Consider the following 144,179-nt stretch of genomic DNA (forward strand, 5'->3'; position numbering starts at 1 on the left):
ACAAGGGACATTACTTCATAATAAAGTAGGCCGTGAAGTAAAGATTTGAGTACACCAAAGAAAACAGGAAACAATATTTTGAGTAGCCCATCTGTGGGCTACTGTACTTGAGCATTTGTATTTTTGGATACTTATTACTTTCATGCAACTATATAAATTTCAAAGATTTGTTTTTGTTTAACTTTTGACTCAACCACATCTCTCTCTTGCTCTCTGTCTCTTTCTAGAGTGAGAGAGTGACACTCACTTTCTCTCTCTCTCTCTCTCCCTTCCTCCCGCCCCCCCCCTCTCTCTCCGTGCCCCCCCCCTCTCTCTCTCATATTTCTGACTGTATCAAACATTGATATAATATTTCCGCACGTTGTGTCAGCATAATCATATTCCAGGTGCACGACACCAGCAGCACCACCACCACCAAGCATTATAAACTCAGTCAGTCTTCATTACATGACTCTCCCTCCCAGAGGCCCTCAGGACAGGAGGTTCGGGTCCATATTGTGGTGGAAAGTAACTGAGTACATACTCAAATACTGTACTTAATTAAGTACAAATTTGAAGTATTTTTTACTGTACTGGAGTATTTCCAATTGTCAATACTTTACTTCTACTCCCCTGCATCTCAGATGCAAATATTGTAGGCCTACTCCACTACAATTATTTGAAAACTTTAGTTTGTAGATTTTTATTATTATTGCAAAACATGCATTAACCACTTTAGCCTTAGGATATAGCCTACATCGGCTATTTGAAAATAGCATATCTACAAGCTCATGACATGTCATGATGCAATGCCTTGTGAGCGTGTAGATCTGCTATTTTCAAAAGATGTGTCTGTTGAACTTGTGAAATGGGACATTCTGCATAATGAGTACTTTTACTTTTGGTACTTTAAGTATATTCCCCGATAGCAAAATTTGACTGGACTGGATCCGGGCCAGATGTAAGCCAAAATCAATTGATGCCAATTCTTTTGTACTTTTACTCAAGTACATTTTTAATTGTAACAGAGTAGGTATATTTACATTGCAGTATGTGATACTTTTACTTAAGTAAAACATGTGAGTACTTTTTTACACCACTGGGTCCATATCCGTGTCCACATGACCCACACACACCACGACACCATCCGATCCGCAGCATTAAACCGACACAGTGCGTCATTCTCTCTCTCTTCTCGCCCAGATCCTCCGACGGAGAGGACAGGATCGAGACACACGCACAGACACTACTTCAGCCGGCCGTCGCAACCCGCACTGAGCCGGGCAACAACATCCATCCGCCAAAATGGTAGATCATAGCCTATACATTTTTATTGTGATTGTTTAATATCGATTATGTGATCGATTATTATGTGAATATATGTGATATTATTATGACTTTTATGTGTGCGTGTGTGTGTGTGTCACAAATGTGGCTATTATAGCACATTATGTATTAGCCCTGAAACATGACTGTCATATATTATATATGACAGTCATGACGAAACTTCAACCTGGTGTTTACACTTTCTCCCCTTTTGTCCCGTACATCTACATAAACGTTCAAATTTCAAATATAAAGTGCTTACCTCATGGCCACGGATGTTATAATTATGTACGGGCCCTCAGAAGTACCCGTATCTTCTGTATTGTACAATAAAAAGCATTTTAATCCGATCAGTGGCCATTTTCTCATAGAGTTATAATGTAGCTACTGATTGGGATACATCTCCCAACCGATAGGGTTGCGTAGTTGAAAGCATGTGGCAAAAATACGAAGAAAATGGCCACCGATCGGGTTAAAATGCTTTTTATTGAACATTACGAAACATACGGGTACGTCTAAGGGCCCGTACATAATTGTTACATCCGTGGCCATGAGGTAAGCACTTTATACTTGAAATTTGAACGTTTATGTAGATGTACGGGCCAAAAAGGGAGAAAGTGCAAACACCAGGTTGAAGTTTTGCCATGACGGTCGTGACAGAGGACCGTCGTGACGGAGTGATTCATAGCCGTGCGTGCGATGTGTCACAAATATGCCGGCAATGCTATTATAGCAAATTATTTATCAACAGCAGACAACATAATCGTCAATAATAATGCCTGTGTGGATGTAGCCTACTTTATTACAGAATAATCTAATAACAAGCTTATAATATTGAGTTTATAATGTGGCCTTATTGGCCTATGTTCGAGGCTATTCCACAGCGTGATCAGAGAGGCGCTTGCCGACAAGAACTGATCTACAAGCCCTTCTACAGTTGATCTGATCCTGTCGGCAAACGCCACCTTTAGGTAGCCGATAATAAATATGATCTAGGCTATTTATATAATATAGGCCTATATAATATAGGCTATTAGGCCTTATACAAGTGCGTAGCCCTATACTGTAGCTGTCATATAATCCTTGTAGGGGGGTGCAACATATTGCAATAACCTTACTCAATGTTATTAATAGAACGGAACGAACACGCCCACTATAGCCTCAAATGACCCATGAGCCCATGGATTGGACGAGTAGGTCCTGCTTAATATGAATGACAGCAGCATGCATGCATAATGCTGCATGTGTAAGCCATGGAAGTCATGTGGGATTTATTCTTATTAGGCCTATTATTAAGCCTATTATTAAGCCTACTTTTAGGCCTATTATTATTATTATTATTATTATTATTATTATTATTATTATTATTATTAATAATAATAATAATATGATTTAATATTAATAATGCATAGGGGCCAGGGACCCCCAGGGAGGTCCAAACGGACACTTACAGGTCCTTTACCGTGTAGATTTACAAAATATATAGAAAACAAAAGGTGTTAGATGGGGAGTCATTGAAATGGAAAAAGGTTGAGAAGCACTTTGCTAGAATGACAGTACAGTATGTGAGGCAGCCATGCAGCCAGTAGCCTATATTTCAGTATATTTCAGAATCGTGCTTGATCACAGTGCATCACTGCACTGCGGCAATGCTTCCATTTAACAGCAGGGCAATGTTTAAAAGACTCTGCGATCTCTGCACCTTCTGACTAATACTCAGTGCAGGAAGAGGAAGTATTGCGAATCTGTGATTATATTCTACTTAAAGGACGACTTCACCCATTTTCAACATATCTTCATGGTACCATTCTTGTCTACTTGGTCTGTGTCTCAGAGGAGGGCTGTGTGGACAGTTCAGAATCCCGCCTACCTGTGACATCATCAATGAAATTGCAGGCTATCTATTGCTGGAAAGTTAGCATGCTATAATAGTAGAAGCCCTTGTTCTCACATTAATAAAAAAAATAAACATTTGACATCTTGTTTGAAATGACCAAACCTACCTACCGATGATGTCACTGGTATAGGCGAGTTTCTGAACCATCAGCAGACCTCCTTTGAGACACAGAGTAGGCAAAAATAGTACCATATTATAATGAGCAGTAGTGAGGACCAATTACATGAAGATAAGGTTGGAAATGGGTGAGGTGGTCCTTTAAGTACAGTACTTGAGTATGGTACTGTACCTATTTACTTTTCACTACCGACAGCAGGGCATGTTTAAAAGGCTCTGCAATCTCTGCATCGTCTTATAGTCAGTGATGGAGAATAATTACTCAGCAGATTTTGGACTTAAAGGATTACTTCACCCAATTTCAACCTTATCTTCATATAACTGGTCCTCACTAATGCTCTAAGATGGCACCATTTCTGTCTACTCACTCTGTTTCCAAGAGGAGGGCTGTGGACAGTTCAGAAACCTGCCTACCAGTGACATCATCGGTGGGCAGCCGATCCGACCAATATGCTCATATATGGAGATCTCTGTCAGTCCTTGTCCCTTTAATGCCCATATGCAGTATTGAGATCGCTGATGTCATCTGTATATGCCCGTATATGGGCATGCCCCCTTTTGTGCCCATATATGGAGCTGACTGATTTGTTTGTACCTGATGCCATGATGACACATTGAGGTTAGACAACACACTCCATATTTGGGAGTAGCTGCATTGGGAACTCCTTATATGGTTAATTATGGCTGAGTAATAGTGACATGACTCCCGTAAGCCCATTTTATATAAGATGCAAGAACAATAGCTTCTATATTATGAGAAAGGCTGCGGTTTCTATTAGCTTGGAATCCCCACTGATGATGATTGAGTGGGGGAGCAGAGCTGTGTTAACATAACAATACAAGACAACAACAAGATAGTTAATTTTTTTTTTTAAAGTTAGGGGAATCACAGGATGTGAATCCGGGAATGTATACAGAGCCTAATTGTCGCTCAAATAATTGCGATTAATGATTTCATTGCGTTTCTGTCGTTGAACATTGGAACATTATGAATAGATGTTACATTTCTGTTTGGCTTTTAGCCTTCGTAAACAAAAGTTGCACAGGGCAGATATGACAAATAACATACATGGCCCTATTTAATAACTTTATAATTTCAAAAAAGCATTAATGGTGGCAATAGCAGATCTACAAGCTCAAAACGTTTTGAGCTTGTAGATCTGCTATTTGCACTATTTCTGAAAAGGTTTGAAAATAAAAATCTCATGGAAATTATTCTGACGATTAAATGACGATTATGCAAAATAAATGTGATTATCTCAAATAATTGCGATTAGGCGATTATGTAATAATTGTGACTGGCCTACTCAGCAGACCTCATCATCACCTTCCACAGCACTCATATAGGTCCCGGTAAAGAGCTCTCTCCAGACCATTAAGTCACGCCCCCTGCGCTGGCGGGTGTCTCTGGGTTGTAAGCAGCACAGTAGAAAGATTTCAGGATGTTCTCTGACACCTTGAATGTCCTCAGCTGCCTGAGGTGGTGCAAGCACTGCCTTGCTTTCTTTGCCACAGCCTCTGTGTGCATACTCCAAGTCAGGTCCTTGGTGACGTGCACCCCGGGGGACTTGAGGCTGTCCCTCTCCACTGGTTCTCTGTTGATCAGGAGGGGCGTCTAAGACCTTTGCCTCTGCATGCAGAAGTTCATCATTATCTCCTTGGTCTTTACGGCATTTAGGAACAGTTTTTGTGGCACCAGTGCGTCATATTAAACACACTGCTGGAATATGGGACAATTAAGAGTATTTTTGAGTTCACTCAAGTTCAGTTTAGTTTTGAGTTCATTCAAACCCAAGTGGCAGCTTTGCATCTGAAGTTCATATTTTGTAACAATGGGTTCCAACTTCCAACCATAGACTGTAAAATGAATGGACAAAGGGAGCCCCATTGGTTTCTACAGAAAAAGTGACTCCTTTGAAGCCAGTATTTCGCGAATTGAAATCCGCCATCTTTGAACTTCCGGTCCCGAAATGAAACCGGAAACGACTGCTATTGGCTGCAACCGTCTTCACTCGGTAGAACCAGTAGAACCCCTAGAAACCCTACTTTATCATTCATTTTAAAATGATTGGGACCATAGTTTACTAAACGTATATCCTGATGATTTCAAAAATACTTTAAATTAGCGATTGAAAACATAAAGTGTTTATGAAAATGTTTACCACGGTAATAAAATCAAGCGTAAAGTCCGGCCAAAACCTCTTTCACTTCTATTGAGAGTCATTGTATTGCAGCCAGCACTGCCCTGCAGAAGTTGAAATAGCAACATCTGCTGGGCCATTAATAGGAACTGCATGCTGTCAAGGCCACTCCACACCAATGATTCGCCATGCAACTCCTTGCAACATGCAACTACTTGAGTTGCATTGGTGCGGTTGACCTTAAAACTGTTTTGTTGCAAGGAGTTGCGACTAGTTGCGTTGGTGCGGTTTGGCCTTAAAGGGATAGTCACCCCATGGAGACTTGAATTCATGGATATTCTTTTGTTTTTCTTGCATTCCTAAGCCAATAATTTGATGACCAGAGGACCGGTAGGCAGCAGTTCCGACACTAAGGAGACTCTTTGTGTCTCCTACCGGAACCGCTGCCGGTCATCAAATTTTTGGTTTAGGAATGCGTCAAAAACAAACAAATATCCATGAATTCAAGTCTGCATGGGGTGATTAATCGATAGAAAAAAAGTCATTTTGGGGTTGAACTATCCCTTTAAGAGAACCCGTAAATGAGCTTCAATTCCGGCACCGGGGGTTTGCCCATAGGTTCCAACATAATACTTGTTTGGGGATGCCGGGTAGAAAGTGGTTAGTAAGTAGAGTTGTGCCCTTCTTCTTCTCAGGTGAACTTTACAGTCGACCAGATCCGAGAGATCATGGACAAGAAGTTCAACATCAGGAACATGTCCGTGATCGCTCACGTGGACCACGGCAAGTCCACCCTCACTGACTCCCTGGTCAGCAAGGCCGGCATCATCGCCTCGGCCCGGGCGGGGGATACCCGCTTCACCGACACCCGGAAAGACGAGCAGGAGAGGTGCATCACCATCAAGTCCACGTAAGAGCGCTTTAAAAAAAATGGTCATCACACCTGATGATGGTGCACTTCATGGTGTCAGTGGTGGAAAGTAACTAAGTGCATTTACTCAAGTACGGTACTTAAGTACAAGTTTGAGGTATTCTTTTACTTACAGGAGTATTTCCAATTTTCAATACTGTCACTTCAACTCCACTACATCTCAGAGGCAAATATTGTCCTTTTTACTCCACTACAATAATCTGAAACCTTTAGTTATGAGTTACTTTGTAGATTTGGATTATTATGACAAAACATGCATTAACTACTTCAGCCCTTTGGCTATTTGAAAATAGCCGATCTACAAGCTCACAACGCGTCGCATCGCTACGTTTTGTGAGGTTGTCTGCTATTTTCTAAAGATTTTAATACATTTAGAAAACTTGTGAAATGGGACATTCTGAATAATGAGTACTTTTGTTTTCAAAATGAGAAAAAATAGCATATCTATAAGCTCGAGCTTGTATATCAGTTATTTTTGGACAGTTTTGATTAAAAAAAATATATATTTTGTGATTTAAACCAGAAAAGACAACACTAAATCCCAAATGATATCTAGGGCTCTATTTTCGTAGATCCTATACCCACTATTTGGGGATTTAGCATTGCGCAAGGGGCGTTCCTGTGCAAAAGTTTCTTCGGACACCAGCCTTATCCCTAAAACACCTGCGCTACCCGTTACATTATGCATAGGTGTGGTTTGGGCGTTACTGTAATAAAACCAATCACCGTGCCAGATGCCATTGCCTTTAAGAGACTGCGCAAGCCATTATCCCCAATGCAATCTTATGCTCTCTCCCTCTCTGCCCATGGAAGAGAGACGTTGTCTTGGAATTAAATTAAACCATACACCCGACGTTTGCTTCATACGCTCTAGCCTTTGATTGCCTTTCAATAAAACCATATTTCATAGACATAAGTATCACCTACATGTTACTGATTATAGAGAATGTTATGTTATTGTAATCCATTCATTATTTCCTGCACAATGGATGAATAAAACTGTGTGTAATTTTTTGGAGAGCATGGCATCGGGTGCAGCACAAATTCTCTTCTTTGAATAGACTATCATCTTATATAAACACAATTGACACAAGGAATTGACACTCTCACTTCTGCTGATTATAGGAAAATTAGAATCACAGAGATTCGTTGAGAATTAGGAGAGAGGGAGACCTCGAATGTTGTGCCGTTGTGCGCCCGACTGGCCCGACTCTCGACATGTCCAGTGCAGGCGCGCTCTACCAAACGAATTTGACATAGCGGGTGGTTTTAGAATCCACTATGTGCTTTCCAAACGTGTGTGGGCAAGATAGCAATTTTGGGGAAAGCGCAACAACATGCCCACGGGCACACCTCCTGGCGCAAATAACGGAGTCAGCATAATGAATAGAGGTTATAGTGGCCGCAAGATACCGTTTAGGGACAGTGCCACTGCCAGGGCCTCTAGTCTCATACACTTACTTGCTTGTACTTATCACAATTATACTTTAATTGAGATATATTGCCCAGCCCTAGTGTCCATGTTCCTTCAAAGAAATTTAGAACATTGCTAGGCTACAGTAAAACGATAAATGAAAGAAAAAAAATACAACAAATAATTCACTGTACTAGATGTTATTTTAATTGTATTCCACAAAGAAACAAAGGTATTTATATTAAGTTTGTATTCCAGTAATTCCCAACAGTTTTTACTGGGACTCTAATTCTCCACTGAACATTAACTAGTTGTCGCTATGTTGACCGGGGTTCTGTACTTGGTCTGTTCCTTTTTCCCTCAACACCAAATCTCTTCGTCAAAATTAGCAGATCTTTAAGCAATGCATTTAGACCTTGAATATCTGCAATTTTTGTTGAATGTTCGTCCCCAGAATAGGGATGCTAGGGTTCATGGGGTTAAAGGTTTAGCTGTAAGTGATACAGTAAGTGAAGTTAAAGCGCTGTATTCTGATAGTAATCTTGTTCAGTAACGCAGGTATCCCTGTCTCTCCAACTCTTTATTGAACAGCAGCATTTTCAGATGGGTTACAAAATGTATCCAATCAGGAGAGAGAACCTCACAAAGAGCATTTATCAGCTTGTCTTCCACTTCCAATCTTGTCTGCTCATTTAGTTGTTTCATTACTTGATGGATTAAATCGGTATCGCAATTTGCATTTTCTGTTTACTAAGAGCTGACAAGAAGAAGGTGAGACCCCCCTTAATGAACAAACACTCTAGACTAGAGCAATGATTGCCATCACAATATAGAGCTATTTAACACTTATTTTAACACAAACAATATCACTTACATCTCCTTTAAATAGGTGCCCCATTGGGTCCCATTAATTTCCAAGTTGTTGACCCCATCAGAAGATGTCATGTCCCATTTTTTTGGATCCTGGCTCACTGGTTGAGAAACGCTGCTTTAAGAACTATATTACGACAGGAAGTGTGTGTCACAGTCTCAGCCATTTGATCATGTGACCTTTTCTCTGGGAACGTACTGGAAACTTGCATGCAAGTGTTGGTCGTTGCACTGCTGCCAGCTGCCCTGTGCAGCAGTGCTTTCTGGCACACCGTCCCTTGCATCCGGTGTGCCAGAAAGCGGTAGTTTTGCAGTAATAGCCAACAGTGGTCGAAAGTAATTAAAGGGATATTTCACTTTCAAATAAAACAAACATTAGAAAAATATATTTAAAAAATAAAAAATTAATTATGGAAAAATCACGGCCCCCTCACGCATTAGAAGGACATTCTAATGCGTGAGGGGGCCACGATTTTTCCATTACTTTTTTCATTTATTTTTTATATTTATTTTTTATGTTTATTTTATTTGAAAGTGAAATATCCCTTTAAGTAGGCTACATGTACTCAAGTACTGTACTTAAGTTCAATTTTGAGATACTTTTACTTTACTTGAGTATGTCCATTTTTCAATACTTCATAACTTTAATTAACTTTAATTAGGCTACTAGTTACTTTGCAGATTTAGATTATTATTACAAAACATACATTAACCATATTATTCCTCCATACTCGAAAATAACTTGTAGAGCGGTTATTATGTTGTTGAAAACTTGTGAAGTGGGACATTCTACATAATGAGTACTTCTACTTGTGGTATTTTAAATATATTTTGATGCCAGCACTTTTGAACTTTTACTCACAGACTATCTCTACATTGTCGGATTTGTTACTTTTTTGTAAAAAAAAAAAAATCAGAGTTCTTCTTCCACCACTGACAGCCAACGTGCCTCCACCAGTGAACTCCAGTGAACTGAAAGGCTGTTATGTCATTGTGTCGCCCCCCCTCCTCCTCCTCCCCTTGCAGCGCAATCTCTCTGTACTATGAGCTCGAAGAAAATGACTTGGCCTTCATCAAAGCACACAAGGACGGCAAGGGCTTTCTCATAAACTTGATTGACTCTCCCGGTCACGTCGATTTCTCGTCTGAGGTGACGGCTGCCCTGCGGGTCACAGACGGGGCGCTTGTAGTTGTAGACTGTGTCTCAGGTACGGTGGTAACAGCGAGCGCTGGGCCGCTATGCACTACACGCTGCAGGCCACATCGCTACACGCTGCTGTGTGTGCTGTAGTAGTCATGTTTGTAACGCTTCCAGAATTCAGCTTTGGCTTGCAAACATAAGACATACAGTTACTGTACAGACTACTGAAAGACCAGCTGAAATGAAACAATTACGTTAGTTTGTTTTTCCACATTTTTTAGAACAAATCTGTCATAATTGGGATATGTAAAAAATGTAAAAGTCAATAAAGGTTTGATTTGAATTACTTCCTGTCAAACAAAAACATAGTTTTCAACCAATAGTATGATGACAAGCACCATTAGAGCTTGTAGATCTGGAAGGGCAGTGTTACACCGTTGAATACTATCAAAAATGGCGGACGCAGCTAACACTTACACTGACGTTTGAGATTGATTCAGCACTGCCTTGTGCACAATGAAATTAGCGGCCCGGGACGGGTCAGTCGGCTCAATGTGTTTCGCTGTCTGGTTCCGCCCCCACTGCTCCCATCGCTGTGATTGGCTGAGAAGCACCCAGCTCCCGTTCCACTAGGAAATGCGTCATGATAATGGTGCCCGAAACGCCATTGCAGCTGGTCTTGAAACTCGAGCAACAATGCACAAACACAGCTCCATGGTATGGAGACACACTGGAACATGTTTAGCGGCTGTGTTAATAACAGGGTCTGGGGGCACATTCTTGAGTGCAAGGGGACTTAGGGCTGCAACTATCGAGTATTTTCTTCTTTTTTTAATATATATATTTTTAAACCTGTTGCCTATAATAACATGCCCAAAATAGGAATTGATTATTCATCGATTATTTTTAACAATCAATTACATTTGACTTTTGACTGTTGCACTCCAAATATTTGATCTGTGAGTTATTATCAGGGAGGAAGGCATAGAGTGCTATTGAGAAGGACAGTATGCCGTTAAGTTGGGTTATTTCTTGTTTTTCTTTTAGTATATATTCTGTTTATGCTAACCCGGAAAGAAATTATAAAATACACATGAAAACCCCATTGGACTCCATGCTGTATGTGCATTATTTGTCTGGTAACTGTCCATAGTAGGCTATTACAGCTTGGATTATTCCAGTGTACATTACTACATGATTTTGCATTGCACAGTAGTTATATGTTGTGTTTGTTTGTATGTTTCTGTTATATATATATATAAGAAAAATGATTCTTGTATTTTGTACAAACTGTGTATGCATTTGCATATTCATGTATTAGCTTGTTCTATTAACAACAGTATATACTTATAATATATACTGTGCATACAGTATATGTAAATATATATATATATATATACTGTATACTTATGATTTTCCCTCTGTTCCATCCTATTGTTCACGGTAAAATCCTCAGTGTTAATTTATCCACTTGTAACTCTGAGAGGGTAAGAATGTAACCAAATGTACCCATTTGTACCGTCTCAGAGTTCAATTAACACCGAGAATCTTACAGTGTTCCATTCCAGACCTGACCTAACACAGCGACCTTGCGGTGGCATTCTGTTTGCTCATTGGCTTTCTTTTTAGGCGTGTGCGTCCAGACGGAGACGGTGCTGCGGCAGGCCATCGCCGAGCGGATCAAACCGGTCCTGATGATGAACAAGATGGACCGGGCGCTGCTGGAGCTGCAGCTGGTGCCGGACGCACTCTTCCAGACCTTCCAGCGCATCGTGGAGAACGTCAACGTCATCATCTGCACCTACGGAGAGTCGGAGACGGGCCCCATGGGCAACATCATGGTCAGTGACGCACAGTGGTGGGAAAAGTACTCAAAGTAAAAGGGTCAATACTGCAATGTAGAAGTACTCTGTTACAAGTGAAAGTCCGGAATTCAAATTTTACTTGAGTAAAAGTACAAGAGTATTGGTATCAAAATGCACTTAAAGTACCAAAAGTATAAGTACTAAAATGTTTGAAAATAGCAGATCTACAAGCTCACAACGTGTTGCGATGCGTTGTGAGCTTGTAGATCTGCTATTTTCAAATAGCCTAGGTATAAAATAGGGATACAGTGGTTAATGCATGATTTATAATGTAATAATTTATATCTGCAAAGTAACTAGTAACTTAAGTTTTCAAATAATTGCAGTAGAGTAAAAAGTACAATATTTGCCTCTGAGATGTAGTGAAGTAGAAGTAGAAGTAAAAGTATAGACAATTGGAAATACTCCAGTAAAGTAAAAGTACCTCAAAATTGTGCTTAAGTACAGTACTTGAGTAAATGTACTTAGTTATTTTACACCACTGGTGATGCACTGCCCGCTAGCATAGCGTAGCACACTGGTTCTCACACAGTGGGTCCGGAGTAAATATCTCCTTTTTTCCCGTTTCCTACATTTAAAAATATATATATTTCGAAAGATTAAAAAATAATTCTGACATTTTTTCAAAAGTATTTCATAAATAAAATGAAAAAAATCAATGATTTCCATAAATACAAAATTAAAAAGTTAAAGAAGTAGGCTAGTGCCGCGTTGTGAGCTTATAGATCTGCTATTTTCTCTAGTTTGGGCACCGGGCAAACGTTTTAATTTCTCTTTTGGGTCTTGAGCTATAAAGTTTGGGAACCACTGGCGTAGCACACTGGTTCTCAAATAACCTTTTCATGTCAAGGACAACAGAAATTGACATGCATTTGGCCGCGGACCTCCATCTGAAATTTCAAGAACTTGTAGATCTGCTGTTTTTGGATAGCGAACATACAAATGGATTAAGTTGTTAAAATGATTGGGATGTTATATTAACTACTTTTGCTGGGGACCCCACTTTGAGAACCAATGGCGTAGCATAGCATCCCAATGAAACACAGGCCCCTAGCTCAGTGACATAAAGGTGCTGGAAGTGATATTCTTCAGTGAAAACAAAGTTGTATCGTTGTTTTTTGCTAAAAGGTGAGAGCTCTATTGTGATTGTAATGCTTAAGTATTTTTAATAGCATGCACGGTAGCCTACTTTTGAATACTTCAGTATTTTTTTGAAAGCATGTAGCCTACTTTTGAATACTCGGAGATATCTGCCTGCTGATACTGCTGCTGCCTGTCTACTCTAGGTAAATCTAAATTCAATGTGGGGGCTTGAACAGTGGAGAAAACCAGCACAAACAAACCTACACTCACTGCTCTGAAAACCAAACCTGATATTATCCCAATAGGATTAACCCATTAAGACCGGGATCTGTGTCATTTTAAGATTTCTTTAAATAAATAGTGATTTTTTTTGCAAATCTTTGAATATATATAAATTTTAACTCAAATATTTGCTTATGGGGGGTCCGTGGAACAAAATACTTTCAGATGGGGGTCCGCGGCCAAATACATATAATTTTGGGGGTCCTTGACATGAAAAAGTTAGAGAATCACTGACATAGCAACATACGTAAAAAACTAAACAAAACAAAAACTGTTAGGATTTAGAAGACATTTTTAGAATCCCATAACATATATATATTCAAAGATGTGTGCACATTTTGCACAAAAAATTGCAGATTTACAAGCTCATACACTGTCATAACGCGGCACTCGGTGCCGCGTTATGAGCTTGTATATCTGCTATTTTTTAATAGCCAATAAATATTTATTTATAAATAAATAAATACATATTTGGAGTGCGCTACAGCAGTGGAGCTGCTGTTAATGTTGTTGATGCGTACTGTAGCCAGTGAGGTGGGATCATTTTCTGTCTCTCTGCAGTTGGATCCAGTGGTGGGGACCGTTGGTTTTGGCTCAGGGCTCCACGGCTGGGCGTTCACTCTCAAGCAGTTTGCTGAAATGTACGTGGCCAAGTTTGCAGCCAAGGCCGATAAGAAGGCGCCGCTGCCACCACTCGAGCGAGCCAAGAAGGTCGAGGAGATGATGAAGAAGCTGTGGGGAGACAAGTGAGTGTGTGTGTGTTTCTGACATGTAGGCCATATACTGAGATTGCACAGATGAAGATAGAAGTGTCACTAATTGAGAAGTGATGCCATTTGTTCAGGTACTTTGATCCAGCGACTGGTAAATTCAGCAAGACGGCCACTAACGCAGAGGGCGCCAAGCTCCCGAGAACATTCTGCCAACTTGTGCTGGACCCCATTTTCAAGGTTCACAGTCAATTATTATATATTTTTTTTTTGTTTGGTCAGCGCATGTCAAAGGTATGTATCGATAACTATTGGCTCTGATATTTACCAGGTTTTCGACGCCATCATGAACTTCAACAAAGAAGAGACACAGAAGCTGATTCAGAAGCTGGACGTGAAGCTGGACGCCGACGACAAAGAGAAAGAAGGCAAACCCCTTCTGAAGGTGCTTGTCCCATGAGTTACGCCAGTTGCCACCCCCAAGAGTTCGCATTTAACCTCAAATTAAGTTATTTTATGCATATTATTGTATACCTTTTTGGCAGATTAAACAGATTTTAGATCTGGGTTATTCAATCTCAATCCACATCCATTTACAGTTGACGTGTGACACACATTGGTGAATCTGGTGTCCCTATTTTGGGGATTTATAGGCAATCATTTTAAGACATTTTATTACAAATATTATGTTATATAAAAAAATAGCAATACTACTGTAGATTTGGTGTAGAGTTGGGGGGGTACCATAGTATAGAGCCCTGGGGGACCCCGATCAGCTAAGCATATAGGATTTATAAGAGGTTGACTGCGTATGTTTTTGCTGCTTGCACCTCAGGCGGTGATGCGCCGCTGGCTGCCAGCAGGTGACGCTCTACTCCAGATGATCACCATCCACCTCCCATCCCCAGTAGTAGCACAGAAGTACCGCTGTGAGCTGCTGTACGAGGGGCCCGGAGACGACGAGGCGGCAATGGGTACGTTATTTACATACTATAGACATACTATAGCTACTATATTATATGGCACAGAATTTACAGTGCCCATATTGCTCTTTGCTGTTTTACTTATCAGGCATGTTAAAATAGTATGAATGTTTATTATTGATTTAATTTGTTTTGTACGTCTTATGTCAGTATGTCAGTAAAACAGTGAAAAACTCAAAAATTCACCAATTTGATCCAAGCCAGGACAACAAAAAGTGGGGGAAAAAACAAACAACTTAAATTAATGGAGAGGCAAACTGAGCTGTATCCAGGGGCGTCGTTACGCGGGGGCTTCGGTGGCTATAGCCACCAATGTTTTATCCAAAGCCACCAATAATAAAAAAATATATATTAAAAAAAATATATATTTTATTTTTATTTATTTTTAATTATATATCTATAACCCTACCCCTAACCCTAAAAACCCGATTCGTGTCCGTTGCCTGGGGGGCTAAGCCCCCAACCTAGTAGAGACCTAGCGACGCGTCTGGCTGTATCCGTTATATACTCCACCCTCCCATTTCTAATCAACCAAACACAATGTAATAGCAATCCACCGAAGATGCTCCCGTGTATAATTTAATGGTAACTAGATTCTACCAAGCCCCGCCCTGCCTGCCTTGCGATTGGCTGAATGCAAGAACGAATGCAGGGGACGGTGTCACATTCTATTACAGCCTGAAACCCCATTCCAGCACCTGCCCGTTGAGCTGCGCGGCGCTGTTTAAGCTGTAGACTCCACGACGAGCAATCCATGTGAAACAAAGCATGCGTGCATTTTGCACGATGGTCCTGGCTAACGCCTGGAACGATAACATCTTTCACGCGGGTCACAATGGTGGAGCGATCGCGCATACAAAAAAAGTCGTTTTCCCCAACGTAAAAGGTTTCGGAGTTATAGGGGTTTTAGAGAAGGAGATAGATCGGAAGCGGATGGGGAGCCATGTTTTTGGCACAGTGATCTACGAGGCCCTTCCTTCTCAGAATCACAGTGGGTGATTCCAGAGCTGCTCCAGCCCCTCCCGTGTGGAAAAACACGGTTCAGACCGTGTTCGGCACCGAAGCGCTACTCTGTGAAAACACGGTCCAGGCCGCGTTTGGCACCCGATGTGTTAATAATAACAATGTCTTTACCTGTCGTCAGGAATCAAGAGCTGTGACCCCAAAGCTCCCCTCATGATGTACATCTCCAAGATGGTGCCTACCACCGACAAGGGACGTTTCTACGCGTTTGGCCGCGTTTTCTCCGGCGTGGTGTCCACGGGGCAGAAGGTCCGCATCATGGGCCCCAACTACTTGCCCGGAAAGAAGGACGACCTCTATCTGAAACCCATTCAGAGGTTTGTCCAGCTCAAACTGACCTTATTACTTAACCTGTTAAGACCGGGAATGTGTCTGTGTCATTTTTAGATGTCTTTGGCTATTTAAAAAAATAGCAGATCTACAAGCTCGTAGTGCGGCACTATGAGCTTGTATATCTGCTATATATTTTTATATTGTGACAATTTAGTGCAAATCTTTGAATATATATGTATTTAAAGCGATTTTTTTAATCAAATCTTTGCTTCATTGGGGGGGTCCCTGGAACAAAATATTTTAAGATAGGGGTCCACGGCCAAATACGTATCATTTTGGGTGGTCCTTGACATGAAAAAGTTTGAGAACCACTGATATTAAAGCATTAAAAGACATTTGTAGAATCCCCAGAAGCAATAAGATTTGAGTTACAAATGTTCACTTAAAAAAATAAGCCCTGTTTTATGGTTTGTTCTACAACAGTTTTGCACAAAAGAAATTAGCGAAAATAGCTGACATCCGGTATTTCTTCGCACCCCCCTACATTGTCGTTCCCACAGGACCATCCTGATGATGGGACGCTACACGGAGCCCATCGAGGACGTTCCCTGTGGAAACATCGTGGGCCTGGTGGGCGTGGACCAGTATCTGGTGAAGACGGGCACCATCAGCACCTTCGAGCACGCTCACAACATGCGCGTGATGAAGTTCAGCGTCAGCCCCGTGGTCAGGGTGGCCGTGGAGGCCAAGAACCCTGCAGACCTGCCCAAGCTTGTGGAGGGCCTCAAGCGCCTGGCCAAGTCAGACCCCATGGTTCAGGTAGGCATGGAGAGGCCTGAAGTACACTGATTCTTTTTTTTTTAACTTAAAACAGTGGTTCCCAAACAGGGGGGTCCCTAAATTATTTTGGGGGGGTCCTCAGATGATTAGTTTAATGTGCAACTATGTTTTCTCACTCAACAGTAAACAAACCAACATACAGCATAAGTGTATACAGGGTGTCTGCACATTTCTAAAGTTACAATTTAATTACTTTTGAGACCTTTTTAACACATTGCATGCCAGTCGCGTAGATCTACGCGAACCTATTTAAAGCCGCAGCGTGCCAGTCGCGTAGATCTACGCGAACCGCCGATTCCCATGTTAAGTGCCCCAGGTGCACTTTCCGATTTTTTTTGATCCATTTCCGTTTCCGGTTTCCGGTCGGAAACGGAATTATTCGGGTTCCGGTTTTTTCGATCGTATCCGCTTCCTGTCTGGGATCCTGTTTAAAACTCGATTTTCTCTGGTTGTTGTTTTTCTCCTCGCTGATCACTGTTTACCGTTGATCGGCTGTAGCTTCAAGATGGCGGCACGGATTTGGAAACGGATTTCGCTGGCCATTTCTCACGGATCCGCTGTGTGTTTAGAACCAAATGAACGCGCACTTTTAACTTATTTAGCGAGGTCTGTGGCGACATGAAAAAAACTAAAAAACAACAATAAAACGCTGGCACTGGTGAGTACATTATGAGATTAAACTCTGGCATGGAATGTGTTAATACCAAATTGGCCAAATTGGCCAATATCGCGTGAGAAAGAGGAAAACATTGTGAAAATAGCCGATCTACAAGCTCACAAGGTGCGAGGCGTTGTGAGCTTGTAGTTCGGCTATTTTCACAATATCTATCTGTGGAACCGAGTCAAACTAAATGCAATGCAATTTCAAGTGCTTGTCAGGGTGTGTGTGTGTGTGTGTGGGGGGGGGGTCCCCAGTTCAAGTATGATTATTGGGGTTCATGCCCTGAAAAGTTTGGGAACCCATGACTTAAAAGACCTGGTGAAATGTCTTTTTCTGTCATTTTATTTTACTTTCAGTCTTAAACGATGTATGTAGCCTGTATTTTTCTGAACCAATCAGAAGGTCCCATCCCCTTGGGCTATGGGAAGGCATTAGCCAGAGAAGGTTTGTACTAGCCTGCATCTCGCGCAGCCCAAGGGAGAAAGAGAGGGGCAGTGTGAAGCACGTTTATGTTACTACGTTGCTTATTTCTAGCCTATAATGTTTTCAGATACATATTCTGCGTGCTGATTAAGTTTAAATCAAGTAATACACCGTCTCCATGTCATCTCGAATGAGTTTCAAAATGGAGTAGTGTGTTTTTGGTAATCACACACGGTGAATGAAATCAAGATTCAAATGCATTCATAAGAGTCTATGTCATCACGCAGTACATTTTCGTTTGACAGGAAGTAATTAACACACTCACCGCCAAAGGGGAGAATTCTCCCCTTTAAAAAAAATATATATATTTAGTTTTTGAATATCTGAGTATAATTATTTTTCCCTTTATTCACAACGAATTAATTAAATTAATTTAAAAAAAATTAAAAAATCCATTCACTTCAATGTTAAAAAATAAACGGACAAATAATTCAATTTTTTTCTATAAAAAAATGATTAAAAACCCTGGCAGTGGGTGAGTACATTATGAATAAACTCTGGCAGTCAAGATTGGCCTTTTAGGGACTTTTAAAATACACACAAATTAATTTCTTAAAACGTTTCGGGGCATCCATAGTTATATCCATATTATGACCACGGATATGCTCTATAAGTGAGAAAAGGGTATTTTTCATTTCACCACGTCTTTAACCACTTAAAAACCCTCTGTTCTTAGTAAAACGGACCTGAGATACAACTGTACTTGGACTGCTTTTTTCCATCTACACACCAAATGTCTTCGCCAAAAATAGCCGATCTACAAGCGCACAATGAGTCACGAGTCCGACGCATTGTCAGCTTGTAGTTTTGCCCAGAAGGGTTTCCCCCAGAATAGGCATGCTGGGATTCAAGTGGTTAAGTCAAAGTGGCGGTATCACAATGTAGAAATACTAAAGTAAAAGTCCTGTATTCAAAATTTTACTTGAGTAAAAGTGCATGCATTAGCATCAAAAAAGACCTAAAGTACCAATGTAAAAGAGCTAAACTTTTTCCAAATGTGTCAAGCTTTTTCAAAAATAGCAGATCTAACCACAAGAGCCCTAGTGTCCCTATTCCGGGGCGAACATTCAGTGAAAATAGCCAACCTACAAGCTTGCAGATCTGTATGGAGTATATAAGTATACTGTATAGTGGGAAGCAATTTAATTTACAATTTAATGTATTTACAATAGAATCTGCAATAAAACGTTCAGAGCAAATCCTTCAGTATATTTCGTTTTGTTAACGGTAACATCCTTGTGATTTTGTGTCCAACAGTGTATCATTGAAGAGTCGGGGGAGCACATCGTGGCTGGAGCTGGAGAGCTGCACCTGGAGATCTGTTTGAAAGATCTGGAGGAGGACCATGCAGGAATCCCCCTGAAGGTATGCAGTGTGTGCATCCTTAGAATCAATTGATTTCCACACTTTTAATCGATTCTGAGAATACCCGACAGGACCCGAGACTCGTACGGGTCCCGATCCGTGTTTTACCATAATCACTCGGACCCCGGGTCGGTTCCAGTTCTATTACCTCGGGTCTGTTTATCATTCGGTATAATACCAGAGTGGATCCGATAAGACCTGTGCTTAGCGCTGATCGGTTGAGAAAAGCATGAAATGCTACAATGATTATTATACGGGGGAACAAAGTTGAGCTGGGAATGCTATCAGTTCAGGGAGAGTGGAGAGCGCACAGACTCAGAGCGCATCAAACTATACCTCCGTGGAATCAAAATGCGCACGTGGCGTGTGCTATCATGGATTCCTTCTTCATCGAGGTGAAAACATGCAATTTAATATTGTAGCCTTGTAGTTTCATTATGGAGTATAACTGACATCTAGCCTGTTAGAAAGGCATTTTTGGTTTGTATTATCTCGGAACAAATCTCGGAAAGAACCTCACGGGTCCGGGTCCATCATTGAAAAAAATTATTACAGGTCCAATCGGACCCATGAAGCTCTACTCCGTACCAATATAAAACATGTTCATGTATTATGCTGAAAATCTGTCATATTGTCTCTGTCGGGTGGAAACCTCATGTGCAAAACTGTTACTTTTCAGGATTCAAATTCAAAAGTAGCAAAAGAAGCAGATCCACAAGCTCGAAACGCGTTACGTTTCGAGCTTGCAGATCTGCTACTTTAGATGCTTTTGTGCGATGCTGTAGTATGATCAAGTAGAGCATTAATTTACCAAAAGAATACACAAAAAGTTTGAATATGGAGATGGCGACGATATCTTGGTGTTTGTTTAACAGAAATCGGACCCTGTGGTGTCCTACCGCGAGACCGTGACCGAGGAGTCCAACCAGGTGTGCTTGTCCAAGTCTCCCAACAAGCACAACCGCCTGTTCATGACGGCGCGTCCCTTCCCGGACGGCCTGGCCGAGGACGTGGACAAAGGCGACGTGAGCTCCCGCCAGGAGCTCAAGACGAGAGCGCGCTACCTGGCCGAGAAGTACGAGTGGGAGGTGACGGAGGCCCGCAAGATCTGGTGCTTCGGGCCCGACGGCACGGGACCCAACATGGTCATTGACGTGTCCAAGGGCGTGCAGTACCTGAACGAGATCAAAGACAGCGTGGTGGCCGGCTTCCAGTGGGCCACCAAGGAGGTCAGTGCCCTGTCCACAGTGCTGGAAGAAGTGTTTTATTTACTAGGACTTTTTTTTTTTTACGTGAACGAGCCCATTTTCAACCGTATCTTCATATAATTGGTCCTCCTCACTTGTGCTCATTATTATAAAATGGCACAATTTCCGTCTACTCACTCTCCGTGTCTCATTGGTGGCAAATAGAAACTACAAATAACCACCGTGCTCTGACGTCTCTGGTGCGATATCCTCTTAGATCAACAGCATTTATAAAGGTCACACTGACGAAGGCTGGATAGTCGAAACTTTTTTTCATTTGACATGTAAGAAATAATAAGAGGAAACTCACTCTTGCCACTGTGCGACCCATTACCTTTATGAATAGAAACTACAGCCTTTCTATTCCTGGACATTTTGAATGCTGCCATTGATGTTGCATGACATTTTTTTTTTGAAATCTTGTTTGAAAAGACCAAAACTGAATACAGATGATGTCACTGATTGGCAGGTTTCTAAACTATCCACAGCCCACCTCTGAGATGAGTAGACAGAGATGGTGCCATTTTATAAAGAGCATTAGTGAGGACCAATTATAAGACAATCGGTTGAAAATCGCTTTAAATAAAAGTAGCAATAGCACAATGTAGAATAACTTTGTTTGAGTAAAATATCTGTATTATAATTGTACTTGAGTGAAAGCACAAAAGCATCGGCATCAAAAAATACTTATAGCATCCAAATTAAAAGTACTACAACTTTTGGAAATATGTCAAAAATAGCGATACGACGTGTTGTGAACTGTGATTGCCTAGTGTAGAGTAGATCTTAAGAAGCCTGGAAACCAGACAAATCTGCCAGTGCAAAAACAAACAAAAGAAATAGCTGGCTTAACATGCTTAACACATTCCATGCCAGAGTTTAATCTCATAATGTACTCACCAGTGCCAGCGTTTTATTGTTGTTTTTTAGTTTTTTTCATGTCGCCACAGACCTCGCTAAATAAGTTAAAAGTGCGCGTTCATTTGGTTCTAAACACACAGCGGATCCGTGAGAAACGGCGAGCGAAAACAGTTTCCAAATCCGTGCCGCCATCTTGAAGCTACAGCCTATACACGCTAAACAGTGATCAGCGAGGAGAAAAACAACAACCAGAGAAAATCGAGTTTTAAACAGGATCCCAGACAGGAAGCGGATACGATCGAAAAAACCGGAACCCGAATAATTCCGTTTCCGACCGGAAACCGGAAACGGAAATGGATCAAAAAAATTCGGAAAGTGCACCTGGGGCACTTAACATGGGAATCGGCGGTTCGCGTAGATCTACGCGACTGGCACGCTGCGGCTTTAAATAGGTTCGCGTAGATCTACGCGACTGGCATGCAATGTGTTAAGTGCATGTTTTTTATTAATAATCTAAATATGCAAAGTGACTATTAAGTAAAGTTTTCAAATAAATGCAGTGGTGTAAAAAGAACAATACGTTTAAAGTATCAAAACACTTAAATGCTATATATACCAAAAAATTGTACAGTCCTTAAATGTACCTAGTTACTTTACACCACTCATAGTCGCTGACTCTTACTGTTCCTGATGGTCAGGAAACTGATGAAAGTGTTTTTCCTTACTTGCCCACCGTCAGGGCACCCTGTGCGAGGAGAACATGAGGGGCGTCCGTTTCGACATCCATGACGTCACCCTCCATGCGGACGCCATCCACAGAGGGGGCGGGCAGATCATTCCCACCGCACGACGTGTTCTCTACGCCTCCGTGCTCACCGCACAGCCCAGACTCATGGAGCCCGTCTACCTGGTGGAGATCCAGGTACCCAGAATGCATTAGCCACTTAAACCCTCTAAAGCAGTTCTTCTCAAACATTTTCATGTCAAGGACCCCCAAATTGACACTTATTATCCCGCGAATCCCCATTTGAAAAATCTATGCCAGGGACCCCCATAAGATAAGATCTTTACGGCTCTAGCAGTGATTCTTAACCATTTTAATTCAAGGACCCCCAGTTTGACATGCATTATTAGGCTACAGACCCCCACTTAAAGGGGTAGTTCACCCCCAAAATAACTTTTTTTCTATTGATTACTGACCATCTGGAGCCTTGAATTCATAGATATTTTTTTGTTTTTGTCACATTCCTAAGCCAATAATTTGATTATAATAAATGTGTCCCCATTGATTCCGGTAGGAGACACAAATGCATTTGTGTCTCCTACCGGAATCAATGGGGCTAAATTTATTATAATCAAATAATAAAGGAAGGAATGCGACAAAAACAAAAAAATATCCATGAATTCAAGGCTCCATGGGGTGAGTAATCAATAGAAAAAAAGTTATTTTGGGGGTGAACTACCCCTTTAATGGCATTTCTATCTCTGAGACCCCAATTTATGTAAAATCAATGTTAATTTAACTCTGAGAGTGTACAAATGGAACCAAATGGACCTGTTAGGGTCCATTTGTACAGTCTCTGAGTTACAGACCCATAAGGGTCCATTCGGTTCCTAACTATCCATCATTTAGCTGGGGACCCCCTGGAACTCCCTCAAGGACTTACCAAATTGGTATTAACCAAAACTTAGGGGTCTGTAACTCCGCCAGTGTACAAATGGAACCAAATGGACCTGTTTGGTTCACTGTCGCTGTTGGAGTAACACTTAGGATGTCACAGTGTAGTTTGGGGTCCCAGATATGAACTATTATATCAAATAATCCATGGGGGCTATTGCATATCGAACTGGGGGTCCTAGAGATGAAACGGTTTGAGAAACACTGTCCTAAAATGTCTCCTAAATGGTGTCATTGTGACAGTGTCCGGAACAAGTGGTGGGAGGAATCTACGGTGTGCTGAACAGGAAGAGGGGACACGTGTTTGAAGAGTGTCAGGTCACCGGAACGCCCATCTTCATAGTGAAAGCATACCTCCCTGTCAATGAATCCTTTGGTAAGTTCACAAACTTGTTCATATTACCATTGGAAAACACAGCTGTCATTGCGAGATTGTCCATTGATAGCCTGTCAACAACTGACAGTCTTAAAGGATGACTTCACCCATTTTCAACCTATCTTCATATAATTGGTCCTCACTAATGCTCTTGATAATATACAATTTTTGACTACTCACTCTGTGTCTCAAAGGAGAGCTGTGGACAGTTCAGAAACCCACCTACCAGTTTCATCATAGATGGAGACAGAGTACAAGCTAATAAAAACTGCAGGCTTTCCATTCCTGGAAAGTTAGCATGCTCTAATAGAAGCCATTTTAATAATGAAATAACAAATACGAAAAAACATGCCTGACGATGATGTCACTGGTAGGCGGGTTTGAGAAGTGTCCATAGCCCCCATGTTTTTTTTGTTACCATTTTATCATGAGCATTCGTGACACCCATTTTTTGCCCAGTAAGAAACTTAAAGTTATACAATGCAGGTCCACAAATAACGATTTTTAGCAGCCTCTGCTGGTCATTACCGTCACTGCAGGCCGTTCGTTTATTCCTCCGTTACCCAGAATTCCATTTGTTTTCACCGGAAGACGGAAGCGTTTCAAAAAGCGTTCTTTTAATTGTTTTATACAATCTGTGGATCGTTTCTCTTAGCCAGTGGAGCTTTAGTTACCGTGAGCTGTGTTTTCTTTTTCTGTTGTTTTTCGATCTTCAAATCATACAATCTCTTAAAAACAGCGTGAGTTTCCTTTTTGCTATTAGCGCGGTAGTTCCTGGCCAAACAGGAAACCGGTGCGGTAGTTCCTGGCCAAACAGGAAACCGGTGCATTTCCGCTTCCGTTTTCCGGCCAGATGACGTCATTTTCGTGGGAAAGGCGCCCCTGACAGCGTTCAATAGAAAATATATAAATAAAAGGCTTTCGGGGGTGAAATTCATGGAGTGGGTGTTGTGAAACATTTGCCACTCACAAAAGATATACAATTTAACTTTAGTTTTATTGAAAAAGTTACCTAGTATTACTTTAAGTTATGGTAGTTATAATTTGCTGTTCCGCTGAGCTTATAATGCATTATGAGCAGCACTTATAATACTTCATAAACCTTGTTATAAGTTATGCATAATTATAAACATTTATTACGAGTGTTATGAAGCCTTATAAATGCATTATAAATGTGATTATAAAGCATTATAGACCCGACCTTTAAGTAAAGTGTTACCTTTACTGTCTTTCAAACTGCTAGACAGAAAGCCTGCATAAATTCACTTATTTTAGATATTTTTGGGGGCTTTTTCAGCCTTTGGTAGTAGTGAAGATTGACAGGAAACATGGAGAGAGAGAGACGGGGAGTGACACTCAGCAAAGGTCGTCGGGATCGGGATTTGAACCCGTGACACGCTGTTGGGCTGTGATAGAGCCTATATGTGGTATGCGCCTGGACCGCTAGGTCAGGGGGGCGCCCCAAGAAGAATTTCACTTTTACTTTTTTGTATCAGTGTTGTTGTGACAATAAATTTGATTGATCGATTGATTGATTAATATCTTGTCTTTTTCGTCCGGCAGGTTTCACAGCAGACTTGCGGTCCAACACGGGGGGCCAGGCGTTCCCTCAGTGCGTGTTCGACCACTGGCAGGTCCTGCCAGGCGACCCCTTCGACGAGAAGAGTCGGCCCTCTGAGGTGGTGGCCGAAACCCGCAAACGCAAGGGCCTCAAGGAAGGCGTCCCCGCCCTCGATAACTACCTGGACAAACTGTAGCTGCTTTCTGGACGGCTTCCAAGTGCAACTGGTCACTTGCTGACCATGCAATACGTACAAAACATAACATGTAAAATAACACCTACACGTGGGTATCACAATGGCAGATGGGATGAAGTTTGTAGATAGTGGAAAGAATCAATATACATTTGTAATAGTCCTTCCAGTGCCAAGTTGATTCTAACAGCAAATAAAGTATAGCACTTTCTACTGTGTTTGATGATGTGGTAAATTTATACAATTTATTTGGGTTATGCTGTCGGGACATAAACCTCCATATTTCAACTTATTCTGTAAATTAGGGCCCTGCTTCATCATACAAGAAAAAAGTAAAGAAATTGCCGATCTACTAGCTCACAATATTGTGAGTAGCCTATGTATATCAGCCATTTCAAATATTGTGAAAGTGAAAATGTGTCTGTTCGTTATGTTTTGGACACAGGTTTCCAGCCATGATAGAATCAAAATCAAGGCAACACTACAGAAGCCCCTTGAATCAATACGTGAACCACCGTATATTTAAAATAACTAAATAGTATTCAATTCCAGTGGTTGCTCGAGTAGGCCTACTAAACATTAACTTTCTTTTATTTTTCAAATAGTGCACCCAAGTATTCAGCATGCTAGTAGTGTTGCCAACTTTCTATACATTGCCATGGGTTTGGCCGTTATGCCAAAGACTTTTCACTTTTCCACTTATGGGCAAGTTCAGAAAAAGTATTCCACCACTGTCCATGTTCCATAGACCAGTGGTTCTCTACCTGTGGGTCAGGACCTCAAAATGACTTTGGGGGGTCCCCAGATGACAGTGAAGTGACAATTGAAGGACTTAAGACATTTTTTTAATGCCTAAAAAAAGAAGAAATACCATTACTGCATCAAAAGTAATCAACAAACTATACTATAGAAAAATGGTCAAACATTGGCCAAAAGTGTCAAATAATATAAGAAAGAGGCAAAAAAAAATGTTAATAGCCGATGGCGTTGTGAGCTTGTAGATCGGCTATTTTCACTATTTATCTGTGGAACCGTGTCAAACTAAACTCCTGCCTCAACTACAATTCCAAGTGCTTGTCAAGGTTGGAGGGTCCCCAGTTCAAATATGATTTTTGGGGGCGAGAGAAGGGCAGACACCGTTACTGAACAAACATATAGCAATGATTGCTATCAGAATATCGAGCTACAGTATTAAACTTGTTTTAACAATAAATAGATAACTTACATCACCTTTTAAATATAGCACTAGTTTATGGTACTGGTATGTCTAGTAACATGTAAATTCAATATACCGGCTAGAATAGCTAACAAACTTACACTACTGCTTTGAAAAACAATCCCGACAGGGGCCAGATATGAACGACCACCATAAAGTTCCTCGTTATTTAAATCTCCTAATTGTTTCCACTCATTTAATGCCATCTGATGTACATGTATCAGTTGTTGGAGCTCTTATGGTCAGACCACGCCAGACTATTCCTCCCACAGCTCTCACAGTAGGGCTGGAAATATATAGAAACCAATATTTATGAGCAATAACCACACTAATCTTGCTCAGTAGGTTAATTGAATATTGGAGAAGCAGTTTTTTGTTTTGTTTACATTTCTTATACACGAAATGATTCAGTCGGAAAACATTCCGACTGAATCGATTATAGTCTGATTAACCACTTACATTATACCACTGTATTCTAATTTGATGTGCAATGGTGGCGTACTGCCGCGTACAAAAATAGTGAAAATAGTCAATCTACACTGTGACAACGTATTGCATCGCGACACGTTGCAACTTTGTAGATCTGCTATTTTGACATTTTCTTTAAAAAAGAAAACAAACAAATCATGCATTTATCGCAATCGAGGCAAAGGTTTAAAATAGTGATTTTAAAGTTACATCGTCCAGCCCAACGTCAAAGTCAGAGTGCAGTTGCATTCAGGTTCATTTGTGAAAGGCAACATCCGTCTTCGCCGTGCGTTACCGTTGTATGACATGGTATAAATCGGGCTTCTGTGATTACTGGATCTCCGATGTTTTTTGCCCCCCACTCCACAACGCTAAAAAGGAAAAAAGCAACAAGAGATGACGTATAGAATTTTAAAGATACTTTATAACAAAAGACGGTATCAAAACTAAAAGGTAACCAAGAGTTCAACTGAAACGGTACTGTGACATGTGGCAACCACAGGCCAGCTCGCTACAACCGACATGCTTGCAGCGGCATGGCCACTTGATGGTGCACACAGCAAAGTAAAGTGTGTTCATTTTACTCAAGGGCTTGCTCTCAGAGAGGGTGGGGCATCCGGGTGGTGCACGGGTAAACTTCCTGCCCACCGCCGTGGAAACTGCAGTTACATTCCCCCGCTGGTACTAAAATATGGGTTTCGATGCATCTTCGGTTAATTTCCCAGAACTAGGTGGCATACATGATGGCATGTTCCTCCACATGCGTTTAGGTTCTCTCTGTGAAACTCCTGTCAGGTGAAAAGAAACAGCTGGTGACCATATATGGCCACATCCCAAAACTCAAATGTCTTCCTAGTGCAGCGGTTCTCAAACTTTTTCCATGTCAAGGAACCCCAAATTAATGTTATATTTGGCCACGGACACCCATCTGAGAAGATACCACTGTACCAGTGACCCCCATAAAAGATTTGTGTTGTTAAAATATCTGTAGCTCGGCCATTTTCAAATAGCCGATGTAGGGTTATGGTGGTTAAACAGATTATGATGATATATTAGCACAGTTTTCTGGGGACCCCCTGGAACCCGCTCGAGGACCCCTGGGGGTCCCGGAAGCTCACTTTGAGAACCACTGCCATACATTCCCAGTCAGGACCCAGCTGATGGGACGGAGAGCGTTCAAAGTGGTATCCGAGTCCAGCAGGTATATTCAAACAGAATTACACTCCATCATCTAAGAGTCCATCTCTCCATCTAAACAGCTTCATTCAATAGATGGTTCATCAGTTAACATTTCACAATGATGATAATTGCATGATTAAAGGCTTTCTAAGGATTACCCCCCCCCCCCCCCTCCCTCCCTCCCAATTATTTATTTGCAAATATCCGACTTTAAAAAAAGAAAGAAAACAGAAGTAGTGTAAGTGATATTTTTTGGGGGTTAAGAAGTTATGCTCTATATTCTGACAGTAGTCATTGCTATAGTGTTTGTTCAGTATCATATCTTCACGTCAGTATTAATGTATATCTTCAGGTCATTATTGATGAGGCTTGTCAATTTCCTCCAATCAGGAAGGAAAACCCATTTATTCTACTTTACAGCATCCTATAGGATTTCTCTCCCAGGTAGATTGGTATCCAGACTTGAAAGTGCATTTTCTGTTTGCTAAAGAGCTGGAGAGACGGGGATAAAGAAATAAAAATAAAACACTCAGTCCAGGGGTCTTCAACATTTTCAGGCTAAGGACCCCCTAGCTGGGAGAGAGATGGAGGGACCCCCTCTATATTGTACAAAACTTTTGTTTTTGTTTTACTTAGTCTGCTCTAAGATTTGGTGGCCCCCCTGTAGTAACTCTGAGGACCCCCTAGGGGTCACGGACCCCCTGTTGAAGACCCCTGCTCTAGACTATTGCAATGATTACTTTTAGAATATAGAGCTATTTTAACACTTATTTTAACAAAACAAAAATCACTCACAGCACCTTTTAAGTTGCATCAATTGCTTTCATCTGCACAATAAAAAAGAAGAAGAAAATAAACAATATTCAAGGTTCTGATACCACACAATGTCCTAAAGATAGCCAGCGCTAGATTAGGTGAATGAACCCATTAAAAAACCGGGATGATTCTGTGTCATTTTAGACTTTTGCGTTGGCTATTCAAAGATAGCAGATATACAAGCTCACAGCCAGTGTTGATTTTGACACAAAATTTTGATTTAGTTTTAGTCATAGTCTTTTGAATACAATTCCATTTAGTTTTAGTCACTGAAATGTTTTAGTTTTTGTCTAGTTTTCTAAATGTCATAACATTTTAGTCGACTAAATCTACAGTTGATTTAGTCGACTAAAATTTATTTTGGCGGTGTCATGATGGCGTCATAATGGCTGATTTTACACTTGGTTGCATGCTGAAAATAGCAGATTTTCTCCACTAGTCCCTCACTAACATTTAGTCTAGTTTTTATTTATTGACGAAATTGTCAGTATATTTAGTTTTAGTCACCATAGTTTAGTTTTTATTTAGTTTTCGTCTGTGAAAAAAGGTAGTCGACGAACATTTTTCGGCATAGTTTTAGTCGACAAAATCAACACTGCTCACAGCGAGCTTGTACATCTACTATCTTTGAACATTTTTTAAAAATCGTTTAAGTGTGAGAACAACTGGTTTAGAAGAATTTGTAGAATCGGCCTCGGGTCTTAATGGGATAAGAAAAGGAAAACATAAATAGATCTTTAGTTAATTAGTATAACAAACGAGCTGCCACGTGATTCAACTCCATCAAAGGGGATCGTTCGACTGACAGCCATCGTAGCCAATGAAAACACAAAATGTATTTTCGTCACTTCCCCCATTTCTCTGTGTCCAAGGGAGAGGCGGAGAGTGGAGAGAGGGCTGGTTAAAAAAAGAACCCCCGTCCATTCCAGGGTGCACAAAATAACACCCGCATATCCATACAGGGTGGGTGTACGGTATCAACAGTTTGAAGAGGTGTCGCTCTCTCAACGCAAGTCTGTGGGGGGTCCAAGCACCCACCCACGGAGAGAGAGAGAGGGGAGGGGGGGGGGGGTCCTCCCCTTAAATCATAAAGTACATATAGTACATAATAGTACATAATATGCCCATTATACCCAAAATATGGACACTTAGGGTTCATGTGGTTAAATTAACACTCAGGATTTCTTGCTGTGTGGATCACCTGGTGGTAGTGGTGGTGGGGGGGTCTGGGGTTAAGGTCTTTTGGAGGCCAAAGACCCTCCCCCATTCGATACCATTTTCATCACTGGGAACCCCCAATCTACACTGTAAAATCCTCAGTTCCAATAGGCTATGCACAGCAGCCATATTGGAAAAACTTTGGGCACCTTCCTTACTTCCTTCACAGGTGTTACCAATGGTACTAATGAAGGCTCTGTTCCATTTAGTGTAGCACAGTGGTTCTCAAAACTTAATTTCAAGGAGGTCCATAACTCTGAGAGTGTACAAATGGAACCAAATGGACCCATAAGGGTCCATTTGGTTCCATTTGTACACTCAGATTTACACACCCGTAAGGGGCCATTTGGAACCCCCTTAAAGGGCAAGACCACTTTGGTAGAGGTTTGGGTTGTGTAGTTACCTTGCCATGATGTAACTCCAAAGGTGGACAAGAAATAAAAAATAATTGCTCCAATGATTAGAAATTGATAATTCAAAATATGCTCCTCATTGACTTACATTGTACGCTGAAACAGCTCTCAAAGTCACTCTTTTAGCAAATAAACGAACACAAACAAAGTTGATTCAGACAATATAGAACATCACCAAACCCAGTACTGTAAAATCAACAGGAAGTTGACATTTTTATTTAAAAAAGAAACAGTACTGGGTTTGGTGATGTTCTATATTGTCTGAATCATCTTTGTTTGTGTTCGTTTATGTGCTAAAAGAGTGAGTTTGAGAGCTGTTTTACCGTACAATGTACAGTAAGTCAATGAGGAGCATATTTTGAATTATCAATTTCTAATCGATGGAGTAATTATTTTAGATTTCTTGTCCACCTTTGTAGTTACATCATGGCAAGGTAACTACACAACCCAAACCTCTACCAAAGTGGTCTTTCCCTTTAAGGAACCATGAGTGTTTCCAGTGAGCCAACATGCACAATATCAGCACCCTGACTCTGTTTGACCAGAATGGAACAGAGCCTTCATTAGTATCATTAGGTAACACCTGTGAAGGAAGTAAGGAAGAGGCCCAACTTCTTTCCAATATGGCTGCTGTGCATAGAGCCTATTTAACTTGGAGAGACCAGTGAGCTGGGGGGACCCCCGGAAACCCCCCTCAAGGACCCCCACCCCATCGTGGTCGCAGTGGGAGGCATGGCCATGTTTTTTTCTGGCCCCCCCTAGTCTAGTGAGATGATGTCCGATATGCCGCCGGAGCCGCCCACCGCCTGGCTGGCGCTCCCGGCCCCGCCCCCCGTGATGACGCGGGTCTCGTGGTGGGTGGAGCTGGTGGCGTGGGCGGAGCTCTCGTAGTGGCTGGTGGAGGAGGAGACCAGCGTCGAGCTGGTGGAGGAGGCGGCGCTCTGCAGGCTGCTGCTCAGGTTGTCCAGGAACATGGGAGCACGGTAATGCTGGAAATGCATATCAATATTCAATACAATTCATACAAGTTCAATATAAAAAAATATATATACACACAATTCATATCAGTTCAAGAATGTAATAGATAATATAAATTAGCACAGTAATGCTGAAATAAATACATACAATTCATGTAAGTTCAATGATATAAATAACATTCAAGTAAGTTTGATAATTTCAATAAAATTCATATAAGTTCAGAAATATAATACATAATAATAAAATTATTATTCAGCATTTCAGGTAATGCTGAAATATATATAGATAAAACTCATACGTTCAATAATATTCATAGTGCACTTTACATTTGAAACTAAACTTAAAGTGATACAGTACAGATGTACAGTACATCAACTGGTTGTTCAACAAACAACTAAGAAGCAGTAAGTAGAATGCAGGGTGCGTTTGCTCCATCTCCTGGACATTATGTGCAAGTGCCCTTGGGTTTGTCTTATGACACAGATGTTATTCAATAATATCTAACTTCAGTTGGACCAGTATTTATTATTCCACATCACAACACATTTCTGCCTACATGTCTATTGTTAGACTTTGCTTGTTTTGTAAACCTGAAACCGTTTCTGATATAGAACTGGTTTGATATAGCACTTCAGGCTAATGCAATTTACAGAGATCTTTATAACCTTCCTGTGTCTATTAATAAATACTTATTTATGTCTTATTTATAGTCCTCTGTTAGAGGAACTAACATATTACCGTCCCAGGACCGGAAATCACCAACTAAATCTTCATGAGATTAAACCCATTAAGACCTGGAACGCATCTGTGTCACTTTAGATTTCTTTGGGCTATTCAAAAATAGCAGATATACAAGCTTATAGCGCGCTATGAGCTTGTAGATCTGCTATTTTTGAAAAATATTTAAAATATATTTTTTTGAAAAAACTTTTAGGATTTAGAAAACATTTTTAAGAATCGCCTCAGGTCTTAACACATTCCCTGCCAGAGGGTTTTTTTTATTTTACTTCCCCCAGTGCCAGTGTTTAATTTTTTTTTACAAAAGAACAGAGATACAGGATTTTAAAGTAATAAGTTAACCAAGGAGTGAATGGAGCTAGAAATCTTTGGATCGTGATATCTCTGGTTCTGTGTGGATAAATTGAAAAAAAAAAAAAAAAAAAAAAAGGTTTTTTTTTTTTTTTTTGAAAAACGGTTATACTCGTGGATGGATTTTTTTGGCAGTAAACGGGTGTATTTTTCATCAACGGTTATACTCGTGATTGGCAGGTAAAGTGTTAATGGGTTAAATAATGACAACGTGCTGAACTCAAGATAAATATTAATACCTGAGAATCTGCTTGAAGAAAGGAAAGCAGATCCAGACCTAAGAGAAACCAAAACACACGTTAGGAAATGTTACTCAAAGGTTATAATAGTCCTTTGAAACGGTAGTAGATGTGAACCAGTTATCCAAAGACTTATTGCGTATCTTGCGCCGCATACTGTGCAGCAGTGGTTCTCAAAGTGGGGTCCGGGCACCTACAGGGGTCCTTGAGGGAGTTCCAAAGGGAACCCAGCAAAATGACGTTTTGCTGGGTTTTAGACATTTAAGCCCCATTTGATTTTCCGGCTATTCAAAAATAGCAAATCTACAAGCTCATTGCGACACGTTGTGAGCTTGTAGATGGGCTTCCTTCTTAAAATATAGATTTTCTCTTATGGGGGTTCCAGGCACAACATCTTTTCAAATGGGAGTCTGCACCCACATACATGTCAATTTGGCAGTCCTTGACATGAAAATATTTGAGAAACAGTGCTGTACGCCAATGGTTCTCAACCTTTTCACCCCCTCCCCCCAAAATAATCATATTAGAGCTAGGGACCCCCCAAAATAATCATATTTGAACTGGGGACCCCCCACCCTGACGAGCACTTGAAATTGTAGGAGTTGAGGCATCACATTTTATTTGACTCAGTTCCACATATAAATATTGTGAAAAAAGCTGATCTACAAGCTCACAATGCAAGGCTGGTAGATCAGCTATTTAAAAAAATGTTGACTCTTTCTTGTATTATTTCACAATTTGGCCAGTTCTTAACTCATTCACTGCCACTGACGTAAAAAACGTAATTTGTCCCGTTTACCAATCCTGCCACTGACGTAAAAAACGTAATTTTTTTTTTTTGAAAAAAAATAATTTTTTTTTTTTTTTTTTTTTTTTTTGTTTTTTTTTCAAATTTGACCCAAAGACCAAGGAGATATGATTGTTTAAAGATCTACACTCCCATCCACTTCCTTGTTAACTTAAAACTTAAAAATTCTGTATCTCGGCTCCTGAGTACTTTTTTTTTTAAATGAAAAATCTCTGGCAGTGGGCAAACGCGGCCAGCAATAATTGTGGCAGTGAATGAGTTAAGAGTATAGTTTGTTGATCACTTTTAAGACATTAATGGTCTTTTTTTCTTTAGGTATTAAACATGTCTTAAAAGTCCATAAATTGCCACTTCACCTCCAAAATCATGTGGAGACCTCCTGGGGGTCCCGACCCACAGGTTGAGAACCAGTGCTGTACACTACAGCACATTATGTTACATTGTCACTCACTCTGCATGTCGGCGGGTATGGTAGCCAGGGCGGAGTGGTGGAAGGGGTAGTCTGACAGCGAGGACGTCAGGTAGGGCGTGTCCAAAGACTGGACGTTTGGCACTCGCACCGTGGAGGGCTGGTAGGTCAGCACCCTGGAGAGACAGACAAACAAACAATACAACAAACAATGAGACTTTTGTGGGTTAGATATGATCCCATTTAATAATCCATTGTTTGTGCTCCGTGGGTTGGGCAGACTTCAGAAAATGCTCTTACTGGTCTCACCAAACTTTAGCTAAGCTATCAAATAGTAGAAATCAAGGAAATAATTCAGCTAAGCTATGTATGTAACTTAAATCAAATACCACCTAAGTGGAAAAAGCGGCACTCCAAAATAAAGGATGCAAGACTCAGATACAAATTTTCATTTATTGAGAACGCTAGCGTTTCGGAAAGGCGGAAGGGGCACTTCCTTATATGGGGACCCCAGATAAACTGGGTTCGATAGGTAACCAAATGTGATGTAACTGTCGTAGATCTTGGATGCACTTCCGCCACATGAGCAGGTCTAGCCAATCACAGATCGGAGCTCAAATGAGATCAACTGTTTACAACAACGAAGAAGACATTTAGCGGAAGTTATTATGTTGTTTATAAACAGAGTCCGACCTGTGGGAGGCAGCAAAGTGCTGTAAGGCATGGAGTGTGGCGGAAAGTAGATTAAGGATACAATAGTGAGCAACGGAGGCAAAACAGGGGGCAAATAACGAATCCAATTGTATACTGAACAATTGAAAGTAAACTATACAGGGTCCAGGCATGATCGATTTTTAGGGCGAAATCAAAATGTGTTGGAAATTGGAGACGTGGTCTGGCAGAACATAGCTAGAACGTAGCAGAGACAATGAATACCACGAAGAATAAGACGGAAACGATAATACCGCCCGCGGAAGTCGAACCACTAGCGGATTTTAAATATAGATGCCTATTGCCTGTTTGTCAGACCTGACGAAGACCTGTTTTTTGGGTTGAAAGTAACGTCGGTGTATTAACCCTTTATTAAGACCGGGAACGCATCTGTGTCATTTTAAGATTTCTTTGGCTATTCAAAAATAGCAGATATACAAGCTCATAGCACGGCACCGAAGACAAAGAATGACAGAGCGCTGTGTTGTAGGATCACTGACCCCTTGCTGTGGATCCCCTCTTCCGTCTTGGTCATGTATAGGCAGCGTTTCTTCACGGGCGGGTCGGGCTCCTCGTCCTCGTCCGACGACGAGCTCTCCAGCGTCAGGTCGATGACGTCGGCCTTCCTGGCGGCGCTGGGCTCGCCTGAGTGCGGTGCACACTGTCGCACGGGGGTAGATGCTGTGGGGTGACGGAGGGGTGGGAGACACACGTTGGCGTAAGACAACTACGACTCCAGTTTTCCACGGATGAAAGCACATTAAAATCTCACGACTGAAAAATGTCGTTAGGCTAAATCCTAATCTGCGATTTGTGAAACAGCGTGAAAAGAGCCCCCCCCCCCGCCCCATACACTAGCGGTGTGTTTCAGAAACAATTAGCACAATATGTAAAATGATGTTGTTTTCGTAGCCAGAAATTGGAAATTGGAGATCGAGGCCTTAACCTTTGCTTTTATGAAATATCCAAGATCAATAGGGTTTTCTGGAAGATTGTACATGTATTCTATCGCTAGCTTGACCACTTCAAATACTTATGTTAAAATAACTAATAACCGGGGCGCCACTGGCCTAGCGGTTAAGGCGCATACCACATATAGGCTCTAAAGCCTGATAGCAAGTCGCAGGTGATTCCGAGCCCGCCTGCTGCGTGTCACTCCCTGTCTCTCTCTACTGTGCAGTGTGCACTATCAATAAAGGCAGAAATGACCCAAAAAAATAAAGAAATAACAAGCCAATATAGGCCATCTTGTAGATAGCATATTTTCAGTGTGTGACGCGCTTCCATAGAAGACATGACATTAACTCATATAGTGCCAATGACGTCTTTTGACGGCCGTTTTCAGTGCGCCATTAGTGCCAATGACGTCTTTTGACGTCACCTAAAATGTTTTGTTTTTTTCAAAATAAAATTTGTTATTTTTTTTTTTTTTTTTTTTTTTTATCTCAAAGGAACTAGGAGAAAACGATTTTCAAAAAGTTAATTCTCCATCCACTTCAATGTTAAAATGTAAACGGAGAATTATTTTTCTCCGTTTGATCCATAACTGGGAGCGCCATGAAGGACGGCCGCATCCGTACGCGCTCTGTAACATCGCAACGTTTTTCCATCTTTTTAGTATTTTTTAGCCTTCTCCTTTTTCCCTACACCGTCGCGTGTCTAAGGAGTTATGACAGACAAGCACTTATGGACATCAGCACAGCGATTACACACAGAATTCCGGACTTTTTCGCCGAAAACCTTCCACTCGGCTGGGAGGGGGGAGGGGTCCCCTTTGTTCCGGCTGGAACAGAAAGTTACCCGAGGCGACGAAAAAGACCGTGGCGTCGAGGGACAAGAGCAGGTCTCCTCGTAAGAACAACAAAACGTGGATATAAACCTGCACTGCCTTCAATCCTGCTAGCGAACGTTAGATCTCTGTGTGAATCAAGAACTGTGACCACTATGGACGACTTACTAGCGCGCGTAAAGTATAACAGTGAGACAAGGAACACGTCCATTGTGGTGCTAACAGAGACGTGGCTAACGGAATTAGCATCTGATTCTTCTATCACTCCTCCTGGCTTCACCGCGTATAGGAAAGACAGAGACCCTGTACTCAGCGGTAAGCAACGTGGGGGGGGAGTTTGTGCCTTGATCAACAACAACTGGTGCAAAGATGTTAAAATCCTAGATAGTCACTGCTCACCAGACCTTGAACTTTTAATCATAGCCTGCCGTCCTTTCTACCTACCACGCGACTTCAGCATTGTGATTGTAGCCGTTGTTTACATTCATCCTGGAGCTAATAAGGACACAGCTATGAGGGAATTACACCAGGCGATCAGTGCACAAGAAAATCGCCACCCGGACTGCGCAGTCATCTGCCTAGGCGACTTCAACCGGACAGACTTAAAAAAGGTCTTTCCCAAATTCCACCAGCATGTCGCCTGCAGTACCCGTGGTGACAATATTCTTGACCACTGCTACACGCCCTTCAAGGATGGATACAAAGCCCTCCGACGCCCACCGCTAGGAAGCTCTGACCACGACGCCATCCAGCTGCTACCTGCCTACCAACAGAGGCTAAAAAGGGAGCCGGTCGTTGAGAAGGAAATCCGAATATGGTCTGAGGACACAGACGCTATGCTACAATCCTGCTTCTACCAGACTGACTGGGGGATGTTTAAGAACGCCGCTGGGAATAACATCAACGAACTCTCAGACTCAGTCACTGGCTTTATCAGTAAGTGCATAGATGACATAGTCCCAAAAAAGACAGTTCGGATCTATCCCAATCAGAAACCATGGATGGACAGCGGAGTACGTGCACATCTGCATGAACGGGATGCTGGTTTCAAATCTGGCGACGTGGAAACGCGCAACACGACGCGCGCGGCCCTAAACAGCGCCATCAGGAAGGCGAAAAAGGCCTACACAAAAAAGATGCAAGACAAACTCAGCAATGGCGACATCAGGAGCACATGGCAGGCGGTACACACCTTGACAGACTGCAAAACAAGAACCAGAAGCGAGGTGAACCCGCCTGCCTGCCTCCCCAACGAACTGAACACTTTCTACGGCCGGTTTGAGATCAGCTCCAACCGCGGCAGCCAAGCGGGGCCATCAGCAGCACCAGCAGAGGACAACCCTCTAACCATCTCGGAGAGAGAAGTGCGTACAGCCTTCACACGGGTCAACATCCACAAGGCAGCCGGACCTGATGGGATTCCAGGCCGGGTCCTTAAGACATGTGCAGACCAGCTGGCGGGTGTCTTCGCTGACATCTTTAACCTCTCCCTCTCCCTGGCTGTGGTCCCTGCAGGGTTCAAAATGTCAACCATTGTGCCCATTCCCAAAAAGGCCAAAGTGACATGCCTGAACGACTGGAGACCTGTTGCTCTCACCCCGATCGTCAGCAAGTGTTTCGAGAAACTGGTGAGGGAATACATCAGCTCCACGCTACCTGCCTCGCTGGATCCGTGGCAGTATGCATACCGCAAAAACAGATCCACCGACGACGCTATTGCCATGGCTCTCCACACCGTCCTCTCGCACATGGACAACAAGCTGCTGAAGGACAAATATGTACGTATGCTGTTCGTGGACTACAGCTCAGCATTCAACACCATTGTCCCAGCAATACTTGACAAAAAGCTCAGAGACCTAGGGCTACACCCAAGCATGTGCGACTGGATACAGGACTTCTTGTCCAACCGACATCAGGTGGTGAGAATGGGCAGCATCACATCCGACCCCCTGACCCTCAACACCGGAGCACCCCAGGGATGCGTGCTGAGCCCCCTCCTCTACTCCCTGTACACGTATGACTGCATAGCCACACATGTCTCCAACACCATCATAAAGTACGCGGACGACACGACAGTGATAGGCCGAATCGTCAACAACGACGAGTCTGACTACAGAGAGGAGATCAAATCTCTAGCACGCTGGTGCCGGGAGAACAACCTCTCTCTTAACGTCGACAAGACCAAAGAACTGATCGTGGACTTCAGGAGGCCGCGGAGAGACCATGCGCCCATCCTCATCGACGGTGCTGCAGTGGAAAGGGTCAGCGAGTTCAAGTTCCTCGGAGTACACATCGAGGAGGACCTCAAATGGGAGACGCACTCCACACACGTGAGGAAAAAGGCTCAGCAGCGACTGTACTGGCTCCGCCGCCTGAAGAAGCTCGGAGTAGGACGTCGCATCCTCAGGCTGTACTACAACAGTTCTGTCGAAGGCATCCTAACAGGCTGTGTCACGGCCTGGTACGGGAACTGCACTGCCCGAGAAAAGATCAGCCTACAACGAGTAGTGCGATCGGCAGAGCGGATAATGGGAATCGAGCTCCCAGCGCTCCAGGAACTGTACAAAAAGCGGTGCGTGCTCAAAGCCAAGCGCATCATCAAGGACAAGCACCACCCAAGTCACAGACTGTTCAACCCCCTACAACGACCGCGACCGGGCAAGGGGCTCTACCGCAGTATCAAGAGTTCCACCACCAGATACTGGTGTAGTTTCAATCCGGCTGCTGTCAGAATGCTGAATGGGGAATAAGCCTGAATGAGGCATAGGCCTTGTTCAGCAGCCTGACAACAGGCAGCGCAGACTTTTTTTTCTGGCTCTTCCTGAACACACCTGTGGATTATACCAGGGACAATGACTTGGACTTTAGCCCCCCCTCGGACACACCTGTGGACTACACCAGGTACAAATGACTTTTTGTTGCACTCTGACTTTTTTTTTGTGGTCTTTTTTATTGTGCTCCTTTTCCTCTAAGCACCTTAACGTCCATTGTCTATCATGCACAGTATAAGTATAACATGCACAGTATACAATACATTGCTGCTATGCTCAGGCACCTTAGTTTAGTTTTGTTTAGTTTTTTTTTGTTTTTATTATCTCAGGTAATTTGTAAATATGTAGATAACTTGTCTGGCCTTCTGTTGCTCTCTTGTTTTGATCTCCTTCCCACTTACCCCCCACCCTCTTCTTCTCCCCCCCCCCCTCTTCTTTCTATGGAAACTAACGTTGCGATGGGAACGATGTACAAAAAAGAATTTCACCCACTTTTTTACCTTGTAAACCTGTGATGTGACAATAAAACTGATTCTGATTCTGATTCTGATAATGCCTTTGGCATATGGATCAACAAGCTTGAAATAAGCCTGGCAGTGAATGAGTTAATCCATGAGTTTCTCAAAAAAAAAGTTGTACTTACGCTCCAGTTTTGGAATGGACTGCGAGGACACCTTGACCGCCTCTTTCTTGGGTCTCATGGGACACCAGCTGCCATCCTCCTGGAACTTGATTTCATCCACATCCGAGCACTCATTCAGAATCTCCATGAATAAGCTGAACATAGACACACGGTTTCATCAATAACCCAATACAGTCAATGCATTGAAGAAATAAAATCCATATTTTGGGCATGTCATTATAAGTGAAAAGGTTTTTTATTATTTTCATTTTTATTCTGGGGGCCCTTGACAGAAAATATTTTGAGATGGGGTCCACGGCCGAAAACATAATTTTCGGGGTCCTTGACATAGAGTTTGCATTGGCAAAAGGGGGGTAGGAGTTTATAAGTTTACACTTTCTACTACTACTTTTCGAACATTGTTGTTGCTATGCTAGTTTTTCTTTTGGCATTTTATTTGTTTTAATTAATGTTCGAAATAAACGAATTCATTCAGAACAACTGCACAAGTTTACCTATTCTGGGCATTTCATAATAGGCGATTCGATGAAAATAGCATCTACAAGCTCAATCTGCTTTTATCTTCAAATCTTTGTCTATTTTCGGCTAATGTTCAGAATGAGGGATGCTAGGGTTTCAAAATGGCCACCACAAGCTTGTAAATGAGTTAATGAGCCCACTGACCCGTCGATGATGAGGCTCTCGTACGCTGCCTTTTTGTCGCAAACAGGACATATCCACGTTGGCTTCTTCTCGTTCATCTGCAGGTAGAGGGCGGCGTCGAAGCACTGCAGGTGAGAGCAGGTAACCGCCCTGCATGGAACCGTCAGACGCATCTTACCCAGCTAGAGGGACAGGTCAGAGGTCACACAGTAAGACAAACAAAAAACATCACTTACGGCATTGGTTCTCAACCTTTTCAGGCCGCGACCCCCCAAAATAATCCTATTTGAACTGGGGACCCCCCACCCTCATAAGCACTTGGAATGTAGGAGTTGAGGCATTACATTTTCAGTTCCACATAAATATTGAGAAAATAGCAGATATACGAGACGTTGTGAGCTTGTAGATCTGCCATTTTCAAATTTGTTGCCCGTTTCTTATATTATTTGACAATTTGGTTTAATTTGTTGATTACTTTTGATGCAGTAATGATATTTTTATTATCTTTCTTTCTTCTTTTTGGTATTAAAAAGGTCTTAAAAGTCCTTAAATTGACACTTCACGGTCATCTGGGGACACCCCAAAATCATGTAGGGACCCCCTGGGGGTCCGGACCCACAGGTTAATGAGAACCATTGACTTACAGCACCGTTACATTTGTAGAGAATGTGACATGGTTGGTTTACCGGGCACATGAGCGAGACTCTTAGACTGGTTGTGGCGATCTCACTGTCTGGGTCTGCAGTAAGCTTCTCTTTAACTGAAACACAAAAAGCAGCATCAATGAGAACTGAATGATAATCGAGTAGAAATGTGCAGTTGTTCAAAGGTGTACAAATAAACTTCTATCTTCAGGCAAAAAAAAGATGAGACCGGTTGAGGTAGGATTTTGTTCAGTGACCAGAGTAACCAAATGCAACTGAAAACTCAGTCTATGAATCACCATTGTGGTTCTTGGTTTAGAACTGGAACTATCATTATACAATGGCCATTCATTCTAGACACCAGTATTAGTCTATCTATACGATATTACACCATTAACTCTTTCAGTGCCAAGAGTATTTTCATAAAGTACTCCCCCAGTGCCAGCAATTTGCGTTTTTTTTGTAATTTTTCATTCAAATAAATGATCTGATTGGGTTTTTAAACCCATAATACAGTTCTACCAGTAGAGAGCAACAAATCGACACATTGATGACCTCGTTGGCTCACTCGCCCCCTCCCAGACAGGCTCACGTCACATCCGGTCATAACCGGATGTTGACATTTTTGACAATCGTTGTTCGGGCTAAATTACGATGTGATACACGACTACGATGACTGATCGTCACCCAGACCAAAGAGAGTAGACGTGGACCTCTCCGTTTGTTTTTTATACCGTGTGAAAAACCGTGACTTTCCCTATTCTGGCCAAAAATGATCGCGGGAAAAAAATTAGAACCGGAAACGGAATCTGCGTCATGAAACCGGAACCCAATGAGTCTGAAGGAGTCAGGAAGCGAAAGTGATCATGAAAAATAAACAGTATAGCGCGACCACAGTCAAAAGTAAAAACTCGGGATTTCTCGTGCTGGCACGGAGGGTACTCGGGAAAAACTCGGGATATCTCGGGGCGTGGCACTGAGAGAGTTAACCATGTAGCACTTTTTTCTTCTTTTTTCTAAAAATAGCTAAATCAACAAGCTTGCCATTTGTCATACAAAATATGATATAGGGCACAACCACTTAAACCCTACATTCTTTGTTGACCGGGTTCATACCAGTCCCCCTTCATTTTCCCCTCTACACCAATTCTCATTGCAGGTGTTGCATGGCAACGCATTATGAGCTTGATGCGACGCATTGTGAGCTAGTAGACCTGACTCATTGCTCACAGGTTCTCATTGGAAACAAGACCGCAAGGACTTTCATGAACGACCTGTTAAAAGGAATTATCCTTATCCTTTCAACTATTTAAAAAAAACGTTTGAACATTTTGGGAAAACATATTTAACAGTTTCGACTATAACGTAAGCAGCCTTGGGAACATGAGGCCCATAGGGAAAGGAGCCCATCTGTTGTTTATGTAGCATGAGAGAGCTTGTTGTACAAGTTCATACCCCAGCCATGCTGTACAAATACACCCACTGGACATGACGCTTGTATGTCTCAGGGACTTACCCCCAATCCAACCGTTGATGCTGAGTGCCAAGAAGGGAGGCATTGGGTCCCATTTTTTAAATTCAACTGGTGATTAAACTGGCACAACTGAATTTGAATTGAAATTAAGATAGTTATGCTTTTTTAATGATCCCCCCCCTCATTTTTTATCCTTTCCAACTGGCCTTCCTGGCGGCCGTGGCCTCACATTGAAAAGCACTTACTCAGTGCTCGGGAGTGATCAGGGTTTCTGATGCCCTTCATTCTCAGTCTTTGTAGAAGCAGCGGTGACGTCAGCTGTCTCACCAGATATACAGACATGGAATACGTCTGCAAGAAATAAAACATACTATCACAACCACACATATTGTCACCGTTTCAGGAAATTAAAAAATGAAAAAAAATAACCTGTGACCTAATTTAGTTATTTAGTCACAAGATCTTGTTAATTATATTATAAAAATAGTACACAGTCCCTTTCAAAATTGTTCAAAAGTAGCAAAAATTGCAGATCTACAAGCTCACAACGCCTCACGATGCAATGCCTTGTGAGCATGTAGATTGGCTATTTCCCCTACTTTTACCAGAAACAGTCTGAGAAAATGAATTGATTTTACTTTTCCGATTTCAGGTGCCCACGTAACCGAAATCTGATTAGGTACTGCAGACGACAATCTGACCAATGAGGTGATGTTTAGAGGTCTGCCCGGTCTCTTCTGTTCCACTCCGTTTTTAGGTGGCGGTGCGTAACCCTACACACAAACAAAAACACATGTTTGACTTCATGTCCCCAATGTCAGTATGCATAAATAATAAATTACTCTAAATTAAGTTGAATATTTACCAAGGACAAAAGTGAGCACTTACTGGCAAAGGAAAGAGTTTCCCGTTGACTTTTATACACAGACTGTTTGGGTAATTGTCCTCCTGAGGACAACTCGTCTCTGACAAACAAAACCTAAAAATAGAAGAGAAATGTGCTCAAGTTTACACAGGTCAAGCAACTTAACATTAAACACTATACTTTGTAGACCCATACTAGGTCAGTCCCCGCTCTACAACAAATATATTCGCTGAACATAGCCTAGGGCTTCCAACTATTGATTATTTCCTCAGCAATTATTCTCTCGATGTTTTTTTTTAAACCTTTTAACATTTTCTCCAAAATAGACCCCAGGTTAAAAGTGGTTAGAAATCAGTACTCCTCGGCTGCAAAATTGCTGATACAGATGCCAAATAATGGCTGATATGTCATCCAAACCAATATATGGGTTCGTTGTTTCACACCCAGAGCTATGAATGATTATCCATGCATTCCTGTCATCACGCCTGGATTATTGTAATTATCTTTTCACCTGTCTCAGTAAATCATCCTTGGACCGCTTGCAACTTGTTCAAAATGCTGCTGCCAGGCTACTGACCAGGTGCAGGAGATTATGTTGCATCACCCCCATTCTGGCCTCCTTGACCTGGCTCCCAATACATTTTAGTATCATGTACAAGGTTCAAGTAATCACCTACAGAGCCCTCCATGGTCAGGTAACCACATGTTTATGCCACCTGCTCAACCCATATGTTGCCAGCAGGCCTCCGAGATCCTCATCCCAGGGCCTGATGGTTGTCCCTCACATGAGATTAAAGACTAACGGTGATCGAGCCTTTGTGTGTTTTGCCCATGGACTATGGAACAATCTTCCCTTGGAGCTAAGAACTGAGACTTCTGTTGCAAATTTTAAAAAAAGTCTGTTAAAGACTCACCTGTTCAGACAGGTTTTTTCGTGGTTGTATAGTGATTACAGCACTGTGTTGTGTCGGTCCTGTATTGGGATTTGCTGGTCGATTGGCTAAATGGTGATGGTTGTATTTTGTCTTTTGATTTTATTATCCATATGCTTTTGTGGATTTTAAACCTATGAAGCACTTTGTGACTGTAACCGCCTGTGAAAGTGAAGGTGAGCCTCGATATGAACAGCTGTCAACATTCCACACATTCTTACCTCATTTGAATTTGAACCATGTAGTCCCTCCTGCCACCTGGTAGGAAGTCCCTGAAAAAGAAAGGAAACGTTACACTTCAGACTTGTTACCTTACCTGTTCTGAATAATGAGGAGTACTGCAACTATCGATTATCTTATTGGCGATTATTCTATCAATTACTTTATAAGTTAATTGAATAATCGAGAAGCGCATTTTTGGGGAGATTGTTTTCTTTGTCTATTAATGAATCAATACAGAAAGATCCAAATGTGTATTTTATAATCGACTATGTCAATTATTCTGATTAACCACTCAAGCCCCATTTTATACATCTTTGTATAAGGGTGTGAAAAAATTGCAAGAACAGCATATCTATAAGCGCACAACAGGTCGAATCATGATGCGTTATGAGCTTGTAGATCGGCCATTTTCTTTAAGTTTGAAAATTGATAATCGATAATTGCTCTTTATAATCAATTAAATTGATTAGTTCAATTGACTGTTGCATGTCTAGTAATGACATATGATCAGTAAGTGGTGTTCATGAGGAAATGACTCTTATACCTGGATATGCATACTTCTCGAACTTGTTGGGGCGTCAATGCAAAGATGAAATACTTTTCTTGGTGGTACCTCTGAACTTGGCTTGCTCCTGAAAAAAGAATCAGTCAATAGTCTCAGTTACATTCACAATGTGACTAGTTCTGCTGAACATGTTTCATTCCATTAGCGTCAACATCTCAGAAATATAATTTCTCTATGACACAGCACCAACTTATAACATAAAATTCACCTTGGTTTTCCTGTTAACTTATACAAGTTAACAGGTGCTCTCGTTTGGAATAGATTAAGCTCTTGCACATTTTAAACATTGTATGATTCCAGGATTAATGTTTTTCAAAAGGTGACATAAGATTGGTGATGACATGAGAACTTGTTACAATATATTCTAGATGTATTGATGCATAACCACTCGAACCCTATGTATTTAGTTGACCCCCAATGCTCTATCCTTGGCTCCCTCCTTTTTTCCCCTCTACACCAAATCTCTTTGCCGAAAACAGCCAATCTACAAGCTCACAACGTGTCGTAACGTGTTGTGAGCTTGTAGATCTGCTATATTTCCCAAATGTTTGACCCCAGAATAGGCTTTAAGCGAAATTTGCAGCAAATCTGCTGCTGAGCCAATCAAACAAAGCTATGGGACGATGAACCGCAACAGGAAATAGGTAATGCCACCTTCTGGGAAAACCAGGACTACAGTTATGCACAGAGCCTATTGGGTCTTTATGGTTATTAGGTGAAATTCTATACAGCAGTGGTTCTCAAAATGGAGTTTGGAGACCCCCAAGCAAAATGTGTTAATATGGCAGGAACTACTTTAACCCTATTTTATACTTAGTTAGCATATTCGAAGACTGCCGATCTACAAGCTCATAACGCGTGATGATGCGACACGTAGTGTAGTCCTGCTGAAAAATTGTGAAAGATTGAATAATTTTGAAAATATTTAACATACAACAAAAATCGTCTCTTAACCCATTTAGGGCGGGAACCCATTTGTAGGGCATGCAAACAGCCCCGAGGTGAAAAAGGTGAGAACATGTTGTTTTCTTTTGGGTCAGGTGTCACACAATTGCTCTATTTGGGTTCAAAAAGGTGACTGTAGCTGAAAAGTGACACTTTTGCATGACTATACCTTTCAAGACGGGAACCCCTTTTGGGGTTGTTGTTGCTATGTGCAGTATATAGCAACATACATTTTTTGTAATTTTTGAATAAATATTTGAAGTTTTTCAACTTAGGTCAGGATTTAGAAGGCGTTTTTAGAAAACGGCCTCAGGTCTAAATGGGTTAAGGAGGTCCCTGGCACAGAATCTTTGGACGTCCGTGGCAAAATACTTCACTTTGGGGGGTTCTTGACGAAAACATTTGAGAAACACTGCTATGCAACAACAACATAACAACAACAAACACTGACCTAGGCTCGAAGGTTTGATGAGAACGTCCAGGACGTCATAGAAAGGCAGCGATTTCATCTGGACGTCCGGGTGGACCGGGGGGATCAGGGGTGCGGTCTGCTGCAGATTCATGCTGAATTTGGACTCGTGGAAGACGAGCGGTCTCCCACTTCTGGAAGGGATATTATCGGGGCTCGCCACGCTTCTGCCGCCCTCCGCCGCGAAAAGCAACGACTTGATGGCGGCCAAGTCGGGGATGCAGGCGTCCAGGATCCTGGGGTAGCGGTGTCGATACAGCTCCCTGATTTTGCCTCGCACCACGGGGCTGCAGTCGCTCTTCAACAAATGCAACGCCCTCAGCAGGAGCTCTTCCTTACGCCCACTTTTGTTGTGCCCGGCGAAGCCCAGTAACACTTGTAATTCGGACACTCTGAAACTTGATACCATACTCTGGGAGAAAAAAAAACAACGCAACAGAATTACTAAGTGCAGCGAAAACGCGCAGCAAGTGTATAATAAAAAAACAACTGTTGAATACTACAGAAAAGTGCAAGAAGCTACAGCAACAAAACCAAAACAAATTAAAAGCTTCAGCACCAAGGCCAAGTTAAAAGTTTAGTCCAAGCTTACTTTGTAGAATGTGGCCAAATACTCAGGTTATTATGATAGCAAGCCAATTAAGAAGCTACAAATCAATAGCAAAAAGGAATATAACAACCTATACATATTGTCTGTCATACAGAAACCTTGTACCTCAAGCAACGGAGAAAATCTGGTTTATTGTCCTTTATACAAGGGGTGTGTTCAATTAATCGATAAAGCAATAATCGTTTCGTATTCCTTGCCGATAATCGTATCGATACAAAGGCTACTATATCGATACAGCAGGAAATGCTGTGTGACGCGGCTTTGTTTGTGTGAGTTTGTGTCTGAGACTCAGACATGAGTTGAAGTAGAAAAACATGTAAAGCTTATATTTCATTTGCATTTATTAATGATTCAATATTTTGCATTTATACATCAAAAGATTATTCATTTTTATTTGTATTTATTTCCTCGCTTTTTGTTTAAATGTTATCAACTAAGTTAACATTTTCGGACAATATATTGGTCAAAAACATGAGCAGATCGGTGGTCTAGGACTCGCAAAAGTAAATTTGGTAGGACACCTCATTATTCAAAATCAACACGTATCGTATCGTGGCGTTTGAATCGTGGTAAGGATAATTCCTTTTAACAGGTCGTTCATGAAAGTCCTTGCGGTCTTGTTTCCAATGAGAACCTGTGAGCAATTAGGGGTTAAGAGTCTTGCTCAGGGACAAATTTCATTTCATCGACACATATGCTGTGCTGGCCTGGAATCGAACCTGGGGCAACCAGGGCCTCTGGCTACCTAGGCGGGCTCACTGACCACTCAGCTATGGCCGCCCAGTACATATCTATCGTGAGGTTGCAGGCAATACCCAGCCCCAATATTCCTGTCATCCATAATTTCATTTGGATTGGCCTTCGTGTAATGACACCTTCTAAAGGCGATTTTTAAATGTTGCTTCTATCGTCTTGCTACTTGCTAGTCTCACCAAGCCAGACGATCAGAGATCTCCCCCAACTGATATGTCTGGGGAAATCTAAATGCAGTGAGGACTAAAATTGGGTGTGTATGGGTAACAATTAAACATTTTCAATAGCAGCTTCACAGAACCAATACAAACTGCAAAGACGTTGGGGTAGATTTGTTAGCGCTGTTTTTTTTCTCTCTCTGCCATCCAAGCCCATTCAATGGATTTAGATTTCCCCAGATGTATCAGTAAGGCGGAGATCTCTGATAGTCTGACTGGTGAGACTATCGCTTGGATTGGAAAAGAGGAATATGCAACAAATCTTAAATATGCTAAAAGGTTTCTGCAGGACAGCAATGACTGATGAACTGATAAAGAAAACAATGTCAGTTAACCTTAAATTATATACATTAGCAAGAGTTAAGCAAAACATCTCGTGCAATTTTATGTACTAAGCAATATTTCATAAGTCAACACCCTCCCACAAAAAGACCAACCCCAGAGAAAGGTAAGAAAACCTCTACTGACCCTTCATTCTATGGTCCATGCTGGATTGGTCTTACGTGTATATCCTTTTCTCTTACAAATCCTTAACATATGTGACCGTTACGAATCTAAAATGTTGAGAATAATTGCGAGACCCATTAGATAAAGACATGGGAGAGCATGACAAGGCAGATAAATGATAAGCAGTGGAGCAGCTTAACTTGGGGATGAAAAGAAGACAAGTATTATGGTTATAGGCAAGCAAAAAGAAACGGGCAAGTATGTGACTTTGCCCTGTGTTTACATAAAAATCATTCCCCTCTATACCAGCCGTTATCAGCCACTGGAGTAGTGTGGTGGTGTTTACCTACAGAAACACTGTTTTTTATGGGTGTTTTCACTGTTTGTTTTGGTAGACGGGGATGTTTTGGGGCTACCGCAACAAACAGTGAAAACACCAAAATACGGTCTGCAGGTAAACACCACCACACACCTCCAGTGGCTTCTGACTGCTGGCACAGAGGGAAATTGATGATATAAAAAAAATTATTTATTATTTTATTATGTAAACACAAGGCAAAGTTACATACTATGCCTTTAAATAACAGTGCATGGCATCATATTATGGGGTCTGCAAAGGTTTACAGCTAGAGTCACAATGTAAACAGTGCCTGCTAGAAAAGGGGATTCATCACACAACTGAATTTATATGACACTAATCACGGTTTAACCCATTAAGACTGGGAAAGAATCTGTGTCATTTTTAGATTTCTTTGGGCCATTCAAAAATAGCAGATCTACAAGCTCATAGCGTGGCACCGAGTGCTGCGCTATGAGCTTGTAGATCTGCTATTTTTTTTTTAAATCGTGAAAATGTGCGCAAATGTTTGAATATAATATTTTTTTTAAGCGAACATTTGTAACTGAAATCTTTGCTTCTGGGGGGGTCCCTGAAACAAAACATTTTGAGATAGGGGTCTGCGGCCAAATAGGTATCTAATTATTTTTTCTAAATCCTAACAGTATGTTGCTATACCAGTGGTGCTCCAACTTTTCCCTGTCAACGGCCCTCAAAATGAGGGACCCCCCAGAAGCACAGATCGGAGTTAAAAATGTTCGCTTTAAAAACACACATGTTCACGATTTTCCCCAAACATAGCAGATCTACAAGCTCATAGCGCGGCACTCGGTGGCGCGCTATGAGCTTGTATATTTGCTATTTTTGAATAGCCCAAAGAAATCTTAAAATAACACAGTATGCGTTCCCGGTCTTAAAGGGTTGAGACAAATCACTCAATATCTGAGAATTCCTGAAAAGGCAGGGGAAAAATTGCTAAGCACTAACTTCCACCTGTGTGGTTCACTGAGATGAGCCGTTTGGATAAGTCACTGCTTGGCAGGTTTTCCTTTGCCCCCATACAATCTTTAGAGTTTAGGCCCAAGATAGGTTTAATACAGCCAGCAGCTATGGGTTTAAATCTGTGGCTTCTGACTTGTAAATGAGACATTAACATTATTCTTTAAATGTGTATTAGTGTGCCAGATTAAATGGTGACAACTTGTTACATTGACAGGAACTGAGCTTTCTTTAAGTAGTTAGCAGCGACATTTAATATCATATGGCAGCAGTCAATTTCGTGCTTTCAACATAGAAATAAAATACATCAAGTACAGCTATAAATAAGGATAAGCCAGTGATGTCATAATTTCATTGTCAAATGAGTCTGGGGACCCATGGGAGTCGTTGAAGGGGGTTCCAAGGAGTCCCAGGTAAATCTGGAACAGTATAGTCTGAAAAATAGCTCAAATAGCCCATCAAGGTCGGCTATTTTTGCCATTTCTAAAACGTTTTGCCAATGACATGTCCAAAACAGGGACGCCAGCAGATTATTAAAGTGGATAATTTCAGGAGCTAGAAGTCAGGTAACATGATATGAACATTCATGGTACATCTAATCATGTATATGCTACTTTAAACCATTTTATTCTTTAACATTTTGGAAGAAACAGCCAATTTAACAACGAGCTCATTGTTCCTAGGTGCCCAGTTAGATCATAGGTTTCTCTCTTCCCACCTAAGTTGTAGAATTCTGTACTTAATCAAATATATGAAGCTAAAATCTTCTTATGGGAGTCCCTAGCAATTCATCTTTTCTAATGGGAATCCGCAGCTTTATACAAATCAATTTGGGGGTTTCTTGGCATGAAAATGGTTGAGAAATCACTGATCCAAACAGATACAGGATAGTGGGCACTAGGGACATCTCGGCATCTCGATGTACAATTGGCTATTTTGTCCAAAATGTTAATTAAAACAATAAAAATTTGAAAAATGGTCTTAAGTAATGTAAAGTATACATGATGTGAACATGCACGGTACATCATTATCAGACTTAATTTGGTCCTTCAACTTCTTGTTTATGCACCAAAATGACTGGATAATACAGGTTTCGTAACAATTGTAGAAATATTAGACCTAAATTGTCGAATGTTGAAACATGTTCCAATCGTTTGTACTTTTACTCAAGTGAATTTCGAATACCTTACTTTTACTTGTTAACAGAGTATTTCTACACTGCAGTATTGATACTTTTACTTAAGTAAAACATGTGAGTACTTTTTTTCCACCACTGGTGCCCACCTATCCTGTTACCTTCCAAACAAGCAACGGCTCCACTAACGCTTGACGTGAGTTTGAGACACTTGACGCTTAGTTGTGACATCACTGTTGCATCCTTCAGAAAATGTACCGTTATGTTCTACCTTTTCCAACATCTCTGCAACACAAATGAACCGTATAGCCTACTCTGCAACGACGTTAACCAACACTAGTTTAATGGCACATACATGAGTGCAAATATAGCAACAACAACGACAAAAAGCAGCTACAGCGTCAGCTCGGTGGCTAGCATTGTTAGCTGCCAGTGTTGCCAGGTCTTGTGAGAGAAATAAGCAACTAGGACTAGGAAAACAAGCCCAAAAGAAGCGACTATAAATAATAGTCCACATGTGCACTTTGAAAAACATATACATCGGCTATTTGAAAATAGTCGATCTACAAGCTCACAACGCGTCGCGTTGTGAGCTTGTAGATCACCCATTTTCGTTGTAGATCACCCATTTTCAACAACAAGAAATTTGTTAAAAAGTTGAATATTTTTACTTTAAAAAAATAATCATTTGAACAACACAAATCTGGTACAGGAGTCACAAAGTACTTTTAGGTGGAGGGGGAGGGTTGGTGGACAATATATATTAACATCGGGGTCCTTGACATGAAAATGTTTAAGAACCATTGGTTTAAAAAAACATTTAGGAAACAAGCACACTTTAGAAACAACCTGCAAACACCACTGAATTAAGTAGGGACCCCCATTTGTAACAAGCCATTAGGCTTTCATGGGCTTTGTAATCCCATTTAGTTGACCTTGTATTTAAACTGTGCTTTCAAGTGTCTTTTTCTGCAAACTTCTAAATAAACTATTCAATCCAATCAATCAATCAATCAAAAAAACAACATTCACAAGTGGCTTTACAGAATAAGGCCAGAGTGGCTTATAAACAAACGGACATGGCAACACTGGCTGCTGGTGAACTTAATAGGGAATAGTGTTAGCACAACAGCTAACGGGGGCTTTAGCGGTCGTCCGGGGTGAACGTGCGTTTACATGTCTACAATATGACGTTACTGTCTCAAACGTTACGTTATTTGTCATAATGTTCGTAGTTTTAGGGGCCGTGGGCGTGCTCAGGGCTGTGTGACAGTGTTTTGTTTTTCTTTTATCGCCTACCCGCAGCTCCTCGAAGTCCGCCATCTTCTCGACGTCGCGGTCATCATCGTTGACTGACACGCGCGTGCGCAGTGCGTCACTTGTTGTACAAGTCGCGTAGGGTAGCTTTTGGCCTTTTACAAAAAAAAGGAAGTTACTTAGTTGTTATATCAAGTTTTTGTAAAAGTATCAATACCCTATTGTAGAAATAGTCTGTTACAAGTACAAGTTCGGTATTCAAAATGTACTTGAGTAAAACAAAAAGTAGTGTCGATTTGCGACACGTTGTGAGCTTGTAGATCTGCTATTTCAAATGGCCGAAATGAATAGTGGTTAATGTTTGCTTGTAATAATAATCAAACCTGGTGGTTCTCAAACCCTTTCAAATCAAGTACCCCCAAAATGTGTATTTGGCCGCAGACCCCATCTGAAAAGATTTTCTGCCAGGGACCCCCATACAAAATTAGTGTTTTTAAAATGTTTTAAAAAACTTTCAAGATTTTCAAGAAGATGTATAGGGTGAAAGTGGTTTCACTGATTTATATTTTACAAATTCAGCTGTGGACCCAAGGGCGTACCGTCATAGAGGCCAATGGGGCCATGGCCCGGTCTGGAAAATTCTGCTCCCCCAGGGGAAAAAAAAACAAAAAATCAACATAACAACATTAGCCCCAACATTGGCCCCTCACCCTATTCTCTTGTAGCCAACCACAGGAATTCGCCTTTGTTTTCAAGTCGGGCTTATTTGCATTCGGCCGAATTGTTAATGGGGGGGCCATTAAAAAACGGTTTCCCCGTCAAACCGGTTCTCTTGCCAGGTAAACAGTATAAAGCGGGTCCAGAGATAGCTCTACATTTCATTATTGTTGTGACTTGTGACTAGTCTACTACTCTACAACATGAAGAAGCTCTAGCCACCAACCAAAAAACAATTCGTCCAGAGCAGCATGCTACTACACTTCGCCGCCAGCTCCAGCAAGACGCCAGCAAAGGAGGACAGCAGCAGTGCCAGGACACCAGCGCTCATCACCGTGCCAGCGGTGACGACTGCCCCACCAGCGGCTGCTGGTGGGGGGCCAGTGGGGCCACAACCAGCAGCGCCCACCACAACGCCAGACCCGCCACCACCAGCAACCATCGGCGCGGCCAACAGCACCATACCAGTGCGCCCCTGCTCCCCGGATTCCAGCGGCGCAGTTGCGCCTACAGACCTCTCTGCTATCGACGAGCCAGCAACTCAACCCAAACTAAGCCGCTTCCCAACTACAACGATCAACGGACGCTCCAGGTGCTTTTCAAAAAACTGGTATGAGAAATATTCATTCATCGAGTACAGCATTAGTCGAGATGCTGTGTTTTGCAAGACCTGTCGGCATTTTGCGCCTGAGCATTCAGAGAACGCATTTACGCATGGTGGCTTTTCAGCCTGGAAACGCACAGGCGTTGCTTTTACGACGCATGAGAAGAGCGACGGACATAAAGAAGGACTACAAAGATACCTGGGATACAAAGAAGTAACCGCAAGTGGCCGTGGCACAGTCCTAAATCAGTTGACAAACACTGATGGGATTTATGCTGAGAAACTCGAGAAGAACCGCGATCATCTCAAAGCTGTTTTGGACGTCATCCTTGTCTGTGCAAGCCCCGTCGTATTAAGCTGTAACAGACTAGGCTGCTATATGTTTGCACTGCAGTGCACTGTATTTGATTTGTTAACTTTGCTGTTGTAAATACACTTTTGAGAATAAAAAACATACATTGATTATACTTGCATATTGTGTTTTATTCACGTTTCTCTCTCTTGCATTAACGCTGATGGTAATTCTCAATAGACTGTCACTTATCAGCCATCGTTGCGCGAGCCCCCACCCCCCCCCCCCCCCGGGCGGGCGGGGGGGGGGGGGTTAAGAATCTGGCCCGGTCCATGTTAGAACCCACCGTACGCGCCTGGACCTACTGGAACCCCGGCTGGGGTAGCCTCGGTCCCAGCCTCACTTATCCGGCTGGGGCCTCGGCGGACCCCACTTTGAGAACCACTGGCATATGGGATCATTTTTGCCTTTGACATTCTCGTGCAGTGCATCACTTGTAGTCTACAAGTCACATAGATAGATGTTTTACCTTTCTTTGACAACCTCGCACAGGAACTCTTTTGAAACGTAGGCTACTATTGTGAAATACCCGCACACACAGAGACATGCTGCACTATTCTGTGATCATTTGGGTTGGTTTTGTTAAAAAATAACTGATATGGTCTGTTTCACAATGGTTCTGCATGGCTCTGTAGGCAGTATGCTACATTTACTAAAATAAGTAGTATTACATTTTGGGGTGCTTTTTCTTTACTGTCCATTACATTTTATAGGCCTTATAGGCCTCCACTACATCTCAGAGGCAAATATTGTACTATTTACTCCTCCTTATTTGAAAACTTTAGTTAGAAGTTATCTGTAGATTTAGATTATACAAAACATACATACATTAACCAATTAAGAAGCCCTATTTTATACTTGTCTATTTGAAAATAACAGCTTTGCAAGCTCACAACGCGTTATAAAATGGATTCATATGTAAACTAACTTCAATGAGCACATACGTACATGAAGTCTGAGATACACATTGGTACCACATCGTTCCCATGTAGATCTCGAGATCCACATTATATATTTTTTCCCCACGTTTTATATTTCTGAAATATCTAACTTTCATTCATGAATTAATTAATAATACTTTACAATATAATAATAATGAAAGTGAATGGTGGTTGGACCACCAAAACCTTGCCCATGTATGGTGTCATACATCATAGACACGTCATAGATGGCTGACATCACGGACTAGCCTCATGAAGTCAGAGAACCACATTGGGCCCACACCATAATTAGACGCCAACTTCTAAAAAACTACTTCTTCCCTACTATATTTAAACTAAAACTAATAATTTCAAGAATGAAATCTGAGAAATGTACAATTATTCGAAGACACATTTCAGCTTTAGTCAATATAAATCGATTTGGAGCCTCTACTGCCTCTTATCGACAGCTGTCTGATGGGAACGCAAGAGGTAGAAAGGGATTGGGTGGATGTGGCGAATGGCCTACTGAGCAGGTGTCACATGCACCATCTGTGGTTGAGAAGGTTGACTGACTGTGATGCCAAAGTGTTTGTTTTGTTGTATGAGAAGATCTTCAAGGGGGAAGTTCCAAATTATATTGCTGCCCCGGCCAGTCAGGAGGACCACGCACACAACGTTCAATCTGTCATCGACTCCCTGGCTCTCGACTTCCTTCAGACCAACCTGTCGCACATCACAGGGGAAAATATTGTCAGAGGGGACGGACAGTCCATCAGGAACCTCTTGGAGATCTTTGATGGCCTGTGGGAATTTCTCAATGAGATACGTGACGGGGAGATAAATGACGAGATGAGCGAGTACCCACCGGAAGAGCCCAGTTTACGAGTGGACAGTTGGCTGTCACAGAATGAACTGTCTACTGGAAAACTGGGGTCTTTGAGTGAGGAATCACTAAAAGACCCCGGTTCTCCGGTGGACAGTCCGCTGACTGTCAGCAGTCTGTCCGGTGGAAGACTGGGGTCTTCCAGTGGACAGTCCACTGGCTATTCCCACCATTCATGGAACACAGAAGACATGGGATCATTCGATGAACGCGCTGGGAACCCTCTGCAGAGGGAACCCCTGCACCCAGCTGCTATGCCTTTACAGCCCCTTTACCAGACCTCCACGCCCAACAGGCCCGACACAGCCCCATACTCCCCCAGCCAGTACTCTCCAGCCAACAGGCTCAGTCATGGACACTCAGAGGAGCTAACCACTCCTGTCACAACAGAGAGGTCGAGGCAAATGGCCGACGCTCTTTATACAAGTGGACAACTATCTCCTATCATGCGCCACTCACCTGTTCTGAGTGAGAAGTTTGCCTCCAGTCAACAGAGAACCAGGGCAATGGAGGAGGGCGAGCAACTAGAGCCAACTACCGGTGGTCCCAGGAGGGTCCTGTTCACCAGCCAGTCAGACGTGCACTTCCCCACCCTGCAGGATGACATGGAGCCCACAGTGCAAAGCTTCTACAGTAGCAGGGCAGGTGAGGACAGTTACAGGGAGCCTCTGTCGGAGCAGGAGCTGCACGACATGTCTGACGAACTAACTAGACGGCTGGACAACCTTGACCAGATGGTAAATCGAGCGCTGGGTGAGAAGGAGGAGCAGCGGTCCCACAGTGACAGTGTCATGGATTTGCACGAACCACACACAGGTATATCTCAGCTTCAAGCCACTCACCGCTCACCGTCTCCACTACGGGCCCATCGTTCCCTGGAGGGACATCTAGAGGGTGTCACGAGGGAGACGCTGAGCCTGGATAACAGGCGACAACAAACCAACCTGGCTGCGCCTACTCACATGCGGCGACAAGAGCTACGGACACACGAAGACAGTCACATAAGATACAGTGAGCCGGTGAGTACAGCCTACGAGGAGGAGCTGAAAAGGTTTGAGAATAGGGAAAGGGCAGACTTAGCCAAGGAGCAAGAGACCAGACTGAAAGACATCCCCCAGACCTACAAACTTCCCCCGGCTAAAAGACGAAGCCGTCGGTCGCCACACACCAGGCAGGCCACACAGGATCGCAGGCAATACACCTACCCCATAAAGACTCAACCAATGAAGGTGAAGGAACATGACCTCCTCCTATCCCTACTGGAGGAAACCCCCCATCTCCACATCTCACCCCACACCCTGGGCAATATGTGGGAACAGCAGGTGGAGCAGGTGGACAGACTCCATGCCATCTCGTCCCCCCACAGACACCATCGCAGCATACGGGACTTGGAAGAAGCGCAGAAGAAACATGACCTATTGGAAGCTATCGCCCGCAAAGAACAAGAACACAGCAAGCGCCTGAGGGACTTTAAACAGTGTTTCCAGCAGCAGAAATCAGCCCAGAACAGACTTAAAGAACAGAAGCAGCATGATATCAGAGCCAGGAAGTATCACGGGGCATTCCACATGCAGTTCCGCGCACACCTTGTGCGGGAACGCACAAGGGAGGAGAGTATGTTTCGCAAGGTGTTTGAGGAGGGTCTGAAGCTGCAGAAGACTCAACTGCGTGAGAGGAGGGCCCACGAAAAGGACCTGCAGCTGCAGCACCGGCAGCGACACCAGGACCAGATCATGTCCATGGAAACCTACTACAAGGACCGGTTCTCGTTATTGGCTGAATCACTTGCACAAGAAAGGCAGGAGATCGAGATTAGGAGAAAGGTCCAAGAAAAGACTCTGTTCAAGATGAAGCGTGAGCTTCGTTCCAGGATGGAGCAGCAAATCGGCGATCTGCAGAAGATCATGATTCAGAACGACGAGGAAGACTACTGCCGAGACATGGAGGTCCAGAGGCTTCGTGGCCGCGTTCAGGCGGCCGCCTTTCAGTTCAACCACATCGCAGGTCTGCACTGACCTCAAATGCTACAAATATCACTATTGCAGAGGTTAGGCACAAATGCTCTCGTGTCTCATGTGACAATGACCGTCAAACAGGGTTTACATACTCCATACCGTTACCTCCATAATTAGATGGTTTAAATTGTGGGTGGGACCTATTTCTCATGAACGTGCGTTTTGGAAAAAATGCCACAAATGAGCGCAGCGTCCAATCTGCCCCAAATTTTAATCACACGTTGAGGACTCTAAACCAGGGGTCCTCAAATGCAAATCCACAAAGAAAATGTTCAATAAGACAAAGGTCCCTAAGGCAAGGTCATTAAGCCGCATAAGATCTATAAATGTATATTTAAATAATTTATACTACAACTAACGTAAATGACTGTTGTATATGTGTTGCCGTTGCTGTTGTATATATACGTATACACTATATAGCCGCTGTATGTTGATTTACATTTTATTCCCCTTAGACTGCTGTCTTTTTTGTTTTAGTTTTTTTATTACTACTTTGCTGCTGCAGTGTCTGAAGAAGTCATTGCAGGCCTACCCGTCGGTTACACATGATGTCATGTCATGTCAACATTACATGTCTGGGCGAGGCCTATTACAGTGAGTAATGCATGCGAGGCACAGCAGTTATAATATCCCGCATATGTCATGTTCATCTCCAAAAGAGCACAGTGCGTAACAAGTGAGAGACAGTGAGAGAGAGCTGTTAAACACACAAGTTCATACAGTGAAATAGTTTGTAGTAGGAAGCAGTCCTAACCCAGTCACCAGAGCAGATCATCGCTAAATACTTAGAGGTTGTTGATGAAATATGTCTCCTTTATCTTTTCCGCACTGTTTCATCCCAACCAAGCATAAGACACAAACGTAATTTGTTCCCGTGAAATTTGATTAGGCTACATTTGCCAGGTGTGCCCATTGCTCAAGGACTACAAATGAACATTTGCTTTTAGCTAACTCTGGCACATTTACATAGATGTGAAAATTGAAATGTTGATTGATGTGCGCTGTCCCTGGTAAATAAATTAATACAAAATAAAATAAAATAAAAGGACAACATTTTAGAGAAAAGGGTGTAAAAAAAAAGAATTTCCCAGAGATTAAAACCAGGAGTAAATTGTATCAAATGGGGTCCCGTGGCCTAATGCATATCAAACTATCCTTGAAATGAATACGTTTGAGAATCATTGCTCTAGCTGTCTGCCACACACTTGGGTTGTCACTTTTTTGTTTATGACGGGAATTAGCTTTTAGATCGCCTATTTCTTTTTTTACATTTTGAAAGTTTCTGGGCCTAGTACTATCTCCTGAGCAGGGCCCACATTAGATTCCGAGAACCTTATCTTAAACTGAGCCAAAGCATGTGGAAACAAATCCAGAACCTGTGAAATACTTTACACCGCATGGCACAGTTTGCTTAGTTCTTTGAAGAAGAAAAGCCACCTGATTAACCAACCCAAACTATTGGCTTCAAAGACAGGCCAACCTTTGTGTGACATTTGTGCCACTGTACCAATATAAAATGGTCGTGCGTGGGATCTAACTCCATTCTTCTACAGAGCAACACTCACCCATCTGTGTTCAACCACAACAGTGCTGGTGTCCGTGATGTTGCACTGGGTGGTGCACCTCAAAGGACGACCGAAGAGAGAGCACCATGCTGCGGTGGCAGTGGGGCACAAGGTGTACTCCTTTGGAGGCTTCCATTACGGGGAGACCTACAGGTACGACGGTCAGATCGAGATGCACATCTTCAACACCGTGTCGTTGCGCTGGGTCAAGTTGCCGCCTGTGACAAACGGAAGGGGAGAACATCCCCTCGAGGTGCCCTCCATGCGCTATGGCCACACGGCCATGCTGATAGAGGACATCATCTACATCTGGGGGGGCTTCACTTACACGGGGGAGTACTGCAACGTGCTTTATGCGATCGATGTCCACAACCACAGATGGTTCGAGCTCCGGATTTCGGGGTCCGTCCCGGAGGCGAGGCGAGGCCACTCAGCCTGCGTCTTGGGGAAGGTCATGTATATCTTTGGAGGATTCAACATGCTGACTAGATACACTAATGACATCCACACGTTGGACGCCACAACAATGGTGTGGACTTTAATTAACACGCAAGGCACGCCCGCACCGGCGTCGTCATGTCACTCTGCCACCATCGTCGGGACAAAGATGTTTGTATTTGGGGGCCGAGGGGACCAATTCAACTACAACGAGAACGCCAGAGTGTTTGACACAGAAACCAACTGCTGGCTGAGCACGCCTTCTATACAGCTTCTCCCAAAAGGACGCGGGGCACATTCGGCCTTTGCCTACAACACAGAGCTGTACATATTAGGTGGCCGCAACTTTCTTCTGGACCAGAGCTTCAACGACCTGTGGAAATTCAACACAGAGACCTTCTCCTGGACGAAGGTTGAGCCCAAGGGGAAAGGCCCGTGTTGGATGTCTAGGATGTGCTGTTGCATGGTGGGAGATCGTATCATCCTCTTTGGAGGATACAGATACACGCCCGGGACAACACAATTCCTGGGACTGGAATCAGTGGAAGATCTTGAAGACGAAGATGACGGCGAGGTGTCTGACATGTACATCTTGGACTTAAGTCCCAGTCTGAGGACATTGTGCAAGCTAGCAATTATTCAGTACGGTCTGGAGAAGTCAGGACTCCCACACGACATCAGGTGGGAACTGGCAGCCATGTCTACCCACTGCAACAGGAAAGAAAGATGGTTATGACAGAGAACAAGCTCCAGATAATGGAGCAGAAAAGAGAAAGACGAGGAAATTGTCACCCGAAAAAAAAAGGATCCTTTCATTCAGATGTGAAAGAAAGCAGAGCACAGGAATGTGCTCTTTTGATGCTAGCCAGGAACTCAACAGCTGCAAGGAAGAAAAGACAATCATGGAAGAGAGTTCAGTAAACAAAGACGAACTGGGAAGGGGAGAGGAAAAATGTTGCAAAGGTGGAGACCTTTGTGGGGTTTTTTGTGTTTCTTTTTTATTAATTTATAGGAGAGGATGAGAGAGAGAGAGAGAGAGAGAGAGAGAGTAATCTTCAAATAGCAGAGACTGACACACGAGAGCAGGTTGGGGGGGGCGTGTGCTATTTGAGAATGTGTCACAGAATGTGTGCATGCATTCTCACATGTGTACAACTGTTCTGGCCTGCATGAAGTCACATTTGACCATGTCTGGCCATGACCTAAAATGGGTTGACACCCCTGCATTAGATAGCACTGTATATAGACAGATTCTCAACGCAGGCACGTGGCACATGTGGCTTGCAACCAAAATCCATCTGAACACAACAAACACATGTTCAACATGGTACAGATGACAAGCTGGGAGACATTGCTGGAGGAAGGCTGGTGCTTTGCATGCCTAAACTATGTGAATCTCCCAGTCTCCTGACATCAATTATTATCAGCCCATTAAGACCTGAGGCCGATTCTACAAATGCCTTCTACATCAGTAGCCTAGTCTCAAACATGTTTGTGCCAAGAACCCCCAAATTGATATATATTTGGCCACGGACCCCCGTCTGAAAATGTTTTGTGCCGGGGACCCCCAGAAGAAATTTGTTTTAAACAATTCAAAATTATTCAACATGTTTCAAACTTTCAAGATTTTTCTAAAATGTTCAAAAATAGCAGATGTACAAGCTCGCTGTGTATATCTGCTATTTTTGAATAGTCAACGCTAAAATCTAAAATGACACATGCTTTCCCAGATTGAATGGGATAATGACGCTCCAGTTTACAGCCCCATTCAGAGGAGGAGCACTTACTATATGTATGTTTGCATGCAAAACAAGCGACTCAAGTGTATTTGCTCACATACCCTTCTATACTTTACGTCTATTACAATAATAGACGTAAAGTTACTTTACATAGATTTAGATAGATTTCTTCATTTAGGTATTTACATAACATTTAGAGGTAGACCTACATTTAGCTACTTTACTTGATATTCTTTGATATTTTATACTACTCCACTTCACCTCAGTGGCAAATATTGTACTTTGATGATTAGAACAAGCATTCACTGCTTAACCATATTTTATACTTCGGCTATTTGAAAATAGCATATTTACAAGCTCACAATGCATCGAGTTGTGAGCTTGTAGATCAGCTATTTTCAAAAAGCTCAACACATTTAGAAATATTAGTACTTTATACGAATATTTTGATGATCTTGCGTTCATGTAAAATTTTGAATACAGGCCTTTTACTTGTAACTTGTTGAGTATTTTTATATTGTGGTATTCTTATCATTTCATCTTGCTCACGTTCCACCATTGGTTCTCATAGAAGTTTTCCAGGGACAGTTGTTTTGCAGCCATTTGACCCGATGCACAACCATCGTTCAACAGAAGATGGCAGTATGGCTACTGAGTTTGTTTCACAATTGATTCAACCATAAATGTCCACGAGTCTTTATTTCACCACACCGCAACTCTCCCCATACTGAATGGATATACTGTATATCGTTGCTGTCGGGCAGAAACCTCTTACCTCCAAATTTAAAAATGTTTTGGGTAAGTTAATGACCTACGTCTTCGTGATACTACACCGTCACACAAAAGTATCAAAAATAGCAGATCCACAAGCTCGAAATGCAGCGCGAAGCGATGAGTTTTGAGCTTGTAGATCTGCTATTTTTGAATTTGAATCCTGAAAAGTAACCGTTTTGGACATATCCTGCTTCCAAAAATGATCAATTGCATTGATTAATAAAAAACAATTGAAGGACAATTCACTGAATAAGCCTAAAGGCCTCCAATAATGATGCAATGAAGTGTGTAGTGATGGTTTAAACACCTTAATACTCAAAGGAGGCATTGGTTATAATCATTGTGATCATCATCATCATCATCATCATCATCATCATCATCATCAGTGTTGACAAAGTACTCAACCCCAGTACTTGAGTCAATACTGCTGGTCAAATATTACTCAACTACAAGTGAAAGTTGCCCAGTCAAATTTCTACTTGAGTAAAGTACTGTACTGTAGTTCAAAGGTATATGCTTTTAAAAAATAGCTATTTCAGTATTCAAAAGCACACATTACAAAGTATTTTTTCTTTTTTAATATCAATGGTATTACTGTATTGCAATTTAGAAATCACTCAAATATACATATCCTGATTATAGGCCAACAGAAAATAATGATTACTCTACTCTTCCCCAAAGTGTGATTTATTTGTTTTTGAAAAGCATATAGCTTGTGAATATTTAAGATATATATAACAGATATAGGCTTTGCATTTACAAATGTGTACAGCAACACTTTCCATACCTTTTAAACAATGATAGGACACAAATTCAGCTATTCAAGGTTACCAATGCATGCTTTATTTGTTAATGTGCTTTATTTCAACTTTTGAAATTGCGCTATTGTACTACTACAGAGCAATGAAAACATGGAATTCCTTGCCACTGCTAATGACTAAACTGACACAGAAACCAACATTTTAAAAGCAAATTAAGCAATACCTGGGAATGTCGGATGTCAAGCTGTCTCAGATTTTACCATATGTGTTAACTGTATTTTTTTATTTATGTTCTCAATATGTGAACTTCATGCACTTGATTGTTTAATGTAATATTATTTTTGGTCTTATATGTCTTCTTAAATTGATGATTTACATATATGTATTTAAATGTATGTATTGTTTTTATGTGGACCCCAGGAAGACTAGCTGTGCTTTAAGGTGCAGCTAATGTACCCTAATGTACCCTAATATCAAATATAAATCAAGTGAGTGGTTTCCAGAGAATTTGCCAGAGAGTATAAGAAGGTTTGAGAACCCCAGATGCAAGTGATTTAAAAAAATGGAAATGGAAAAAGGAAAGAGAAACACTGATTTGAAGTTAAATCCTGGTCGTTGATGCAAGGCTGGAGATCAGAGAGGTCGTGCTGGAGGTCAGAGAGGTTGAGCTGTGGAGGTCTGAGGATTCCTGCGCTTCCTGCTCCTGCAAAAATACCATACAGTAAATGGCTCATGTTTAACTATATGAACCAGAACAGCAGATCTACATGCTCTCAACGTGTCACATGTGAGCTTGTGACGCATATGTCAGCTGTTTTTGCCAGAGACTAGAGATGGTGTTGATGGAAAAATTGACCTAGTCTGGACCCTGGGGGACCCCGATCAATGAAGTATATAGTGTTTAAATGGGTAAATTATTACAGCCAGGATCTCTATTGATCATTTCACAGTGGCAATGTAACTCTCACTCAGAGTGATGTTCAAAAGTGCAAATGTTGTACTTTTACGTGAGTAGTTTTCAACACAATAGGCTCTATTCACTATAGGCGTCTTTCTTGCTTCCTTCACAGGTCTTACCAATGATACTAATTGAGGCTCTGTTACATTAAGTGTAGTACAGTAGTTGTCAAACTTTTTACATTTCAAAGACCCCCATAACTCAGAGAGAGTACCCTTACGGGTCCATTTGGTTCCATCTGTACACTCTCAGAGTTTGGAACCCCCCTCAAGGAACCATGAGGGTCCCTGGACCACAGGGCCCACTGGTGTAGCAGAGTGTTTCCAGTGAGCCAACATGCAACAATATCAGCACCCTGACTCTGTTTGACCAGAATGGAACAGAGCCTTCATTAGTATCATTGGTAAGACCTGTGAAGGAAGTAAGGAAGATGCCCAAGCTGCTGTGCTGTGCATAGAGCCTATCAATCTTACTTCTGCTTGAGTGAAGTTTAAGTCAAGCAGTACTTGTACTTGAGTCGAATGTTGTAGTACTTTTGTCCACATCAATTTTCTGAATGGTTAATGTGTGTGACTGGAAATTCACCTTTGCTGCTTGTCTAAAAATGTGTGAATCATCTTCTTGATCCACGGAGACTCTGGGTCCACACAAACAGAGAAGTTGTCTTTCTTGGTGATTCTGTGAAGAGAAAGATTTTTTTTCTTTTTTTCCCGCTTGATCACTCTAATCCGGAAATGTATAGTTTCATTAAACTGCACATAGCTCTTTGTCAATTAAATAGTTGTCCCCCGATTATATTTTGCACAGCGTCGTCAATGAATAGATATAACCTTATGAATACAATATAATATTTGGGTCCGATTCCGATCCTGATAGATCGGGCACAGATGACTGATATTCTAGTCTAAAAGTGCAAAATCAATTCGAAACAAGTTTAAAAACATAGATTTGATAAAGGTTTCTCGTATTTGAGAACAATTAACTCATAAAAGAAACTCACTAAGCTTTTGATAGATATAAATATTACATTTCAATATATGAACAGAATATTTAACTTTAATTCTACAACAAACAAGAAAACAAGTAAATATTAAATACACAAAAACTGAACATTTTAATTAACCACTTTAGCCCTTCAAAAATAGCCGATAAAAAGCTCATGGCTGCTATTTTTGAACCTTTTTGTGAAAACTACACATCCAGCTGTATGAATGCAGATACTTTTGTCATCAAAAAAGTCAAAAAATGGCCCGATATATCGGTCTGGATGTAAATATAATAACCAATAACACTGACATGATCTGGGTGTGTCGACAGTTGGCTCCAGCCGGCAGGATCTCCACTTTCTTGAAGAATCGAGGAGCGATGTAGTCTGAGGAGGTCTGGATGCATCTGCACTTCTGTGGGCGTCCAATGCCATTGGCTGCAAGCAGTGGTGGAAAGTACAATTAAAGCTGCACCATCAGGTTAAAATTCATGTCAGATCTAAATGTCTCAAATGAAGAGCAGGGAGACCAAATACAACCACCCCAATTGTATAAGTTATATTGTATTAGCATACTCTACCATACAGATTGGACAAAATTAAAATGTATTCATTAACAAAAAGTGACATAGTGCCGCTTTAAGTACTGCACTTTTAAGTACAAATTTGAAGTACTTTTAATTTACCTGTGTATTTACATTTTTCATTCAATTATACTTCTACTCCACTAGTAAAGTATATTGTACTTTTTACTCTTAGCTCACAATGCATAATACATGTATATTGTATTTCTTCTTCCACTGGCTGGAAGACATTTGAATCCATTAACTATTTTTGTGTGGTTGATAACGCTCTTAATTTTGAAATCACATTGCTTTGTAAAAAATCTAATGAACTTACAGTAAGTACATCAATAGTAATAATAATAATCATCATAATCATAATCATATTCATAATCATAATCATAATCATAATCATAATCAAAACAGAAATGTGACCTGGTAAATGTATAAAAAAGACATTATCTCACCATGTAGGGCGACCATGCAGCAGACAATCAGAGCTGTCAACACATGCTTTGGTTTCAGTAGGGCCATCTTGAGGGGAATTCTGACGAGGATCGAGGGAAGATGAAACTCAGCCACGGTCTCTGTCTCTGAGAAGCAACACGGTCCTCATGGTTTATAAAGCTGCCAATCAGGAAGTACCCTAAACTCTTCCCACACAGGAAAAGAGAAAAGAAAAAGAAAGTAAAAACTGTGCAGTGTGGAAGAAGTACTCAGGTTTTTGACTGTGTCAAAAAAACGCTGTGTCAGCAAAGCACGAGGAATAGAAAAATGCTGGTGGCGTATACAACCCACCGAGTTTTTTCTTTTTATGCACATTTGATTTGATGATGCTCTTTTTATTCTCTTTTTGCACTCTCTTTTCTTTAAATCTTTTTTTACGTTTTCTATCATTATTCTATTGTTGATATTACCTATGCTGCTGCATTGTCTGAAGGAAGCCAAACCAAAATAAGTTTTACTCTTATGTAGGCCTACCTGTACACAAGATGTAACAATAAAGTACAACCTTGAACCTTGAACCTTGACTTAAGTGAAAGTAACAATACAACAATGAAGAAATACTCTGTTAAAGTTAAAGCACTGTATTTTTTTGTAAACGTACAAAAGTATTGGTATCAAAATATACTTAAAGTACCAAAAGTACTCATTATGCAGAATGTCCCATTTCACAAGTTTTCAGAATTTGTCATATTCTTTAGAAAATAGCCAAAATATTGCCTTGGGGATTCCTTGTGATTTATCACATTGGCTCTCAAACGTTTCAGGCTGTGACCCCCCCCAAAAGAATCATATTTGAACCCCACCCTGACAAGCACTTGGAATTGGAGTTAGGATTACATTTTAGATAAATATTGTGAAAATAGTAGATTTACCAGCTCACAACGCGAGGCGTTGCGAGCTTGTAGATCAACTATTTTCACAATATTTGCCTCTTTCTTAGGTAATACTTGACAATTTGGCCAATGTTTAATAATGTATAGTAGTTTGTAGTTATTATTATTATTTCTTTTCATTTTTTAGGTATTAAAAACCTTTTTAAGTGCAGTACCCGTTATACTGCATTAGTAGAGTACTCAAGTGTATCTTTTAGGTACTTTTTCCACCATAGTTGCATCATATCAGCATCCAAGAATGCCAAGTACACAAATTGGAGCCCCACTGATGCCAGATTTCTGGGTCCGATGTTGTCCGATGTCTTGACCCATATTTGATGAAAAAGTGCAAACTAAATTCTAATCCATTTGAAAAACTTTGGTTTGATAAAAGACAACATTTTGAAAACATTTTGTACTTTTACCATGGTACAGTACTTATGTATTTGAAAATCTTTTGTGCCATGGACCCCCCATAAGAGAAGAGGGGAAAAAAAATCTAAAATATAGCTGCAAGCAGCGATAACACGGGGCCAGTGAAAGAGAGAGAGAGAGAGACATGGAGACTGAATAGATTGAAGAGAGAGAGAGAGAGACAGACAAGGAAACTGGAGATGGAGAGAGAGAGAGAGACAGACATGGAAACTAGAGAGAGAGAGAGAGACATGGAAACTGGAGAGAGAGAGAGAGAGAGAGATGGAAACTGAATAGATTGAAGAGAGAGAGACATGGAAACTGAAGAGAGAGAGAGAGAGAGACAGATCATCATGATCGCCTCAACACATCGTTGGGGACAGGGATCGAACCGGTGACCTCCGGACTCATAGGCTGCCTTTCTTCTCATTGAGCTAGAGATATGATAGTCCTGGTAGTGTCTGTTGATATATATGTCTTTCCGTCCCTGACGGACCAGGCCTTTGTTTCGCTAACTACTCTAGATCACTGGTTCCCTAACCATCTACCGATAGAGAAATTGTATGTCTCCTCGGAACAGAAACCAGTGAAAGTAGCCGATCTACATGATGATGAGAGAGAGAGAGGCAGAGAGAGAGAGAGAGAGAGAGAGAGAGAGAGAGAGAGAGAGAGAGAGAGAAACGGAATAGATTGAAGAGAAAGAGAGAGAGAGAGAGACATGGAAACGGAATAGATTGAAGAGAGAGAGAGAGAGAGCGAGAGAGCCATGGAAACGGAATAGATTGAAGAGAGAGAGAGAGAGAGAGAGAGAGAGACATGGAAATGGAATAGATTGAAGAGAGAGAGACACGGAAACATAATAGATTGAAGAGAGAGAGAGAGATGGAAGCAGAATGGATTGATTGGACATCTCAACCTATTGCCATTAACAGGAATCGAACTCTCAACCTTCGGATTGACAGGCTGCAACACTACCTATAGTGCTATAGCTTTGTCCAGGCTAAGGTTGTCTGTTGAAGATAAAATTGAACCAGTGAAAGCAGCCGATCTACAAGCTCAGAAACACGTTGCTATCTGAAAAGTTTTGAGATTGTAGATCGGCTATTTTCAGAATGAAGTATGTCACACATTTCAAAAACATACCTTCTCAGATAAGCATTTCATGTTATCTTTATCAATTGCATATGTATTCATTAATACAGTCTTGTTGTTTGCAATGCACTTTAAATGAAGTCTCCACGAAGTGAGGCTTGAACCGGCAACCTTGATGTTGTGAAACATTCACTTAAGCGGGAAGCCATTGGACCAACAGACCTGATCTAGTGAAAACGGAGGTCAAACAGATGATACCATTTCACGCAAATAACTGAAAAATCCTAGGTTTAAGTGTTTTTCAAACTGCTCAAAATTGCGGACAATCTAAGGGCGGAGAGAGAGACATGGAAAAGGAATAGATTGAAGAGAGAGAGACATGGAAACATAATAGATTGAAGAGAGAGAAAGATGGTAGCAGAATGGATTGATTGGCCGTCTCTACCTATTGCCATTAACAGGAATCGATCCCTCAACCTTCGGATTGACAGGCTGCAACACTACCTATAGTGCTATAGCTTTGTCTAGGCTGAGGTTGTCTGTTGAAGATAAAATTGAACCAGTGAAAGCAGCCGATCTACAAGCTCAGAAACACGTTGCTATCTGAAAAGTTTTGAGATTGTAGATCGGCTATTTTCAGAATGAAGTATGTCATACATTGAAAAGACATACTCTCAAATAAGCATTTCAGGTTATCTTTAACAATTGCACTTGCATTAATTGACACAAGTAAGACGCGCGAAGGCTGGAAGCGAACGCAGATTGACTGAGGCTGCTATATTTCAACCACACTGTAGTAGTGCACTCTGCCGCACTCTGCCGGCTGTATACAGGCAGAGTGCATGGGGGCGCGAGCCAATGAGAGCGTGAACACACGCTGTATACAGGCAGTGCAGCTGCTGGCATTTCAGCACGGATTTTCGAGTCACATGGGGGCGCGAGCCAATGAGAGCGTGAACACACACGGAAAGACCATAAATAAGGGACAGACACACAACCCAAGCACAGTGATATAGTAAGCTCCACTTGGTCGGAGGCCTCCTTCCGCGTTCGCAACAATCATGTTGTGTGCAATGCAACTTAAATGAAGTCTGCATCAAGTGAGGCTTGAACTGGCAACCTTGAGGTTTTAAGGCACACACTTAAGCGAGAAGCCATTGGAACAACAGACCTGACCTGGTGAATATGAGAGAGAGAGAGAGAGAGAGAGAGAGAGAGAGAGAGAGAGAGAGAGAGAGAGAGAGAGAGAGAGAGAGAGAGAGAGAGAGAGAGAGAGAGAATGGACATCTCAATCTATTGCCATTAACAGGAATCGAACCATCAACCTTCGAATTGACAGGCTGCAACACTACCTATAGTGCTATAGCTTTGTCCAGGCTGAGGTTGTCTGTTGAAGATAAAAGTGAACCAGTGAAAGCAGCCGATCTACAAGCTCAGAAAGAACGTTGCTATCTGAAAGGTTTTGAGATTGTAGATCGGCTATTTTCAGAATGAAGTATGTCATACATACTTCATACCCTCTCAAATAAGTATTTCAGGTTATCTTTATCAATTGCATATGTATTAATTGACACAATTACTGGTAGTGTCTGTTGATATTTATAAGTATTTCCGTCCATTATGAACCAAGCCTCTGTGTCCCGAACTACTCTAGATCACTGGTTCACAAACCATTTACCAATAAAGGCATTTTTGTGTCTCCTCGGAACGAAAACTAGTGAAAGTAGCCGATCTACAAGCTCATAAAACGTTGCTATCTGAAAAGTTGTGAGATTGTAGATCGGCTATTTTCACAATGAAGTTTGTCATACATTGCAAAAACATACTCTCTCCAAGAAGCATTTCATGTTACCTTTAACAGTTGCACATGCATTAATTGAGAGAGAGAGACATGGAAACATAATAGATTGAAGAGAGAGAGAGATGGAAGCAGAATGGATTGATTGGACATCTCAACCATATGCCATTAACAGGAATCGAACCCTCAACCTTTGGATTGACAGGCTGCAACACTACCTATAGTGCTATAGCTTTGACCAGGCTGAGGTTGTCTGTTGAAGATAAAAGTGAACCAGTGAAAGCAGCCGATCTACAAGCTCAGAAACACGTTGCTATCTGAAAAGTTTTGAGATTGTAGATCGTCTATTTTCAGAATGAAGTATGTCATACATTGCAAAAACATACCTTCTCAGATAAGCATTTCATGTTATCTTTATCAATTGCATATGTATTCATTAATACAGTCTTGTTGTTTGCAATACACTTTAAATGAAGTCTCCACCAAGTGAGGCTTGAACCGGCAACCTTGATGTTATGAAACATTCACTTAAGCGGGAAGCCATTGGAGCAACAGACCTGGTCCAGTGAAAACGGAGGTCAGACAGATGATACCATTTCACGCAAATAATTAAAAAATCCTGGGTTTAAGTGTTTTTCAAACTGCTCAAAATTGCGGACAATCTAAGGGCGGAGAGAGAGACATGGAAACGGAATAGATTGAAGAGAGAGAGACATGGAAACAATAGATTGAAGAGAGAGACAGATGGAAGCAGAATGGATTGATTGGACGTGTCAACCTATTGCCATTAACAGGAATCGAACCCTCAACCTTTGGATTGACAGGCTGCAACACTACCTATAGTGCTATAGCTTTGACCAGGCTGAGGTTGTCTGTTGAAGATAAAAGTGAACCAGTGAAAGCAGCCGATCTACAAACTCAGAAACACGTTGCTATCTGAAAAGTTTTGAGATTGTAGATCGGCTATTTTCAGAATGAAGTATGTCATACATTGCAAAAACATACCCTCTCAAATAAGTATTTCAGGTTATGTTTAACAATTGCACATGTATTAATTGACACAATCATGTTGTGTGCAATGCAACTTTAATGAAGTCCGCATCAAGTGAGGCTTGAACTGGCAACCTTCAGGCTGTGAGGCACACGTTTAAGGGGGAAGCCATTGGACCAACAGACAAGAACCTGTGAAAAAGGAGATCACACAGATGATACAGTTTCACGCAAATAGCTGAAAAATCCTGGGTTTAAGTGTTTTTCAAACTGCTCAAAATTGCGGACAATCTAAGGGGGGAGCTTACTGGTCAACGTGATACATGTGTTCCTCATGAGTCAAGGCACATGTGTAAGCAGGTTTAATGGCTGTCGGCCAAACGAGGCATGACTTTTGCCTGTTTAAAGTTTGCACTTTCAAAAAATCGCTATAGCGCCCCCCTTTGACCAATTGGAGTAAGATTGGTTTCAGTAATATTTGGAATGACCCTCAACATTAACGCAAAGTTTCAAAGAAATGTGAGTCTGCATGTATGTGTTAGGGGCAGATGAATAATTGTCATAAAACTGCAATATTCATTGGCTCATTAAAGCTTCATTTTTTCACTTATGGAAAATCTTTTGCATCAGTTTGTCGGCATAGGTCCAAAGTTCATGTGTAAAACGTTTCGTGCAGATTACTCAAAAATCCCAGGAGGAGATAGGTTTTAACTGTTTTTCATATAATTCAAAATGGTGGGAGATCTAAAGGTCAGAGGTCAAAAGTCAGAGGGTTAAAGTTGTTCATCATGAGTAGACGCATGAGTGTATTGAAGTTTTATGGCTGTAGGTCAAACAGGGCATGAGTTGTACCTGTTCAAAGTTGGCATTTTCAATTGAGTGCTATAGCGCCACCTTTTGACGAAAGATTGTGAGAATTATTTCTTGATAGTTTTTCATGACCATCTACCATATGGCCGAGTTTCGTAAAAAGCGTATGCCAAAAGTGGGAGAAGAAAAAAGAGGGGAACATTAAAACAGGTCCAGAGCTGAGCTCTGGCCCCGTAATTATTCAGACTTTTCCAAACATCTTCGATATTTTTCAGATATTTTCAAAAATAGCAGATGTACAAGCTTGCAGCGCGGCACGAAGTGACGCGCTGTGAGCTTGTAGATCTGCTATTTTTGAATAGCCATATACATTATAAATGGATCAAGTGTGATGGGATTCTGTCCATACGTTTTTGAACTGGAGAAGACCTCTATCACCCTATGCTCCCATTTGGAAAAACCCCACATTACCTTTTATCTTCAATGGTTATGGTAGTATATTTAAACAACTGGTGGACAAAGGTATTTCAACTTTTATACATTTATATAAAAACTGAATTTTGCGTTCTTTTATAGAGAAATCCAAGAATTTTTTTTTTGTTTTTTACAACTAAGAAGTTTTATTCAGTCCACACAGCATACACTTGACGAACCAGAACCCTCTACAATGGAGAGGATCCTGAGACAAACAGAAAAAACAGCAAAATTATTGTCTAAATTGTACCATGGGCTGATAGAGGCTTTTCCAGCTAATACTTTGTTTACAAAAACAAAATGGGAGACAGATGGGAGAGAGGGCATCAGTGACGAAGAGGGGGTACAGATATGGTCAAGCACATTCTGAATCATATAATTGGAGACATAAACTTTTGCAATTTAAGATCCTACATAGAACATATTATACTCCAGTGAAATTGAACGCTATGCACCCAGAAATGTCCTTTTTGTGTTGGAGATGTAAGGAAAAAAAAGTAATTTCTTACAGTACACGTTGGTCTTGCCATAGACTTTTTTGGGAAGATATATGTTCCTTTATGTCATCTTGTCTTGACCTTAGGCTGATGCCCTCCCCTCGCCTCTGCTTGATCGGCAATTTCAAACATGGTGACAGTTAAAGAAAATTTAGCAACCTTGCATTCAACGCTGCCAAAAAATGTATTGCTGTAAATTGGAAAGCCCCTTCCCCCCCAACACTGGCCCAATGGAAGACAGAAATATCACCTCTAGATTACTTACACTACAAAATTAAAGGAAAGTTGGACATCTATGATAAGATATGGACTCCTTTCATATTCTCAGATGGGCTGATGTAAGAACTATAGACCCTGGAGGGTGTTTGGAAAGACAGCTGCATCTGTAAACCTAGCAATGTGTTTTGTTTGTTATGTCCTTTTTTTGGTTATTGGTTATTTTTCGTGGTGTTGTTTTTTGTATTGTCTGAAACACTGTACTGTCTTTAAAAATGAAATATATATATATTTTTTAATAAAATAATAATAAATGGATCAAGTGGTTAAAATGATGATGCTATGTTAACTGAACCAATGATGTACTGTACAGTACGCCTACAGTGGTTCCAACATTATTATCAGAGTGTCCCTTTGAACTTTGTTGCAATGACTGTGTACCAACATCCATGATGAGAGGCATTTAGGATTTGTGGTCTGCAAAGGAAGCCGACAGACAGAAGAGAAATGAAAGTATAGCTGGCACCAGAGAGGAAAATTGCAATTATGTGGAAATCACACATGGCTGTTGTCTAATTTGCATATAGTGCCTGCTGCATATAAACATAATTTCCCCTCTGTGTGTGTGTGTGTGTGTGTGTGTGTGTGTGTGTGTGTGTGTGTGTGTGTGTGTGTGTGTGTGTGTGTGTGTGTGTGTGTGTGTGTGTGTGTGTGCGTGTGTGTTTGTGTGTGCGTGTGTGTGTGTGTGTGTGTGTGTGTGTGTGTGTGTGTGTGTGTGTGTGTGTGTGTGTGTGTGTGTGTGTGCGCACGTGCGTGGGTCTTTCCGGAGCTAATCTCTCAAACTGCCTGACCGCGGTCAGTGGCAAAACTTTGTATGCACACTGCCAATGGACTACTACAGAAGTATTTTTTCACAAATATGTTTTACACTTTTTCCAAACATTTAACTTGAATTCATAATGAAGCCAATGGAGCTCTGAGGCCTGATCACAAACGACGATGACACAGCCCACAGGAGAGAGGTGGAGACCCTGACACAATGGTGCCAGGAGAACAACCTGGCCCTCAATGTCTGCAAGACCAAAGAGCGAACCGTAGACTACAGGAGGCCTCGCAGAGAGTCACTTAAAATATGGCTATTTTCATAGTACGGCTATTTCCGGCGAATGTTCCCCCCGGAATACACAATAGGCTTTAAGTGGTTAGTGTAGAAAATACAACAAAAAAGTTCCTATCACACAAAGATTTGGTGGCCTCCCTGTAGTAACTCTAAGGATCCCCTAGGGGTCCCAGACCCCCTGTTGAAGACCCATGTGCTAGAAAAAGAAGAAAAAAAAGCAACGAAAAAATAGCAACAACAAACAAAAAATACAGCAACAAAAAATCAATCTACTAGCTCACAATGCGTGACGTTGCAGTGGGTTGTGACTCGTAAGCTTGTAGAGATGCTATTTTTTTTAAAAGACAACATTTTGAAAACATTTTGTACTTTTACTATGCTACTTATGTATTTGGTCGTGGACCCCCATCTGAAAATGTTTTGTGCCAGGGACCCCCATAAGAGAAGATGTATGTAAAATAAAAATAATAATCTAAATTATTCAGACTTTTCCAAACGTTTTCGATGTTTTTCAAATATTTTCAAAAATTGCAAATGTACAAGCTCGAAGTGGCGCTCTGTGAGCTTGTAGATCTGCTATTTTTTAATAGACAACATATAAATGGATAAAGTGGTTAAAATGAGGATGCTATGTTAACTACTTTTGCTGGACCCCACTTTGAGAACCAATGATTTACAGTAGGTCTACTGGCCTACTGTATGTGGTTCCAACATTATTATCAGAGTGTCCCTTTGAACTTTGTTGCAATGACTGTGTACCAACATCCATGATGAGAGCCATTTAGGGTTTGTGGTCTGCAAAGGAAGCCGACAGACAGAAGAGAAATGAAAGTATAGCTGGCACCAGAGAGGAAAATTGCAATATGTGCAAATCACATAATGGCTGTTGTCTAATTTGCATAGTGCCTACTGTATATAAACATAATTTCCCCTCTGTGTGTGTGTGTGTGTGTGTGTGTGTGTGTGTGTGTGTGTGTGTGTGTGTGTGTGTGTGTGTGTGTCGTTCCGGAGCTAATCTCTCAAACTGCCTGACCGCGGTCAGTGGCAAAACTTTGAATGCACACTGCCAATAGACTACAGAAGTATTTTTCACAAATATGTTTTATACTTTGTCCTAATATTTAACTTGAATTCATAATGGGAGCCAATGGAGCTCTGAGGCCTGATCAAACGACGATGACACAGCCCACAGGAGAGAGGTGGAGACCCTGACACAATGGTGCCAGGAGAACAACCTGGCCTCAATGTCTGCAAGACCAAAGAGCGAATTAACCGTAGACTACAGGAGGCCTCGCAGAGAGTCACTTTCATCTCCAGCAAGCTTTGTGCATGCTCATAATACGGCTGTTTTCATGATACGGCAGTTTTCGGTGAATGTTCCCCCCGGAATACATAATAGACTTTGAGTGGTTAGTGTAGAAAATAAAATAAAAAAGTTCCTATCACACGGAGATTTGGTGGCCCCCCTGTTGTAACTCTGAGGACCCCCTGTTGAAGACCCATGTGCTAGACTGTACCTCTACCTAAACTGTATACTGTAAGGTACTGTGGCAGCTACTGATAAATGCTGATGGTTTATATCAGGGGTTTTCAACTGATTATGAACCAGGGACCACCACCCTGGCTGAGAATCAACCTGAGGACCACTGTTGTGTTGGGAGGGGTGATATGGGGGGGGGAGCTAATAATGACTCTAATGACTGTTAAGGGCTTAATTTAATTTGTTAATTCGAGGTGAATTAAATCAAGCTCTTAGCAGTTATTATTTAACTGAGATTATGCTAGTGGTCCAAAGCTCAAAAACTCATGTTAACTTATTCATTGCAACTTATGTATGAGCGAGCCGACACATGCGATTGATTATGGCCACACTTCCTAATAATGGTGACTCAACCAGGCAATCCGGTACAGTTTCCCACCCAATCCCTTCAGATTCTAACTCCCATTTCTGTGGAAGTTCTTGACATCCGACTTCTTCCCAGTAACTGACAACATTGATGCGTCATCATACATCATACTGTTTCTAACTAGTGGTCGATAAAATAGAATAAAATAATAATAATAATAAATCTTCACTTTCCTACATAACTAAATGCATGGTCTAGGACCACATGCAATACCTTCACTGACCACCGGTGGACCACGGACCACCAGTTGCTTTTGTTGAAGGAAGCCCTTCAAAAATAAGTTTTACTCTTATGTACCTGCACACCAGATGTAACATCAAAGAACCTCGAAACCTCTAGATATGTCATGGACGACTGATGTCATACTCTTGATTAGTGGTTCTCAAACTTTTCAGGCCACAAACCCCCAAAATAATCATATTTGAACTGGGGACCTGCCACCCTGACAAGCACTTGGAATTGTTGGCGTTGAGACATTACACTTTGTTTGACTAGGTTCCACCGATAAATATTGTGAAAATAGCAGATCACTGACGGCTCAACCATTATGTACAATGGGGCCCAATTTGGAGAAAGAAAGAGAAAATGTTTATTCTACCATGTCACTCTAAAAGCTGTGACTGGCCATTGTATGGTGTTACACCAAAAGTGGTGTCTTCAAACCACCTACCGAATGTCACAATCAGGGTCAAGAGTGTAGCCGTAGACTACACAGGGCACCTGGGTGCAAAACTTGATTTGCACCCAGGTGGTCCAATTTACTTCAATGTTAATGGCATGTAAAACTGGTGAATGGTGCATTTATCTAAAGTGCTTTACGATGTTCTTTCACCCACACATTCACACACCAATGGAGCAGTTAGGGGTTCAGTGTCTTGCTCAAGGACACTTCAACACTAACCCAGGGGGAGCCAGAGATCTAACTGGAAACCGTTTCTCAAGCGGCCGCTCTACCTCCTGAGCCACTGCCGTAATTTTACCTGGGCTACTTTAGTATATTTTGATGCAAATATATATTTCTTTACTTTTGAATGCAGCACTTTTTTTTTAATATATTGTGGTATTGATAATACTGAGTACTTCTTCCACCACTAAAAAGAAGAACATAGTATCAGTGGTATTTCCATCTATAAATAAAGGTACCAAGCAGACATCAAACAGGACATCACCCCCCAAAAAAGCTGACCTTAACACTTCCTCAAGACAGGAATCCCATCACAGCCTACTATTATTAACACGTCTGAGGAGGAAACTACTCCTTTATCTACCAATAAAGGAAACCACTGTGTTAGCATTTCCCGCATGCAGGCATCAGAATAGAAAGTTAACATCCAAAAGAGAAGTTATTGAGACTGCTCAGCTGTTGAGCTTGTGCCAATACTTTTATTCAAGTAAACAGGGTATTTTCTACATTATGGTATTACGAATTTGACTTATATTATTTATATTTTCTTTAAAAAAAAAACACAAACTTTTATCTTGCTGTCTATTTTATGTGACACTTTTTTTGCTGATATCTTGGCCAGGACTTCCTTATAAAATAAATTCCGAATCTCAGTGGGAATACTCATGTAATATAAAGGTGAGCTAGAAAGATGGATGGATGGATGGATGGATGGATGGATGGATGGATGGATGGATGGATGGATGGAAGGATGGATAGATTAACCATGATAGATTAATAGAAAACACCCATCAGCCTTGGTTCTGGTGTCTATTGTCCTTAACCCATTTAGACGTGGAACCCCAATACATAACTATACCTGTAACCAGAACATTATTTACTCAACTACAATTATTTGAAAACTTGAGTTGCTATACAGATTAAGATTATTTCTACACAATCTACGACTTAAGCTGCGTTTATACTTCGACCATTCGAAAATAGCCTATCTACAAGCTCACATCGCATCGCAATGTGACGCGTTGTGACATTCTGCATGATGTCTTTTGCTTGTCTTCAAGCTAGGGGTCAACAAATAATACAGAATGCGGTGATGCTGTCAATGGAAATGATTAGACATGCAACTGAAACCATCTAGCATGCATGCTCTGTGCTTTCCGCTTTGGAAATGCATGGATATGTGTGTACTGTATCCCCTGCATGGAAACCCACAAACCTATAATATACGAAATATGAAACTGTCGCTCCAATCTGTCAGTTTGTGATGTACAGTTGATGTTGTTAATGACGGGAAAGGTTGAGTCAGTAGACACAGACAGATTGTGTGTGTATAACTGTACCATATGCTGGCGTCTACCTTTATATGTCTATGGAAGAGACAGTGACAGTTTGGGGTCATTTTAACATCTACTCTGGCTTGTAATGAATGAATGAATGAAAAAACATGGCCTCCTCACATATTTTAAGGACAATATCAGACACCAGAACCAATGATGGTTCTGGTGTCTGGTTCTGGTGTCTGAAAACAGGCCGGGTGTCACTGTTTTCGATGAATCTATCGTAGTTAAAATGGAGTTTGAAGTTACAATGGGTTTGTATAGGAAGGGGGCGTGTCTGATAAAATGTATATCAAATATCTAAATACTGAATAAAGCAACTTAAAAACTAGACATCAGTAATATGACATCATTTTGATGACATCAGGATTTGAGTATTTACAGATAGACATTATGCTAAGTAAAATGAACTGCAATGGGCTCTATGCACAGCCATATTGGAAAGAAATTCAATATTTCTTAGTTATATCATTGTCTTACCAATGATACTACTGAGGCTCTGTTCCATTCTGGTTAAACAGAGTCAGGGTGCTGATGTTGCATGTTGGCTCACTGGAAACACTCTGCTACACCAAGTGGGTCTCAAAGTGTGGTCCAGGGACCCTCATGGTTCCTTGAGGGGGTTCCAAATGGTCCCTTACAGATGTACAAATGGACCCGTAAGGGATCTGTAAGGGTCCATTTGGTTCCATTTGTACACTCTCTGTGTTATGAGGGGTCCTTGAAATTGAAACGTTTGAGAGCCCTTACACTAAATGGAACGGAGCCTTAATTGGTAAGACCTGTGAAGGAACTAAGGAAGAGGCCCAATTTATTTCCAATATGGCTGCTGCATATACAGTAGCCTATTGAGAGCTTTAAAATCCAATCTGGTTATTGTTATCCCATCTGACAATTGTGATAAACTGTGTCCTAACTAGACAAAATAATAACAGCAAATCATAATGTGTGTGTAGTGCACCCTCTGTTGTTGGTTGTAGATCACTACACACCAATGTGGTGGGTCCTTTGCAGCTAAATCATCAGGGTCCATATAGAGGTTCTTTTTAATGAGGTACTTGGATTATAATGGTTAAATGTAGAATGTATGGAAATGGGACATTTTAAGTTGACATAATTTCACTTTAAAACACATTTTACCATCTACTCTGGCTTTTGTATGCACCCCTGACAGTTTTTGAGTTGTTTGATTCAATATTTAGATAATTGATATTCATTGATATAACACGCTGGACACGCTCTCTCCTTATTTCATGGATTTCATGCATGGACTAGGACTCCTTGATGCAAAATTACAGAAAATATTAACACCATGAAATTACTAATGGAAGAAAATGAAGGTCTCCACATTTAGGACAATATCAGTCACCCGAAGCAGCGGTGTGTAATGAATCTAAAATGGTTAACATGGAGTTTGAAGTTGAATGGGCATATACAGGAACGGGCAGTGTCTGATCAAATAAATATCAAATATCTAAATATTGAATCAAGCAACTTTAATGTACTGTAGCCCCCTGGATGCCAACGTTGTTCAGCCTAAGCTCTGAAGAGTCCACACAGGTTTCATGCAACCAATAACACACAATCGCGTGGTATAAATACTAAAATAAAATACTAAAATACCGGAGCGATTGATTGAAAACAAGAGCTTTTGCTTATATGTTATTCAACTTTCTCTTTGTCGAGCAGCTCGGTGTAGCATTTGACAGCGCTCCTTCCTTGCGCCTGCGTATGGCGTCAGGCATGTACCGTGCTTTACTTTGTTAGACTCTCTCTGTTACCCCTTCTTGGCAGAGACGGAAAGAGAGAAGAGTGCAGTTATGTCCATTGCCGTGTGCAAATCGCCTGGTAAGAAACTCTCAGACACCGCCAGCCCAGCGCCTGAAGAGGACGCAAGGACGGCGGCAGGAGCGGCAGCGCTGGCCAGGATTGGACATCAACAACGTTCAACGGGCCACAGCAGGAACCAGGTGAAAAGAGAACTGGAGGCAGAGGCTGCTGGTGCATTGGATGAAAAGGACAAGACAGCAGCAGCAGCAGCAGCAGCAGCAGCAGCAGCAGCAGCAGCAGCAGCAGCAGCAGCAGCAGCAGCAGCAGCAGAGGAGGGATCCCAAGTACCAGTGGAGGAGGTTTCTTCTCTCTCTCTGCGCTTCACCTGTCCACTGACTGGAGCCACCTTAACTAAAAGTGACAGAGAATCACGCCTCAAAGAGGCCATTCTCAAGAGGTTCGAGCAAGACAGAGTGAAGGCCGCCGTGGACATCATAAGAAAGTACGTCGACGACATATGCAGGCACACCGCGGAAGAGAAGTACAGGAAGATCAAAGTCAGCAACAAGGTCTTACACTGCGTTGAGGGGAGCAGAGAGTTTCTGCAGGACTTGGGCTTTCAGAGCACCAGGATCCCAGTGGAGGGAGAAGAGGAGGACGAGGAGTTCCTGGTGTTCCCGGAGCAGAGTGCCGACGCCCTGAAAGAAAATAAATGTTGTATGAATTCATGGCTGGATGGTTGGATGGCTCACAGCGCATCGCAATGTGACGCGTTGTGACATTATGCATGATGTCTTTTGCTTGTCTTCAAGCTAGGGGTCAACAAATACTACAGAATGTGGTGATGCTGTCAATGGAAATGATTAGACATGCAACTGAAACCATCTAGCATGCATGCTCTGTGCTTTCCGCTTTGGAAATGCATGGATATGTGTGTAGCCTACTGTATCCCCTGCATGGAAACCCACAAACATATAATATACGAAATATGAAACTGTCGCTCCAATCTTTCAGTTTGTGATATACAGTTGATGTTGTTAATGACGGGAAAGGTTGAATCAGCAGACGCAGACAGATTGTGTGTGTATAACTGTACCATATGCTGCTGTAAAGCAAACCAGTAGTGTATATTATATTGCGTACATTGTGAACCACAAGGGTAGCACTTTATCACAGTGAGGATTGATTGATTGATTAAATACTTTATTTGCAGGTTTGTGAACAGTACAGGTAGTACAGTCAAGGGTTATATTATTGAAAAAACATCCAACTGTTTTTCAAAACATTTAAACTTGAATTTATGATCTGAGATTGAATGTCATTAATCAGCTTTGAAATACCCAGTTTCCAGATGTAGGCCTATTAGTGATGATGATGATGATGATGATGATGATGATGATGATTGTGAAGTTGGCTGAATGGTCAAGGCTCCAGAAAATAGATACAAAAATGCAGTTTTGGTGTCTTTATTCTCCATGCAGCTTTATACAATGCAGGCCCAGGCAGATATATAATAATAATAATTATAATAATATAGTAGAATAATAATAAAGATAGTATTATTCTTATTATTTGATTCTCATTATTGTTATTGTTATTATTAATATTAGTATTGACAGCTACTTGTCAGAGCTTGGAGGATAGTCTATGATGTCAACCTATGAGCCATATTGATGATATCAGGGATCTCCATACAGTATATGGGCATAAATGGGACAGACAGACAGACAGACAAATATGGAGAATCTCCATATTTGTCTGTCTGTCTGTCTGTCTGTCTGAGGGTATTACAAGTGGGCCCCCAAATAATTGGCAATACATTTTATATTCATATATATAAATGATCTTGCTATATACTGTACATAGCAACAAGAACCCCAAAAGGGGTTCCCGGTTGAAAGGTACATAATGGGGTTCCAGGTCTAAATGGGTTAGGGACAATATCAGACACCGGAACCAAGGATGGGTGTTTTCAATGAATCTATCATGGTTAAAATGGACTTTGAAGTTACAATGGGTTTGTATAGGAAGGGGGCGTGTGTGTCTGAATACTGAATCAAGCAACTTAAAAACTGTCTGGGCCCGGGTGCTCACAGAAGCCTGAGTAGACCCCAAACATGTTTGAAAGTGAAATATCCCTTTGAGTTCAAAGTTCAAATATGATTTTGGGGGGTCCCCAGTTGAAATATGATTATTTTTGGGGGTCACAGCGTGAAAAGGTTGAGAACCACTGTTATAGATAACTCTGGACAACTGCCTTCCCGACCAACTTCCCACTCGGCACTAGCCTGGTTCCAGACGAATCTGCCATTGCCAAAAAGGCCTTCTATTGGAGAGTTACGTCAATGAGGGGGCAGAAACAGCGCCAGTCACGTGGTTCATGTAAACTCGAAATAGTGACAAACGCTCATAGAATCCAGTGCATTCCGTAAACCTCCGGTTCAGGGCTTTGTCACTATTCGCCAATAGAAGGCTATGTAGTGGACTGGCCTGATGAAGTGAACGGAGGTGACGCAACTCTCCTTAAATGGCTCTGCTGTGTGCAAATCGTCGTTGTTAGAGGCAACGGTTTAGTTTGTGTGTGACGTCATACCAGAGGATATATAATGGGGTTTACTAGGACGATCTAGACTAAATCTAAGAATCCTTCACAGAGACTGCTGTTGCTGTCAACGTAAAGCGAAGAATGTCGAGGCCAAAAGATAAGAGAGGAGAGAGGAGAGAGAGAAGGGAGAGGGAGAGGGAGAATTTGGAGGATTCGGTCCCGGTCCGGACTATAAACGCATTTGACTGTCCTGGTAAGAAACTCTCAGACACCGCCAGCCCAGCGCCTGAAGAGGACGCAAGGATGGCGGCAGGTGCCGCGGCGCTGGCCAGGATTGGACATCAACAATGTTCAACGGTCCACAGCAGGAACCAGTTGAAAAGAGAACAGGAGGCAGAGGCTGCTGGTGCATTGGATGAAAAGGACAAGACAGCAGCAGCAATAGCAGAGGAGGGATACCAAGTACCAGTGGAGGAGGTTTCTTCTCTCTCTCTGCGCTTCACCTGTCCACTGACTGGAGCCACCTTAACTAAAAGCGACAGAGAATCACGCCTCAAAGAGGCCATTCTCAAGAGGTTCGAGCAAGACCCGGTGGAGGCTTCTGTCTTGATGGTGCACACCTTCAACAGAGACCGAGACAGAGTGAAGGCCGCTGTCGACATCATAAGCAAGTACGTCGACAACGTGTACTGGCAGCCCGCGGAAGAGAAGTACAGGAAAATCAAAGTCAGCAACAAGGTCTTCCAGGAGAAGGTGCACCGCGTTGAGGGGAGCAGAGAGTTTCTGCAGGCCTTGGGCTTTCAGAGCACCAGGATCCCCGCGGAGGGAGAAGAGGAGGACGAGGAGTTCCTGGTCTTACCGGAGCAGAGTGCCGAAGCCCTGAAGCTGATGATGGAGAGGGTGTGTCGCCTCCAGAGAGGGGATCCGCTCAGAGCTCAGCTGGACAGAAGGCCCCAGGCCTTCAGAGCCTCCATCAACGCCGGATACTTCAAGCTGTCGCCGGAGTTCGACAACCGGACGGCGGAGGAGCTCAAGAGAGAGCAGGAGGAGGGGAGCGAGCTGGTGTATAAGATCGGCATGCTGCGTACAAAGGCGATGAGAGAGAAGCAGAGTGCGAGAAGGAGATACTATTACACCGCGCTGAGGATCAGGCTACCTGACGGAAGCCTGCTGCAAGGGACCTTCTATGCCTGCGACCGGATGCCGGCGCTGTTCGGCTTCGTGCGGGAGTCCCTGGTGGACGGCTGGCAGCCCTTCGAGCTCTTCGCTCCCGGAGCTCACAAGCTACAGGAGTCTGAAGACGTCACCCTCGCTGAGTGTAACCTGGTCCCCACTGCTCTTCTGACGTTTAAATGGGATCCAGGCATGCAGGTGGACATCGCAGGTGCCACCGGGAAAAGCCCTGCCCATCTCAAACCACAGCTGCTGGACAGCATGCAGACCCTTGACTAGCTGTGAGCAGAACTCCCCTTTATCCAGTGGTGGATAAAGCGTACTCAACCCTGAGTCAAAGTATAGATACTGCTGGTCAAATATTACTCAACTGCAAGTGAAAGATTGTACTTACAGTACTGAAGTACGTGCTTTTAAAAAGTCTGTCTGTCTGTAGTCTCGAGAACCATCCGTCCGACCGACTTCAAACTTGTGTGTGTGTGTGTGTGTGTGTGTGTGTGTCGCCGATGACCCGAGGGAGTGCCGTGCCTGGCTTCGAATTGGTTGGATAGGTCGTCCAGAATGTACATAGTATTATGGAGATCCAGTGCACCAGAACCACAGATCCGACCACTATGCACATGGTGGTCATGTGCATATATATGGGACTGACCGACTACAAACTTAGCGCGGTTCCCTGCTTCAAGCCGGTAGGATAAGCGGTTGTCCAGAGTTCACGTATCCCGAGAAACATCGACCGACAGACTTCAGACACTGCGTACACATCGCAGAGGACCTGAGGGAGGGCGGTGCCTGGCATCGAGTCGGTCTTAGGCAGTCAGTCTGCCAATCCCATATATAGGCATGGAGATCTGGTAGTCCAGAATTGCTGACTTCATCTGTTAAGTCAGCAATTCTGGACTTCAATTTCACGGTGATATCAGAACCACCAATCCGACCAATATGCCATATTACGGGCATATACTGATGACCTCAGAGTACTCATACAGTCATACAGTATGACCGTAAAAGGGACACGGGCAGACAGGTACCAAAAAATGCAGTAAAGTGGTTAATAATGAATATTTGGTTTAAAAAAATAAAGTCTCTAAGTGTAGATCTAAAATCTGATGAATCTGCCAAATAAATGCAAATAAATGAAATAAACTACCTGAATTTCTAGGTTAAATGTGAAAGCTAGGTGGCCATTACCATCCCCTGAAGCCCAAATGGCACTGCTTGAACACTGGTTTTCAATGTCGGGCTCGGGGCCGGGGCCCGTAATGGTTCTGTAACTCCAAGAGTGCACAGACCCCCCCCAGGGGTCCTCGAGGGGGTTTCCATGGGGTTGCCGACTTTATGATTGATAGTTAGGAACCAAACGGACCCTTACATGTCTGTAACTCCAACAGGGTCCATTTGGTTCTATTTGAACACTCTCAAGAGTTAAGCAAGTAAAAAGGTATCAAATAGAGGGGAGGGCATGATGCAGATCAAACTGGGGGTCCTTGAAATGAAAAAGATTGAAAATCACTGATCTAAACCATATACTCATATTGTCACTGTCAGGTGGAAACCTTGTAGGTCCAAAGCCGTTCCCTTTTATTATCCTGATTAGACACTCTTGATGAAGGTCCAGAGGGACCGAAATGTCCAAATATGGAGTGTGTTGTCTAACCTTAATGTGTCACGTCATCATGGCATCAAACAAATCAGTCAGCTCCATATTTGGGCACAAAAGGGGGCATGCCCATATATGGGCATATACTGATAACATCAGGGATCTCCATATATGGGCATAAAAGGGACAAGGACTGACAGATCCCCATATATGGGCATATGGGTGTTCGGGTGGCACAGTGGTAAAGTCCCTGCCCACCACTACGGAGGTTGTGGGTTAGAATCCACCGTGGTGCATCCGGCTTTGTCATCGCACATACTCCTACAGGCTGGAGCGGCACCTGTCAGCAGGGAGTGTTGGGCGGGAGGAAGTAGTACGAAGGCCCTACGTCCTCCCGGTGGGGCCTCCTCACTGGCAGGTCAGTCAGTAGGATACAACAGCAGTGAAAACACAGAAATGTGTGTGTGGAGGAATTAATTGGCATAGCGAGTATTAGCGACTACATTGGGAAGAAAAAGGGGGTAAAAAATAATTGGCTACTAAAAATAAAAATAAATAAACATTCTAATTAATCCTGTATAGATTGCTTAAATCATTACTGTACAACTATGTATGTACGTATGTATGATGTATGTATGTATGTATGTATGTATGTATGTATGTATGTATGTATGTATGTATGTGTATGCATGCATGCATGTATGTATGTATGTATGTATGCATGTACTGTATGTATGTACAGTATGTATGTACAATGTAATTTGGACACGTAAAGGTTCGTAGAGCATCTTCGTACTGAAGATGATAAGAAACAATTCCCTAAGGCCTTCATGGCCGCAAGATCTGTAGCTGTGCCAGAGAATCAGTTCTCCATTCCCAGACTGGAATAAGCTCTATGCACAGCTGGCATGTTGGAAAGAAATTGGACCTCTTCCTTACTCCCTTCACAGGTCTTACCAATTATTATCTGATGTCAGTGAATTATTATTCACTGACATCAGTTCCCTGATGTCAGTGAACTCTGTTAGTAGGGGAGATTGGAGTCAAAAGTATAAAGATAATCTCTATAACAAAAAAAAAAACAGTCACATACTCCTAAATGTACTCAAATATGCCCTATATTAGTTATGTATTTATTTAAAGCAGTGGTTTTCAAAAGTGGGATCCAGAGAATCTCAGGGCTCCTTGAGGGGGTTCTAAATGGATCCTTTATAGGTCTGTAACTCTGAGAGTGTACAAATGGAACCAAACAGACCCCTAAGGGTCCGTTTTGTTCCATTTGTATTTCATTTGCACACTCTCAAAGTTATGGGGGTCCTTGACATTAAAATGTTTGAGAACCACCACTGATTTTATGTCTCTTGACTTCTGCATATTCAGCTTTGTAACTAAATACCTATAAAGAAAACATCACATGGATGCACCTGGGACGTATCATCAGTGTTGTAGCCTGGGGTCATCGGGTGTTTCGGGTCTCGCAACAACATACACCCTCGCTCAGGTGACCCAGCCGGGGTTGATCAAGCCCCGACTTACCAGTGGCTACCCACGGTCAGTCCTCTTAGGGAAAGACAGGGCCACTCAGTCCGCTTCTCCGGAACTACTCTGCCGGGACTGGGGGAGGCTCTGGCACGTGGAGGGACTAGGCTCTGTGGATGACCTCCTGGCCGGGCTCCTCCTTCGTTTCACCAGGTCCAGGACCTGAGCGTTGCACCAGAACTGTTGCACCACCCCGATCAAAACATTTCCTTCTGGCGTGATGGTTTCTTGGGCCGTGGTGGTACTGCAGGCTCCACTTGCGGCTTGCTTGCTAAAGGCCTCACCGTGGATTTGTTGGGCTTCTTCCTCACGGAAGACACAGGCTGGGGCGCCAACCCATACTGCTCCCGGGATGCCGTCTACATTCCGGCTGTCACCCGTCTCTCCGGTGGTCACCAAACTATTCCTGGTTGTCACGTAGTCTAATTCCTATGAGCCACTATAAATAGAGTCACTAACTATAAACAAAACATCACATGGATGCACCTATAAATAAAACAATTTCTCTCTTAAGTCTTAGGCTTATCTTAGAAAAAGAGAGGTAGCCCATTCTTCAAACCACAGTATCTTCTGCTTTGCCAGGTGGTACAAAATATTCGGTCAATTTAATTAGCAGAAGAGCTCTCACCTCACACAGCCACAGCTGTCTTGTGCTATGCAGTGTTGATATGGGCTTGCAGGTCTAAAGAATTTGCGACGGACACATAAGTGCCGAGTATATAGCTGATACAGTCCAAGGTTGTTATGACAGCTTGCCTATCGCCGCGGCACATACTGTATACTGGACCCCTGAATTATAGGTCAAGTAAAGGGGCTCAGCCTGACACATATTGCATCAGAGGACTAATCGCAAATGTGTTGCAAAATAATATAGTTTCATACAAATACAGTGTACGGAAAATATGAAAGTTGCAAGCATGAAAAGTAGTTTATTGGATTTCCCATGGCATGCATTATATTTGTGCAAAGTTTGCACTACTGGTGTGCTAGTACGAGGCGAACAGATAAACGACGTACGCTTTGTCTATCTCTGAGATGAGATGAGATGAGATGAGATGAGCATAAGATTTGAATGATATTATAACATTAATATGCAAAACATAATGCCAATAAAATAGAAGTTAAAAGTAGTAGTTCCGTTGATCGGCGGTGGAACACAGTCAATTTATTGATCATTAAAATAAACATGCTCTTAATGCACGCATCCCACCCATGTTAAGTTATTAGCTCATGTTGTTAATAACTAGGCTACAATTGGTTGGTAAAGTCCAGATGACAACAATATGACTATGAGTTTAGTAGAATTTATATTCATGCATTATTTACATAATATTTGTTATTGTCTATCACTCCTCTGAAACAATGTGAATTACTGTTAGTGAGAACTTACTTCATGTGTCCCTTAAGCATGTGTAATTTCATTTATTTTTGTGGGTAAAGGACCTTGTAACTTATTTTTTTGTGATTTATAAATAAAGCACTTTTAAACATCATAATTTAATATTGTACACCCACGTATTGTATCGTATTATCGTATACCGTTTGTGTCTCTTTAGCATTATGCAACCCTGAAGGTGGCATTTGTGTGTGTGTGTGTGTGTGTGTGTGTGTGTGTGTGTGTGTGTGTGTGTGTGTGTGTGTGTGTGTGTGTGTGTGCGTGTGCGTGTGTGTGTGTGCGCGCGTGCGTGCGTGCGTGTGAGAGTGGCTTTAAAGACAGATGCCACAGAATGAGAGGAGGTTGTGATCGCTGCAGGACCACTACAGCACAGGTAAACACGCTCAATGGAACTTCGTTCAGCTTTCATCTTTCATTTTCCTCCATTGTTGTGTTTCTTTCTGAAATGCTTTTCCACTTTAACATTTCCACTTAAGGTTTTCCTTGTAATTGAATTATAGGCAATTGTTGAGCAAAGAGAGTTCTATAATAGGTTCTGTAATAGGTAATCAGGTAATGTTCCGTACACACTAGAGTCGAGCACTATTGATGATGCTACTGTAGCTGTGTGATAAGATGCAAGCAGTGGTGTAGTAACAAAGTGCATTTACTTACTTAAAGGACAACTTTAGTTTTTTACAACCAAGGTTTATGTTTTAGATTGTAATTAAAGTAAATAAAATATGAGTGTAAAATTTTTTAAATTTACTGCTTTCTATAGTTTTAGCAATTTTCGCGATCTTTTTTACAGTGGGCGGGGGCATTCTGTCCGGTGGCTAAATATGTCTTTTTTTACACAATAACCCAGTGTTTTCTTTATTATTATTTACAGTAGCTCTTCTAGCCCCCAATAACTCACATCTGGCCATCAAAGACCACGGGACCTTTTTTATTGTGTAAAAAAGGCATATTTAGCCACCGGACAGAATGCCCCCGCCCACTATAAAAAATATCACGAAAATTTCCAAAACTATAGAAAGCAGTAAATGAAAAAAAAAAATTACACTCACTTTTATTTACTTTCATTACAAGCTAAAATATAAACCTTGGTTGTAAAAAAACAAAGTTGTCCTTTAAGTACTTACTGTACTTACTTTATTTTTGAGTATTTGTTTTTGTTTTAAACTTGACTTTCATTCCACTACATTTCAAAGACAAATATTGTACTTTTTAATCCACTATATTTGTAGGAAGGGATCCCGGGACTCAAACTTAGTGAACATAGCAGACCTGGAAGCTCAAAACACGTCGCAGTAACAATATTCCCATGACTGTAGAATCAGAAATAGAATCAGTTTACAAAAGTAAAAGCTATTTTGTGTTTTCTAGCACATTAACTAACGTCCATATCATGCACAGTATACATCTGCTGTATGATCTAGAGCAGTGGTTCTCGAGCTTTTTCATGTCAAGGACCCCAGAATTTATATGGATTTGGCTGCGGACCCCAGCATTTGAAAATATTTTGTGCCAGGGACTAGGTCACAACAGTTCGCAACGAAACGTGAAGCGTTGTGAGCTTGTAGATGGGCTATTTACAAATAGCCTGTAAATAGGGTTCAAGTGACTGAATTTGATGCTTTATGAACTAATTTTGCTGGGGACCCCCTGCAACCCCCTCAAGGACCCCTATGGGTCCTCGGACCCCACTTTGAGAACCACTACCCTAATAGCAGGTGTCTTCAAAAATAGCAGATCTACAAGCTCACAACGCCTCGCGCTGCAAGGCGTTGTGAGCTTGTAGATCGGCAGATTTTCGGCAAAGATGTTTGGTGTAGAGGGAAAGAAGAACGCTTGACAGTGCTGTCAAACAAGTCTATGAAGCTATCTATGAAACCTATATGAAAAAGTTTAATCTGCAACACAATTTTATACAATATGTAGTGGGAGGTCCCTGCTTCATCTCTCTCTCAGCTAAGGGGTCCTTGACCTGAAAAATATTGCATTGTTTTTACAGTGTGTGTGAATGTTGCCACCTGTTTCCATAAGAGATTACATATTACATCTGGACACTTCACAGCAACTCTGCTGGCAGTGGTGGAAGAAAGTAAAAGTAGCAATACCACAATGTAGAAATACTAGGAAAACCTGTATGCAATCTTTTACTTGACTAAAACATTTTTGGTTTTGAAAATAGCCGTTGTTGTACATGTAGATTGGCTATTTTCAAACGTGTCAAATATTTACTGTATAAATGCTTTGTAATAATAATCTGAATCTATAAAGTGACTTGTAACTAAAGTTCTCAAATAATTTGAGTGGAGTTAAAAGTACAATATTTGCCTCTAAGATGTAGTGGATTAGAAGCATAAATAAATGATATAATAATAAATAAAATACATTGGAAATACTTAAGTAAAGTAAAAAAGAAAATATCAAAAAAATCTATTTAAGTACAGTACTTGAGTACATGTACTTAGTTACTTTCCACCACGGTGTGCAGGTCACACAGGGACATCAGTCCAACGTGAGAAACACACCACATGTTCAACCCTTTCTGTGGGAGTCTTTGGCCTTGTTCACACACTACTGCAGGGGTCTTCAAGGGCTTTTCCAGGTCAATGACCCCTTTAGCTGAGAGCAGTGATGTGTTCTACCGTGGTACGGTGTATACGCCGTATACAGTGCAGATTTTTTTGGGGGAAAGCGTATACAGTCTAATAACCATTTCATCCATTGAAAACGCGATAGCGTATCGCGCATGTCGCGCAGGGAATAATTATCGTATACCCTCCGAAAAAAACTAGATCACACCACTGGCTGAGAGAGACATGAAGCAGGGACCCCCACTACATACATACTGTATAAAATTGTGTTGCAGATTAAACTTTTCATTGATAGATTCATAGACTTGTTTGACAGCACTATCATCCGTGTATGTTGGATTCATACCAGCAGGCCTACCAGTGACATCATCATTAGGCAGGCTTTTATTTTTTCAAATATTTTGTATTAATGCAAGAACAATGGCTTCCATTATAGCATGCTAACGTTCCAGGAATATGCTTGGATTCCCCATCGATGATGTCACTGGTAGTGGTAGGCAGGTTTCTGAACTGTCCACAGCTATATTATAATGGGCATTAGTGAGGACCGATAATATGAAGAAAGGTTGAAAATGGGTGAAGTCGTCCTTTAACTACAAGTGAAAGTTGCTACTTGAGTTAAAGTTAACTTTCTTTTTAAAATACTTTCAAAAGTACATGCTTTTTAAAATTCTTCAATATTCTAAAGTACAAATGACCAAAGTACAAAGTACCAAAAAATATCAATAATACTTTGTCACTGTCCACCACCACTGTCCCAACAACCAACCTCTCTCCTTTGTTTTTTAGTTTTTTTTGTGTTCCACAGAATAAGTTCAACAGCATGGCATCCTCTGTCAGTCTCCTGCTGCTGTTATTCCTGTGTGCCCAGCTGGCCACAGTCCACACTCAGCTGAAGGTGTTTGACCTGCGTGCCAGTGAACTACCCAGCGGCCTCTTGGGCACCACCGACGGTTACGTCAAAGTGTTCTGCGGTCCCGCTGTCCTCGGTAAAACGTCCGTTCGCAACAACAATGCCAACCCCTGGTGGGAGGAGGACTTCACCTACTTCAAGGCCCAGGTTTTTTTATTATAAAATTATATTATATTTTATTTTTGTTTCATTTTGACTATCAATTTCAGAAAAGTGTTTTATTATTTATTTTTTATAGATGTCAAAGCGGGTTTAATTTTGTGAAAATACTTTGCATAATATAACCCATAATATAGGGTATTTCCAAGGGAAGATATAAAAAAAGGTCAGAGCAAGTATCGTGTAAAAAAGGAAAAAAAGAAAAACATAACATTTTAAAAAAAGTATTCACATTAAAACTGGCACAGTTGTACAACATTCAAATACAACCAAAATACTAGGCTTATGTATGGAATAAATTAACAAAGACTAAAATACATTTTCAGACAGTTACATTTTTTTTTGCCTCGTTTTTATTTTTACTTCAGTTAACGAAAACAAAAATATTAACTTTTTTCCAATTCTAGTTTTAGTTATTTGGTTAGTTTTGGATAACTACAATAAACCTTGTTCTCGGCCCATGCAGGAGAAAGAGGTGTTGAGGCTGGAGGTGCACGACAGTGACTTCCTCTTCGATGACTTGCTGGGGTCTTGTCAGCGCTCCATCGAGGTTGGCACGCACGAGCACGACTGCTTCCTGCAGAAAGGCGGCACGCTACACTACTCCTACACTCTGACTGTAGTCTGACAGCCCCGGAGGCCACAGAATGACCAATGGACCATGGGTCGAATATTCCATCTTCAACCACGATCCGCCACAATTCTGTCAGTGAACAAAATAAATAAATAAACTTGCCACAGCAGGTGTTCATGTCTGTTTTGATTAAAAACTACAGTCCTACTTGCAATTTCAATTTCCATTTCAATTCAGGCATTTAGTAGACACTCTTATTCAGAGCAACTTACAAGTGTGACATCACCAGAATAAGCAGAGTAAACATGAACTCTAGTCAATAAACAATATGACATCAGAATAAGCAGAGTAAACATGAACTCTCAATAAACAATAAGGTAAATAGTTTCATAGAGTGCAGAGAGAACAGTGTATTGCCTCACAGAAACTAGGATACCAGGTAGATAATGAACCTATAGCATCTGTCTTAAATAACACGCTATAACATTCTATATATATTTGAAACTATAGGATACCAGGTGGTAAACAATGACCAGGTAAACAATTTCAATGCATCTCAAATGGTTAAGAGTTTAAAGTTACAATGGGTTTATATAATGTGGTATCTTGATATACATCTATGGACTTATAGAGCCAGATTTGAACACACACACACACACACACACACACACACACACACACACACACACACACACACACACACACACACACACACACACACACACACACACACACACACACACACACACACACACACACACACACACACACAGAGACATACTGTAAGTTTGGATACTGAGTGGCACAGCTCACATAAACAGCGCACATTCCAGAGTAACACTAGTGTCCAGTTCTGATTGCCAGTAATGTAATGCCCCCGAATAAAGATAAGAGATGTAGCACACACACCTAGCTCCGTGCACATCCAACACACACAAAGGCAATGTATGCAAGTACATAGAGCTCTGCTCTGCTCTGCTCAGCTCTGAACTCTCCAAAATCCGTACCTGGCTTACCGATAACAAACTGTCACTACACCTTGGGAAAACTGAATCCATTCTCTTTGGGACCAAACATTCCCTCAGTAAGAAGAAGGTAATTGACTTCAAGGTCAAAGTCGGTGACACAATCATCTCTAGCAAAGAAGAGATTACCTATTTGGGATGTATGCTTGACAAATACATTGTCCGGAGGATTGAGACGAAAATCGTTCACTTTTTCATAAAAGCATGAAACTTGGTACACTTGTACAGTTTGGGCCCCTGAACATTTTCAGATATGGAGCCATCGCAAAAACGCCCCCTGGTGGCCATGGAGGCCATTTTACTTTCCGCCATAACCAAATAATGTATATTGCATTATAACTCTTGAACCAAACATGATAATACAGAATAGGTGATGTTTACACGTATGTTTTGATGGTCAATGATTACAATAATATCATGTACAACATCATAAACTGTTCAGGTGAATAGGTAATGGACAATTCAATCACGTTGTTTGTGTCCAGGTAGCTCAGTTAGTAGAGCACTCGCCTTTGGATCACAAGGTGGTTCGATCCCAAAGAACCTCTGTGTATGAGTAGCATGGCTTGGGTAACTAAGACGTGCATTAAGTAGCCTACTGAGAGATGATGGTTGGTGTTGCTCCACCTCAGCAGTCCAGGGGTCTAGCGCATTGAATTGGGAATAGACACCCTCATTCTCAGCCAATACCGATGATAAGCCACTCTTACTTAGTCAGTGACGTTGAAAAAAGGATATATCTGAGAATGGTCATTCCTATGTTCCCAGAGTCCTGCTGTATGTTCCAAGGGCCCTGTGTTCAACTGCGTGCTATGTTCCTGGAACATTCCCAAACATTCAAACATCCTTTTTATTTTCTGATATTAAAGTTAATATGGCACAACGTGCCGGTGTAGATCGGCTAGTTGAACTATTTTAAAATGTTTTTCAAAATGGTAAAATATGGCTAATACGTTTAGGCATAAGGGGTAAGGAAAGATAGGGCCCAGGACATGCAAGACACAACTGGTCCCTTATGTTTTAAGGCAGCCATCATTGTCATCACCAATTTGCTTACTGGCCCCAGGTTTTAGCTGGGTGTCCCAAGTCCATGACAAATATCTCTAAAACACTAAAATGTCCCGGTTTTCAACATATCACTATCAAATTGTCTCGTTAAAATAATACTTGTTTTGTGTGCTTACATAGATGTTTATCATGTTGTAATCTATTCTGTTGAAAGGTGCAGTTACTAAGTGCTAAAATAATTGTTCCCCATCCTGATGAAACACCAGGTATAAAAAGATTCAAAGAAATTGTCATTGTAGTGAAAACAGATGATCTGCAAGCTCACGGTCACATCAAGATGCATTGTGAACTTATGGATTACAATTTATTAAATTCTGTGTTATTCCATTGTAATTTCAGCGTTTATAAATTATTTTATATACTGATTTTATATTGTTTTCTCATGATTACCATGCTGATTGTTTATTATCTTACTCTTTAAAGCACTTTGTAACCTGATTTGGAAAAGCGCTATACAAATAAATTCATTATCATTACATCAACAGCATTGCGGTGATAATTATATAAATGTTTAAATATTTGGAAATGGAAGCATACAGCATAGTATATAGCCTATAATGCCAGAACCATTATAATAAGCTTATGCTGTTCAAAAACAAAACAAAAACAGACTTAATTGGAAGGATTCACATTTTTCAGTTAATGTAGCCACTGCCACCTTCCTATGACTCAATTTGGGGTCCTAACCCACAGTTTGAGAACCTCTGTTTTATATGGTATCACTGTAATCCTTTACCATCAAAACATGGGTGTACACATCACCTATTCTGTATTATCATGTTTGGTTTAGGAGATATGATGCAAAATACATAATTTGGTTATCGCGGAAAGTAAAATGGCTGCCATGGCCACTAGAGAGTGTTTTTTGCGATGGCAAAAAATGTTCAGAGCCTGTACAAGTGTACCAAGTTTCATACTTTTATGAAAAAGTTAAAGATTTTCTGACAAAACCACCGGACTACCTCACAACATAACTGAATTGACCGTTAACTATTCACCTGTTTATAATATTGTACATGATATTATTGTAATCAGTGACCATCAAAACAGGAGTAGACATCACCTATTGTGTATTAATATGTTTGGTTCAGGAGTTATGATGCAAAATACATTATTTGGTAATGGCGGAAAGTAAAATGGCCGCCATGGCCACCAGGGGGCGTTTTTGCGATGGCTCCATATCTGAAAATGTTCAGGGCCCCAAACTGTACAGTGTACCAAGTTTCATGCTTTTATGAAAAAGTGAACGATTCACCTAAAATATCGTCTCAATCCTCCGGACTAACAGGTGAAAGCATGGCAACAAAGGTGGTCAAAAGAGTAAACCAGAGAACCAGATTTATGGGCAGAGTTTCCTCTTTTGTCAACCCTCAGGACCCTCTCAGGGGCCCTGATTCAGCCCCTTTTTGACTATGCTTGTTCCTCTTGGTACTCCAACACCTCAGTGTCACTGAGGACTAAGCTTCAAACCTCCCAAAACAAACTGATTCGACTACTTCTCAGACTGGGGCCCATGACCCACCTCTCTCCCACTCACTTTGCCAGCCTAGGCTGGCTCAGGGTGGAAGACAGGGTTAAACAACTAAAAATGGGACTGGTCTTCAAAATTGTAAATGCAGATTTGCCCGAAATGCCCCCTATACCCGCATATCTGTCTAAATACCTCCAAAAAGTTAGTGACACCCACAGTCACGAAACTAGAGGGAGCGTAAACAACAATCTGGTACCACCCACCCATAAAACAAACATGGGCAAATTCTCCTTCTACAGCACGGCCACCAAGGTATGGAATAGTCTAACCCCATCCCTCAAAAAATGCAGTTCGCTGGGCTCATTTAAAACAGCCCTAAAAACTCATCTTTCTGGAGGCCATAAGAGGAGGTAGTACCAGTTTCCCGGTAGACAGACGACCCCCCCCCCTTTTTTTTTTGTATATATTTTTTATTTTTCATGCTTTTTTTTGTACATAGTGGTAATTTTTCTCTGTATTTTTATGTTGATATTTGAACTGTTTGGTTGCTACTATTATGTCTATGAAATTAATTCAAGGACCCCAACGGAAACAAGTCCGCAAGGACTTTTTTGGTCAGACCTTTTATACAAAAGTATTATAAATGTACTGTGTTGTTTTACATTCTTTTGCCTAATAAACATTTCAGTCAATCAATTAATCAGACACACATGTGAAGACTGCATATAAATACTGTGAGGACAAAGAAACCGGCTCTGTTCCGGCCACACCATGTAGCAGCAAGGCTGACTCCTATACCTCTGTACTCTGTTTTATTCAATAAACCGACTTGAGGAACAACTGGTCTGGACCTTTCAACTTCTTCCAACACAGCAATAGACTACAATAGGAAGGGGGCATGTCTGATAAAATGATTATTAATGTCTAAATACAGAATCAAGCAACTTAAAAACTGTCTGGGGTGAAAAACAAAAGCCTGAGTAGACGTTAAAATTACACCAAACATGTTTGAAAGTGAAATATCCCTTTAATTACAATGTTCCTAGTTATTTTCCAGCACTGATCTGGATGCATGAACCCATGTGTGACGGGGAGCACTGGAGCAGGGGTGGAGAGTGGGTGTTTCCTGTTATGTAAGCGCTGTTCTTTCCTGTGTGCATCTGGGAGATTCTTTGCCACGAAGCGGAGAAGAGGAGTAGAACTACTGTTTATCAAGTCATTACCAGTGTCCTACTGAACTCAAGACCATAAAATGTCAGCAAGTAAAGTCACATCCCAGACGGTAAAACTGGACCTCAAATGTCGACTATCAAAATGGACTGAAGATGAACTATTTCGGGGTTTTAAAAGAGAGATGTTGTCAAAGAGCTTTTCAGCTGCATCAGAGGAGGAGCAGCGAGAGATCTACCAGCAAGCCATGCTGAAACCTGTGATAAAGTTACACAGAATAGGTGTGTGCTGTTTTTATGTACAGACTGAATGAACGTGAAGCCTGTGTGTGTGTGTGTGAGAGAGTGTGTGTGTGTGTGTGTGTGTGTGTGTGTGTGTGTGTGTGTGTGTGTGTGTGTGTGTGTGTGTGTGTGTGTGTGTGTGTGTGTGCGCGTGCGCGCGCGCGCGCGCGTGTGTGTGTGTGTGTGTGTGTCAAACGTAGAGAACACACAGGAGCAGCTCAAACGATAAAGCCATTTTGTCTCCGCCAGGCCGAAAGGCATGGTGAGAGTATGTTTTGCACCCTGTCTGTCCGTCCGTCCTTCCGTGTGTTCGTGTGTCCCTCCGTCCGTCCGTGCGTGCGTGCGTCGTTCTGTCTGTGTGCAGCTAATCTCCGGCACCGTTGGCTTGATTGCAGCGAAACTGTGCACACACACTCCCTGGATGCCAATTCAGAACCTCTGCCCCAACATTTTCACATGGGCCACCAGCAGGCCGATTTGTGAAAAACAATTTTTTTGACAGTAATCCTACAGATTTGATCCCAAAACCCCGCAAATCGGTACACAGTATCTCTATAGTCATTAAACGAAACTGGTCTTTCAAATTTTTCCTATTCCATCCTAAAATTGGCATCCAAAGTTTGCAGGAGTGCTCCGTTTTGAACAAAATGCCTCAAATCATGTACATAGTGTGCAATTTCCGTGACATTTTGCACACCCATTCCCAATAGGCCGAGGAAGAAATGCCACTTGAACTTTTTCAAATCAGCCTCATGGTGGCGCTATAACAGGCCGATTTGTGTTTTTACCTACAGTCTGCACCGATCTGTGTAAAACTTTGTATGCGCACTCCCTAGAGCCAAGGAAAACCTTCGCCCTGCACTTTTTCACATCTGCCTTTTATAGCGCCACCAGGAGGCCGACTTATGTAAAACACATTTTTTTAATATTAAGCCTTTAGATTTTATCCAAATTTCACAAAGATTTGTACACATGATCTCTATAGTCATGTGATCAAGACAGATCTGTTTGATTTTCCATATTCCATCCTGATTGGCTAAGATTGGCCTATTGGCCTGTTATAGCGCCACCAGGAGGCTGAATTTTACAAAACATATTTTTTATATATTACTCCTACAAATTTTGTCCAAACATCATGCAAATCTGTACACATTATTTCTACAGTCAAGTGATTAAGTCGGTTCTGTCCGATTTTTCATATTCCATCCTGATTGGCGACTTCCGAACATTGCTGGCCCACAATAACATACCTGACCTGGCGGAGACCTGTGCTCCGAGGAGCACTTTTTCTAGTTTTCCCTCTCTCTCTTTCTGTCCACAGTAACAATCAACCCTATTTTATGCGTCGGCTTATCTTCTCTTATCCCTGGTGTAACATACTTTCAAATGGGGGTCCTATAAAGATTGCCCGAAGTCCCATTGCTTTGCCCCAAATCCCTCCAAACAGTCTGGTGCAGTTTTTTTTTATTACAGTGCAGCCTGGGAAAAAATATGACTTGAATAACCCAAACATTAAGACTGACAAAAAAATTATAAAATAAAAATAAACTAGAAAAAATGCTCCTCGGAGCACAGGTCTCCGCCAGATCAGGTAGGTTATTGTGGGCCAGCAATGTTCGGAATTCACCAATCAGGATGTAATATGAAAAATCGGACGAATCCGTCTAAAGTGTGTACCGATTTGTGTATGTTTGGACACAATTTGTTTGTTGAGTAATATTAAAAACCTCCTGGTGCCGCTATAATAGGGCAATGATAAAAGGGTGGCATTTGTTCCTCAACGTAGTTTCACCGCACTTGAAGTTTCACCGCAATCGGACGCTGCGTTCATGATTGGCATTTTTGTTCAAAACGGTCCACTCCTGCAAACTTTAGATATCAATCTCAGCCAATCAGGATGAAATATGACAAATCAAACAGATCGGTCTTGAATACATGACCATAGAGATCCGATTTGAAGGAGTCATGCAATCTGAAGGAGAACTATCAATAAATGTGTTTTACATAAGTCAGCCTCCTGGTGGTGCTATAAAAAACAGATGGGAAAAATGCAAGGCAAAGGTTTTTTCTTGGCCTCTAGGGATTTTTACGCAGATCGTTGCAGTTATAGGTATAAACGTGAATCAGCCTGTTATAGCGCCTCCATGAGGCTGATTTGAAAATGTTCAAGTGGCATTTTTTCCTTGACCTAGTAGGAACGTGCGTACAAAATTGCACGCTGTGTTCATGATTTGAGGCATTTTGTTCAAAACGGAGCACTCCTGCAAACCTTGGAAGCCAATCTTAGCCAATCAGGATGGAATATGAAAAATCTGAAAGAACTTCTTCGTTTAATGACGATTGAAATACTGTGTATTTGGACAAAATCTGTATGTGTACTGTCAAAAAAATGTGCATTGCAAAAAGCGGCCTCCGGGTGGCGCTATAACAAACCCATGTGAAGAATTTGGGGCAGAGGTTCTGCTCTGGCATCCAGGTAGTGTGTGTGCACAGCCATCCTGCCAACGGTGCCGGAGATTAGCTGTCCACAGAACCACACACACACACACACACACACACACACACACACACACACACACACACACACACACACACACACACACACACACGGACGGACGGACGGACGGACGGACGGACAGGGTGCAAAACATAGTCTAGGGCTAGGCCATGCCTTTCGGCCTGGCGAAAACTACCCAAACAAACAAGAAACTGCTGCAGGCTACCTTCTGCAAAGGGTCCTGGCAGCTCTCCCCTGGGTGTTATCTGCTTGTTGCTCAAAGCCAAACCAAACTAATGTACCCTGCAGCCTATATTTTATACTAGGTGAGACCTTAGTAACCACTTAAATCCTAACCAAGGCTAACCGAGGCCTATGAGTTGTCTACACGATTACACTGTTTAACAAAATAAATCCCAAATACATTATTTCAGGCGCACCTTCATCAGCAAGATTATTTAACATAAGAGAGCTCTTAGATATTAAACATGGCGAATCATGATTAACTTAAATTAAATAAATAGAAATGCTTAAAACCCATGAGTAGTCTTTGTGTTCTTTTATAATGCATTGTGAGGTACAAAAGATAAAACATAGGATGATGACATGCAACAACACTAATGTCCTAGCCTGGTTCAAGACCATAGACCCCGCCCACTCTCTGAGTGGACTGCCTCTCTTGGTCTGGTGTTGTAATGTGAACCTAGGATTTATTCAGTACAAAAATGTATTGTCCAATGAGAGTCGGAGGTGGGGGTGGGGATCCCTTGTGATTGGTTTAGGGAAATTCTAAACCAATTCTAATTGGTTTAGGAAAATTCAAATCCCCTCCCCCTTGTAATCGCCTACGCTGGAGCTCCACACAGCTTCAGTCTGATAATCAGGCTACTAATGTCTATGAACAAACTCTTCCAAGCTGCCTTGATGTTAATTGGAAGCAGCTGTGCAGTGAGAGTATGCATGTGTGTTCCTCTTCAGTCTATACAGTAGGTCACGAGCTGCCCCATGGCAGGTGCGTTCTCAAATAGGCCTACATATCTATATTGAGGGCTTAATGCATGATTGGAATGACAGATGAATATATTCAGGGCTTTTTGTATTTTTTTTGTCTCTTTTCTTTCATTAGATCCAAAGCTACTCAGTAAACATTTGACGCCCAGGGCTAACAACACCCATCCTAAAGTTTTCCATCGATGTGAGAAGAACAGAGCTGTAGCAGCGATGCAGACCACCATGTTGAAACCTGTGATCAAGTTACACAGAATAGGTATGTACTGTTTTATTATGTCACTGTAAACATTTAGTCTAATAGGTATGTACTGTTTTATTATGTCACTGTAAACATTACATTTTGTCTAATAGGTAGGTACAGTAACACATTAGGGCTAAAAGGATAACACAACAAAGTCCCGAGGGCTTGTTTCCATTGTGGTCCTATGTATTCAATTCATCAACAGAGCATAGATTATTAACACATGAATACATGTCATCAACATAGCTATACTGTAGTTACAGAGGAAAAAAATTACCCAGGTGAACCCCAAGTTCAAGTTGCAATGTTTCCCCTACGATGAAGTTGTGGCAGCGGTGTTGAATAATAATGTGGAAGAATATCATTTTTCACCCTCAACATAGTTTTGCGAGAGAACACAAAACTATCTTGAGGGAACGAGAAAATATTCCAGATGAAACTTTTTTCACCGACCAGTTTTTTTTTTATCCTTAAAACTTTTTTTCTCCTCCATGTCCCTTTAGGAGCTCTGTATGTAAGACATTCTAGAACTACAATGTTTTAAGAAAGTAGTAGTGAGATTGTATTCAGAATATTATATACATAATAGTATGTACATAAGCCTGGAAGCGACGATGGAGGGCCAGCGGTGCCGGAGATTAGCTGTCCACAGACAGAACCACACACACACACACACACACACACACACATGGACGGACGGACGAAGGGACGGACGGACGGACGGACGGACGGACGGACGGACGGACGGACGGACGGACGGATGGACGGACGGACGGACGGACGGACGGACGGACGGACGGACGGACGGACGGACGGACGGACGGACGGACGGACGGACGGACAGGTTGCAAAACATAGTCTAGGGCTATAGGCCATGCCTTTCGGCTAAAACTACCCAAACAAACAAGAAACTACCTTCTGCAAAGGGTCCTGGCAGCTCTCCCCTGGGTGTTATCTGCTTGTTGCTCAAAGCCAAACCAAACTAATGTACCCTGCAGCCTACATTTTACACTAGGTGAGACCTACCGAAAGGACATCAATTTATTGTTGGTAACCACTTAAATCCAATAAGGCTAACCGAGGCCTACGAGTTGTCTACACGATTACACTGTTTAACAAAATAAATCCCAAATACATTATTTCAGGCGCACCTTCATCAGCAAGATTATTTAACATAAGAGAGCTCTTGGACATTAAACATGGCGAATCATGATTAACTTAAATGAAATAAATAGAAATGCTTGAAACCCATGAGTAGTCCTTGTGTTCTTTGACAATGCATCGTGAGGTACAAAAGATAAAACATAGGATGATGACATGCAACAACACTAATGTCCTAGCCTGGTTCCAGACCATAGACCCCGCCCACTCTCTGAGTGGACTGCCTCTCTTGGTCTGGTGTTGTAATGTGAACCTAGGATTTATTCGGTACAAAAATGTATTGTCCAATGAGAGTCGGAGGTGGGGGTGGGGATCCCTTGTGATTGGTTTAGGGAAATTCTAAACCAATTCTAATTGGTTTAGGGAAATTCAAATCCCCTCCCCCTTGTAATCGCCTACGCTGGAGCTCCACAAAGCTTCAGTCTGATAATCAGGCTACTAATGTCTATGAACAAACTCTTCCAAGCTGCCTTGATGTTAATTGGAAGCAGCTGTGCAGTGAGAGTATGCATGTGTGTTCCTCTTCAGTCTATAGGTCACGAGCTGGCAGGTGCGTTCTCAAATAGGCCTACATACAGTATCTATATTGAGGGCTTGGAATGACAGATGAATATATTCAGGACTTTTTTGTATTTTTTTTGTCTCTTTTCTTTCATTAGATCCAGAGCTATTCAGTAAACATTTGACGCCCAGGGCTAACAACACCCATCCTAAAGTTTTCCATCGATGTGAGAAGAACAGAGCTGTAGCAGCGATGCAGACCACCATGTTGAAACCTGTGATCAAGTTACACAGATTAGGTATGTACTGTTTTATTATGTTCACTGTAAACATTTAGTCTAATAGGTAAGTACTGTTTTATTGTGTCACTGTAAACATTAAGTTTAGTCTAATAGGTAGGTACAGTAACACATTAGGGCTAAAAGGCAAAAACAAAACAACACAAAAAAGTCCTGAGGACTTGTTTCCATTGTGGTCCTATGTATTCAATTCATCAACAGAGCATAGATTATTAACACATGAATACATGTCATCAACATAGCTATAGTTACAGAGGAAAACATTTACACAGGTGAACCCCAAGTTCAAGTTGCAATGTTTCCCCTACGATGAAGTCATGTCAGCGGTGCTGAGTAATAATAATAATAATAATAATAATATAATTTTTCACCCTCAACGTTTTGTGAGAGAACACAAAACTATGTTGAGGGAACGAGAAAATATTACAGATTAAAAAATGTTCACGACCACCGTTTTTTTTTCTCCTTCAAACTTTTTTTCTCCTCCATGTCCCTTTAGGAGCTCTGTATGTAAGACATTCTAGAACTATATTTTTTTAAAGAAACAAGTAGTGAGACTTTATTCAGAATATTATATACATAAGGTGCCTGGAAGCGACGATGGAGGACATGTCTGAGGATGACCTAGAGAGAGATATCATTTTTATTACAACAGAGATTGCATGTTATTTCAAAACATGTTATGCTTTTTTATCTCCCCTCACTCACCATCCAAGATGTCTTTCCTGCTCAACTACAACTGAAGAAACATATCTACAGCAGTAACAGTCATCTAAAAAATCACCAGAGAATTCACACAGGACAAAAGCCCTACCGCTGTGACCAGTGTGGGACAAGGTTCAGCCGCAGCAGTAATCTCAAAGATCACCAGAAAATACATACAGGAGAGAAGCCATACCACTGTGACCAGTGTGGGAAACGGTTCAGCCAGAAAGGTGCTCTCAAAGGGCACCAGAGAATTCATACAAGGGAGAAGCCCTACCGCTGTGACCAGTGTGGGATAAGGTTCAGCCAGAGCAGTAGTCTCAAAAGTCACCAGAGAATTCACACAGGAGAGAAGCCGTACCGCTGTGACCAGTGTGGGACAAGGTTCAGCCGCAGCAGTAGTCTCAAAGATCACCAGAAAATACATACAGGAGAGAAGCCATACCACTGTGACCAGTGTGGGATAAGGTTCAGCCAGAGCAGTAGTCTCAAAAGTCACCAGAGAATTCACACAGGAGAGAAGCCCTACCGCTGTGACCAGTGTGGAACAAGGTTCAGCCACAGCAGTGGTCTCAAACATCACCAGATAACTCATAGAGGAGAGAAGCCCTACCACTGTGACCAGTGTGGGAAAGGGTTCAAATGGAGCACAAGTCTTCAACTTCACAGAGAAATGCATGCAGGGGTGAAGCCCTACCACTGTGACCAATGTGGGACATGGTTCAGCAGAAACAGTGGTCTCAAACGTCACCAGAGAATTCATGCAGGAGAGAAGCTCTACCGCTGTGACCAGTGTGGGACAAGGTTCAACAGAAAAGATACTCTCAAAGATCACCAGAAAATTCATACAAGGGAGAAGCCGTACCACTGTGACCAGTGTGGAATAAGTTTCAGCCAGAGCAGTAGTTTCAAAAACCACCAGAGAATTCACACAGGAGAGAAGCCATACCACTGTGACCAGTGTGGATCAAGGTTCAGTAGAAAATATTATCTCAAAGAGCACCAAATAATTCATACTGGAGAGAGGCCCTACCGCTGTGACCAGTGTGATACAAGGCTCAGATCAAAGAGTTATCTCAAACTTCACCAGAGAATGCATAGAGGAGAGAAGCCCTACCACTGTGACCAGTGTGGGATAAGGTTCAGCCAGAGCAGTAGTCTCAAACGTCACCAGAGAATTCACTGCAGGAGAGAAGTCCTACCACTGTGACCAGTGTGATACAAGGTTCAGCCAGAGCAGTCATCTCAAACTTCACCAGATAATTCATACGGGAGAGAAGCCCTACCACTGTGACCAGTGTGGGAAACGGTTCCCCCAGAGCAGTCAGCTCAAAAGTCACGAGAGAACTTATAGAGGAGAGAAGACCTGACCTACCACTGACAGTTGGAGATTTTGAGTAAAAAGCTTCTCTGTAAAGTCTCACCGCACACACACACACACACACACACACACACACACACACAGACACAGACACACACACACACACACACACACACACACACACACACACACACACACACACACACACACACACACACACACACACACACACACACACACACACATACATGTGTGCCCACATCCACAGAGGTTGATATAAAAGTTACCATGGAAAATCATGATAATGATGATGGTGAGGATGAAACTTTGAAAATAATTTCTTCTGGACAGTGTTTAAGGTGTAGCTGAGGAATAGAAGCTGCATTGGTGGAGTTCAGACCGGGCTGTGATGGATCTAATTCTGCTTCCTCTGACATGTAGACCTGTGACAATTATTACATAATTGCCTAATGACAATTATTTGAGATAATCACAATTATTCGTCAGAATGGTTTCCCTTCATCTATATAAATGTATCTGTTGAAACGGTTTCATACATTTTCAAACATTAAAAAAAATAGCGGAAATAGCAGATCTACAAGCTTACAACGTGTCGCAGTGCGCGACACGTTTTGAGCTTGTAGATCAGCCCTTTCCGCTAGGTAAAACTACATTTTACAAAAAAAAAAACGGGGGAAAAAGTACCCGAATCCGCGCGCGCGCGGGGGGGGGGGGGGGGGCACGTGCATGCGCGCGTGCATGTGCGGACCCTAGCCTTATTCAAAAACGTATTTGTGGACCTTCAAGATTTGTTGTTGAGTACAGCCATTAGCAAAAAATCTGTAATGTAACGTATGACCGGGAACGCATCAGTGTCATTTCTTTATTTCTTTAGGCTATTAAAAAATAGCAGATATACAGTACAAGCTCATAGCGCGGCACCGAGTGACATGCTATGAGCTTGTAGATCTGCTATTTTTGAAAAATATTGACAATTTGTGCAAATTATATTTACATTTTAACTCCGATCTGTGCTTCTGGCGGTCCCTGGAACAAAATATTTTTAGATGGGGGTCCGCGGCCAAATACATTATCATTTTGGGGGTCCTTGACATGGAAAAGTTGGAGCACCACTGATATAGCAACATACTGTTAGGATTTAGAAAACATTTTTAGATAGGTATTTGGCCGCTTACCCCCATCTCAAAAATGTTTTTGTTCCAGGGACGCCCCCATAAGCAAAGATTTTAGTTACAAATGTTCGCTTTAAAAATATATATATTCAAAGATTTGCTCATTTTTTTTGGTATATGCTATATTTTGAATAGCCAAATAAATTTACTAAATGGCACAGATTCTTTCCCGGTCTTAATGGGTTAAGAAAGCTATCAAATGTGATGTCATGTGCAGATGAGACAGGTTATGTCTCACCTGCACATGAGACTATATGCATAAAGGTCTACAGTATGTCCTATATATGTTATTGATCATTTGCTGCACCTTATTTATCTGCTGCTATTTTTTTAACCTCATATATATATACCTGTTAGTGTTAGGGATTCTTGTTATTTACATGCCTTGGTAAGTGTCAATGTATGTACATATTTGAACCAGAGGGAGAACTAACTAGGAGCTAACTAGGGGAGCAGGGAGCAGGCCCTAAAAATAGCACGCTGACAGGAACGCTGCAGCGGCTAAGATAGTCAGAGCAGGCCGTCAGTGGAAAGCATTGTTCTGCCAGCACGGAAAGGACTGGGGTCAGAGTGACTTAAACTGGCGAGGATTACTATAGGTTTTCTTCCTATCTCTTGATGTTCATCTGTCATGTGTTGCAATGTGTTGCAACATTTTATGATTGTCCCGAAATAAGATGTATTGAGGTCATGACATTTAGAACTAAAGATCCAGGGGATTGTGTAATGACCAAATTGTATATAAACCATGATCCGAGACCTCTCATGTCATCTAATCAAGCCAGGGTTCGGATCCGACTGCTTTGCATGGCTGATACCTTCAATAAACTGACCATCTAACTCAACACGTCGTAGTCTGTCATATCTTCAGAAATTCTCAACAAATTCTCAACATAGTAGTAGTATACTAGTATAGTAGTAGTATACTATATACTATGTATATTTTTACTTCGCCACCCAAGTCAGGCCATGGGAATCGTTTGGTACTGTAGGTTCCTCCTTCCTGTGAAAACTGTTGTCTGGTGACAGAGACTAAACAGGCGGGTCCCACTGTCCTGTTGTGCTGCCCAGAAACACTGTAGGCCCAGAGAGAGAGAGAGAGAGAGAGAGAGAGAGAGAGAGAGAGAGAGAGAGAGAGAGAGAGAGAGAGAGAGAGAGAGAGAGAGAGAGAGAAGATAGAAGACCTTTATTGATCCCATGAGGGAAATTCAGGTGTCATAGCAGCACTGCAGTAGGCATGAAATACAACTTTACAATTCAATGCTGTGTTGTAAAGAAAGTATATAACATTGTACAAATTATGTGATTGATTGATTGATTGATTGATTGATTGAATACTTTATTAACAGTTTGCAAAAGGTACAGAGGTACAGTTATAACATATTGCTATAAGGATAAAACAAAAGGCCCTGAGGGCTTGTTTCCATTGTGTTGTACAGCCATTCAATGTACCCTTCGCTAAGCCGTACCCACTGCACTCTGTCAGACCCAGGCCTGGCAAGCTCTGCTTCTCACCCAGTTTAACCCTTTAACAGTCTGCTCAACCAATTGGTAGAGCACATTTTAAGTCACTATTTCTCATTGACAACATTGCTGAACTTAACTCAACCTGATTGAGCCCTTTCTACCATTTGGTTGAGGTATGTTATGGCAAAAAAAGGTCCACCAGATGTCACTGTTTCCCAGTCACATGGATTCTCAGGTAGCCACTTTTTAGGAAGTGAAAATCAATTAATCCACTCCTGAAAGGTGGGATTTTTTTGGTTGAAATTTCAGAGGTAAGATTTTTTTTTTGTCATATTATCATCTCAGAGGTGTTACTGAACCTGATTATGTAGCTTGATACAATAAAAAAAAATCTAATAATGGTCTAATAATTTTCTGAAAACATGCTCTACCAAACGGGTTGTTTGTCACTTTATGGTAAGTAGTGAAGCTAAACTAAAGTAATTAAAATGTACTATTTGCTATGGATAAATAGGGCTTTTGCTAATTCAGTGTTGTTAATATAATACATATAATGTTATTTCATTATATTTATGTATTAGTATGATTTTATTCCTATCTAAAAAAACATGCTCAACCAAATGGTTGAATTGTCATTTAATGGTAAAGGTTAGTGGTGCTGAAATAAAAAATGGACTATTTTGATGATCTGTGTGATGAAGAAGATGACCAAACAGATGATGCTGATCAACTCTCACAAGCAGAAGAGACTGGGAACATAATGGGAGACATATTTCTCAGTGAATGCATATAAATCAATGTATATGCATGAAACTTTTACCATTACCATAAAGTGACATCTCAACCGTTTGGTAGAGGCCTATATTTGGAAAACTGTTGGGTCTGTTAAAGAAATTATAATTGATAGTTGTTACTATTGCCCCAAATAAATAAAAAATGCAAAGAAATAATTTTTCCAATGCTTTTTTCTTGGGGTGACCTTTAAAGGGTTAAGTGCAGATTTCAGCTTGGGAAAAGCACCCTCCAACCGTTTTCTGGGTACGTGGAATCTGTCGCTGGTTCATAGTCACCATTGCGTTATAGTGGTATTCCTATTCTTGCTATTATGTAGCAAATGATTGCCAGACCATATGCCAACTTAACAACGGTTGCTAAGCTAGTATTGGACAATCGCTTTTTGGGGTGGGGTTTAGCGAAGGGTCAAGACATATAAGACATTCAACACTACACAAGAGATCATCAATACTAGGAGGAGCAGTAAAAGTATATTAAAGAAAACTACACTGTAGAATTAAATGAACACAATTTTACATTGTAGTTTGGGGTCTAGAGATAGCAACTCATATCAAATTGTGGTCTGTGGCCTGATGCATATCAAACTGTGATGCTTGAAATGGGAAACACTGATCTGAACAGTTGTTATTTAGCCTAATAACCACCACAGTAACGTAGACTAATCATACTGTTTACCAATCACCAGTGGTGAAGTGTCTGAATGTGTGGTTATACAGTGTATGACCTCCTTTGATCAGTGGCATGAAACATTTTTAAACATTTTACGTGAAAGTGAAAGTGGTTAAAGGAGCTACACCATGAATTTAAAAAAAATATTTGATATTTAATATCATATGGTGTATGTCCCTCAAACCTTTTTCAAAAGGTTTGAGCCTAAATCATCACTTAGATATACTCATCCCAAGTCAATTGTCTCTGGCTTATACAGCACTTTCAGCTGCAATACCAAAACGTCCTCTTGTGCAGGGGGGGGCTACTGAGCAATTCTGTCTGTTAATAAAAAAGAATATTAAAAAAAAATATTTTAAAAAAAAAGAGGAAAAATTCTGCATAAAAAGAAGCATCTAAGAAAAATACAAAATCGAAAAAAAAACACTTTGAACATTTTTGAACAATTCCACCAAGTGTTTGAGGTGCCTGTTTCACCCACTTCCGGGGGGTGGAGCCAAAATCCGAGCCCGAAATATTTGTTCGTAGACCCCCACTTAGGGGGGGTAGAAAAAGTTTCGGAGCAATTCGGGCACTTTTCATTTAACATTGGGTTTGCCATCATTAATGTTTATGACATCATAAACATTTCCATTCTGAGATCGCCTGTTCAGACACGCCCATTCTGGAAATCCATGAAATGAGAAGGAATGACTGAATTAAAAAAAAAAACATTTTTTTGGGTATAAGAGACACTGGGGACCCCAAAAAAAAAACCAAGAAAAAAGTGATTTTCATGGTGTAGACCCTTTAAGTGTGTCTGTAAGTTTGATAAATATTGAACCAATGAAAAGTATTAACAAGAGGTTGTGATTATGAATAATAATAATTACATTGGATACATTTATATTTTCTGAAAATGAAATACAAGGTTTCCACCCGACAGCGACGATATGTTAGTATTTTATGTTTCTATCTGCTTTGATCATAGGTTTTTATAATACTGCACATCATTTAATACACTGATATGATTCAAGAATACATGCTTTCATTCAATGACTGTTGATTCATTTTCACACCATATTCTTTATTTTAATCCCAGCATGTGACATTGTGTGAAATAAATGATGATAATAAAATCATCTGTTGGCATTAAGAAGAAGTCAGTGATATTTCCATCAGTGAAACAGAACACAAAATTGTCTCGTACATGATTATTATGCTTAGACTGAAGAGCTATGGGTGTTCCTACAAGCACGACACGTTGGGTGCTTGTACAGTAGATCTGCTATCTTTGACGTGTGTGTGTGTGTGTGTGTGTGTGTGTGTGTGTGTGTGTGTGTGTGTGTGTGTGTGTGTGTGTGTGTGTGTGTGTGTGTGTGTGTGTGTGTGTGTGTGTGTGTGTGTGTGTGTGTGTGTGTGCGTGCATGCGTGCATGTGTGTTTGTTGGGGGTATGGGGTGTTATTACTGTTATTTGCAGGCCAGCCTGTGTATCTCTCTGCTCTCTTGTCTATGTGGAGATCTGGCTTGTGCAATCTGGCCAGGGGCCACATTGTGCAACCCAGCTTACTGCTGCCAGCTGTTCAGGGGTCCTTCATGAGAATGAAAGACACTCATTGATCAACCCAGGGCCACATGTTGTTAAGGCACACCATTACTCCAATCTGCACCAAACTTGTATTGGCACAAACACTGTTCAGGGGTCTGGCAGCATGAGGGTCTGCCTCACATAATATGAAACACTACATCAGTGTTACACAGTGTTTAACACTACATCAGTGTTACACAGTGTTTAACACTACATCAGTGTTACACAGTGTTTAACACTACATCTGTGTTACACAGTGTTTAACGCTACATCAGTGTTACACAGTGTTTAACTCTACATCAGTGTTACACAGTGTTTAACTCTACATCAGTGTTACACAGTGTTTAACACTACATCAGTGTTACACAGTGTTTAACTCTACATCAGTGTTACACAGTGTTTAACACTACATCACGTACATCAGTGTTACACAGTGTTTAACACTACATCAGTGTTACACAGTGTTTAACACTACATCACGTACATCAGTGTTACACAGTGTTTAACACTACATCAGTGTTACACAGTGTTTAACACTACATCACGTACATCAGTGTTACACAGTGTTTAACACTACATCAGTGTTACACAGTGTTTAACACTACATCAGTGTTACACAGTGTTTAACTCTACATCAGTGTTACAGCACTGTTTAACACTTCAAATGGCCATAACGTTGTCACCATTGCTCTGATCATCAGAATTTAGGACTAGATTTGAAATCTAGTAATCTAAATCTTCAAAGTAACTTAAGATGTCGAATAATTGTAGTGGAGTAAAAAGTGTCACCAGAACCACACGTCATGGGTTCTGGTGACTGCTATTGTCCTTCTAGTGCGTGAGGGGGCCATGATTTTATTATTTTATTTATTTATTTTAAATTTTCCCCCAAAACATTATACAAAATAGATGAAAAAAGTAAATGAAAAAACAGGCATTAGAAGGATAATATCAGTCACCAGAACCAAGGATGTGTGTTTACTTTTCAATGCATCTAAAATGGTTAAGAGTTTGAAGTTAATATGGGTTTATATAGGAAGGGGATGTGTCTGATAAAACAATGATCAAATGTCTAAATACTGAATCAAGCAACTTCAAAACGTAAAACCACAAAGTCCTGAGTAGACGTTAAAATGACACCAAACATGAAAGTGAAATATCCCTTTAAGTACAAAGTTCCTTGTTAATTTCCAGCACTCATCTGGATTCTTGTACCCATGTGTGACGGGGACAGCTGGAGCAGGGTGGTTCCTGTTACAGTATGTAAGCGCTGTTCTGTCCTGTGTGGATCTGGGAGATTATTTGCCAGGACGCGGAGAAGAGGAGTAGACCTACTGTTTCTCAAGTCATTACCAGTGTCCTACTGAACTCAAGACCATAAAAATGTCAGCAAGTAAAGTCAAATCTCAGACCGTACAACAGGGCCTTGAATGTCGACTATCAAAATGGACCGAAGATTAACTATTTCGGGATTTCAAAAGAGAGATGACGTCAAAGAGCTTTTCAGCTGCGTCGGAGGAGGAACAGCGAGAGATCTACCAGCAAGCCATGCTGAAGCCTGTGATAAGGTTACACAGAATAGGTGTGTGCTGTTTTTATGTCAGATACAGAAATGTTCTTGGTACTAGTCGACAGAGTATGCTTCCTTCCAGCAGTAAATCAACTCTAGACTAGAAAAAGTGCTCCTCAGAGCACTCACCACAGGTCTCCGCCAGGTCAGGTAGGTTAATTTGTGGCCTCCTGATGGCGCTATAATAGGCCAATGTGAATAGGGTGCCATTTCTTCTTAGGCCTTTCACGGCAATCGGACACTGCATTCATCATTTGAGGCATTTTGTTTCAAAAATGTGTTTTGCTAAATTAGACCTGCTGGTGGCGCTATAACAGGCCAATGTGAAAAGGGTGTTATTTCTTCCTCTGCCTAGTAGAAATATGCGTAAAAAAATTCACTGAAATCGCATGCAGCATTTTTTTCAAAACCAACCAATCCTGCAAACTTTGGAAGCCAATCTTAGGTAATCAGGATGGAATATGGGAAATCGGACAGATCTGTGTTGATCACATGACTATAGAGATACTGTGTACCGATTTGTGTGATATTTGGACAAAATCTGTAGGAGTAGTATCAACAAATGTGTTTTGCACAAATCGGCCTCCTGGTGGCGCTATAACAGGCCAATCTGAAAAATTTGGCCCAGAGGTTCTGAATTGGCATCCGGGGAGTGTGTGTGCACAGTTTCTCAGTGACCGGGCCAACGGTGCCGGAGATTAGCTGGTCATAGACAGAAGGATACACACACGGACACATGGACACACGGCAATAAGAGCTACAGACTGAATGAACGTGAAGCCAGTGAGTAGTAAGCGTGCGTGCGTACGTGCGTGCGTGCGTACGTGCGTGCGTGCGTGCGTGCGTGCGTGCGTGCGTGCGTGCGTGCGTGCGTGCGTGCGTGCGTGCGTACATGGAAAACAAATGAATCCTATCTGAGTTCTGTATCCACAGTACATCACAGTGGAAACAAGTCTCCGGGACTTTTTTGTGTTATCCTTTTAGTCTTAATGTCTGACTGTACCACATGCTGTTTACATTTCTGATCAATTAAGTATTCAATCAATCCAAAAACAAGTATCAAACTCTCTCTCTCTCTCTCTCTCTCTCTCTCTCTCTCTCTCTCTCTCTCTCTCTCTCTCTCTCTCTCTCTCTCTCTCTGTCCACAGTAACAGAATGCAGTTTGTGAAACGCTACTCTCTCTCTCTCTCTCTCTCTCTCTCTCTCTCTCTCTCTCTCTCTGTCCACAGTAACAGAATGCAGTTTGTGGAACGCTCCTCTTCTCTCTCTCTCTCTCTCTCTCTCTCTCTCTCTCTCTCTCTCTCTCTCTCTCTCTCTCTCTCTCTCTCTCTCTCTCTCTGCGCACACACACACACACACACACACACACACACACACACACACACACACACACACACACACACACACACACACACACACACACACACACACACACACACACACACACACACACACACACACACACACACACACACACACGGGGGCGGTGCCACAGTTGGTGGAATGTGACCTTGGCCTGCAGACTTCCACATGGAGACAGGATAGTGCAGTGTGCGATTTCCGGAAAATTTTCCCACTAGGTCGAGGAAGAAATGCCACTTGAATTTTTTTCACATCAGCCTTGATGGTGGCGCTTAGGCCTATTCGTGTTTTTAACAATAACTGCACCAATCTGTGTAAAACTTTGTATGAGCACTCCCTAGAGGCCAAAGAAAAACATTTGCCCTGCATTTTTCACATCTGCCTTTTATAGGGGCTGACTCATATAAAATACATGTTTTGATATTACTCCTTCAGAATTTATCCAAATTTCACGCAAATCGGTACACATGATCTCTATAGTCATGTGATCAAGACAGATCTGTTGATTTTTCTAATGTTCCATCCTGATTGGCTAAGATTGACATCTAAAGTTTGCAGGAGTGGCCCGTTTTTAACAAAATGCCACAAATCATGAACGCAGCGTCCGATTGCGGTGAAACTTGGCACGCACATTTGCACTTGACTACGCTGAGGAACAAATGCCACCCTTTTAACATTACACTTTTATAGCGCCGGCTGATTTTTGCAAAACTCCTAAAACGTTTGTCCAAACATCACGCAAATCAGCACACATTATCTCAACAGTCAAGTGATCAAGACGGATCCGTCAGATTTTTCATATTCCATCCTGATTGGCGAATTCCGAACATTGCTGGCTCACGATAAACTACCTGACCTGGCGGAGACCTGTGCTCGGAGGAGCACTTTTTCTAGTTAAGAAAATCTGTTTGATTACTTCAATGCTATTTTATGCTTCAACTTCTCTTAGCGTAACATACCTTCAAATGGGGGATGGCTCAGGCTCCAACCAGATAGACAAGCATCCCAGAATGCATTTTAAGTTCTTTTGCTTTTCCCCCAAATCCCTCCAAACAGTCCGTGCAGCTTTTTTACAGTGCAGCCTTGACTTGAAAAACCCAAACATTAAGAAAATAAATTACACAAACAAACAAGAAACTGCAGCAGGAATACCCTTCTGCAAATGGTCCTGGCAGCTCTCCCCTGGGTGTTATCTGCTTGTTGCTCCAAGCCAAACTGAACAGATGTACCCTGCAGCCTCCGTTTTATACTAGGGGAGACCTACCAAACCACATCAATTAGTAATTGGTTACCACCAGTGGTGGGAAGTAACTAAGTACATTTACTTAAGTACTGTACTTAAGTACAATTTTGAGGTATTTGTACTTTACTTGAGTATTTCCAATTTCCAATACTTATACTTCTACTCCACTCCATCTCGGATCCAAATATTGTAGTAGTTACTAGTTACTTTGTAGATTTTGATTATTATTACAAAACCTACATTAACCACTTCAGCTCTGCATACATTTCAAAAGATTTGCATACAGTTGAAAACTTTTTATTAAAGTTGAAAACTAATCATTCTGCATAATGAGTACTTGTACTTTTGGTACTTTAATTACATTTTGATGCCAATACCTTTGTACTTTTACTCAAGTACATTTGTAATTCCAGACTTTTACTTGTAACAGAGTATTTCTACATAGCAGTATTGACACTTTTACATAAGTAAAGCAATTGAGTACTTTTCCCACCACTGGTTACCAATTAATTCCAAATAAGGCTACCTGCTGCCCATGAGTTGTCTACACAATTACACTGTTTTACAAAATAAATACCAAACACATTATTTCAAGTGCCACATCATCCACAAGATGTGTTCTTTTACAATGCATTGTGAGGTACAAAAGATAAAACATAGGATGATGACAAGCAACAACACTAATGTCCATGAACAAAGTAAGCCAAGCTGGCTTGATGTTAATTGGAAGCAGCTGTGTAGTACTACTAGTGAGTATGCATGTGTGTTCGTCTTCAGTCTATAGGTCACGGGCTGCCCTGTGACATGTCTGTTAAAATACATATCAATATTGAAGGCTTAATGCCTGATTGGAATGACAGATGAATTGATTTGGGGCTATTTGTATTTTATTTGTCTCTTTTTGTTTTCATTAGATCCAGAGCTATTCAGTAAACATTTGACGCCCAGGGCTAACAACAACCATCCTAAAGTTTTCCATCGGTGTGAGAAGAACAGAGCTGTAGCAGCGATGCAGACCACCATGTTGAAACCAGTGATCAAGTTACACAGAATAGGTATGTACTGTTTTATTATGTTCACTGTAAACATTTAGTCTAATAGGTATACTGTTTTATTATTGAAAGGGATTTAATATCTATCTCCACTTGTAGTTTTCTGACAGATGCTTTTTCAGGCCATTTTTGAAAGAAGCCAGTGATTCCTATCAACAATCCGTGGTCCCGCCGGCGGGACCTCTGGTGTTTTTTGTGTACAAAAGTGTGTGTGTCACCTAGGTATATACCATTTTAAAGGTACAAGTCTTGAGATTAAAATTAGGCAAACTATTCCAAGATAGCATCAAAACTGACGCTACAATCAACGCCGAAGTCCGACATACAAAAACAAATAAACATTCACAAAGCTGCAGCGACTTGTTGAAAGTTGAATTCTACTCCACCAATATGAAATATTTCCACAAAAATGATTTGGGGAAGACGAGTGATTAAGTGATATAGAAACCTATGAATTGAATACCAAGGCCCTCATTGGAAACAAGTCCGCAAGGACTTTTATGAACGGACCTGTTAGACAAAGTATTTTAAATGTAACTGTGCTGTTTTAAATTTTTTGCCTAATAAAATATTCAATCAATCAACAAAAAAAACATAGGGCATAGCAGTTTTTGCCATTTTGTGGTTCCACTCCAAAAATTATTAAGATTTCCAAAAATATTTATATCTATTATTTTAAGCCTAAAATCAAGCCATCTAGGCTACTGGTGAATCATGACCATAACATATTTGATTCTGTGAAAAACATAGCATAGATACTGGTTCTAATTCTAAGATCCTACTTGCAAGCATTTTAATCATAACTGGATGCAGGACAAATCAAACATCATGCAGGCCAGGAATCGGCCTAAATGTTTGAATGGTCAATCTGTGCCTGGCAGTTGCTGTTGCGGACCTAAATTTAGAACATTATGAGTTGGTAATATAACACAGCTTGCATGTAATTTCAAAACAAATTCTGGTTTTTTTAAATCTCTCCTCATTCTCCATCTAAGACATCTTTCCTGCCCAACTACCACTGAAGAAACATATCTACAGCAGAAACAGTCATCTCAAACATCACCAGAGAATCCATACAGGAGAGAAGTTGTACCGCTGTGACGAGTGTGGGACAAGGTTCAGCCAGAGCTCTCATCTCAAACGTCACCAGAGAATTCATACAGGAGAGAAGCCCTACTGCTGTGACCAGTGTGGGACAAGGTTCAGCTTGAACAGTACTCTCAAAAATCACCAGAGAATTCACACAGGAGAGAAGCCGTACCACTGTGACCAGTGTGGGTCTAGGTTCAACAGAGAAGATGCTCTCAAAGGGCACCAGAGAATTCATACAAGGGAGAAGCCCTACCGCTGTGACAAGTGTGGAATAAGGTTCAGCCGGAGCGATATTCTCAAAAACCACCAGAGAATTCACACAGGAGAGAAGCCGTACCACTGTGACCAGTGTGGGATAAGGTTCAGCCAGAACAGTCATCTCAAAAATCACCAGAGAATTCACACAGGAGAGAAGCCATACTACTGTGACCAGTGTGGGAAACGGTTCAGCCAGAAAGGTGGTCTCCAAACTCACCAGAGAACTCATACTAGAGTGAAGCCCTACCACTGTGAACAGTGTGATAAATGGTTCACCACAAAGAGTTATCTCAAACTTCACCAGTTAATTCATACTGGAGAGAAGCTGTACCACTGTGACCAGTGTGGGAAACGGTTCAGCCAGAGCAGTGGTCTCAAAAAACACCAGAGAACTCATACTGGGGTGAAGCCCTACCACTGTGACCAGTGTGATAAAGAGTTCACCACAAAGAGTTATCTCAAACTTCACCAGTTAATTCATACTGGAGAGAGGCCCTACCACTGTGACCAGTGTGGGAAACGGTTCAGCCAGAGCAGTAGTCTCAAAAGTCACCAGAGAATTCATACAGGAGAGAAGCCGTACCACTGTGACCAGTGTGGGACAAGGTTTAGACAGAGCAGTAGTCTCAAAGATCACCAGAGAAGTCATACTGGGGTGAAACTCTACCACTGTGAAGAGTGTGATAAAGGGTTCACCACAAAGAGGTATCTCAAAGAGCACCAGGGAATTCATACGGGAGAGAAGCTCTACCACTGTGACCAGTGTGGGATACGGTTCCGCCAGAAAAGTGGTCTCAACAGTCACCAGAGAACTCATACGGGAGAGAAACCGTACCACTGTGACCAGTGTGGGAAACGGTTCCGCCAGAAAAGTAGTCTCAACAGTCACCAGAGAACTCATACGGGAGAGAAGCCCTACCTCTGTGACCAGTGTGATAAAGGGTTCGCCCAAAGGTATCAGCTCAAAAATCACCAGAGAATTCATACGGGAGAGAAGCCCTACCAATGTGAGCAGTGTGGGAAATGGTTCAGCCGGCGCAGTAGTGTCAAAAGTCATGAGAGAACTCATAGAGGAGAGAAGACCTGACCTACCACTGACAGTTGGAGATTTTGAGGAAGAGGCTTATCTGTAAAGTCTCACCACAAACAACATCACATTGTAAGCTACTTTGGGCAATGTAGTGACACACCGAAGAAACACAACATACACACATGCATACACACACACACACACACACACACACACACACACACACACACACACACACACACACACACACACACACACACACACACACACACACACACACACACACACACACACACACGTGTGCCCACATCCATAAAAGATAAAAGTTACCATGCATGGAAAATCATGATAATGATGATGGCGATGAAGAAACTTTCAAAATAATTTCTTCTGGTCAGTGTTTAAGGTGTAGTTGTGGAATAGAAGCTGAATTGGTGGTGTTCAGACCGGGCGGTGATGGATCTGATTCTGTACATCCTCTGACATGTACTGTATGCCTGTGAAAATTATTACATAATCACCTAATCGCAATCATTTCAGATCATCACAATTATTCGTCAGAATGGTTTCCCTTCATCCTTACAAACATTTTTAAAAATAGCAGAAATATAATATATCTACAATCTCACAATATGTCACGATGCACAAACCGTTGTGAGTTTGTACGATGCACAAACCGTTGTGAGTTTGTATTTCTGCTAGTTAAAACAAAATTCTATAAGTATACAGCAAATGTATTAGCATTGTACACTATTTATGTTTTTTTATAGATTTTGATTCGATTTTTGGTTTACATTAAAGCCCAAATGAAAAACAGAATTGTAATTTTGATTCATGTTATGTCTCACCTGCAGGTGTGATGTCACATGCAGTTGAGACAGGTTATGTCTCACCTGCACATGAGACTATATGCATGCATAAAGGTCAATGTACTAGATATGTTACTGTTCTTTTGCTGCACCAATATGTCTGCTGCTATTTTATTTTACTTCAAATATACCTGTCATTCAATGACTGTTTATTCATTTTCACAGCATATTCTTTATTTTAATCTTAGCATGTGACATATCTGAAATAAATGTGTGTAACAATCTGTCTACATTAAGAAGTAGTCTGTGATATTTCCACCTGTCTCGTAAATACTTATTATGCTTAGGCTGAAGGCTAGAGTGTTCCTACAATCACGACATGTTGGATGCTTGCTTATAGATCTGCTATTTGTTTTACAGATTTGGACACATTTTTGAAAACTTTGGAAATAATCTTGTGAAATGGGACATTGTGCATGTACTTTTGGTACTTTAAGAATATTTGGTTGCGCCTGATTTGCGCCTATTTGCGCCTGATGGAGGGGAAGGGAACTGGTTGGAATAACGTGTTCCTTCCACGCGCTACGTCCAACCAGGGAAACTCTCCCATGTCAGGTGACAAGAAGGTCAGTTGGCTCTCATGCATGAGGCATGAGCTCGGCCCTGGCCTCCCTAGGTTGGCAGAGGGAAGGTAGTGCCCAGGATTACATAGACAATTGGCACTGGGTGTAAAAAATAGGGTTACAAAATCGTGGGATAAAAAAAAATATATATATATATATATAATATATATATATATATATATTTCGTTGCCGATACTTTTGTACATTTACTAATTGTGTAGGCTACTTATTCCACCACTGATGATAGGACTCCTCTAGGTCTGACCATTATAGGCCTGAAGAGGTTGCTGCAACAAGATCATAACAAAGGCCTATACTACTAGGTCGGCTAGTATTTCCCCATCTACACCAAATCTGTTCGCCTGAAAATAGCTGATCTGCAAGCTTGTGAGCTTTATCAGCTATTTTTGCCAAAAGTTCGCCCCAGAATTGAGACACTAGGGTTCAAGTGGTTAATGCTTATATCTTCTGCTAAGAAAAGACAACAACAGACCACCTTCCAGATCATAGCAGAGGCGGTACTGTAATAGGTTTGCTAACAAACGTGCTAAAAACAAGATGAAGTAATGTGCATGTAATGTTGACTGTATAAAGTGGAAAGCTAAAATAAAAGGGGGTGTAAAACACACGCACACGCACACGCACACACGTGGTTGGGTCCAGCATTTTGTGAGATTAGCTCTGGAAAAGAGACACTAGACAGAGCCACACACATAGAGTTACACACAGCGTAAAAATAAATGGTTAAGTGTGACACCTGCTGGACATATCGTTTACTGCAGTCATTCTTATTCATCAAACCAAAGACCCCGTTTGTGCATTTGTTTACATTTGTACACTATCTGTAATTTAGCTGGGGACCCCCTGGAATCCCCTAAAGGACCCTTTTTTATATCTTTATATTGTATGAATCTTTTTACTTTTCTTATTTTTTAAAATATTGGTATTGATCCAGAAAAGGCTGTTTAGTCTTGGCATTACAATGAGTTGTTAACCCTAGTACTAATTTATTACTATCTATGTCATTCTCTTTATGCTCTTTATATTTTGTTCCCAATTATTCTAGTCAAGTTAAATGTTTTTGTTCGCAAGGTTGTAAACAATCAATTAACACACTAGTTATACCATTAAGTTCATATGCAAACAACTGTTACCATTTTCATTGCTGACAAGGGCTAGGTAACTGTGTTAGCAATAACAAATAAATAAGAAGTAAAACATTACATTAGTATTGATTTGCAGTGGTGGGCAAAGTATACTCAACCTCAGTACTTGAGCCAAAGTATAGATCAGTGGTTCTCAAAGTGGGGTCCTGGGACCCCCAGGGGTCCTTGGGGGGGGTTCCAGGGGGTCCCCAGCCAAATTTGTTAATATAGAATGACAATCATTTTAACCCCTTTATCCATATTTTATACGTTGGCTATTGAAAAATAGCAAATTTACAAGCTCACGGCATGTCACTTTATGCTGCGCTGCGAGCTTGTACATCTGCTATTTTTGAACATTTTAGAAAAATCTTGAAAGTGCAATTTTGCATTTTTTTTTACACAAACTTGTCTTCTGTCGCAGGGACTTACCCCAATGCACCCTTGATGCTGAGAGCCAAGCAGGGAGGCACTGGGTCCCATTTTCAGAGTCTTTGGTATACTGTAAACTGGCCGGGGATCGAACCTCGAATTTCCCAGTCTCAGGGCGGACGCTCTAACCACAAGGCCACTGAACTTCTGGGGGACCCTGGCACAAAACACCTGTGGTCCCAGGTCCGTGGCCAAATATATATCAATTTGGGGTGGTCCTTGACATGAAAAAGTTTGAGAACCACTAATAGATACTCCACAAATGAACAAATTTGAGTACTTGCCTTAAAAGATTACTTGAATATTTTTAAAAGACAAATTACAAAGTACATTAATGTTTTTTATATCGTTGTGCGTTGGCTCAGTGCTCGTTCTCTTCCGTACGATTCTCTTCTTATCTGAAGGACTGATCTTTTCTTGCTCCTCATCAGATGAGGATTCCTTGCGTTCCCGAGCAGCCAGTTTTCCTTTATTGTTGTACAATCTGGCCAGGGGCCACCCAGCTAACTGCTGCCAGCTGTTCAGGGGTCCGTCATGAGAATAGTCACACCAAGGGCCATATTGTACAATGCAGCTTAGTGCTGCCAGGGGCCCATGAGGGACACATTGTACAACCCAGGGCTACATGTTGTCAAGGCACACCGTTACTCCAATCTACAAAAAACACTGTTCCCCTGGCAACATGAGGGTCTGCCTCACATAATATGGAACACTACATCAGTGTTTAACACTACATCAGTGCTACACAGTGTTTAACACTTCAAATGGAGATGAAGTCAAAAACAAATATGCACACTGGTTTAAACCTCCAAAACATATTTTCTTTAATGGTGCAACGTTTCGACCTAAAAGGTCTTCATCAGGCAAATATTATACTGACATACAAAGGAAAATCAAATGATAATATAAAGCACCTGGGAGTCAGAAAGAGCACACCAACCTTCTCCAATCACAGGGACAAAATACCTGTCTCTCTACCCCTCAAAGGAGTGCTCAATGCCTGGTTAGAAAATAGACTTTTCACACATCTCATAATAAACACATTCAATAACAATAGTAAATATAGCTGCAAGCAGCGATAAGCGGGGCCAGGGAATAGAGAGAGAGAGAGAGAGAGAGAGAGAGAGAGAGAGAGAGAGAGAGAGAGAGAGAGAGAGAGAGAGAGAGAGAGAGAGAAAAGGAATAGATTGAAGAGAAAGAGAGAGAGAGAGAGAGAAACTCAATAGATTGAAGAGAAAGAGAGAGAGAGACTTGGAAAAGGAATAGATTGAAGAGAGAGAGAGAGACATGGAAACGGAATAGATTGAAGAGAGAGAGAGAGCGAGAGAGACATGGAAACGGAATAGATTGAAGAGAGAGAGAGAGACATGGAAACATAATAGATTGAAGAGAGAGAGAGAGATGGAAGCAGAATGGATTGATTGGACATCTCAACCTATTGCCATTAACAGGAATCGAACCCTCAACCTTCGGATTGACAGGCTGCAACACTACCTATAGTGCTATAGCTTTGTCCAGGCTGAGGTTGTCTGTTGAAGATAAAAGTGAACCAGTGAAAGCAGTCGATCTACAAGCTCAGGAACACGTTGCTATCTGAAAGGTTTTGAGATTGTAGATCGGCTATTTTCAGAATGAAGTATGTCATACATTGCAAAAACATACCTTCTCAGATAAGCATTTCATGTTATCTTTATCAATTGCATATGTATTCATTAATACAGTCTTGTTGTTTGCAATGTACTTTAAATGAAGTCTCCACCAAGGGAGGCTTGAACCGGCAACCTTGCTGTTGTGAAACATTCACTTAAGCGGGAAGCCATTGTTTTTCAAACTGCTCAAAATTGCGGACAATCTAAGGGCGGAGCTTACTGGTCAACGTGATACATGTGTTCCTCATGAGTCAAGGCACATGTGTAAGCAGGTTTAATGGCTGTCGGCCAAACGAGGCATGACTTTTGCCTGTTTAAAGTTTGCACTTTCAGAAAATCGCTATAGCGCCCCCCTTTGACCAATTGGAGTAAGATTGGTTTCAGTAATATTTGGAATGACCCTCAACATTAACGCAAAGTTTCAAAGAAATGTGAGTCTGCATGTATGTGTTAGGGGCAGATGAATAATTGTCATAAAACTGCAATATTCATTGGCTCATTAAAGCTTCATTTTTTCACTTATGGAAAAAATCTTGCTGCTTGTTTGTCGGCATAGGTCCAAAGTTCATGTGTAAAACGTTTCGTGCAGATTACTCAAAAATCCCAGGAGGAGATAGGTTTTAACTGTTTTTCATATAATTCAAAATGGTGGGAGATCTAAAGGTCAGAGGTCAAAAGTCAGAGGGTTAAAGTTGTTCATCATGAGTAGACGCATGTGTGTATTGAAGTTTTATGGCTGTAGGTCAAACAGGGCATGAGTTGTACCTGTTCAAAGTTGGCATTTTCAATTGAGTGCTATAGCGCCACCTTTTGACGAAAGATTGTGAGATTTATTTCTTGATAGTTTTTCATGACCATCTACCATATGGCCGAGTTTCGTAAAAAGCGACAGCACGGTTCACCCAGAACTGCGAAAAGTGGCAGAAGAAACAGAATAAAGGGAATAATAAAACAGGTCCAGAGCTGAGCTCTGGCCCCGTAAATAGTGCATTTCTGAGAAATCAACAATGAAACAATTAAAAGTTATGAATGATGATGAATGATTAAAAACAAAGTACAGCATTATAAAACACCCAACATGACATACTGTATATAGGCCTAAACATATGATAAGGTGTTAGTGTCCCTGGTGAGATTCGAACCAGGTATCTTCTGCACAGTAATGTAAAATACCCCTATAGACCACTGGCTGGGTATAGAAGGCTAGCCCAGAGGGGCTAGCCTTCTATTCCCCCTGAGGGAACAAAAGAGAAGGAAAAACTAAAAAACCTAGAGGAAAGGCTTATATTGAATTCCTCATTTAGACCACCAGGAGACACAAATGGCCATAAAGTTGTCACCGTTGCTCTGATCAGCAGAATGAGGACTAGATTTAAAATCTAGTAATCTAAATCGCCAAAGTAAGACTTTGAATAATTGTAGTGGAGCAAAAATGTGACATAATGGTGACATATAATATGTCACCAGAACCACACATCATGGGTTCTGGCGACTGCTATTGTCCTTCTAATGCGTGAGGGGGACATGTTTTTTCGATTACTTTTTTGTTTATTTAATTTAATATATATACATTTTTCATTTTCCCTCACGCATTAGAAGGATAATATCAGTCACCAGAACCAAGGATGTGTGTTTTCAATGCATCTAAAAATGGTTAAGAGTTTGACTACAATGTGTTTATATAGGAAGGGGGCATGTCTGATAAAATGATTATCAAATGTCTAAATACTGAATCAAGCAACTTACAAACTGTCTGGGGTGAAACACAAAAGCCTGACTAGATGTTAAAATGACACCAAACATGTTTGAAAGTGAAATATAAGTACAACGTTCCTAGTTACTTTCCAGCACTGATCTGGATTCATGAACCCATGTGGGACAGCTGGAGCAGGGAGATTCTTTGCCACGAAGCGGAGAAGAGGAGTAGAACTACTGTTTATCAAGTCATTACCAGTGTCCTACTGAACTCAAGACCATAAAATGTCAGCAAGTAAAGTCAGATCCCGGACGGTGAAACTGGGCCTCAAATGTCGAAAAATCTAAATGGACCGAAGATGAACTATTACAGGGTTTTAACAGAGAGATGTCGTCAAAGAGCTTTTCAGCTGCGTCAAAGGAGGAACAGCGAGAGATCTGCTGCAAGCCATGCTGAAGCCTGTGATAAAGTTACACAGAATAGGTGGGTGTGTGCTATGTTTATGTCAGATACAGAAATGTTCTTGGTACTAGTCGACGGAGTATGCTTCCTTCCAGCAGTAGATAAGAGCTACAGACTGAATGAACGTGAAGCCAGTGAGTGAGTGTGTGTGTGTGTGTGTGTGTGTGTGTGTGTGTGTGTGTGTGTGTGTGTGTGTGTGTGTGTGTGTGTGTGTGTGTGTGTGTGTGTGTGTGTTCGTGTGTGTGTGTGTGTGTGTGTGTGTGTGTGTGTGTGTGTGTGTGTGTGTGTGTGTGTGTGTGTGCCGTGTGTGTGTGTGTGTGTGTGTGTGTGCGGGTGATGGCCTCCATAAGATGGATCTGAGGGCGGAACACACACGCGTTGCGTAATTAACTATATTTTAAACCGTGAGAGACGATGCTTGACATGTTTGACATTTAAAACATGTTTCAATATGCAATTAACTCAACCTGCATTGTTAGAAGAATGCATTCCAGATAATGTAAAGAGTGCTGCGTTCATCCCTAGATATGTGCAGAAACCTGTTTATTAATTGCAATGGTACAGTACAGTATAACATACTACAACACAGACATGCGTGCACATGCAACAGCCTCGTGTCATGTGAATGGCAACGACTAGACTGGAAACCAGACAAATCTGCCATTGCAAAAAATAAATTGCCCCTGGCAGATTTGTTCTGGCACCGCTCATGTGATTGGTCCCTTAGGGCCCAGTATGCAAATATGGGGCAGGTTTATCACCAGAGACATTTCTTTAGTTCGCCCCATGGAAATGCAGGTTCCCCACAGAGATTCTAGACTAATATCTACGCAGTGATATTATTCTGGCCATGCCAGGCTAGGGCAGCACAGCATGCAAGTTACATGTCTTTCATAAGACTTTCAGAGGTCTTTTAACTCCAGTTTGTTGCCTCCCATTTTCTGTCTCTCTCTCTCTCTCTCTCTCTCTCTCTCTCTCTCTCTCTCCTCGCTCTCTCTCTCTCCTCTCTCTCTCTCTCTCTCTCTCTCTCTCTCTCTCTCTCTCTCTCTCTCTCTCTCTCTCTCTCTCTCTCTCTCTCTCTCTCTCTCTCTCTCTCTCTCTCTGTGGTGCATCTCGTGCCTCAAGTTCGCTTGAGACGGCGTGCCTCCGTCGAGGTCCAAAACTATACTTTATGTAAAACACCTACTGAGCCCTGTGGGTAGGTCAGTATCTCACCCACTTCACCAATCAATAGTCTGATTAAACGTGATAATGTCCCATTCAGTGCATTGACAGCACCCGAAATGGGTGCAACAATCAATGTGCTGGATAATCTGTCAAAAAGAACCTGTCAAAAGCCTATGGGGGGGGCCTGCCGTGCCCCCCCCCATAATAATCATATTTGAACTGGGACCCCCTACCCTGACAAGCATTTGGAATTGTAGGTATTACATTTAGTTTGAGTTTACATAAATATTGAGAAAATCGCATTGCGAAGCGTAGTGGGCTTGTAGATCGCTATTTTAATATTTTATATGATTTTTTTAAAAATAAAGAACAATGAATGATTTGAATACAGGACCTCAAAGATGTCGACCCTATTGTTTCAATTCAATTCTTACAGTTTGAGGTTCAGCAGACTTTGAGGTTGGAGGTCTGGGTGCGATTGTGGAGCATACAATGCCTTGTATACTTTTTTGTTTGTGTGTTATTATATACAGTTGTGTAAAGTTATGGAAATAGCATGCAGAGATGTAATAGCAGGGCTTTGAATCGAGTCTCCACCACCTGGAGCAGAAATAAAACAGTGGTTATCGACAGACACGCAGGGGTGATGAAGTTCCTGAGATAGAACTTATTTATTATCCAGGATAATTAAAAATAAACATTTTGGAAAAATGTATAAATATAATCCTCATTAATTAATAATCACGTTTTTGGATTATGAACTATTATAGACACTGGTCATAATGCTTAGCCTATCATTGGAACCTTTTTTGCGATAAAAAACATACAATTTAGTCCGGACATCGTGTAAAATACATAAGCTAAATTACAATTTACAATTTTGGCATTTAGCAGACACTCTTAATCCAGAGCGATATACATTAAGATAATTCATAATACATCAAATGCATAGAGACAGTGTAGTTCCTCAGTAAACTGAAAGAAAAAGGGAGGCAACAAACTGGAGTTAAAAGACCTCTGAAAGTCTTATCAAAGAGATGTGCTGCACGTTGCCATTCACATGACACGTGGCTGTTGCATGTTAGATAGATGTTTGTCTATGTCCTGTGTATGTAAGACTGAGAATGCTCTGAGCAAAATAATTTTCATTGTATTGTGCATTTTGCACGCATGTTCACGTGTACAGTATGTTATAGTATACCATTGCAATTAATAAACAGGTTTCTCCACATATATCTAGGGATGAACGCAGCACCCTTTACTGGAATGCATTCTTCTAACAATGCAGGTTGAGTTAATTGCATATTGATGTTTTAAATGTTGAAATATTTTAAATGTCAAACATGTCAAGCATCTTCTCTCACGGTTTAAAATATAGTTCATTACACAACGCGTGTGTGTTCCGCCTTCAGATCCATCTTATGGAGGCCATCACCCCTGCTCGCACGCACCGCCCGCACGCCCGCACGCCCGCACGCCCGCACGCCCGCACGCCCGCACGCCCGCCTTAATTCCTTATTCCTTATTTTGGGCAAATATTTTCAAAAAAATAAACTGTTTCATTCATCCATCCATCTTCAACCGCTTATCCGGAATCGGGCGGCGGGGGTAACAGTTAATTACAACAGAGATTTCCAGTCTTCCCTTTCCAGAGCAACATTAGCAACTTCCTCCTGGGGGATCCCGAGGCGTTCAAAGGCCAGTGTGGAGATATAATCCGCCCATCTGGTCCTTGGTCTGCCCCGGGGTCTCCTCCCAGTTGGACGTGCAGCGAGGACCTCCCTTGGGAGATGCTCAGGAATGTTTCAAAATAACACAAATAGCCTATCTACAAGCTCACAACGCGTAGTGTTGCGTTGTGAGCTTGTCGATCAGTTATTTTCGCTATTTGTATACAACAAAATAATAAATATAGCCTATATAGGGCTTAAGTGGTTAATGGCTGTGCGTGTGCATGCCGCATTTGCTGTTGTTTCACAGCTGCTCTTCTGGTTTTTCAGCCGCACACGTAAATCAAACTAAGGCCTGAATTAAATGTTTTTTTGACCTCGCTCTTTGGACACAACAAATGGGAGAAGGTTGCTTGTCCAAATGCTTTTATTACCTCTGAACCAAATTAACAGATAAACCCAAATATAAACATAATTATGATGGTGTGTGAAATAACTAACTAACTGAAATAACTAACTATTGAACATAAACAAACAGCAAAACAACACATGTGAGGGGAAGCGGAGGAGAGATTAGAGTGATCAGATACACACTAGCTCAGTGGCACCTTTTCAGGCAGTGCCCCCCACCCCCCCACCCCCAACGTAATCATATTTGAACTGGGGACCCCCAAAAATAATCATATTTGAACTGGGGACCCCCAACATAATCCTATTTGAACTGTGGATCAAATCAGATCAGTCAGGCTAGTTCCAGTCATGTGATCAGTCTGGCCAGTGCCAGGCTAGTTCCAGGTCACGTAGCGTCCAGCCACCTGCAAAGGAACATACAGGCCATACGACCCCAGATGAAGCACGGGTCCTCACGGATGGAAATCAATAGTTTGTTCTGACTCTGAAGTATTGGAGACATGAAGCGCTATCTTAGCCCTTCTACATCGACACGTTGTGAGCTTGTAGATCGGCTATTTGAACTATTTTCAAAAACATTTTCAAAATAGTAAAAAATTGTCCAGGCATAAGGGGTAATGCGGCGCCGAGATAGCGCCCCAAATTGTATCTTCATGTCAATGCTTCACCTTATTAACAGACTCATATATTGACCATAAGTTGCATGTTTGTGGTGACACTATTAGAAATCCCTGTAGACAAAATGATACTGTATGTCAGGTAGAAGTTCATGAATGCTGAAGAAAAAAGAAAGAAACTGAAAGGTATTCCTTTTAGAAAGGCCGCCTAACTAGAAAACTATACAAACATGGATAGTTTTTGAGGCAAATAGAAGAAAAACATTCATGACAGTCATGGCATTTTTCTGTCACATGAGGTACCCCAGTAGAGGGGGCATTCATTTTTACTTCTGGCATTATTAATATGTTGTATAGAACAGAGGTTCTATACAACATATTATAGACCCCCCAAAAACTATTTTGGAGGGTCCCCACTACTGTACATCCTCTGTGTTGCGAAGAATCTGGGTGTGACCCTGGACGACCAACTGTCGTTCTCGGCAAACATTGCATCGGTGACACGGTCCTGCAGATTTCTCCTCTACAACATCAGGAGGATTCGCCCCTTCCTCATTCAGAAGGCAGCGCAGGTGTTCTTCCAGGCTCTTGTCATCTCCCGACTTGACTACTGCAACTCCCTCCTTGCTGGTGCCCCGGCGTCTGCCATCAGACCCCTCTGAAGCCTGTTCAGAAAGCTGCAGCTCGTCTGGTGTTCAACCGCCCCAAGTTCTCCCACACAACTATCCTTCTCCGTTCTCTACACTGGCTCCCCGTAGCGGCTCGCATCCAGTTTAAGACCCTGGTGCTAGCCTATAGGGCAGTGAAAGGAACAGCTCCTTCTTACCTCCAGGCTATGGTCAAGGCTTACACCCCTGCCCGACCACTTCGGTCTGCCGCCTCTGGGCGACTGGTTGCCTCGTCGCCCGGTGGTCCTTCTGGCCTATCTACAAGGTCACGGCTCTTTTTTGTTCTGGCCCCACAGTGGTGGAATGAACTCCCCACTGATGTCAGGACAGCTGAGTCACTGCCCATCTTTCGCCACAGGCTGAAAAACCCACCTCTTCAGGAAACACTACCCTTCCTCTTTGCCTTGCCTACTTGTTGTCAATTAGTTGTACGAGCGCTTGTCTCATTGGATCTTGTTTATTCGCTACACTTATTTGTTTTAGCTCTTGCTCATTTGATTTTCCTATTTTGTCTCATCTGTTTAAGAAAGTAGGTAGCTGATATATTGCACTTTTACCTTAGCGCTAGGTATACTCATATTTACTTGTTCTAGAAGAGAATGCACTTAAGACTTCTGGTGATTAGTAGTTTCCTTCCCTACCTATGTTGAATGCACGTATTGTCGCTTTGGATAAAAGTGTCTGCTAAATGACTGTAATGTAATGTAATGTAATGTAACACTGTAAACATCCCCAGTGTTAATTTAACTCTGCGACTGCCGCACCATTAAAACTGAAAGCGGAGCCGCGAAGCGGTCAGATTTGCATGGCTGGGCAAAACCAAAAAACTCATGAAAGAGAGCGGATCATTGTTGGGGCCAGGGCCGGAGAAATTATTATTAAAATGTTTTAGAAGAGATTGTTTTATATGCTGGTGGAACCTGGAGCAGCAACAGCATCAAACAGTTACAAGAAAAACACAAAATATGTAAAAATTGGCTTATTTATTTTATCCCAAATCAGCTTCCATTGGCTTTCATTGAGTTGAGTGATTGACAGCTGACATGACACGCCTGCTTGATTTACTCACCATTGGGGCTAATTTATTTTAGCCCCCAAGCTCCACCCTCACTGGCTTTTGACCAATGACAGAAAGGTGTACCTTTCTGTGCTTTGTTCTGGGAAAGTGAAGGAGGATTAACAGGCAGGCGCCAGTATTCAAATTGATTGAAGATTATTTACCTTCTAATCCGTCTTCAGAAAGGTATTGTGGATTTGCTTCATTTATCTGACAAAGTTAAGAAACATGATTGCTGCTTTAATCACATTGGAAGTGGCTCAAGCTGTTTGGGGAAAGTTAACATCGCTAGCTGTGTGTGTGTGTTGTGTGTGTGGATGTGTGTGTGTGTGTGTGTGTGTGTGTGTGTGTGTGTGTGTGTGTGTGTGTGTGTGTGTGCGCGTGTGCGTGTGCGTGTGCGTGTGCGTGTGCGTGTGTCTGTGTGTGTGTGTGTGTGTGTGTGTCAGAGTCAGGGGTCATCACCATGGCAGCTTGTGATGGACATTTTCATTAATATTTCATTTTTGCCATGGACACGCAAAGTAATCATCTTATCAAAAACACAGTGGCCTAGCCCTAAATGTATACTAATGGACTCCTAATGTGTCATAGGGTCTATTCCAGGGGTCGGCAATCCTAAATGTTGAAAGAGCCATATTGGAAAAAAAAAAAAAAAAAAAAATCTGTCTGGGGTCGCCAAAAATATTTAAGCCTTATAATGAAGGCAACACGGGCATATTAGCCTTATAAAGTGTATATTAGTCTATAAAAAATACTAATTACAAATAGATGTAAATGAGCATTAATTAAATGTTGTCAAAATATTCCCCGCAGCAGGATCAGCACCGTGGACAGCATGACGCACCACGGGACTACCCTGCAGTGCGCTATTTGGTGCTTTAAGTTTAACTTTCATTACAATATTATGCCATGTTATGTTGCATTGACGAAATTATAGAAAATAACACAATAAAGAAATCAGCTTTTCGTTGTCTTAATTTTTATTTTGGGGATTCTGTTACCCTCAAAACACAATATGGAACATTTGTGATCGAATTGCAGGAAAAAAAGCTGACTTTATGTTGTAAAGTGCGCATTGTAATTTCAGTCCTCCCGTCACGTCCCGTGTTAGTGCAAATTAATACAATTTACCGCAGCCTGGCTGCGCAGCCTGGCTGATAACAAATAAAACATAGCAGCCTTTAAAGCCTTTAAAAAAAGTGCGTGGTAATCCTCTTCTCTTTTTCCCCTCTCGGCTACAGACACGCACAGTATCAAGAAAGGAGGAAATTACCTACCTGGGTTCCATCTTGGAGGCAAACCTCTCCGGTAACAAAAACGCAGAAAGAGTGATCAAAAAGGTCAACCAAAGAATACGCTTTTTGTATAGGATTGGACGTCTAGTCAGTAAGAATACTCTGAAGATTCTTGCAGGGGCCCTCATACAAGGTTATTACGATTATGCATGCGCCTCATGGTATCACAACACCTCCAAGGCCTTAAAAACAAGGCTCGAAACATCCCAAAACAAACTAGTAAGGCTACTTCTTGGCCTCAATCACAAAACCCATCTAACCCCTGCTGATTTTGCTAGGATTGGATGGCTTAGGGTTGAGGACAGAGTACAGCAACTTGCTATGGGCCTGGTCTTCAAGATACACCACAACATTCGGATCCCCCTGTATTTGTCAAAATACTTCCAAAACGTTAATGAAGTCCATGATCATAACACCAGAGACAGCTCCACAAATCATGTTCAACCCAGATTTGGCTCAACAAAGGGAATGAACTCGTTCTCATGCTATTCATCAAAAATGTGGAATGCCCTACCAAAAGGAGTAAAGGAGTGTAAAACCCTACTCACTTTCAAAACTGCCCTAAAGATACACCTTCAGGAGGCTGCAATTCGATAATGGCCCCTGTCTAAGTCTTCACCTACCCCCCGCAACCCCCCCCCCCCGTTTTTTTCTCTTGTACATATTTTTCCCTCTTCATACTAGTAACCTGTAAGCTGATTGTATGACGTTCTGTATAATAGTGTGTATATCTGTCTGTCTCTTATATGTCATCATGATTTGTGTGCATGGGGATCTCATCTTAAACAAGCTCAGTGCTTAATGAGTCTTCCAGTTTAGTAGACTCTGTATTGTGAATTTGTACTTCCATGTACTGTTGTTCTCATGTCTTACTAAATAAAGTACATCAATCAATCAATCAATCAATCAATCAATCAAACAATCAATCAATCAATCAATCAATCAATCAATCAATCAATCAATCAGTAGTACAGCACAGTACAGCAATCCTCAGACCTGAGCAATAAAACACAATAATATTCGCTAAGCATCATTCCAATGTCCAATCACTGATAAAACAAAATCACTTGATTAAACAGCTACTTTGTTACAAAATATGCGCCTGTGAAAAAGTTGTCTTCTGGGAACGCGGTCATGTTCAACAGGGACGGGTCAATCTCCAGTGGTTTGACAGGGAAGGATAGTGTTATTTTTTTCCTTTCTGAACTCGCTAAATCTTTCCCCAAATGCAGTTTGCATATTGATGATCGCACTTTCGAAATAATCGCCATTGATTGTGTGATCGTGGGCCTCTTTGAACTCTCTCATGGAGGGGAAGTGAGAGAGCGTGCCTCTTTGTACATCTCTGGCGAACACAGTCAACTTGCGCTCGAATGATAAAACAGCCTCCAGCATTTGCAGCGCGGTGCTTCCCCGTCCCTGGAGACTTTTGTTCAGCCTGTTTAGGTGACTTGTCATGTCAACCATAAAGTGCAACTTTTCCATCCACTCTGTATCTTCTAGTTGCGGGTAGTTCAGGTCTTTGCCTTTCAGGAAGGTTTTCTCGTGTTCTAAACAAGCCACAAAGCGTCGCAGAACCTCACCCCTGGACAGCCACCGGACTTTGTTGTGTAGCAGGAGATCCGAATAGTTGCTGTCGACTTCATCTAGCAATGCACGGAACTGACGGTGATTTAAGGCTTTTGCAATTATTTTGTTCACCATCTGGATGACAAGGTTCATCACCTCTATACACTCCTTTGGGAATGTTGTGCAAACAGTGCTTCTTGGTGCAAGATGCAGTGAAAAGTAAGCAGCTTTCGATCCAACACCTTCTGTAGTAAAATAACAAAACCCTTCTGTGACCCTCTCATACTAGGTGCCCCGTCTGTAGCCACTGACACCAGGTGGCTGGTGTTTATTTCATTGTCTCTTAAACACTTCACAACAGCCTCACAGACGTCCTCCCCCCGTGTTTGGCCTTTCAGTGGTATCAACTCGATTATTTCTTCTTGTGGCCCATTAGAGTTCATATACCTGCATAATAGCGCTGTTTGTTCAATATCGATCACATCACAGGACTCATCACAGGCAATTGAGTATGCAGCAGCTGAATTGATGTCCTTGATTTGCTGACTGGTGATGTTGTTTGCCATTTTTATGGCCCTGTCTTTGACTGTCTTTGCAGAGAGGGGCATGTCTTTCATTTTCTGTATTATCTCAGGTTTGTTTTTGAAGTCAGAGAAGAGGTGCTCTGGCTTTATTATCTCCCAAGTTGCAACAAAACTAGCAGCAGTAGTGGAGTTTTTAGATGCGATCCACTTTTTAAATTTACATTTGGTCTCTTCTGCTGACTTTAGCAGGGCTGCAATTGCACTTTTTCTCTCATTCCCAGCTGGGTGCTCTTTTGCAAAATGACTATGCCTTCCCTGGAAATGTCACTTTTTTTGTTATTTGATAACTTTTTATTGCAGAGCAAACATGCAGGTAATCCATCTGCACTTGCAATGAAGGCATTATGCCTCTGTCCACGAACTGTTAAATCCTCTGTTTTCCTCAGCTATTTTTTATTTTCTTCCCTTTGGAATCCATAGCACTGCAGCCCGGAGAACCACACACACACCCACCGGTTTGTTTACATGCCTGGCTGGCGCCACGCCGAAACGTGTGTCGCAGGCTATGAGTGACTGATTTTGAATAGAGCTGAGTCGTCTAGCATTTTAGCATTTTTGTTTTTTCATGTCATATGAAAGCAGAAAATCATGGCAAAATAATGATAGATTGGTCCATTAGATTGAGTGAATAGTTTTGAAACTAGAGCTTATAGAACTAAAGCCAAGTTCAAAAACCTTAACCAGAGAAATCAACACTTGAATGACTTACATTCAGAGATAGTTTTTACATGTCGATCTAAGCTCTGACATTAATGTCAGACATAGTATGTGAAGAGTCTTGCTGTGCTTTAAACTCATTATGGACAGAAAAGTATTTTTGTGACTTTTTCTGCTTTACTGGACATCTGGCGAGAAGACTCAGCCTACGTCAAAAATCGTCACATGTATAGAGCCCTGGGGGACATAGTACAGAGCCCTGGGGGACACCCGTCAACTATGCATACTGTAAATAGGGTTCAAGTGGTTAAATAATAATTGCACCATCTATCCCATACATGGGCAACTTGTGGCCCGGGGGCCACATGCGGCCCCCTCCTTCACTTAATGCGGCCCACAGGTTAATATCGGAATACTGATATATTATTGATTTCAGCTGTTACAATTCCAAACATGCAAACATGACCCGCTTTAATTACTTCAGTCTATATATTAGTAGCTTAATGGGTCTTTTTCATGTACAATGTATTTGTATTTAAAAGTTAACATAAGTATAACTAAATGCATTTGAACTAAATGCATCTACTAAATTAACTAAATTTGAACTAAATGCATCACAAGCTCAAAACGCGTCACGCTGCGACACGTTTTGAGCTTGTAGATCGGCTATTTTTGCTACTTTTGTTTGACATAGAATGGCGAAGTACAGCATTTATTTATGAAAAAAGGTCAAATACAGCGATAGGAGGTTTCTGTACAGTATATGCAATGTGGCTCTCTGGAGTGAATGTGGAAATATAGTGGCTCTCTCCATCATCAAAGTTGCATCACCCCTGATCTATCCTATCTGGGTGCTTGTATGTCTGCCTGTCAACAAAATCATTTGATTGACAGACTGAAACCATTGTCATGATAGACCACTGAACAGTGTTTGTGATTTTGGTGTCGATGCTATACGTTTGTGACGTCAATTTAGATATAATCAAACAAATTAACACTTGTATCAAGATCGATGTCAGCAACAAAGAAAATATTTGTCAGTGGTTACGATTTTCCACAATGTGAAAAGATACATTCTCTCTCTCTCTCTCTCTCTCTCTCTCTCTCTCTCTCTCTCTCTCTCTCTCTCTCTCTCTCTCTCTCTCTCTCTCTCTCTCTCTCTCTCTCTCTCTCTGTGTGGGTTGGGTTCTGAGCCAGCACATTGTAAAGAGGTGGTTCCAGCACATTGTAAAGAGGTGGTTCCTTTTGGAGGTTGGTGAGTATGTAACACAGCTGTCCTGTGTCAATAGTCACTGAATTCCAGGATGGAGGCTTGCAGAGCGTTGCTGCTTTTCCTATTCTGTCTGAGTGAGGCTGAGGCCATGCCAGCTGACGTCCAGTTCCACCAAGGAACGGCAGACAATGACAATGGTAAGGATGATCGAGATGCTGATTGATTGATTGATTAAATATTTTATGAGGCAAAACATGTAAAACAGCACAGTTACATTTAAAATACTTTGTCTAAAAGGTCAGTTCAAAAAAGTCCTTGTTTCCAATGAGGTCCTTGGTATTCAATTCATAGTCGTATAGTGGCACCACAGTTCAAATATTAATAAAAAAAACAGAAAAAGATAACACTGTTTCTTGTACAAATCGGGATTTAACCACTTAACCGCCCTATATACTTCATTTTACAACAAATAGCTGAAATAGTTCACAACTAAGACGAAAAACGAAGAAGAAAAAAACGAAACATTTTTTGTTTTTATATTGTATTTTGATTGGACTTTAAGTTTCAAGTTCAGTTTAGCTTTAATTCGTTTTTCAAGTGGGTTTGCTATTGACTTTATTCTTTTATTTATTCATATATATATGTATGTATGTATGTATGTATGTATGTATGTATGTATGTATGTATGTATGTATGTATGTATGTATGTATGTATGTATGTATGTATATATATATATATATATATATATATATATATATATATATATATATATATATATATATATATATATACCTTTTATATATACTTTTACTCAAGTAACATTCTGAACACAGGCCTTTTACTTGTAACAGAGTATTTCTACATTGCACTATTGATACTTTTACTTAAGTAAAGCAATTGAGTACTTTTTCCACCACTGATGAGTAGGACATGCCCATCATGCATACTGACAGGGCCGGCTGGTATCAATGGGCCAAACCCCATCTTATGGAATGAAGATGAGAAATTATTATTACAATGTTTTAGAAGAGATTATTTTATATGCTGGTGAAACCTGGAACAGCAACAGCATCAAACAGTTACAAGAAAAACACAAAATATGTAAAAATGGGCTGATTTCTTTTAGCCCAAATCAGCTTCCATTGGCTTTCATTGAGTTGAGTGATTGACAGCTGACATGACACGCCTGCTTGATTTACTCACCATTCGGTTCTTAAGTCTGGTGTCATTTTGTAGTCCGACGTCACGTCCGGGTCCAAAAGGCACCAGCGCCGTCCACTCTTCATTGTAAACAAACATGTTGGAACCCGTAAATCTTTTTACAATAACCTCCTTTTTTAGAAATTAACCATTGAGGGTTAATAAGGGTCTTAATGCTAATATCATAGACAGTAAAAAGTAGGCTAATATATATATTTATATTTGTATTTATTTATTATTATTTTTAATTAAGAGTGTAAAACCCCTACTCTCCCTCAAAACTGCCCTAAAAGAGAGCTCTCTCTATCATAGAGAGCGCTCTCTCTATCACCTAAAAGGTCATAGGGTGGGTGATCACCTCATTTGGTAGCATGCAGGGGCCTTAACGCCCCCCCCCCCTTTGAACTTTTTACTGTACTTATTTTTCATTTCTAAACTGTTTATATGATGTTCTGCATAGTAGTGAATATCTGTCTGTCATTTAATGTCACTATGAATTGAGTACAAAAGGACCCCAATACAATTGAAACAAGCCATGGCTTTCTTGGGCTTTTTAATCCTATTTAGTTGACCTATGTGAACTGTACTTTCACGTGCTTCTAAATAAAGTATTCAATCAATCAATCAATCAATCAATGGCTTAATTAAAGCGTCCAAACTCTTCAGCCACCTTGCGGTGCCTTGAGATTTGTAGCATTTGCTGTTACTTAACCCATTCAATCCGGGAACGCAGCTCTGTCATTTTAGATTTCTTTGGCTAAATCTGGTTAAATAGGACATACCGCCTCTAATTACCGCATGCAAAATAGGGCCCATAGTGTCTATAGTGTGAATTGACTGGGTCAAACCCCAGTATATAGCTGCATTTTATATGATTGATTCTCTTTCTTACAGATTCTGCATTGATGCAAGAGAAAAAGTACCTGTGTGGTCAGTGAGACATCACTGTTTTTATTCACTGTTATGTCATGTTGTTCTCATTAAAATGCGCAAATGAAAAAAAGCTGTGGCTAACTTAATTATTTTTTTGTTGTTAGAATCATATGGAGCAGTTGCTTTTAATTTGTGTTATTACATCTCTACTGAGAAGCGGGCCAGACAATACTGTCAGAGCATAGACTCAGAACTGGTCATCCCAAACAGCCAAGCAAGAATGGTATGATGTGTGTGTGTGTGTGTGTGTGTGTGTGTGTGTGTGTGTGTGTGTGTGTGTGTGTGTGTGTGTGTGTGTGTGTGTGTGTGTGTGTGTGTGTGTGTGTGTGTGTGTGTGTGTGTGTGTGTGTGCGTGCGTGTGCGTGTGCGTGTGCGCGTGTGCGTGTGCGTGCGTGCGTGTGTCTGTCTGCGTGCTGTAAATTTTGTACTTCAGTAACCAGAGTTTTTTTTTTCCTGTCCAGGACTTTGTTGCAGAACTGATGATTAGGTCTTGGAGATATGGCGCCTTGTGGATTGGTCTGACTGACAGTGAAGTGGAAGGCACCTGGAAGTGGGTGGATGGAACACCAGTGACCGCACCAACGTAAGACTTTACTTTCACTCTTCTATTGTTCTTTGATATTCTACTGCCTGGTATGTTGACATTGTATGAATGTATATATTATTTTTTACTTTCCATCTTTACGTCTCTGCTATTTAATCCATTAAGACCGGGGGCGCATCTGTGTCATTTTAGATTTTATCTAACCATTATTTTAACCATTATTTTATACTTTGGCTATTCAAAAATAGCAGATATACAAGCTCATAGCACGGCACAGAGTGCCGAGCTATGAGCTTGTAGATCTGCAATTTTTTGAAAAATCTTGAACATTTGTAACTCAAATCTTTGCTTCTGAACAACATATTTTGAGATCGGGGTCCGCGGCCAAATACATATCATTTTGGGGGTCCTTGACATGAAAAAGGTTTGAGAACCATTGATATTATAGCTACATAAGTAAAAAAAAAAAGAAAAAAAAAAAAAAAAAAAGAGGATTTAGGGCGCGCTCCCACCAAGAGTTGGCTGGCCGCTGTTTGCAGAATCTGCCAATGCATTGTCAATGCAAATGCGTTGATTCACGCAAGAGCAGATTTTTCCGCTAGTCGCGCAGACCTTGCGTTTATCTGCTCTCCGCGACTAAGCATAAAAGTGCTGGAGGCAGGAGCCGATTTTCTCCCTCTGTCCAATCGGGTGAGTGGAAGGCGGACTGTCTCAAGACTCAGGAAGCAACATGGTGCTCAAGGCAGCAGGCAGTGGGTCCTGAAAGTGAGTGACAGGCGCGACACTCCCGTTTTTTAGAATCCGCTGGCTGCAAAAAACTGTGGCCGCGCACAACCTGCGTTTAACAGCGGCCAGCCAACTCTTGGTGGGAGCGCGCCCTTAGAAGACATTAAGTAGAATCCCCAGAAGCAAAGATTTGAGTTACAAATGTTCGCTTTAAAAATATATATATTCAAAGATTTGCATACATTTAAAAAAATGCAGATCTACAAGCTCGAGTGCCGCGCTATGAGCTTGTAGATCTGCATTTTTTTAATAGCCCAAATCTAAATCTAAAATGACACACAGATGCCTTCCCGGTCCTAAAGACAATATTTTCATTTATATAACGTCGTGCCCCAAATAGGGACACCAAGGTTAAAACCCCTTGACCACTTAAACCCCAGCATCCTTATTGCGGGGAAGACTTTAGCAGAAAACAGCCCATCAACAAGCTCACAACGTTGATCGGCTGTTTTCAGCGTAAGATATTTAATGTAGCGGGAAAACAGAAAAGACACTGTTATAGAGCCCTGAGGGACAACCATTTAGGATACTTTAAAGGAGTAGTTCACCCAAAATTGTTTTGCTTATTTTCTATCAATTGCTTACCCCATGAAGCCTTGAATTCATGGCTTCATGAGGTGTGTAATTGATAGAAAATAAGTCATTTTTTGGGGTGAACTACTCCTTTACGTAAGTGGTTGAACCCTAGGTGTTGGATGACCATATCTCCAAACTCTGGAAAATTCTGAAAAACTCTGAAAATGTACTTCGTAATTTGTACTTTTGAATACTTACTACTATAAAAAATACTTAGTATTTACTTGAGTATAATTGACTTTGTCCACCACTGCCTACGTCTCCAGGTACTGGAGTAACGGTGAGCCCAACAACTCTAGAGGTCCTGAGGACTGCGGTGCGTTCTACAACAACCCTTCAACAGATGATGTTGGATGGATAGACTGGAGATGTGATAATTCTGCCATCTTTATGTGTTTAAGAGTTTTGTGAGCAGCAGTGGTCCTTAACCTCTGGGGGTCCCCACATGATTGGGGGGGGGGGGGGGGCTCACAGTGAGGTTGTAGATCGGCTATTTTCACGATATCTATCTGGGGAACCGAGTCAAACTAAATGTACAGTAATGCCTCAACTCCTACAAATCCAAGTGCTTGTCAGGGTGGGGGGCAGTGGTGGAAAAAGTACCCACATTCTTTACTTAAGAAAAAGTACCAATACTGCAAGTATCGAAATACTCGGTTACAAGTAAAAGTCCAGAATTCAAAATTGACTTGAGTAAAGGTACAAACGTATTGGCATCAAAACGTACTTAAAGTACTAAAAGTAAAAGTACTAAAATATTTGAAAATAGCTACAATATCTACAAGCTCACAATGCGTTGCGATGCGACGTGTTGTGAGCTTGTAGATCGGCTATATTCAAATAGCCTATGTATAAAATAGGGCTAAAGTGGTTAATGTATGTTTTATAATATAATAATTTATATCTGAAAAGTAACTAGTAAATAAAGTTTTCAAATAATAGTAGTGGAGTAAAAGTACAATATTTGCCTCTGAGATGTAGTGGAGTAGAAGTGAAAGTATTGGAAAGTGGAAATACTCAAGTAAAGTACAAAGACCTCAAAATTTTACTTAAGTAGCCTACAGTACTTAAGTAAATGTACTTAGTTACTTTCCACCACTGGTGGGGGGTCCCCAGTTCAAGTCTGATTACTTTGGAGGGTGACCGCCTGAAAAGGTTGAGAACCACTGGTGTAGAGCACTGTTTCCCAAACAGTGAGTGTGTTGGGACGCGGACCCATCTTTATGGGTTGCGGGAAAATATCCTAATTTTTTCTTTTCATTTTCTACATTTAACATATATATATTTTATTATTTCAAAAGATTTAAGAAAAAAAAAAATTGGAAGAAGGGGTGAAAATAGCTGATGTACAAGCTTTGTGAGCTTGTAGATCGGCTATTTCATATTTCCTCGATACTTAGTAAACCTGACCTTTGGCTCTGTACTTGGTTTCGATTGTAGATCGGCTATTTCATTTTAATCAAGTTACAGCTTTTATTTTCCACCCCAGACAGTTTTGAAGTTGATATTTGATATTCATTGTAATATTCATGACACTCCCCTTCCCATATAAACCCATTGTAACTTCAAACTTCATATATATATATATATATATTATTTTTTTTTTTAATTTAGAGTAGCCAATTATTTTTTACCCGTTTTTCTCCCCTATTTAGTCGTTATGCCAATTGATTCCTCCCCACACACATTTCTGAGTTGTCACTGCTGTCGTATCTTATTGACTCACCTGCCAGTGAGGAGCCCCCACCAGGAGAACGTATAGCCTTCGTCCTACTCCTCCCGCCCAACACTCCCCGCTGACAGGTGCCGCCCCAGCCCGTAGGGGTACGCGCAATGACCGATATCACCCTCCCCGTCCGGCTTCCCTCCCCTGAACATGGGCCAATTGTGTTCGTGTATAGACGCTCGACAAAGCCGGATGCACTACGCTGGATTCTAACCCACAACCTCCGTGGTGGTGGGCAGTGACTTTACCACTGCACCACCCGAGCGCCCTCAAACTTCATTTTAACCATAATGTCCTAATGCCATGTTTTTGACTTTAGTTTTATTAAATAAATGTTAAATATTGAATTTAGAACTTTAAAACGGTCTGGGGTGCACACACAAGCCAGAGTAGACATTAAAATGAACCCAGAAGTGTTTTGAAGTGAAATGTCCCTTTAATTGACCTCACCTAATAGTATCTTTTTGATTGTATCCTATAGTTCATGTCCTACTGGTTGTTTGGGTCTTACATTAAGGTGTAGTTGTGGAATAGAAGCTGCATTGGTGGCGTTCAGACCGGGCGGTGATGGATCTGATTCTGTACCTCCTCTGACATGTAGGCCTGTGACAATGATTACATAATCACCTAATTGTATTTATTTGAGATAATCACAATTATTTTGCATAATCGTTTCCCTTCATCTGTATAAATGTATCTGTTGAAACATTTTCAAACATTTTCAAGCATTGCGGAAATAACAAGCTCACAACCTGTCGCGATGCGCGGCCCGTTGTGAGCTTGTAGATCAGCCCTTTCTGCTAGTTAAAACTTCTAAGTATACAGTAAATGTGTATATATAGTTCACTATGTTTTTTATAGATTTTCTGTTTATATTAAAGCCCAAAAGAAAACAGAATCGTAATTTTGATTCATATGTTAGTTGATGTCTCACCTGCAGGTGTGATGTCTCATGCAGTTGAGACAGGCTATATCTCACCTGCACATATGCATAAAGGTCTATGTACTAGATATGTTACTGTTCTTTTGCTTCAACTTCTGTATAGGTCTGCTGCAATTTTTTTTTACTTCAAATATACCTGTCATTCAATGACTGTTGATTCATTTTCACAGCATATACTTTATTTTAATCCTAGCATGTGACATATCTGAAATAAATGTGTGTAACAAAATGATCTGTCTGTCTACATTAAAAGTAGTCTGTGATATTTTCACCTGTCTCGTACAGAATTATTAGGTTTAGGCTGAAGGGCTAGAGTGTTCCTACAAGCACGGCGCTTTGGGTGCTTGCATGTGAAATTTGGACACATTTTTAAAAACTTTGGAAAGAATCGTGTAATGGACATGTCGTGCATAAGTCCTTTTGGTATTTTAAGAGTATTTCGTTGCTGATACTTTTGTACATTTACTTGAGCAAAATTATTATTCCACCACTGATGATAGGACTGCTCTAGCTCTGACTTACCGAGAGGTTGCTGCAACAAAGTAGGCCGGGAGTGGCTTATTGTCGGTATCAGCCGATAACACGTCTGTCCCCGGTACAAATTGTAGTTGGTGGTGCTCGGGATCGAGCCCATGGCCTTGTGGTCTGAAGGCGAGAGCTCTACTG

General features: G+C 41.4%; 7 protein-coding genes across 10 annotated transcripts; 5 read left to right on the plus strand and 2 right to left on the minus strand.

Moving 5' to 3' along the window:
- The first annotated feature begins 1,128 nt into the window (after window positions 1-1,128).
- On the plus strand, window positions 1,129-25,518 carry LOC308089589 (elongation factor 2). Its single transcript, XM_080434400.1, has 15 exons — window positions 1,129-1,287; window positions 6,156-6,370; window positions 9,702-9,883; window positions 11,446-11,657; window positions 13,608-13,792; window positions 13,891-13,996; window positions 14,088-14,201; window positions 14,592-14,730; window positions 15,884-16,079; window positions 16,596-16,854; window positions 19,277-19,384; window positions 20,260-20,613; window positions 22,232-22,414; window positions 23,414-23,546; window positions 25,110-25,518. The coding sequence occupies exons 1-15, from the start codon at window positions 1,285-1,287 to the stop codon at window positions 25,301-25,303; spliced, it is 2,583 nt and encodes an 860-aa protein (XP_080290526.1). The 5' UTR covers window positions 1,129-1,284; the 3' UTR covers window positions 25,304-25,518.
- Window positions 25,519-31,330: 5,812 nt separating this feature from the next.
- pias2 (protein inhibitor of activated STAT, 2) lies at window positions 31,331-52,643 on the minus strand. Of its 2 annotated transcripts, none has more exons than XM_080433744.1 (15): window positions 52,604-52,643; window positions 48,855-48,940; window positions 46,788-47,217; window positions 45,371-45,458; window positions 44,826-44,876; window positions 43,696-43,786; window positions 43,446-43,580; window positions 43,053-43,158; window positions 41,376-41,449; window positions 40,711-40,871; window positions 40,048-40,181; window positions 35,345-35,525; window positions 34,176-34,309; window positions 32,917-32,954; window positions 31,331-31,599 (listed from the first exon to the last, which is right to left on the minus strand). In XM_080433744.1, exons 3-15 carry the CDS (start codon window positions 47,212-47,214, stop codon window positions 31,369-31,371), a joined length of 1,851 nt encoding a protein of 616 aa, XP_080289870.1. In that variant the 5' UTR covers window positions 47,215-47,217; window positions 48,855-48,940; window positions 52,604-52,643; the 3' UTR covers window positions 31,331-31,368. The 2 variants fall into 2 exon arrangements, with proteins under 2 accessions (XP_080289870.1, XP_080289871.1); XM_080433745.1 differs by lacking the exon at window positions 52,604-52,643 and adding an exon at window positions 51,576-52,583.
- Window positions 52,644-55,631: 2,988 nt separating this feature from the next.
- On the plus strand, window positions 55,632-58,055 carry LOC308088843 (centrosomal protein of 95 kDa-like; the record flags this gene model as incomplete). Its single annotated transcript, XM_080433431.1, has 1 exon — window positions 55,632-58,055. One exon carries the CDS (start codon window positions 55,632-55,634, stop codon window positions 58,053-58,055), a length of 2,424 nt encoding a protein of 807 aa, XP_080289557.1.
- A 1,602-nt stretch (window positions 58,056-59,657) lies between these two features.
- On the plus strand, window positions 59,658-60,794 carry LOC308088844 (kelch domain-containing protein 3-like; the record flags this gene model as incomplete). Its single annotated transcript, XM_080433432.1, has 1 exon — window positions 59,658-60,794. One exon carries the CDS (start codon window positions 59,658-59,660, stop codon window positions 60,792-60,794), a length of 1,137 nt encoding a protein of 378 aa, XP_080289558.1.
- Window positions 60,795-63,434: 2,640 nt separating this feature from the next.
- LOC308088506 (interleukin-8-like) lies at window positions 63,435-66,416 on the minus strand. Its single transcript, XM_080432974.1, has 4 exons — window positions 66,306-66,416; window positions 65,587-65,713; window positions 64,876-64,968; window positions 63,435-64,035 (listed from the first exon to the last, which is right to left on the minus strand). Exons 1-4 carry the CDS (start codon window positions 66,370-66,372, stop codon window positions 63,987-63,989), a joined length of 336 nt encoding a protein of 111 aa, XP_080289100.1. The 5' UTR covers window positions 66,373-66,416; the 3' UTR covers window positions 63,435-63,986.
- Window positions 66,417-83,232: 16,816 nt separating this feature from the next.
- LOC308088845 (UBX domain-containing protein 6-like) lies at window positions 83,233-84,543 on the plus strand (the record flags this gene model as incomplete). The annotated part of the gene is made up of 1 exon (XM_080433433.1): window positions 83,233-84,543. The coding sequence occupies one exon, from the start codon at window positions 83,233-83,235 to the stop codon at window positions 84,541-84,543; it is 1,311 nt and encodes a 436-aa protein (XP_080289559.1).
- Window positions 84,544-97,933: 13,390 nt separating this feature from the next.
- LOC308089202 (uncharacterized protein) lies at window positions 97,934-120,050 on the plus strand. Of its 3 annotated transcripts, XM_080433775.1 has the most exons (5): window positions 97,934-98,045; window positions 101,669-101,809; window positions 103,615-103,755; window positions 116,563-116,703; window positions 117,696-120,050. In XM_080433775.1, the coding sequence occupies exons 1-5, from the start codon at window positions 97,949-97,951 to the stop codon at window positions 119,135-119,137; spliced, it is 1,962 nt and encodes a 653-aa protein (XP_080289901.1). In that variant the 5' UTR covers window positions 97,934-97,948; the 3' UTR covers window positions 119,138-120,050. The 3 variants fall into 3 exon arrangements, with proteins under 3 accessions (XP_080289901.1, XP_080289903.1, XP_080289902.1); XM_080433777.1 differs by lacking the exons at window positions 116,563-116,703; window positions 117,696-120,050 and adding an exon at window positions 104,472-106,453; XM_080433776.1 differs by lacking the exons at window positions 97,934-98,045; window positions 101,669-101,809; window positions 103,615-103,755 and adding an exon at window positions 112,816-113,055.
- Window positions 120,051-144,179: the final 24,129 nt, after the last annotated feature.

Source organism: Gymnoscopelus braueri (genome assembly GCF_963280865.1).
Source record: "Gymnoscopelus braueri genome assembly, chromosome: 7".
Classification (NCBI taxonomy): Eukaryota; Metazoa; Chordata; class Actinopteri; order Myctophiformes; family Myctophidae; genus Gymnoscopelus; species Gymnoscopelus braueri.

What these genes read in the sequence shown, in the direction of transcription:
- LOC308088506 (XM_080432974.1), bottom strand. Translation starts at nt 66,372, where the DNA reads ATGGCCCTACTGAAACCAAAGCATGTGTTGACAGCTCTGATTGTCTGC. An exon ending in CTGCATGGTCGCCCTACATG is followed by an intron (nt 65,714 to 66,305) that starts GTGAGATAATGT and finishes CACTGCTTGCAG; the next exon opens with CCAATGGCATTGGACGCCCA. An exon ending in TGTCGACACACCCAGATCAT is followed by an intron (nt 64,969 to 65,586) that starts GTCAGTGTTATT and finishes TTCTCTTCACAG; the next exon opens with AATCACCAAGAAAGACAACT.
- LOC308089202 (XM_080433775.1), top strand. Translation starts at nt 97,949, where the DNA reads ATGTTGTCAAAGAGCTTTTCAGCTGCATCAGAGGAGGAGCAGCGAGAG. An exon ending in GATAAAGTTACACAGAATAG is followed by an intron (nt 98,046 to 101,668) that starts GTGTGTGCTGTT and finishes TTCTTTCATTAG; the next exon opens with ATCCAAAGCTACTCAGTAAA. An exon ending in GATCAAGTTACACAGATTAG is followed by an intron (nt 103,756 to 116,562) that starts GTATGTACTGTT and finishes TGTTTTCATTAG; the next exon opens with ATCCAGAGCTATTCAGTAAA.
- LOC308089589 (XM_080434400.1), top strand. An exon ending in AGTTGTAGACTGTGTCTCAG is followed by an intron (nt 9,884 to 11,445) that starts GTACGGTGGTAA and finishes CTTTCTTTTTAG; the next exon opens with GCGTGTGCGTCCAGACGGAG. An exon ending in TCCAGTGGGCCACCAAGGAG is followed by an intron (nt 20,614 to 22,231) that starts GTCAGTGCCCTG and finishes GCCCACCGTCAG; the next exon opens with GGCACCCTGTGCGAGGAGAA.
- pias2 (XM_080433744.1), bottom strand. Translation starts at nt 47,214, where the DNA reads ATGGTATCAAGTTTCAGAGTGTCCGAATTACAAGTGTTACTGGGCTTC. An exon ending in CGAGAAGTATGCATATCCAG is followed by an intron (nt 44,877 to 45,370) that starts GTATAAGAGTCA and finishes TTTCTTTTTCAG; the next exon opens with GGACTTCCTACCAGGTGGCA. An exon ending in TTCTTCAAGCAGATTCTCAG is followed by an intron (nt 31,600 to 32,916) that starts GTATTAATATTT and finishes ATGCATTTCCAG; the next exon opens with CATTACCGTGCTCCCATGTT.